A 144179-nucleotide genomic window follows, 5' to 3' on the forward strand; every position below is an offset into this window, starting at 1 on the left:
GCTTCAACAAACGGCATTCCTTCATATCAAGTCGCGCTTATGTTACAGATGCTCAGTGTGATGCACAAACAGATGCACAATGCAAAACAAACACACAGATTCAAAAGATGTGATCTCCACAAAAGCTCAAAGGAAAAGTACATCATTGTGTTGGGGGGGGGGGGGGCGCGGGTTGGAAGTGTAAATTAAATGTCCATGCTCTAGGACACACACAATCCAAAAGTTGGTACTCTCTTTGCGCTCACAATAATATGAAAGATTACCATGCCCTGTCAGGTGTTTTTCTGCAGAATTACGTCTGGTTTTGTTTCATGTGTCGCAACTGAAATCGGCAAAAAAGTGATTTAAACAGAAGTTACAGACCGAGTATTTTCTGGAGGATTGGTACTGGTATGAACTTTGCAGTCAGGGAGCTTTCAGATTGAAACTTCCTTTTAATAACAAATAATGTACTTCATCTTTAAGTAGTGTAGGACGAGTATTTTGCATGCAACCTTTTACAATCTGTTTCCGTTAATCTTCCCAGTATAATAAACCTTTATCATTGTGCGCCCATCTTGATTTTTCTCTAATTCACATACATGTATTATGCAACCAAATAGAGGCTGGAAGGAGAAATAGTCTGGTTCCTTTTTGTAAAATGACTATCAGAATTGAATTCATTACTACTATTTGACACAAGAAACATGACCAGATGGTCGCAGCATGATAAAGGTCTATATCCAAGGTTCCTGACACTAACAATCAATCAAATGAGTTCACTGTCCAGCGGACAACAACGTGTGACAAAACGGTCTTTACGCTTAACTCTCGTCAGACGGACTAAACCTTATACAATCGTTGAGGGTGCTTTACTGTAATATTCATCATCGAAAATGTACATGAAAGTAAAGTATTCTGACATCATCTACATGTCGGGTTCCGACATCTGTATCGTGGGAAAAGCGCCCTCAATGTTCTATCGGGATCTACCAACAGTACATCTAACAAGACTAAAGCAGTGACATGGCGACATACATCTAAATAAGCCCCGAAAAAGTTTTAAAAAGGACAAATTTCACATCACTCAATGTCATTTACAGTCCCCCCAAAAATTTCAATATTTGCTCAAGATTTTGATATGCAACACATTTAATGGATTTGAGAAGTTACTTTAATGTTTAAAATGTCTTAAAATGAAACGGGAAACTGCAGAGATTCGACAGATACTCTATGACTAAAAACACAAAGGTGAAAGGTCAACGGCTGACCTTCCTGTAAATGTAGCAAGGTAAAATGATTGAGTTATTCTACCAAACAAATCTTTGCAGTTTCCCTTCAATATTTTTACGGAAATCTCTTTACTGAACATACCATAAGTGTTTAAACATAGCATCAACCTACAGGCATCATTTTAAAGTTAAAAAGTTTCTACAAATCAAAAACATATAATCCCAATTCATTAGAGACATGATTACTCTTGAGTTTTTGTTCCCCTTGATCCGAGTGTATTTTGTGATCCAATAATAAATTGACCCCAGACACAAAAACATACTGAAACCAACTTTGTCCAATCGAAGCAGGGCAAGGATTTGCACAGACGTTAAGCAGAAAATAATGCTAGACACCATTTGGCATGGGAACCAGTGAAAAGTACACATCAAACCATGTCATTCTGGCTGGTGACCCGTTTATGCTAAGCAACTGTTTTCTATGGTAAGCACATTTGTCTGCTTAGCATCTTTGCAACGTTAGCCAAGGATTCATGTATTTAACATCTTCATTTTCAATCAACGTGTCATGGCATCACTAACAAAAAAATCATAGAGTTTTCCGACCTATGTATATTTGCACAACAAATTGAGCGTACGACGGGCCTGTTCATCAATGTCGTTCTCTTACTTGTTTTCGACTACAATGTTACATCCATATGCAAGCAAGGCAATGGCATGTTAATTTAATTCATTTTCTTTACCGACATAACAAACAAACAAAAGAAAAATTGATATTATAAACTGAATATTTTAATACAAAGTACTGCACTATATTTCAAACCAGTAACTGGTCTGACCTAAAATTAATGTATTATCTTGTTTAACCATTTTGTTACAGTATTGTCTTAGACAAATAGTACTTTCAAAATGTAAATTACCTGAAAAATAAAGAAGGGAAAACAAAATAAAAAACTAGGGGAAACTAGAGACACTGTTGATGTTAACAAAAAAAAAAACAAGCTGCGCTTAGTCATAGTATGATACATGCTTAGCAAACCATCCTAAACGATAACTGCTGATGACTATACCACATCAGTTGGATCAGAATATTCCAGTAGATAAAAAAGAAAAGAAGCGTCGTCAAAATGTTCCATAAACAATTTGAAGCAAGAATTGCAAGTTCTAATTTGTAAAATGTTATTGTTTATCCAATCCGTTAACTGTCAGTGGTTTCAGATGCAAAAAGTTGAAATAGCCTTACATTTCGGCTGTTGTATTAATTTTTTTTTTAACACTTTCAAAAAATGTACTACAGACATTTTAGTTTACAGGCCCAGTACTTTGTTCTTATGAGGGGCAAGGCACTTTTCCTTGGTTCCAGATAAGGGTATCGCTATAGGGCAATGCAAGTGTGATGGGGCACCAAGGCAAGGCCCAGGGAATATGCCCAAGGGAGTTATTTGCCTCTGCAGTAATGGATGGGTGTTGCCCAACGTTGTCCGACACTATACAACATCAAAGGCTCAATTGTGATGGCAGTCAAACCATTTCAAACCATACTGTTGCATCTACATCAAGTTTTTGTCATTAACTCATTTTGAAATTATGGCCGACATATGAGATATTCCTTGCGGTAGCCATTTTGTTTCCCATGGCTCACCGCATTAACATCTACTGCCTGTTATTCAACAGAATAACTACAAAGTCACAGTGCTGAGGAATGTCAAACTCTGTTTAATGAGTAGCCCTAGAAACATCATGCAAATAAAACCCAAATTGTAAGTAGTATGTTTGGGCAAAAGAATGTTTGACTTTCGGAGTCACATTTTCCCATTGTGGTGTTGCTGTGTTTCTTCATCCCCATATATGGGAAATGATACTATTTTATTCACAAATTTGCAGCTTCATTCTACAAAATATTCAATTGCAAATTTAACATAAAAAATAACATGGAAAAACAAAAACCCTACTTATTTATTAAATACATCAGGTTTAATTTTTTTTTTTCTCGCTGTTTTCTTCTTTCAATCATTTTATTTAATATGATTCTTGTACAATTGTCAACTACAGATATTCCAAGTACTATTATTTGCAATACATATCACTATTCATGCAGTGTTTATACCGACTCGTAAGTTTTACACTCAAGTTATAAATTACACGTGAACAGGATCCATCGACAAGAATACTTGTGCTACTACACTACAGTTACACATATACAGGAAAATGTGTTGTACTTAGGGGGCGCATTTATAAAATGTTTAAATGTAGAAATGTATGACGGCGTAGTTCTACTTCACTGTTGAATAAAGCTGGACTATCTACGGTTTTTATATCTACATCACTCAAGTACACTGCGAGTGCAAAAAGATCAGAATCATACCAACAATTTTTGACTCCCAAAATCCCTCCATTCCCCGCTTTGTTCAATTAGTGTCAGAATTTCTTTTTGAATTCATCTTTGCCAGCGACGTTCATCTCGTTCAGAGATAATTCTCTTGATCTTAGATGCCAGGAACGGACAAGGGTTACAAATTTCTCCTCCTCCCCCCTTCTACTATGCCACGCCTTCCGTTCATTTCTGTCACATGCTGAACACATGGCCATGACATGACGACTCACATGCTGTGGGCATGGACACCACGCCGATGGTCACATGCTCATCACATGATCATGACATGCCAGTCACAAGCCTGTGCACCAACTTTCAAAGTGAAGAATTTGTCACTCGGCCAACGGCCGCACCACTCGTTTGGTAATTAAAAAAAACTCCTGTAATATTTTACAAATCGCAAAAAAAAACACAGAAAGAACCCCCTCCTCCGATCAAGGTCAACAAACTTACCTCTGTCATTTTCCGCCGCTGCAGGCTTTCTAGATTTTCCTCTTAGTTTTATATTCATTACATTTAAGAATTGTCCCACGTTTTTTGCACTACACACATCTATGCAACAGCGAATAATTAAAATGTACACATTAAATTCTACACATATTACCACCGACAAACATTTTTTAAGGATCTTCATATTTTCATCAATGAGCAGTAGACATTTTACATTTACAATCTTTAGAATGTCACATGGCACATTTAAAACAGTTATCAATACTTAAGATTAAGTTTAAATCTACAATATTTGGGGGGGTGTGCTCTAAAAAAAAAAATCTTTACGTAGTTGTGCATTTCAATTTCCCCTAGCGACGGGTTTCTTGCATTTTTCAGTTTTCCTTTTTTTTTAAAGATAATGCAGCAACATCAACCCATTGGGTTGGTTTGTATATTTCCGACAATCTATCCAAAGTATGAGTTAGTGTATACTTGGCAACTATTTTATCTTGTCTTTTTTCTTGCAGTTATCTGGAATCAAATTTACAGGCAATGTGACCGGAATACAAGGGTTTTTACTACAAGATGTCAAAAACCCAATGGTTAGAAACATCCAACCCCACGATTAAAAATCGACCACATATATTATTAACAACACAACTTCCATAAGACACGGGCTTCAAGAATCCCCCATTGTCAACACTTATTTATTTAAGAGGACGCTAATGACATTCACGCCACCGATAGTTTTAAAAACGACGTAAGCTGCCTCTCTCAACGTCATCTTAGTGTACATGAATACACTGTTAAACAGTATTACATATTTAATTATGATTGAGCGCAAACTAGACTGATTTAACTACTGAATGAGCACTGCTTAAAACATCCAACTTCCCCACCCCCCAGCAAATCACAAACATGCCGAGTGAGCGTGCATTGCCCAAATGGCAGACTTATCCAGGGTTGAAAACACATCCCTCTTAATTTCACCCCAAAAAAAAAGCGTTCACAAGAGAAATAAAAAACTGAAGCAGAGGAGAGCAATGCATTACAAACTTTTTTTAATCAAGTATAAAAAAAGGGAGAGAGAAGGAAAAAAAAAATCATTATCGGTAAACTAACTGCTTCAAACCGGTGCGACCGCAGCCATTTTGGATAAAATTGTACTATTACATACTGTCAACGACCGGTTGGAACAGGTTCTAACCGGTTCCATCTACCCTTTTTGGACAAGATAATGAGGCCACATCAGAGGTTGAGCAGCTGTTCAACGACCCTCAACAAAAGCTGGAATTGTTTTGAGCTTGAGCAAGGTGTTTAACTGTCTGCCTTCTCCTTCTTTTTCTTGAGGAATGAAGGGGTTCTGAACTTCTTCTTTTGCTTGTCCTTGCTCTTCTTAGAGGGAGAGGTGGCGTCTTTAGTCGGCGACGCCTCTGCGCTGCTGGCGCTCCTCAGCGCTGCGTCTTGGGGTGAAGCTGCCCTCTCGTCGTCGTCCTCGCCTTCCTCTACCTCTGCCTCGTCACCATTCAGTGTCGTCTCTTTGGTTGTGAACTTGGTTGTTACAACTCGGGTAGTTTTGATTTCAGATCCATCTTCTACAAGATGAAGGGAAACAACAGAAGAATCACGGATGGTTATCGTTTGGTTTTTAAGATATAGATTTAAGGTTACCAGGCAAGCTACTATGTCACATGTACAATCTGGGATTTCACTGGTATCATGTTTCAACCCTGTACGCTTTGTTTTTTGAAAGGGCAAGGGCACCAAGGCGTTTTCTCCTTGACAAAGGGTACCTAATGAGGAAATTGTAAATTTCAACTGGAGCATTTCAAGGACACCGTTGCCTCCATGAAGTATCAGGCCTGATGCTTTAATTCTAAGCAAGACATTTTTAACCAGCATTCTCTGCTGAAGCAGCTCTATGGAATTAAAACCAGCTTGGGTTACAGCTTTGGCTGTAATCAAGCCATAGCCACTGCGACAGCCATCAATTCCTAATATATGGATAAGTGCACATTATAAAGTGCACGTTATAAAATGCTCAACTCATATGGCACTTCAGCAAAAAGATTTACAATTGTTAAATATTGTGAAAAAAAGGTATTGCTTAGGCAACTAAAAACAGTATGCTTGTGTACAGAGTAGTGTCTTCAGTTCTCCAAATATATAAGATGCTAAATCTGCATCGGGGATAAAGAATATTAATTTTGGTTTTTACCCATACACCGATGTGTGTTAGCACTGTATACCCAGTACTTTCCCCCCCAAGTCCTGTGAAAAAATATCACAGGCATGTTTCTCGAGTGGGATTCGAACCCACGACCCTTGCAATTCTAGAGCAGTGTCTTACCAACTAGACTACCGAGGTTGCCCGGTAGCTAGAGGCAATTCGAATACTATGTTTTGGCAGCGAGTACCGCATCGATATACAAGATGTTAAATTAACATAAGATGTTGTAATGTTCCAGATAGAATTGGGTAGTTTATTCTCGAGGACATGACCAATGTGTGAAACAGCTGGTTACCATAACAAACTGTTATGGACCTCGGAAGAACTAGGACGAGCAGGGAGCCAGATCGAAGCGAGTAGTTAACAAGTTTTATATTTAGTCCTTGATGAAGCTGTGCTAGGTCATGACGTAATTTGTATACTGAAGTCAAGATCCTATGAACAAGTCATGATATTGTGACCAACCAATAACTGGTACTCACCACCCTTGGTTATGATAACCTCTCTCTTAGTTGTGGTTGACTCCTCCGTTACATCGGGACCATTCATCTGTGAGTCTGGTGCTTGCACAATCAGCTCGATTTCTTTCACATCTGGAACAGTGAATACATAGTGGGAGAGATTGGGTTTAAGACTACTTCCACACAATATCTCTTTGATTTCGACATTTGGCTGGTACCCTCCAACTGCCAAGTGAGACTGTTCAGATCTACTCAATTGTTAACAATCTCAATAACAGTGATGCCTAGAAGTTGCAAACCTTCATGCCTTATTTTTGTAACAATTAATTTCTGGTAATAAAATCATGGTTTTGTATGAAGTATACTTCATTAACATGGGAGGTAATTAGCAGACTCAAAGTCGCATTTCAACAAATTTGTTTCTGTTCAAGATGTCACACAGTGAAGTAAATGTACCATTATTCAATTGAAAAACACTAGACTGTCAGAGTTGCAAGGTCATAAGTTTACTGGCATGACAAAAAGCCACTTGCCTGGACTCGTTTTTTTTTTTTCCAGGACAGATGAGGCCACTTACCATATGGGCGCATGCCAAGTGGCGTCATCTGTCCTGGCGGGGAAACAGACCCGAAAGTAGGTAAAACACTCCCATTTATGGTAAGTGGCCTCAACAGTCCTGGGGGAAAAATTGCGCTGCCTGGACAGACGACCAGACTTGGTCTAACTACATACGTTGTGAGGGGGGATAAAAAGTCACAAAGACTTACCTTGGCCGGTCTTCTCGGCAATCTCTTTCTTGTACTGCAAGATGTCCTCCTCTGACATGTTCTCAAATGGATTGGGTGCGTAGGCTGTGTACAACAGAGCGTCCTTCTGATGGCTTCGCTCGATGATGCCCTTGGAGGCAGCGGTGATCTGATCTCCTCCACCACCCTAGTATGACAAAACGACCACAAAGCACCAAAGTATTAAAACACAGTAACAATGTACGCAATAATATGTCAGAACTTCTAAATCTCATTTGAGATTATTTGGGGTTGAACATAGAAAAATTTACTAGAGTGGAACTCGTACCAGAAACCTACGAATTAACATGCCCATGCTCTACCAACTGAGCTACCTAGCCCTTTGTTGGCGGCCTCCCTATCATTTGAGAGTATTGACCAGTAATGATTGATGACTTCATAGGGGCCTTGGTGTCCAGTCCCACTACCAGGAATAGATGCTCTTTAATCACTGACTCTATCTTATGTTATTAGATTCATTCACCCGTTACTTTCTTGTATTATAATACGAACTTGGCTTGTCCCCTTCAGTGCACCTGATGAGTGGTTGTTGCTAAGAAAGCTGAAAATGACCATTATGTGAACAAGAAACATGGGATGGAGTAAAGCGCGGTTCATACTTCCTGAGAATGCGAATGCAATACAAGTTTTAGGCATAGCCCTGGTTTATTGCGAATTGAGCTAGGAGTTGAGCTAATTTCAACTCTTTTGAATTATTTGTTGCAAATGTGCGCAGTCAAGTTTTGAATCACATACGCGGGAAGTATGAACAGGAAGTATGAACAGGGCTTAAGAGTGGGTGAAGGGGGGTTTTAAGCATGGTGGATGGTGCAATATATTTTTATTTTTATAGCGAAGATGTCAGGCATGTGATTTTCCATTTTGTTTTCCTGATTTCAGAATTTCTCTTAATCTCTTTGAACTGTAAAATATCCTTTGAAATGGTCAAGCAGTCAACACAGACAGGAAGGGAGATATATTCCATATTGTGTCCAGAACCTGTGTTGTCATTCATTTCTGATGATGCACAGGGTCTGTAAACCTTCTGAATTGCAATAATTTATGAGGCTCTGGGTCTGACAACAGGCTTTAAGTAAACCCCAGAAGTTGTTATTCAGGAGATGTTAAATTTGTCAAATCTCATCGCTGACATATACAACATTTAAAGCATTGTTAAAACTTGCACCAAACATTTTAACAAAACCTTATAAAAGAAACATTAAAGATGCTTCAAGCTACGCCCAAACATTCATCAAAAACAAACAACCAATAACCAAACTTGTTGATGATTTGTATAAAAGAAATACTGCATGGACAAATATTTCTGCATGGAGTCTCAAAATTAAATTATTGATTGCACAATTCTTTGAAAAGGAAAACATGTTAGCTTGCAAGAGCAATCAAAAACAGACAGCTTGTTAATCAAAACTGTCCAAAGCAGGCGCATGTTCAACCAAGTATTCTATTTTGCAAAACATCATCACTGTGCATCAACAATTTTTCTTGTTGTTCTTGCTGGATTTTGAAGCAAATGAACTTTCCAATAATTATTTTCTTGTACTTCAGTCTTTGCCAAGTGCATGTATACTGGTCAACTACATTAGTCAACACTAAAGGGCCACATCTGCGAATTGCTGATGGCATCCGGGCGCACATGCACTGCTTAAAAATGCAGGAAACATTTGCTTACAAATTTCCTGCTTAATCGCAGAAATGAACAGGATACCAGTTTAAACATGTGTATGGTACTTTGGCTGGTACATGTAGTATTTTACTGGTAAGCATTATTTTGCTTAGTTGATTTTGTTTTGTGCTTTTGAAGCATCTTTAAGAAGTTAGTACCAATTTTGTTGATCGACTTTACAAAATAGAGATTCACTTCACAAAGCTTTCTGTATTAAAAAACTGTCCAAATATTGCATGACAAACAACAAGAGTGCCTCACAAAATGGGTTAGTATTAGCAAAACGTGGAATCAAAACAACAAACATTCATATTCCTCTTCCCCCTCTCTCCCCAAATAAAAGTAAAAATACGGTTAATAACGCCTATCCTAAAGGACATGCCCAGCCATACTTACGTCTATTTCTTTAAGTCGCGTTCGCATTAAATTAATAGTTAACCGAGACCATAGCTAACATTCCAATGATAAAATATTACCCGTGTCTGCACTTGGATAATTTGACGCTAGTAAACTAACCGAGACAGTGGTAAAACAAACCGACTGACTAAACATAAACACATGAGGGCGCTACGCCAGTAATCTTTAACCGGATGTGACAGAATACATGACCTAGCTTGTAGTGGTTGAAAAGATAGGAAGCAAAGCAATTAACGCAAGCAAAGGAACCAATTTCTGACTTCAATATACTGCCGAGACAACAACAGAGTGTGAACATCACACATGCATGTCGTAGTTTATTTCCGTGTGTCATGTGATCATGGCTCTGCAGAGAACCGCACGTGGTGTTTTACAGGCTGGTTTTTACCAGGACGTTGCGACCGCACTGGACTTTTTGGCTTGATTAAACTGAATGAGGTTAATTACCTGAGTAGAAGATGACTGGAACCCATTGGATTCGGTCAAGTTACCTTGTTGAATTTTTCATGGGCTGTTCGCGCTGGACTTATATTGGTAAAGATACCCATTTGCTCGGTTAGTTTACCCCAAAAAAATCCAAGGCAGACATGGCTTATGTATACCATTTTAGATTAGAAAGGTGAGAAAAGTGCATCAACCATTTTTCAGGCAAACCCAATAGGTGACTTTCTGGGTCGATATGTGGCAGCAGACTTACCAGGTGCAGCCATTGTTCTCAGAACTATGCGCATGTTCAGAACTACGTTTACCTGTAAATCCGCAGCCACCTACATTGGAAAGTCTCCCATTCACAAAAGTGCTTTATTAACCATGGTGCTATGAAAGTATTTCTTTCTAAGGATCTCGGATAGTTTAAAAAACTTGGGTTTTGAAACATCATTATCTGACAAAGTATATTCAGAAACCAAACACCAAAACCTTTCAGCATGAATCTGGCCATGCAGCTACAAGTGAATATTCAGACATGCCCGTGGCTTTGAGCAAATTTCACAACCAGATCTGATAGACGGAACCAATCTCAAAACTACACTAAAAAGTACTGTGCAACAAGTACTGTGCAAAACTAGCATCTGCGTGTGAATATGTGATGAAGACAAAAGCAAAACAGAAGAAAAAGCAGAGCAAGTATTGAATGCAACTGAGCGGGAAAACGGTTGACACCGGAAAAGAACAGTGCGGTTCGGAACAAACAAAAAAGGTGTTCCAAGCAGATTTGATGATGCAGGCTTGGGTCAAAGGTCAAGATACCTTGGGTGACTCTTGAAGACACTCCTTTGAGTTAGACAATGGGGCATCCCTAGCAAGCTAAGAGAAAGAGCAAAATATAGACGGATGTCTCTAAAAGCTAATATGTTGTCTACGGATGTGAAGAATGGAAAATGCATGGGGTGATGCTGAAGCTTAATACTAAATCATGTGCCTCTACTCATTCAGTAAGGGCGGGGTGGGGGCTCCCCAAGACAAACTTGTCAAAACTGGGGGCCTTCTGGACCCAAATTGTGGGAAGTTTGGTCAATGCAAGCTGAATTGAAACAGAGTCCTTGAAATGTTTACAGCTTTTTGTCTATCTTTGGTTTTAAAAGCACTACAATGCCATCTAGGGAATGCTAAATGATTTTATCTTGATTATTTTGTTTGCGCATCAGTCACAATTTGCACATGTATGTTTGTTGAGTGCATTCTGCTTAGCTCCCTTTTCACTGCTTTTTAACCCGACTGCTTCTGTTACACTAGTTCACATATACAGGTGTAAACATTTGGCCATTAAACATTCTTTGTAAAAAAAGGGTAATGATTTTTTACATGATAATTAAAATACATGTTAAACCGTCATTGATGTTAGTATAACACAAATTATGCCATAAACCAATTGGGCCACAATGTACCAGTTTCCAAAATGTTTAAACCTGAAATTCTGAGCCTTAACCTTGATTTTGCCTCATGCATGTGTTGTCGCTACCCACAAAATGAATCCCCATGAACCTTCCACATCATGAAACATGTAGTCTCATACGTAATATGGTGTCTTTTTTTTTGTCTTTTTTTTTAATATAAATGTAAGTGCAAGTTATGGAATGCATTTGAAGTCTGTGGACGATACAAATCGTGGATTGAAAAACTAAGATGACTGGAGGCATAAAATGTATCTTGCAGAATGCCATGCAAAGCACACCCAACCAAATCTTTATACCTCGATAAAAAACACATGCAAAACCAAGAAACCAAGATGCGAAAGAAAAGCTATCGTCTGTAGGGTTTTAAGAAAAATCCATGCACTTGGTATCAACCCCAACCACCACCCCTTAAAAGGAAAACTGTCTTGGCACCATAAAACAAGGACCAAACAATTTCAACCCTTGTACAATTGGGCCCAACAGTAAGGTCCAATGTGTCTCTATAGGGACATTGGTAAAAACAATTGACAAACATGGTTATTTTGACCAAATTATTCTGCCCAAACACCCAGTGTTAAAAAACACCCACCTGAACAAAGTAAAGTAAAAGAAAAAACACCAAGTGCATTTGTGGTATGCTGTTTGTCTGTTTGTTCTTATTCCTGTTTTTTGTTGTCTGTCCATCAGGCATCTCACCCTAAGCCTTCGGCTTCTAGATGATGCCTCCACACACACAAAATTCTGACTTGAAAAAGTTTTTTATTGTTTGTTTTTTTTTTTACTTTTATACTTTACTTCTTGGCTATGTACTGTTTCGAAATAATCATGAAGTATGGAAATAAATGCAACTTTAAATTGAATTGCTGAAAAAAAACTTAACATGAATGGATTTGTGGTGCAGTTTGGGTGATATTTGCGTGACAACCAACACACATAGACAATCCAATCTACCACCACTCCATAAATGTAAAATAAAAAGCTGCCTCCTACGTTTTCATGAGGCATGGATACACTACTTTGATAGTGAGTGATACGGAATGGGTGAAGAGGTGCATGTAATATCAACCCACCTGTTGTTTGCGACTGTCACCATACTGTACGCCAGACAACACTTCAGAGATGGGGCCAGCTGTCACTTTGTCGTCGAACCGATCTGCCTTGATCTAAATAGGACCAGGGAGAAGTACATTTTTAAGTTTCCTCATGACAAGCGCTTTGTTTCCGGTGAGGTTAAGCCAATGCAGGAAGAACAATTCGTTATTGTAACACACAATCCGAGTAATGTTTCTGACAGTAACAGTTCTCAAATTCAAATGTTGGGGAGTAAAGAGTGGAATATTTTGTCCATAACCACATTACTTCAAAGTGAAATGATTCCCAAGATGCTTTACTATCAAACGTTGCTGTATTTCTAACTAAGTAAGTTTTTATTGACATTAGTTTTAGAAGTGGGTACCAAATATATACCTTCCCTTAAACCATTTAGACCCTAAAGATACAAACATACATTGAAATCCCAAAATCCATTTTCTTCAGGAAAAAAATGACAAAAGGAAGAATTCATGCAAAAGCTAGAAGACTGGCATGTACAATCCTGGCCAAAATGCTTCCCTTGTGACAATAAATATTCTCTCCCCCGTCCCCCCGGTGAATTTCGGTGGAAGCGCAGACGGCACAACGAGAAACAACAAGGGGCATAGGGGCCGTGGTGCAGGGGGGGGGGGGGGGGAGGGGGGCAGGATTGTAGTCCCTGTTTTGTACTCACGTCTTTCTGTCTCTTCTTCAGCTCCTTGGGATCATCAGAAAGCTTTGAGAACGAGTGAGAATCAACTCGGATTGCATCTCCAGAAGTCTGCTTCTCGCTGTCCGATACCCACTAAAAACCACAAGAAAATACATTAATTTCTTCAGTAATTAAGATTGCCAATTGGTAAGGAGTTTCTCAACAGTATGAACCATAAGAACACATATGTAGGATATGAAACTTTGCATTGTGGAAGTATAACCAGTACAACTTAAGCAGGGTTCATACTTCCTACAAATGTGAATGCCACACGAATGTTGACGTTGCAAATTCGCAACGAAAAATTCGCAGCGATTCAACTTTGCTCAACTCACTTGCGAATATCGCTGCGAAAGGAGGGTTGTGACGTCGAATTCACGTCAAAAATAGAGAGGTTTGCATCATCAGAGTAATTTTGGATGCGCATTTTAGGCGATGCTGTGTTTACACGGTAAACCTATTGCCCACAAAAATAATGAGCATGGCACAGCCACTGCATGTGCGTGCAAGGGGTCTATAACATGGACTTTTAGGAAAACCAGACTCGCAATCAAGACTCCTCACCACTGTCTTCTTCTTGGGAGTTTCATCTCCTTCCTTCAGTTCCTCCTGCGTCTCCACCTTGGTGTACGTGTTGGGCGTGTTCAGCCACTTAGTCTTCTCTCCAGCCTGTTTGCGGTTCATCAGCTTCATCGGGGACTGGTACTTGCTGCCGTCTTTGTCGTCATCATAGAAGTAAGTGACTGAAGAGGAGGCTGCTGGGTGGGCTACCTCGCTGCGTGGCTTGGGGTCGGAGCGGATCAGAGGCTGATGGTACACGTAGCCTGTTCGGTGACCCTGGGGGGAAATGGTTTTAAACAAAATGTCAAAATTGGTGATAAGCCTGGAATCTACCATGGTCACGGAGGCCATGGTGTCTGCTAACCTGGTCTTAGTATTGGTGGCCCTCCAAAAGATTCCCATAGACTTAAGATTTTTCAATGGAAGTGCCTTTTTCAAAACAAATTGGAAGTTTGTGGTCCCTTTTAAACGTCAGTTTTTATTTTGATCAGTCGTGGGAATATATAGTCTCTTTCAAGCTTAAATAGTTTAAGTTAAACTTCATTTCTTACTGACATGGAAAATGTTTGGCAATCTTAGAAATGTTCAGAGCTGATTTAAAGTGGATGATAAATCACAAACAATGGAATTTGCCAACAAAATCGACAACCCTTTTGTTGATGGAATGTTTCTCGTCTTAGTCTTCATTATTTTTGATCACACCTTTTGTTTTGAACATTGCCTACTGTGCTTGTGTTTGTGTGACTGTTAAGCCAAAGAAGATAGGTAATCATATTAATGATTATTATAGGTTTGTCTGCCCATACCATGTTGTCTAGTTGTCTCATCATGGCTTCAAACTCCAGCTCTCCGATCTTCCATTTCCTCTCTCTTGGCGCCTTCTCCCCCTCCACATGCTCCTGATTGATCGGCACACTAGCTCCTTGCAAGGCGACTCTACGCGTCTCCTCCTTCACGCTGTCAGGCAGCAAGATGAGATTGTCCAAGCCGACAGACATGCTCCTGACCTATTGGAGAACAGAAATAATAATTGGTTAAAAAGCGGAAAACTGAAAGCAGGAAACAGATGGCTTGGTTACTGTGGCACAAGACCAATCTCAAATAAGGACACATGTAATGAAGGCAAGGATAGAGAAAACATACTTCTCTCCTAAGGTGTGTAATGTATAGGAAGGCTTAAGGGAACAGTATTTTGTATTGACAGCGAGTGTAATATGATGGCCAACACGGAGTACAATGGAAGACATGACAAGTTGGCCTCCAACATATCAAGTGGTGAATGCAGAGTACACAGTCGACCCTCCTACTATCTGACCATTCAAAATCATTGACCAGTGCTGGAGGACTTGAAAATGTGCATTTTTTGTTCCTGGACCCGGACTCGGAGTACCATGACCTACATGTAAACTTGAACTCTGCCCTGGGACCAGGCGTGACCCAATTGGAGACCAGTGCCCAATTACATGACTCTGCTTACTGCAAGCAAAGAATCGCCTTTTTCAGAAGCAAGAGCTTCCACGCTTACATCAAGCGTGTTTCACAAGCACGGAATTTTGTTTGTGCATACTAGGCATTCTTTGCTTACACAGCTAGCGCAGAAAGTCAGCGCTTGCACAAAAAGCGAAGAATAGTGATCGTAAGCATAGAATTCTGCGGTAAGCAGAGCCATGATATTGGAACCAGCTTGAGGTCCTGCCACAAACATACAGCCAGCTACATTGACCTGAAATGGCCATGGAACACAAAAGGGAGGAAAGCTGGAGAGGCTGGAGAAAATCAACTCACAGCTCTATTCACAAATGCCCCTTAGCCGAGAATTAAACCCCAGCCACAGAGGTGAGAGGCAAGTGCTTTATGCATGCCGTCAACTTACTTGAGAAGTGCACGCAGTGACGACCTGAGCTGTCCAGTAGTAGGCCTCTTCCACAGTCTCCCCGCAGCAGGCAACACCATGGTTACGCAGAAACAGTATTTTGTTGTTAGGTCCGAGGGCACGGATGATCTCATCCTTCTGCTGCTCGCCGATGATGATGCCGCTGTAGTCGTAGTACGAGACATCCCCGCAGATCAACGCCTCCTGGCTCAGGGGTAATAGGCCACATTTCATTGAGGACACCTGAAGAGAAGAATTTAAAAATAGACATTCAGAACTCACTTTTAAACTTTGTCTCACAGCCCCTTACACTACCAGGCCTGAGACTTCATGGAGGCAACTCCCTTGGAGAATGCAGCACCGGCTGTCAAATGGTTGCTCTAAGTGCTTAACACTCACACTACCCCAGCAGGTACCAATTCACTCCTGGATGATGAGAACATTCAGTTTGTTAAAGTGTCCTGCCCAAGAACAACAAGACCGGGATTCAAACCTCAAGTCTCTGGCAATGTTTTAATGAGGCACTGCTCCGGCAGTCCAATGGAACTTTCCGATAGTCCAGCGTAACAGTCCATGAACACGTAACAGTCCATGAGCATGTGCTGAGATACTAATCAGACTCAAGTAAAAGGTTCCTACCAGTCTGTCCCTCTATAAAAACATGCCTCAAACGGTTCCTCGCACTGCAACCGTTGTGTTGCTTCCCCAAACCTCTATACTCTCATAACTATAAGCACATCTTGAAGCTTGAGGGGCACGGCAATTTTCCTCTGGTAAGGGAGGGGCACTGCTATGAGGAAAATGTAAGTTGAAATGGAACTTTGCAAAGGGCACCACTGAAAAAGCCCAGGGCACCACAACAATTGTTGTGGGTGCTGTGGATTATTTCGAGGCCTGAAATTCTGTTTATTTTTTCTGCTGGTTTGTAAATCTACAATCTTTCGACAAATTGAATGTTACAGCAAAAGCACAGGGCACCACAGCAATTGTTTGGGCGATGTGGGTTTATTTAAGACCGGTATCAAGCTTCACTCACCGCAACCACATCAGGATTGTGAATATGCACTATGCACTTGGCGTCTGGTCTGCAGTGGTGGATTGCCGAGTGCAGTGTTAGGCCAGCCACGTTGGGGCTGTAGGTCGTGGTGCCGGGGTCAACCACCTGTCCGAGCATGTCCACTTTCACCAGGGAGGAGGCTGTGATTTCATGGTACATCAGGCCGAAGGGGTTGATCAGAAAATTGTCTGTTTCATGGAGACGCGTAGCTGGTGAAAGGAAACAAGAAATAAAAAAGTAAACCACAAGGGAAACTGACTATGTACATTTTTAAATGATTTGGGATTTAACAAGGTAAAAGTTACTGGAACCGGATTTGAACCATTGACCTCTGGATTTTCATGCAGTGGGCTCCCTATTCGGTCATCATTTTGTTCGGAGGTGCCATATAGAAGTATTTTTTATTTTAAGAAATAATACGTCAAGAACAAGACCAAATTTTGGGAAAGTTAGGAGAATACAGTGCCAACACACAACGGTATATGGGTAAAACAAAAATTAATATTCTTTATCCCTTCTGTGACATTCAGGCATGTAGACTTTCAGGCTACACATTTAATCACAGTTTCTCCAGCTGAAAAATCACCCATTGAACCGTTTAGATGATAAAAACTGTGCTCTCATATAATGATTCTAGTCTCTTCTCATTTTGATTTCTCGTCTTGTAAATAATATCCCTTTCCATTAAAGAATCTGAGCTACAAGTCCAGCGATCTTGTGGAACCCCAACCCCCCCCCCCCCCATTTAAACCCCGATGATCGTACATGGATATTGTCAGATTGATCTGAGCATAGATCACACCACGCTGTGAATGTCTAGGCCAGGTTGACTTCTGCCCTCTGAATCATGCATACATACATAATAACAACAAAGATACATGATACCCGTACACTTTGCTCACTGTCATGCCCTGTTATTGTCAAGCGTATACATGTAGCCTTAGACCTTGTCACTGTGCAATACTAGTAGTTCAAGCATTGCGCCAGTGATATCACAACCCAACATTAATATTGGAGTCTGATATAGTCGTGCAAATCTACCATATGGTGCTCAAGGCACTTGCACAAAGAGAAACATTTTTAAACCAGGTTTTTGAAGTTTTGTATTACAAGACCAATTTATGTACATAGCACCTTATAAGGGTTTACAAAGTGCAGTGGGCAGCTTCTGCCAAGAACAGGCAAACCCCCTTCTCTTCTAGTCCTAGCGATTAATGTTAACTGGGTTATTTATGTGCATAACAGAGCACATGAGACCAACAGCATTACATCCCATCTGAAGGACGAAGCAAAGTGTCTTGCTTTTATGCACACAAAGTCTCACGACTGGGACTTGAACCCAATCTCTGCTGATCTGAAACACCAGAGTTTGATTGAGTCCTGTGTGCTTGTTTCCACTGCTGCCCAGTTTTTTCTCAAACACATAAATATTTTAAATATTTACTAAATGTATATTTTAGTGTTTCAAGTTAAAACATCTTCATATAATCTTTAACATTTGCATCTCAGTTTTGATTTGGCTTCAAGTGAAATGCTTTTTCCTAAACCAGCAATAAAAAATGTGCATCTTCCGCAAACAAATTTTACCATTTAAAGGAACACGTTGCCTTGGATTGGTCTTTGAAAAGCGTTTGTAACCATTTGTTATAGAATGCATGATTAGAAAGATGATCTCCTTTAAATAATGAAGACCTGCATTATGCACAATGATTACTGCTGCCAACCGTGTTAGTTCGCAAAGTCAAAGGAAACCCACGCAATTCGGGGCAAATGTGTGTGGATCATTGTATTCTACTTTTAAAACATCTTTCTAGCCATTTGCATTTTAAAACAAACGGTTACAAATGCCTTTCAAAGACCAACTTGACCGATCCAAGGCAACGTGTTCCTTTAAGGTTGTTTTTTTAATTTGAAAGTATCAAGTCTGAAAGACAGACACAGAGAGGAGAGTGAAAAAGATAAAATAGGAAAAATAAAGAAGTTTTGCACAGTTAGATCACCTTTAAATAATATTTTGTAGGATGTCATGAAAGAATGAATGGGACAGCCCAGGCCCATGCTGTCTAAGGCCTTAGGTATAACATAACCCCCCGTGTAGTCCGCTAGCTAGGAGCAAACATCCATGTTCATATGGTTCGACTGCACGCTTCCTTGTCGCTGGTTCCTCCAGCAGCTTGCATTTAATATAATTTATCTGATCGCTGCGAAGGTTTAGAAATACCCTGTTGTTGGGATGGGACATGACAAGAGATTATGATTGGCTCGGTATTTGAGATAATTTGGTGCTGAAGGGTTTCACTTCTACATGTATGTGTAAATATGTGTACATTTATCTAGACACCATTTTTGTCATATTCACTAGTGCATCACCAACTGTGTTATGGAATTCTCTTTGCATAAAAAGGGGCCTGACTTGTTTGCACTTTACGCATCGGGTTGGTTTTATAGCCGTGTCTGAATTAGTGGCTTATGTTGTGGCTTGGTCAAGGCATCATCATTTTTAAACATTGGCTGTGGCTGTCCCTTAGCAACACCTTTTGGCAACAGTTCTTCTTCGAACGAGGAGAAAACAAATTGGCTGACCTCTTTACATATTAGTAGGCAAGCATAAATACACATTTTGCCAGTCAGTTTGATGTATCTATTTTCTCAATTCAAAAATAATGTAATCAAAATGAAAGTAGCCTGTTCTCATTTTAATATAAAACAGAATCAGCAGTCACGATTGCTTGGTGCACTCTAGGAACTAGACCACGCCTGACTGATTTGACGATCCCCCTTTAAATAATGAAGAGCTGCATTATGCACAATGATTACTGCTGGCATCCTAATGGGGTTGCAGGCTCTCTGCAGATCCAGCATATTTAGAATGCACACAGTTGATCATTAAGGGTGTGACTTGATGACTATACGGTATGCAAGGATATCGTAGTGACAGAAAAAATAATCATCTTTTTATATGCAGGGCCCAATTTTATTGAGCTGGTCAACAAATATTGTTCTTCAGAACCATTGTTATAAGAGCAATATCAATTACTACCTTAAGCTCCCCCCCCCCCCCCGAGTTATTCTCACATTAATAATTGGTCTTCTTGTAGCCCCTTACTAAGTGTAGCTTTTTGGATTGTTTTATGCAAACTTGCATAAACAAAATTTATGACATGCTATTTTACTTGAGTGTAATATAAATTAAACCAAACCAACCAGTCAATGAATTAGATATTGGCAATCCAGCACTAGTTCGGTTGGTCAGGTTTTTTTCTCCAAGTGGATGATGTTTGGCGCTTATTCTGGAGGAGCCCCTGCCTGGGCGTCAAGTCTCTGAGCCCCACGAGCTCAGAGGTGTGACTCAGCAAGGCGAGATTGTTCTACATCGCCATGCTGGGAAATCCAATTTGAGCAGACTTCACCTGCTGCAGAGAGATCATTGTGGGCTAGGGGGATAGACAGAACCCAACAACAAAACATTGACGATTGAAGGTGGGAAAAAAATAATACCAGGATTGTTGAATGAGTTGGGTGTGAGGAAAGAGGTGTGTCTAAATTGAGCTTACTTGGCTGTGGCTTCCGCATTAAAAAAGCAATCTGAAGTTATGGCAGACATATGACAGCATAGCCACCAATTGTCTAGCCATAGCCAGAATGAGAGCTGTCAAATTGGTCACTGCATGAAATTGGTATCAGCTAGCTGCAAAGGAAAGCAGGTTTCTGAGCCATGAAAACCAATTTTGTCTCAGCTTTGTTGAAAAATAAATCTTGTTTTCCATTCAATTTGTAAACAGCAAATTTTTCTTAATCTTTGAGAAAATTTGAAGACAGGTCTTGAAGACATGTCTTGTTTGGTAAAAATTATTGTGGAGTAGACAAGAAAAATAATATGAGAAAATTGTCATATTATTTTCCTTGTCTACTCCACAATAATAAAAAATCAAACCAAAACAATTAATAAAAATCATGGTATTTTTGCCTAATAAGCGGCAAATTTAATTGCCACATTGTTTTTTTGTTTTGTTCCAAATGTAAATTTCCTCTGGGGGACTCTAGGTGCAACATACAGGCGTTGTTAATTTTGTGTTGTTACAGAACATTGTTTATGTAATCTTTCAACAGCTGCATATTTTTCCTTAGTGAAGCAAAAAACTGGGTCAAACATTTTCTAAATAAATGTGATTTCCCACGTTTGGTAACAGTGTATCATGCACCAACTACACAATCAATTCTCCACCGTGGTCCAACAGACAGGATTAAAATGCTACTTGTCACAAATCAATGCAACACGTAGATGGCGGTGCACGGTAGCCTAGGCAGTGCATCTTCCCAGGCACGCATACATGTACAGCAGACCTGCAATTAAGGCATGACGTCTGTGCACTGGAAGACACATAATGGTGCTGGATCCCACTGGCTCGTGTAATATAACAACCGAGAATGTTTACCAGATGTGAGAAAAACACATTTGAGATATCCACATCATTAGTTGGCCTCGGTTGACGGTGACTAAAGGCAGAGTGTAACTTTAGTTTTGTTAACCATTCAATTGTTTTTTGGACTATATAAGTGTGCATGTAGGTACAATAAAACTAACATGTGACATGTGAAAATTTCATCTCAATAGGTGGTCACGTTTTTGAGAAATTCAAAGCTTAAAGGCAGTGGACACTATTGGTAATTTCTCAAAATAATTACCAGCATAAAACCTCACTTGGTAACGTGCAATGGGGAGAGGTTGATAGTATAAAACATTATGAAGTGACATAGTTTTTGAAAAAGAAGTAATTTTCCACAAATTTGATTTCGAGACCTCAAGTTTAGAATTTGAGGTCTCGAAATCAAGCATCTGAAAGCACACAACTTCGTGTGACAAGGGTGTTTTTTGTCTCATTCATATCTCGCAACTTCGACGACCAATTGAGCTCAAAATTTTCACAGATGGGTTATTTTATGCATATTGTTTAGATACACTAAGTGAGGAGACTGGTCTTTGACAATTACCAATAGTGTCCGCTGTCTTTAAATACATGTCCACGCAGGGAGAATAATACACAAGAAAAATACACAATCGGAGAAGCGTTACTGCCAGTAATGCTCCTCAGATTCAAATTTGGGGTCATAAAAAATTATACCCTTTTACATACAGTATCAACAATACTTCAAAGTGAATTGTTTCTCAAAAGCTGTTGTACAATGGAGGCTTCTAACCTAGTAAGGTTTTGATTTCCACTAATTTTAAGAGTGATAACCAAATGACTATCTTCCCTTTACGGGATCTTTTAATCACCATAGAGTGGAAGGTTTCTCGCCATATAAAATTAATGTTGTGTGAACCTCCGCCATGTAAAACATGTCGTGACACTATGTTAGCCATTCAGCCATTATTACATTGCAGACAATTACTTTGCGCAAAGAGAAAAAAGACATAATGTGGATGGGCGATCATTCTTTCCATTGATGTGCTTCTTGCGTTTATAATTCAGGATGATAGGATATCTTTAAAAACTTGACAAATTACTCCAGAAAAAAATATTTCTTGAGAAAGTTTAGCTTGCTTTAATAATGACCTGACTTTGAGACCAGACAAATTTTATAATAATAACGTCCAATTGTGCACGAGTGAAAAATTTTCAGAAAGTTTATCACAAAGTCTGCTGCCCCCAAGGTTTGAGTCTTGCACGCTTTTCTTTTACTGATTAAATATTAGCGTTTACACGAGCCATACCATCAGCAGTGCAATAGTAACACCTTTCTTATCAAAGCTCTGTTGATTTAGGCGGGGTACTCCGGATGGTCCCTTATCTGTATGCTCTTGGTGCGACCGTCAAAATTATGGCAATGGTGGTCGAGGTCGAGGGGGGGGGGGGGTTCAGTCACGTATTCTGCGTTGTTCATGACCCTCTTGAATCGGGGGTGTGTTTTGATATTGTCATATCGCATCAAAGCTTTCAGGATTTATAATCGAGCCAATATGTAAATACTGGCGTCTGACCTTGTGCACCCAGATTGCTTGATTGACCTTTGACCGAGCAGCTACTAACATGTGCTCAAGCGCTGACAAAAGAAATGACTGACTCATGTCATTTTGTGTCCATTCGAGTTTGAATTAACTGAACCCAAACCGAGGCTGAGAGGGTAAAACAAAAAATAGTATGATGCCTATATCGGTATAATGAAAATCAGCAGTCATTACTGCTGGTGAATGCTGGGAACTTGACACTGGCATTGATAGCACTGGTAATGACAGCCCCCCAGGACACACTTTGATAGAGGCTGCTTAAACACAAAAAGTAGCTTAGCACAGCAAAAACTATGCTTACCAGAATAAGGTTACCAGCCAAAATACCATGTCACATGTACAATCTCTGACTGGTAGGCCTATCCTGCTGATATTTGCTTAAAACAGAAGTTTTGTAAGCGACAATTTCTACTTTCTACGGCAGGAAATATTGCATACAAGTTTTTTCAGCTAAGCAAAAATGAGCAGGGTATCAATCACAGATTGTACATGGTATTTTGGTTACCATACTATTCTAGTAAGCATAATTTTGCACCACTTAGCTACTTTTGTGTGCTTAATCAGCTCTATGAAATTTGGGCACTGGTCGTACTTGTTGTGTACATCCACGAACGTGAAACACAACACCAGATGTCCGTCAAAGTATCACACACGAGTTCCATAAGTGATAAATTGCAGTTTCAACCACTTGAGAAATATAATGATTGAACATATTCTCTGGTAAGTTAATGAGTTTTCAAATAACTGGTGGTCCTTACTCCTGATGTCGTGTCGAGATCTTTCCCCGAATCACTGCAACACTCACTATCTCTACTGATCTATGACGATCTATGACTATGTGCATTACATATTCAGGCAGTGTCCGTGCCCCAATTAACATAATTGGATTTTCCCAGACAGCCCGAGTCGAATTAATTTTTGCATTGATCACACTGCTCCTTTTTAAGTGACATTGAACACGATCTTGGACTGCTCAATGCCATTAAAAGAAATGCTACTGTACAGCACTGGTTTCCATTAAAAACAGTAATAAAAAAACAAACGTTTATTATAGATTATTATAGATTATAGATTGGTTTTTGTTAATGTGATGCTTGCATGATTATCAATCAAGATATAATAAAACCCCTTATGAAATTTATTTGCTAAACAAAAGACGAAGTGGGGCACCAGTTGCAACAATGTCAACTTAACAGAGCTGGTACCAATTTCTGTTTAGCATGAATTTTGATGCTTAGCAAGTGTTCATGCCTTTCTGCCTTTATGAAATTGGGCCAATATAACCATTTTTAGTGTTGCATGTCAAACTGCAGCTGGACATTCTACTTCATGCACACACAGCATCCCATTGTAAGCCAGAGTAATCTTGAAGGAGCAATGCCTAATGGACGTAGGGTACTTCAAGGGACTCTGAAGTGGTCTAGGCTGTGGAAACATGCCATGTAATGCCATGTAATCCCACAGACTCCTGGCTGAAATTATGCAGTGACAGCTGGTCAAGGGAATGGACCCTTATTAAGCTGACACCATTTTATGATCGTCTCAACAGTCATTGCTCACCACAAGCGTTCATTTGTTATGGTCAAAGATCATTTCTCTTACGCTTCTCCGTTTGTAGGACCCTATATCATCATGTTGTCTTGTATTGTCTTTACTGCATAAACCGCCCCCACCGGGCTAATGTGCAGACCCTCATGCATGCATGCTCCTACTCAAACTACTATGTTGGGCAATATCTAACAACTTTAAGTCCACTGTTGTTCATGTGCATCCCATCTCTTCCATAAAAAAAGGTACACGTAGCTGAATCGCAAATCGGGCCCCATTTCACAGAGCTGCATTATGCTTACCAGAATAAGTTTACCAGGCAAAATAGTATGTCACAAACAATATATGACTGGTATCCTGCTTGCTTTTGCTCAGCATACATTTTTAAGCACTCTTTTTTGCTTAAGCGGCTCTATGAAATCGGGCTAGGGATAAAGAGCAAAGTGGATGTTGGAATTCTTCAAAGTAGTTCCTTTTACTTAGGATTTTAAACTTTGCATGGTTAAATAAAGGAGGTTTGCAGTACCACCATCCAAATGTAACCACCAGGTCTTTTCAGAACCAACACTACTCAAAAGAGGTATTCACATCGTGTTACCGCAAATCTAGAGCCCTCTTAGTTCCTAACAAGTTCTTCTTACCGAGATATGGTTGTAGATATGTTGGGTCCAGCCCTGTATGTCGATGAGACGGTACAGCGAGGCCAGCTTGCATCGCAGTATCTTCTCCCCTTTGCTGTAGTTGACAGAGTCCACACCGCGGATGTCGGCAACAGGTATTAAACATGTTCCTACAAAAACAGAATGGTAAGTTTTGTCATAAAAAGAGTGGGCTTCGCAGCATTTGGCGCGGTCATTACCTTAGTGCCCCTTGCCCTATTTTCCTCATAGAACTGCCTTCCCTTTAAACAGTGCTATGCTTGTTTTTATTATTGCTTACCAACTACTAAACCCATTTAGCATAAAGCCCGGTTCAAACTTGCTGCGAATGTGAGTGCGATATGAATTTTGACATTGGCAATGAATACTAGTTGAGCTGCGTTCAACTCCTGAACAACAGCCATGTGACGTCAAACATCCGATCTCATTCGCTAGAAGTAATGTATGAACTGGGCTTAAGATTGCTGTTTATGAGAGTACATTGATAAGTTTGCAGTGTTCTCCAAAAGAAAATGAAGTTTCTTTACAGAGACGTCTTCTTAAGACTTGAGAGAGATTTAGGTCTAACCTTGTCCTCGGCCACCGCCACCGCCTCCACCTCCAGTTGAGGACTGGTTGAATCTTGACTGCGGGAGTACTAGGTCGGCAATCTGCTGCAGAGCAATAAGGCTGGCTGGGTGAGGCCCGCTCTGAAAACAAAAACAAAAACCAAGACAAATACGTTAATTCCATTTCCTCAAATCTTTCAAATCTAAACGGAAAAATCCTGAAGAATGGGTAAGTGTCTTATACCCCATCACCTGGGCCCAATTGTTAAGAGCTACTTAAGCATTGCTTAACAATTTTTTGCTTAGCAGAAATGGGCAGGATAACAGTCACATATTATACATGTGACATGGGATCTCGGCTGGTAACCATATTCTGTTAAGCATAGCTTTCTTCTGCTTAGCTATTTTTTGTGCCTAAGCAGCGCTATGAAACGGGCCCTGTATCTCCTGATTGCTCTGGATGTTTTTTTTTTTTGAGAAGACCACTACTAAAACCGAACCCTGGGGAAGTGATTAGGCTTTAGGCAAAAGATTAAAAAAACACAATCAAATTGTGCTTACCAGAATAATGTTACCAGCCAAACTGTTATGTCACATGTACACGATGTGACTGGTATTCTGCCAATTTTTGCTTAATTGCGAAATACTTAGCAATACTAAGCTCTACGAAACTGAGCCCTGGTCACAACCCCCCCCCCCTGATAACGTGCAGTGTGCTTGGATTCACTCTCTACACAAGGTACAGTTCCCTGACGAAGTACACACTGCAACTCAACACCCGAGGTGAATATGTGGGTAGTTCATCAACGCGACAAACTCGATACCCTAGATGTACTCGCACCACAGATCATTGGCCGTCAAATATGACACAAGCGGGAGACCAGGCACTTCCTACATGTACGTGTTCACAAGACGAGAAACTTTTTTTTTTTTTATCTCTTTCAGCATGAGTGTCTCATAGCCGGGATACTAGGCAGTGTTTCCGCAGTTGAAACAATTATAGTGACAGGATTGAGCATAGAATAACAAATATATTGTCTGCTTGAGTGAACGAAGCAGAGATCAAATCATTGAGTATATAGAATATTGATGTGGGCATATTTACAGTAGTAAATAGACATTTACTACAATAGTTGAAGACATTTATTTTAACTACTGGTTCGCAGGCTGGAGGTCGGTGTTTTTAGCATCGGGCCAGTAAATTTATAACTAGACTAGTCCAACTGTCTTGTGCTGTCATTACACACTGTGAAATACATTTATACAATAAAAAAATATAAAAACTGTCAGCTTTACAAATCTGATAAACATCTTTTAATCCTGTTGAGTATAAAAATAAATATACAAATGCGATTAACTTGAGTGTTTGTTCAAATCATGATTCATGTAAAATAAAATAAAAGCTGGTCCATAAACAATTTTTAGCTACATACAAGGTTCCCAAAATGTTTTGAGCCCTGTCATAGTGTCATCACACAGAGAATGTTCTCACGCAGCATTTTCTGCATAGTTCAGGTATGAGGGGATGGGATGACACATATTAGCACCCTGCCTTCGGGGAACAGCGACCCTAATGCATATGTTGTCGTGTCCAACCACGAGAACTCATGAATGTTATAAAGATCAACATGATACATCCTCTCCCTAGATTGACCTTGAATGAATCGCCATACAAGGGGAAGTTCATGTTTGAGTCATTACTTGACAAATTGAACCAATTAAATACAAGTGCATTTACAGCAGTTAAATCCTGATCCCATGTTTAAAGGTAGGGCAATAGATTGGTAAATACTCAACAAATTTACGGCCATAAAAACTTGGTTGGTGAGTACTTAGTGAGAAGCACTGCAGAGTTTGAAAGTATAAACTATTTTGGGAAAAGTTTTGAACAATTTTTCAACCGGAATCAATTGAATCTAAGAACTGGTTCATGCATGTATTGGATATTAGATTTCCTATAGGGTTAGTATCTGTTTGTGAATGCCGCGACAAGAGATGCCCACTGTCACCTCTCGAAAAGTGTTTGGATTTGACGATCGTGGGAAAATACCTTGACTGTTTTGGCTGTTTTCTCAGCAAGTAGACACTGTATTCAGCGGAAACTTTCACAGGTAACTTTTATTTTACCATCTTGATAGTGGAGTCTATATAATTATAGCATTACATTAACAAACAGGAATCTACAACTAAGTACATGTACACTGTATATCACTAGACTCAATTCTAGTTTCCTTTATAAATTACATTGCATTGATAAGGAACCCAACTGCCAAAGTCAACAATGGCAATTGTATAGGAAGTAAACATTGTTTTGTCACTTTTGCGAATTCAATAACTAGGGCATAATAAGGAACTTCACGGTTGAATGAGCCAGCTCCCGACAACGCCTGACTAAAAGGAGACAGAACCACAGTATTTGTTTTCTGAGGGACAGATGTTTGACTTTTGACGCTAAGAAAACAGTGCAGGGTTATGCTGTGTAAAGGTTTTTGTGCTGTCTGACCCATGACAAACAGAGACGACTTATTTTGGAGATTGGGACTGCTGGCACAGTGTGAACCCAGTAAAATGTGTTTAGAGTATGTCTCATACAATCTGAGTGATTCCAAATACATTGCGCCCTCTATCAACATCATCACGGTGACGTCGGTGCGCCGGCAGTGCACAGGCGTTGCTCAGTAGCTTTGTTTAGTAAATTGTTCTTTTTCGATGTTCAACATTTTGAGTGGCTTGGTAAAGCTGGTTCAATCCAATCTGACCCACTACAGTTTACCAAGGAGAGGGTATATTTGTTTGCAGTGAATCATTGGAAACGCATGTCTCTATGCGAAAGCCTTGAATGTCACAGAGGCCATGCCTTCTGTTGCCCATGGTCTTGGCCTTGGTGTGGTGCCCCTTCAAAAGTTTCTCACAGACTTAAGATTTTTTTATGGAAGTGCCCTTTGCATAATGAAAATGGCCTTGCCCTCTCAAATAGGCCTAACTCTCAAAGATGACATTCCAAGCCTTAGAGAACACAAGAAAAAAATTAAAAGTTGGGGCGCCTTTAAACTACTATCTCAAATATTTAAGTAAAAAAACATCTACATGTAAAGAGAGTATGACTAATCATGAGTTCTAATCAATTTTGACCATCTATGAGGCCCGAGGAGAACACACAAAAATGAGGTTAATATATTCCAATTCAATGCTAGCTTGATCAAAGCATGCTCGAACATAAACCGTTCCAAAGGCCAAATGAAAATGAGGAAAAAAAGAAACAACCATAATACATCAATTGTGCATTCACTACTATTGTATTATCTAAAAGCAGTACCCTTGGGTTAAGAGCAAATCTAATGGCTTTTAGTTTGCGCAGGGTCTCAGTTTTATTCAAACTGTAGCAATGTACACATTCATTTGTCAATCTATCTAACGGGGTTAAGCCAAACAGGGAAGGTTACTTTTCCTTTGATGAAGATTTATAAAAGTGTTGTCATAATTCCCTCCCACTCGTACTGGCACCTTTGGTATCAGGTGACTGGCTGCACGTGGTTCGGCGTGTTACAGTTTTGTTTTCATTCCAGTTTATTTTTGGGTTGTGCAGCCAAGGACTCTCAGAAAAGCAGACTCAAGAAAAGCGAACTTGATCACTGTACCAGAGAAGACGAGGAAGGAAGTGTGGAGAGAAAACCTGAGAGAAATATTCCAGGGAAACCCACGCAATTTAGGGACTGAAAAACTCAATCCACAAAATTCACCACCCCTCACCGCTCGGCCACGACACCCCTGTGCAAGCACCCTAGATTTTCCACTATCTTTTTTTTTTTTCTTCTTTTTTTCTTTTCTTTTTTTTTTCAATACAACTTTCAGTTCAATATTAAAACCACTATGATTTCTTTTTCATCACACTTGGACCATAAACTCAAATAAAGACAACCCAAGGTTAACAGAAAACACTGAGTGACAGGGTATACCAAGATAAAACTGGTCATCCATGACAACAGAAGTCTTTACAACCACCAGTGCATGACCACAAAAAGTCAATAATACAGCATTGAAATACACAAATAAGCAAGCAGAAAAAAAAATCAGGTACATGTGTAGAGAAAAGGACCCTTTCTCTATGATTATGAGTAGGCTGGACCCCTACTCTCTTTTCATGTACATGTTGTACAATGATACATACCTAACTCAAAATTTGACTTTCCAAGAGTTCAATAGCTAACCTACCAATTGAGAAGCAAACAGTGGTTTAAATGTCAGCAAATATGTTCATTTGATTCAAAGATGCCGAGAGACTTCAAAACAATTTGTGATTATTTTGAATAATAAGCCCTTTCCATTGGTTGATATGGTAAGCTTTTAGTGTGGTGCACACCCTGGAGAAGAGATCTTAAAATCTACACAAGTGTCAACACTGGTGTTGTATTTCCAGGAAAAGGAGAGACAAAAGAAAAGAAAAGAAAAAGACCCCCCCCCCCCTCCCAACCACAACTTCAATATGTGTCCAGACTGTCTGGAAGTTTGTTGACTTCCCAGAGTACTTGATGGGGAAAATTGGATTAGAATTGTCCCTAATCCCCCTTTCAGTTAATCCACTTGGTGATTGGTCAATTGATACAAGCTTGTTAATGGGCTCAGTAAAAATACTCTATGGGCCACTTCAGTTGTCTGGTCAGTCTATTGTAACGAGCTGGTATAACTGTTAAGTGTCACCTTTAGGCTTAGTGAATTCTATTTTGTGTTGAGACCCTCTGGGCACTTGTTCCTTGACATCAGACAGTTAGGTCGATCCAGCCAGCGATTTCACCAAACTCTTCCTAACTTAGGATCAATCTTAGGACGGGTTCAGTTCCATATCAAAATACATAGGACGCATTGAACCCATCCTAAGTTAGGACGGGTTACTCGTCCTTACTCAATGTAGGATTAATCTAAGCGTTTCGTGAAATCAGCTGCATGCCTGGTAGTGTAGGCCATGTTGCCATGTTGCCCCTGGTCTTGGCCTTGGTGCACATCAAAAGTTTCCCAATGACTTTTCCAATAGAAGTGCCCTTTGCAGAATGAAAAAAAAATTGCCTTGCCCATGTACCTTGTTTGAGATAAACTCCAGGCCTTGGTCTCACCCTGTTACTACCTCCATATTCTCTGCATCCTTTTTAGTGCAGCCTTCATGTTTGAAGAAAAACGAACTGCCAGACACATACAAAGTGAACCCCTCAGGGGTCTCTTACATGCCTTGACAACACACAGTACCAACAGCTTTACATCCCATCCGAAGGACGAAGCAATGGTTCAGTGTCTTGCTAAGGATACATTATTACAACTGGGACTTGAACCCACACTCTGCTGATCAGATACACAAGAGCTTGAATTCGGTACTCTTAACCACTCCGAAACAACACCCCATATAGATAATACAAAGGGAGGATGTACGCAACGCATGCCGTAACCTTTAACTGATAAGACATCATCATCCCCTTTACATCCCTCGTTCTCAGGGGTGATCGATCTCACTCATAACCCCTGGCATTGGTTCATTAATATTTGCTAGAAGATGGCACATTTTAATGAGATTTACTAATCTATGACCCTACCTTTAAAAACAATATTACTGATTTTCCGAGGGCAATTCATCTTCAATCAGATTTTAAAATAGGAAAAATATCACACCAGTTTATTATGGAAGGAAAAGCTTCAAAATCAAAGGCTTAATTTCAGACATACCAATGTCCGCTAATGAAAAATACAAATTAAAGAACCTTTTTGTGACCTATTTCGGATGAAGCAAACAAATTTCAACCACCTGTTCAGTTACAAATTTATAGTAGGCCACACTCATTGTCTGGAAAAATGTCCATGAAGCCATTGTCTTCTCCCGTTGAATATATATGCAAATTATATGCAAATATGAGACAATGAAATAGTGAGCACAGCTAGGTGAGAATTTTGTTTCACACATCGGCATACATCAATAACACATTCCATAATGTTGTTATCATTGTAATATGTCTGATCAGATCAGCAAGGCCATAGAACAAATGGTCTGTGTTTGTTTGGTTGAAACGTCTGCCCCAAATTAATTCAGAACAGAAAAATGTCTTCCTTTTTCCCATGTTTTGTTATTGCTATTCTAAATGCATCAAAGTAAACCCTTTGAATTTTGGGAACGGTCGCTTGTTTTAAACCATTATATAAATGTAGATGTATACAATCAAACAAACATTTGTGAAAATGTCACTTCAAAAGGTGGTCACACTGTTTTTAGCTATCGCCCAAAATCCGGAGTAAATATGTCCTTGCAGAAAGAATAAACCCGAATAGGAATCCACAATCTGACAAGTTCACTCACAGTTACGCTTCTCAGATTCAAATTTTTGGTATAAAAACTGATATATTTTAATATAACCACATTACTTTGAAGTGCAATGTTTCTCAAAATTCTTTATACTATTTTAAAGGTGCTATTGTACACTTCTAATGAAGTAAGTTTTGATTGCTATTCATTGTATGAGTGATTGCCAAAGATATACCATCCCCTGGTCGTCGTGGTCGTAAAAATAAAAAATAAATTCTATTTCAATGTTTCCCAAAGGGGTAGACGTGCAATACAGCAGGACCTGCTAGAATCCATTCTAACGTTCAGCGGATAACCGGTGAAGCGGAGCAAAATGGTTCGATTGCCGAAGCCTGTGTAGACAAACGTACCGGACAAGCCGACAGCTGGTTCCCATGCACCCACGTGGTCTCTACCCATTGATTATTCATTACTCATCGTAAATTGGACGCTGGTGCAGTGTACTGATCCCTCCACGTCTAGAGCTTTGGAATTCATAGAATATATATTTTATTACCTACCCAATTAATGTATGCAAAAGGTCATGTAAATTGGTTTTAGTCAACGTAATGCTGATTTGTAGACAAAATTACCTACAAAGATACCGTAAAAGTCACCTGTGAAAGTTTAGTGGACTTACTTGCTGAGAAAACAGTTTTAAAAAAAGGTAACAGTATTTTCACCAGACCCTCAGAAGTCTGATAAATGACTCATGAATGAATTGTTTCTCAGGTTCAGATGTTTTGGGGTGAATATTTATCAAAACCATACCTTAAATGAACTCTTTCTCAAAATAGTTTACTATCAACAGCTGCAGTGCTTCTCACCAATTAAATTTGCATTATGAACGATGTCGTGTAGGCCCTACCTACACGACATCATTCACAACATAACATACACTGTAGTGCAGTTCAACGACAATTCACAGACAGTGGGAGGGTTAACTGTGAACTGCCAAGGCACATTCACACCACAATTGAGGGCTGACATAGCCTGATCATTCAAAACCACAGCTGCACGACGCATAATGTTCAGAAAGTAGGACAGTTGACTGTGTACTGTGCAGTATGCATTCACCACATCAAAAAAAACAGTGGAATGCTTATTAAATGGTCAGATAGTAAGAAGGTTGACTTTGTGTGGAGATGCATTCTCCACAAGATAACAGACAAGTTTGATATCAATGTTTCAAAACCACAGTACGTCCGAAATTAGGTAATCCAGCAGTAAAGTATTTACAAATAAGAGCATTTAACTGTTTTTTTCTTCTATTTATCAAGCAAAACTTTATCAATTCAATGTCTTTACAAAATTTAACAAATTGTGTAAAATAAATAGTGCTATTCATTTTTAGAGAATATATCATGGTTTTTTTTTTTAAGTTTTTTTTTTACTTCAAACATACAAAAATCCTGCAACATTACAACAACCAGAGGCCAGTTAGGTAACATGATCATAAACAAATATCTTTGACATTTTCCTATCTACAATGTATCTTTATTTTCAAACATTTATTTCTCCAACTGTCCTTTCCTCCAACCACAGAGCTTTGCACAAACCATAAAGAAAGCTCTGCCTATGTAATGTATCTCCTCATTTGTAAATATTTTTGTTTGACAGGAAAAGGCTTAGTCTAAACATCACTGATAAAGACCCAATAAAAGTTCATGCAGACAAGAGTACGAGTTGTAAGTTGGTACTTAAAGCTGGAGTGACGCCCCACTGTTTTGAGGCATACAGTCAATATTTACAAAGATTTAATAATTGCCTGTAGAATTTATAGGTGGAGCAACCACTGTGACAAGGGGCCATTTAAGGGAAGGTAATTTGGTAATCAGTATTAAATTTAATGGCAGTACAAACTTTTCGTAAGAAGCATTTTGAGAAAGAAGCATTTTGAGAATTGGCTTTATTGTTCTTGTCACGTTTTGGTCATGAATTCCATGTTTGAAGGTGGGCGCCTCCCGCCCCCTCCAGGGGCCTGCCACTTTAAAAAAATATATATGTATAAAAAAATTGACAGACAAATAAAAAATGAGGAAAATAATCAACTAATGGGGTATAAAAAGGGTAGGGTTTGGGGCACCTGAAAACCTACCATTGTTTAGCGTTCTATTTTGCATTTTACATGAGTCCCCCACCCCTCCCAAAAGCTCCAATTACACTCTTGCTACTTAAAGCCACTGGACACTTTCGGTAAACAGTATTGTCCAAAGGCCCACGCTTCGTGTATCACAACTTATATATAAAATAACAAACCTGTGAAAATTTAGGCTCAATCGGTCATCAGAGTCGCGAGAAAATAACAACTAAACCCACCCATGTTTCGGCACGTTTCGCCGTGTCATGACATGTGTTTAAAATAAATCTGTAATTCTCGATATAGTTGTCTTAATGTTTTCTCAAAAAGTAAAGCATTTCATTGGAATAATATTTCAAGAGAAGTCTTTCACCATTCTGTAAACCCTGTAAGTTATTTGTAAATCTATGAAATTTTTATTTTTTTGTATGTTCCAAAAGTTTATTTAATGGCTTTAAGTCCAAACCCCTCTCCAGATACTGGCACAAAGTCTTTATAAACAGACACACAAAGACTACGGTCTTCTCTCCAGAAATCAACCATTAATGAAATATTTATGTCAATTCGTACGAGACAACTTGTTGTTTCCACAATTCCAGCCATGGAGTGGTTACGTGACTAGATTATGGTGCAATCAAACCATGAGACCGGAGAGAAGTGTGAAATCTTGGCGAGGAAAAACTGCACTGAGAAGCAGGGAAAATGTGTGGCATATGGCAAACCTATTGCAACATCAAACATGATTTGTGCAATAAGCATGGGTGATGATGCTTTCTGCATCAGTGTACTAATAACTCACAAGTCAAATCTATTTTCAAAGTCCTGGAGTACTGTTATAATTCATTAACTTTGCTCGCAGGGAACATTTCTGGTAAAACTACCATAATAATTAACTCTAAAGAATTTACAAAGTAGCTTGTAAAACCACATCTTTATGGAGAATGGTTCCATTGAGACAGTACGTTTTAAAAAATATCTTACTTGGCTTGCAAAAAATAAATATCTCAGGTATGTCACTTTTAAAAGAAATCTTTAGTGTCCTAAGCTCACACAAACGTGTACTGTGGTTTTCAGTTTTTAAAGTGGAACCCAACAAGCAGAAAAACTGATCAGCTGAAAAGTTGATATAATAACCACTGTATATAATATCTTTGACTACACAGTTTTGGCAATTCAGACGAAGTCTATGGTGCACATGTTTAACATCTCATGCACATTCATTCCATGTACTCCCCCCCCCCCCCTGAAACACATGCATTATTCCCAGCCCTGACATCATTAAAATATCCGTAGTCAACCCAACATTTGCCAAGACAACGTCGCTGATTATGCATCCTCGCAGTATACGACCATTCCCAGGCAACCAACCAACCATGACACCTTGTACTAGCTCAACTCAACCCCTCCTTCAACTCAGGAGACAGCTTCTAACAACAGTCTCAGCATCCTCCCACGAGTGAATAAAATAATGTGCTCTCCATTTCGTATGCAACAGCCTTGGGGAATAAGAATGGACCTCGGCTAATTTCTTAGGCTAATTTCTTATCGGCTGCCATACACACAACAGGTACAGTACAATATATTGGATTGAGTTTAAGCTCGCTCAGGGATAGAAAAATCCAATACACTACTGAGGCAGACATGGGTCTTCTGATTATGCATGCAGTACAGCACTGACCAGGTCAAAGTAAGGGCACCAGCGTGCCAGCCTGGTTCCTGCAAACAAGGGTCTAGTCTCCCAGACCCCCACTTCAATTTTATTCTAGTATAATATTAAAACTGCAGCGAAGACTGTGCGCCAGTGTGTAAATACACTGCATGTAAAACTACTGCATCTAAGTGTGCCAATGTACACGCAATGCATGTTTTGGGTGCAGCAGTGCTGATGTTAATAATGTAGTGAATACGTCTAGCTCACATAGCCGACTGCTATTGCCGACTAGGCCGATTGTGAGTGCATACGTGTATGCAGAGTGCCAGCGTATGTGAATGGGTGATATTCAGACCATGCCTGACTGGCTGGGTGTGGCGTCGTGGCAAAACCCCGGGCTGTTTGTAAGCTCCAGCCGGTTAGCAGCAGCAGGCCAGTGTAGTGTCAATGCACTTTGGCACTAATTTGGGAACGGGCTGGCCTTGGAATAAATTTCATTTCATCAGTTATTAAATAATCCTTGAACTTGAATTAGAATCACAAATTAGAGAGCACATATCATGGTCTTTGTCATTTTGGATTTACCGACATTATTTAGTTTCACATTTTTTTATTGATTTTTTTTACAAAGCTTACAGTCTAGCGTTCGGGATTCAAAATTTAACACAGCATAAAAAATTGCTGTTTAATTTTATAATCCGACCAATAATTTGATTTAACCTAGTAAAAGACCGACATCTTGCACATGTAGGCCTACATCTACACTAATTTTCCAATTGGCTTAAAAATAAAGAAGATATCCAAATTTCCAACCCTTAACACTGTACTAATGTCCAACCCTTAACACTGTACTGGCGTACATTTTCTGGCAAAAATTGCTACGGGCTAGCAGTAGTAATCACCACTTCTCAACTTGTCCTGTGGGCTACTAAAAATTCTGCAACCTTCACCCATTCATAATCTTCCTTTCCAGATACAGTGAATAATAAATTCTAAAAATGGATTCGAGTTTTGAATTCTGTCTGAGGTTTTTTTGGTTTTTGTTTTTTTTGGGGGGGGGTGGGGGGGGGTGGGGTGTTTTTTTGTGGGTTTTTTTAGGTTTTGTTTTGTTTTTTGGGGGGAGGGTGCCTTTTTGAAAACTTAAATCTACACCACCAATTCAGGCCTGGAGTTACACATACCCCAAAGACTTAAAGATTTTCCAATGGAAGTGCCCTTTGGGAAATGAAAAATAAAATAGCCTTGATGAAATACCAGGCCTGCCAATTAAAATGATGTTTCTTGTAGCAGCCCCGTGTAACTTGCTTCAGTGACCAAGGGATTGGACACTTGTCCGACTGGCGAGAACAGTTAAAACCCTACAGTCCTTACAATTAAAAATCTTACAGTCTTCTCCCTTAGTTGTATTCATTAATTACCGGCAGATGCTTCAATCCAATCACCTTGGATATATCTGTCAAGTTAGAAACTCTGCCATTATTTTCCTCGTCGTGAAATCATCTTGACTTCACGGTCAAGCAGTTGTCTGCTGCAATGTATGAGTTAAGAAGTAAGGGTGGATGATTACAAAACAACATTCAGGAGGAAGCAACCCGTCCAAGGTGGTTTGGAAAATCATCAACAGATATCAAGTACCATCTGTCTGGGGAAATATTTAAAGGCAAGGTATGCCTTTGTTTTTTGGAACCGTTCAAATATTTAAATCTATAACAAAACTATCATTTGAAAATTTCAAAATTTTAGTAGCACTTTTTTCTTTGAATATTGCAGAAAATCGGGGGAGAGAATATGTCCAATAATCTGTTAATCTAAGAAACAAACATGTATCTGTCGATTTCTCAGATTCAAAACTCGCTCAATTGGGGGATAAAAACGGATATTTTTTCCCATAAAAAACCCATTACGTGTCCCTTCCAAGTAAAATGGTTCTAAAAATGCTTTATAATATCAAAAGCTGCTATATTGGTCACTTTTTTTTTATAGATATAGTCGAAAATCCGGAACGAATATATCCACGCATGAAGAAAAAAACCTTTCAGGAATACAAAAGATCAGAAGCTTCTCAGATTTAAGTTTATGATAAAAATATTGGGGAAAATGGGTAACATTTGTCCAAAACCAGTAAAAGCCACCTCATTTTACCGTACACAAACAAATATAATAAATTATGCATGAAGTAGTTAATTTGCCACCCACCCCTTGTCAGAGTGGATAGTAAGATTTTGATAAATCTAGTGGCAGGAGTGTCCTTAGAGAAGCAGCATCTCCCTTCTAGGCGCCTCTTTGACCTCCCTAACCACGGTCAAGCAGACATTGGATTCCTTCCACTCCGCTGCTTAATCGGCTGCTTCAAGCCCCTCAGCTCAACATAAGGTGACCAACAATTATGGATCCAGCCACAGGGTCAAAATTAAAAGAGAGACAAAAAATTCACTCTTTATTGGACTGGAGATGACAAATTGATTCTCCAAGAAAGTGCCGAGCTAGACAAGGCTACCTCCAGCTGGAAAAAAATGTCTACGGGGGGAACATTTTTCAGGCATGATATTTGGTTCTTGGAAAAAGAGTATGAATATTTTTTTGAGTACAATGGCTGACCCAAATGTATACATTGGTGACTCATCTAATGGACTTTTCAGGCTATGTTAATCACAATTTGTCTGATTTATCGCAAGAGCAAAAACAAAGCAAAAATCTGAAATCAGACTTAAGTAGGAAGAATGTCATACCTGATTTTAAACGGTGTCAAGACCAACATATTGGTGATAGAAATACAAATTGGTCATTTAGCCTTCCCCAAAAAAAACTACTAGGGTAAAAACCTCAGGCCATTGAAATATTTTTGCATATATGAATTGCAAGCTTGGACACAACACAGTCATCTTGAACAGTTCCTTCTACTGTATGATCAATCTAGTTTATTGGTCCCATTTGCTAGTCCTACACTGAAGTGTTCCCATGGTTTCCTTTTCTTCACAAGTAACCAACCAATTGCCTTATTTCTGGGGTCCAGGGTCATGTTCCTGGAGTGTTTCAGGCTATGGCTGTCTCTACTGTTCCTTGAGGTGTGATTAGGAGGGGGGGTGGGGGTAAGGGATCTTTTATCACAGGGGAAGCTTCATAACCACTCCACTGTAAATCACACGACTGAGAGAGGGAAAATCTGACCGAAACCAAAAACAAAACGTAACCAGCAGGTGGCCATGTGTCACAGCTACCCCAAACAACAACTTAAATTTGTCTGAATCGGAAACCCAATCCAGCAACACCATCTTCCAATTTTCAGGGGTGAGAGTCATTGCTGGAAAAAAAGTGTCTGGAAACTGGGATCCAGACCGTTGAAGGATATATTGACATGATTGAAATGATGCCATTTCCACCTTTTGATAACCCTTGGCATAGTTTCTGAGATATTTTGAAAACAGGAAAATCCTTTGAAAACATCCTGTTTAAAAAAAGAAATGTCTCGATTAAGGACATAGTATCACGACCGGGACTTGAACCCACACTCTGCTAGACAGAAACACCAGCACTTGAGTCTGGTGCTCTCACCCACTCGGCCCATGGAGCAATAAACTAGCCACAGCATGTCATTCTAACACTGTAAGCTGTCCCCAAAGCTACACAATGTTACTTAAAAAGATTCTTATCGGTACTCCCAATTCACTGTCTGTCCTGCTCCATATTGAATCATTTCCCAACTCAAATGCAAAGGGGGAAACTTTCTACTTCTTAACTTCTTTCATTCATTTCATTCCCTTTCCCCTATTTAGACATTACCGTGACTTGCAATTTCATCTTTTAAAGGGCAAGGCCATTTTCTTTATGCATAGGGCACTTCCAAAGGAAAATCTTCAAGTCAATGGGGAACTTTTGACGGGGCACCAAGGCCAAGACCAGGGCAATGGAGGTCATGGCCTCCGTGACCCGAGTTTAATTCAAGGCCTGCTTTGAGTGGCCAGTCTTAGGCCTTATTGATAATCATATTTGACCATAAAATAGAATCAAAAAACTAATTTTAAAACTACATGAGCACTACAGGTAGGGTACAAAAATATTCACAACAGAGTATTCAATCTGACGATGTACATGAACATCATACCCACGAACGTTAAAAGGACACCAATCAAAATGACATCATAATATGACAAACTGCAAACCAGACTCGAGAATGCATAAAAAGACTAGACTTCTAATATAAATAGTCAACAAGCAAGCTGATGCAGGCAGGTTGTTGATGAACAATGGGGAAGGGAAAGCGAGATGGACTTGGAACAAGTCTAACATGACAAAGTAAATATATAAATACAGCCGGGGTTTACGATGATGCATGCGTTGGCTACATCAATAAATGAAAATATATCAAAACAAACGAGAGAACTAAAAGTTATGTCTTTGGGATTCAATAGGAACAGTGCTCATGACTTGACAATAAAGTGTTCACAAATATTGAATGAATAATTTCAATTAGACTTTTACCTCAAAAATTACACCAGTGTCTTCACACACAACCAACTAATCAAGAACGTCCTACATTGTACAATGAAACATCTTTCAAAAAATAAATAATCATCATCTGACATGCGAAATTGCATGCCAAGTTGACATCAAATAGACATCAAATAAAAACCAAATTAAACAAACCTTGAACATCGTCTAAATTATTAAGAGCGCAAATTGAAAAAGAAAAGAGAAATAAAGATTTATAATGTTTATTTCAAAATGATAAGAGCTCTGCGGGTAATGGGGAGGGTTAGATTGAAAATCATCAGAAATAAAACAATTGGGTTCTTTCGGGGTACAATATCCATGTTGTCATTAGACCTGCCTGCTTGCGAACTTGACAAATTCCACTTTTAAGATCCATTTTATATCGGCAAAACCTTTCAAACAAGTACAAGTATTTACTTTGCGTTAAGTTTTAAAAACTTAGTGGTTGCTTTTCATTTCATATAGACTGGTGGACTTGGAAATCCGGGCAGGAAAATACTCAAAGAGTTCCAGTTGAGCTTTACACAAATTGAAGGCGTTTTGTTTATTCCCAAAAGCCAATAGACCCCTTGCATCTATTGTGCGCACTCCCAAACATCGCCCTCACTAAAGTCAAAGAGAAGATAACTACATTTATCATTGGTTGAGAGTTTGTTTTAGTATGAACTTCATAATGTTTGTATCCTTACCAATCCTGTATTAATACTTCTAAGGGTTTTCTGTATATTGGTGTTAATGCGATTCGTCATAATCCTAAGTAACACGCAGTCCATTTCAATTGCCCCGTGGTGGACAAACATGAAGTGCATTACAGTCAGCGATCCCAAGGGTATAGATCAACGCTAATCCACCATGATATCATGCACAAAAATCCACAGCCCTGTGGCTGGATAACAAGAGATAATCTCCATCCCTAATCCCATGTCTTATTAAATGTACAAGGCAGACTGCAGTGTGGAGAAAGTAAGTGTTAAAAAGAAAAATGCAGTCAAGGACTAGAGAGAGTGAAGTTTCTTAGAAACAACCTGGAATTAACTTTCTCCATAGTTTGTGATGAACCAACATGCCTGGAATGACATGCAGGCTACGGATGCCAAAGCATCTGTTGCCCCTGGTCTTGGTGTCCTTCGACTTTATGATTTTCAAGTGGAATTGCCCTTTGCATTGGAAAATGGCCCTGTACTTTTCAACATGTTCAAAGGTGAAAGCCCAGCACTAAACCAATGAGATCGATCTCAGTTGTATAGGTGAATAAACTCAACAGCGTTTAAAGTCATTTATCAGACTCAAAGTCAACATTTCAAATTGATTAAAGATATAATACACAGTGAGGTATTATCATTCAATGCATGACAAGAAAAATGCAAGACAGTCGGACGTGTCTGTTTTCAAGTGTATTGGCCTGATGCTATCCCCAGCCCCGGGCCAGTGCTTCAGTGTAAATTTCGAGCCCTCCATGGGCATCTTATCAATACAAAACTCAGCAAAAACTAAACGCACAAAAATGACATTTGTACATGTTCCTTTTTCATGGACACATACATCGCAGAGTGCCCTAAAACCTTCATAAATGTTACCTACTCTCATAAACATAAAAGGCCAAAGCTAAAACTGAATACATTAATGAATGTCACTGCAGACATTTATGTTTGAGGCCGTCCATGCAAAATAACAGTTTACACATTTCTTGATACATAACCCAGTGGTTCAAACAGTGAATGTAATTTAATAAAAAAAAATCTGTACTGGTATTTCTTCAATGCCCAGAAGGAAAAATAATTCACTGGGTTTCGATTCATCATCGTGAGCCAGCCGACCCAAAGGCAGAACTAGACATGGCTCAGTTGAGTCACTGTAAAAAATCATGACTGGGGGGATGAGTTCTAAAACATTATTAAAGGACCCCTGAAGTACATGAACATTAACTGGCATACACGGTTAATTTCATTCCAAAGTTTATTGTTGTAAACGTTACAAATGTTCTTGATATGAATCTGAACAACTGAGGGCGTTGTTGCAAGTGATGTCATTTTAGGAAGACACTTTTCTTTCTTTTTTTCTGTGAAAATATTAAATTGTGAACCCCCAAGTTTGCTTGTAAAGAAATGTGCTTCTAAGACTTTTGCTTAGATCTGCTATGAAGTGACACACTAACATATCAGTAAAGAAAATAAATTTTAGGACATGGAAATAACAAAACCTCTGCACTTCTTGTGCATAAACTACATGTAATTGTAACAATGCAATTTTTGCCCGATATGAGACCACACTTTTGCTCATGTGACAGGCACAAAATTTGCATATATATATACACTAAAATACAAAATCCTTTTTAAAATGGCAAGACAAAAATAAGAGGAAAATAAGACACATGATACGTCTCCAAGGGTTGCATTAACAACATTGTATTTCATGGACCCTTTAAACAATGTACTGCCAAGTTATTGCCTATTTACTATTAGTCATCATGTATTTCATTACATAATGTCTATTTATAGCTTACATTATAGTACAATGTAGAAGAGTGTGTCATGTAGTCTTTTTTCTTGAGGTTTTATTGACAGCTTCAACAAATTCCATCATGCTCAAAAATTATTCAGAATGATGTGCTATTTTGTGCATGTCTGTTGTGTTTACCTGAACTCAACCAATGAAAATTGTTCTCAGTCTGTTTTTGAGTCGGGCATTTATAACCTGAACCAGAAGACACACAATAATAACATAAAGACTTTTGCAGACTTAACTTGCATTGCAATCAGACATAGCCCCAGGCTACAAAATTCTGCAGTTATTGAGTGGGCTAACTTATTGTACCATCAGCACAAGACCTACATGTTAGTGCATTCAGTGAACACTGTCGTCGCAAACATACCATACACATAATGTTTGTGCATACATGTACATTGCACAACAATAATTTACATGAAGTTATGTCTCAATGTGCTCCAGTCTCTGCATTGATGTTTTGAACAGAAACGTGAGCAGGGACCGATTTCCTGGTACTGCTTACTGTGGAATTCTGCGTGTTACCATGGTTACAGCCCATAGAATCTTGTGCTGTTATTTGGTACAATAAGTCAGAACTCTCAGGTTTGCACTGCCATCACATTGGATCCAAGTTTCCTCTTTCCAAGATAAAAATGTGCCTGCCTTTTGACATGTTTGACAAGGGCACCGATCAAGGGCAATGATCAAGGTCAGTACGATGTTTGTTCGGAGTTTCCCCCTTGCTAATCTCTTTACATAAGACGTCCAAGGTTGTTGGTACAAGGTGATTGTGCCTGTGCTTTTATGGGGTGTGTACTCGATGTTCATTTCAGAATTAACCTGCATAGTACAGTATGAACATGTGTACATAACCCTCACTACATGTAAATGGAAGTTGACCTTACTTTATAGTACACTTCTAAACCAGTTCCACTTCCCACTACCCAACCAGCTCACCCACCAGAGGCCTAGGTATACAATAGATTCCTTTCATTTTTATGACAAATGATCTCCATAAATAGCTCTCAAGGAGATTGCCCTGTTGACTTCTGCCTTCACACCAGTTAACTCCAGCCACCAGGGACCCATTGCACCTCCTAACCTCACCAGGCTACTTGAAAACCAACGCCCACTCCAAAAATATTTCCCAAAATATTACAGAAGGTTCAGCAATACAAGGTGTTTGAACTTTCTCTTCACACTATGTATTTATAATTCAAGTCCTGGCCTGATACTTCAGAGGGGCAAGGCCATTGCCTCCATGCCCTCTGGCCATTGCCTTGGTGCCCTGGAAATGCTCTGCCATAAGAAACTTACAATTTCCTCAATAATGCCATGGTGCCCTCGCCCTTTCAAAAACAAAACATACAGGCCTGCAAGTCAGTCTTCATTTAAGAAGAAAAAAACAGGGACTCATCCTGAAATATAAATACGGACCTATCCAATTATTTGAAACTTAAACCTGCTCCAGTGAATAGTGGCTGATGAGAAAACCATACAGTGAGAATACTGAGTGACCCGGCATGACCTAACCTGCTGACCTCTGACCCATTCCCAGCTCTCTCCTCATCAGAATTCCAGCAGCGACCTCGGGCGCCCTCAAGAAAAGGTGATGGGGGTTCGGTCCCATGAGCATCTGGTGTTGACACAAAAGCTGGTGTGGGCCTCTTGTTACATTAATGTGGTGAGGGACATATTGATGCCAGGGTTGGGGCTGGGATTCTTCCATTGCCCCATCAGTGGTGAGAGAGGAATGTGGGGGCAAGCTGGTAGAGCAAGAGAGGGGCCCAGAAGATGTTTTGATGAGGAGTGTGAGTAAGTTGGATCTGTGCCATCTGTAATTGGTGATCCATGTAAAAAGTCTTCTACAGCCTGGAATTTCATCTTTGAAAGGGCACTTCCATATGGAAGTCAATGGGAAACTTTTGAAGAGGCATCAAGGCCATGACATGGGGCAAGGGAGGCTATGACGTCTGGGGCCTGCATGTGTAATCAGGGGTGCTTCTACATCATGGACTTAAACTGACTTGCAGATTCCTTTCACACTACACTATCTAGGAATTGAAACAATCCTCTGAATGTTTTTATTTTGGTTTTAAAAGCCCTAATGTGCAATCTGGAGAAGAAAAAAATTAATATAAACAAATAGGCCTACAAACAATTAATTATAAATTATTTAAAAATTATTTAAAAATCAGCATATTAGCCACAATGTGCATGTCACTATAGGGAAAACACTGACTGTCATTTGAATTTTTTTTTAATTGAATCAATGTAAAAAATAATCAAAATACAACAAAAAACCTGTCTAAAGGTCTGACCCCATTTTAGCATATAAAGAGAGTCTCCTTGCTTCTTGGTCCCTTGGGGAGAAAAAAAACATTAACAAAACAGTATCAGATTCGGCCAGTTTGTCAGAAAGAAAAATTCTTTTTATAAAATCGAGGCTGGCTGAGCAATCTATACCAGTGATGATTCAGTGTTCATCACATGCAATCAAGTGTGCAGATAGCCTCCCAACGGTACAGAATTAGTCAGTGCGCCGTTTCACACTGTGCACAACAATCCATCCATGAAGGCAGGCACTAAGACCATAATGAGATTCAAAGCCTCCATTTTACTGATGGAGTCTAATGCGATGAATATTACATTATGCTAAAGATGGGTCGCCATCAGTTAGGCTGATGGCTGCATACTGTAATATAAAAGCTATGTTGATGTTGACGTTCCACACACATTTAAAAATCTTATCTCAGCAAGCATGCACTCATACATAATTTCTTTTTGCACAACAAACAGGGTCTGACATTTATAATGCCTAAACTCACCATCATAATTGTGTATTGTAACATGTTAAATTGTACAATACTTATATAAAAAACACTTAATTTTCTTCATAAAAGCACTCACTCTAACAAACGGTTTCTTTCCAATGAAATAACAACAAACAATGTAGTAGCAAATAACAAGTCCACGTTTACTCTACAGAATAAGTCATGAATCAAAGACGTCAGTTTCGGAAAAATAAAATTTACGTGGTTAAAGTTTTGATTTAAAAAAAAAAAAAATAGGGAGTAGTTACCCGAGTTGAACTCTCTACAGAGTTCTTATTATAACAAAAGTATTTTATTGTATTGAAAAATTATTTAAGTTCTGTGTTAAACTCAACAACCTGAAGCAACACACGAATCGAATTGTATGAAACTTTGCATAATTTCTATGTTTCGCTGCTCATGTGGGATCTAATCCAGACTTAATCCGCACTGGGCTTCACTGCTCAATGTATGATATAATCCAGAGTTAATCCACCTTCGGCACGGCCCGCAGGAAAGGTCACCTCCTTGCCCTCGTACCGCAAAATGCACGGTTGGGTTATTCCATTTCAAACGGTGGGTATGACTTTTACACTCTCTTGTATTACCGTCAAGGGATTGGTTTCAATACTCAGACGAATTGGCAGGAAATTAATGTTGCTTTTTGTGGAGTAGTGTTTAAAAAAAAAAAAATAATAATAATTATGAATGATCTCCTTTGCAATTTGTAAATCTAAACCCACAGAATGTGAACCATATTTTTGCTTGATTGTCAATAGCAGTACTGGGTTTACTAAATTATGCTATTTTTTCCCACTTCAATACCACTATCACTATCAGTGTGGCAAGGCTCTATGGACCATGAGCAATGGTTGAATTTTAATCTATCAAAATGTTTTTGTGCTCTTTCATTTTAATGTTTTCTGCCACAAATTTTCTGCCTGTGTGTTTATATTTTTTTGATACTTCATTCTAACCGAGCAAGTTTCTTTTGACATTAAGAGTTTTTTCCAAATGTGTAAGATGTTTAACCTACCTTCCCTTTAAACTTTGCATGGTACAGTGTGTGCAAATTGCAAAGATGCATTTTGACACAAAAAAACACAATCAAATAATTTTCTCTTGAGGTATCAAGGATAAAATCTAGACAATAGCTCAAATTGTCTGGAGTCTACAGTGTAATACATGTACAGCTAGGCCTGCAGGATGCCCTTGATAAATTCACAGTCTCAGGTACTTCTATACAAGCCACTTATCTTGTTCATAAAGCAAAAACCAGCCCCACTGTCTACATGAATTAAAGTGACATTTTCAGAACAGTGAGTTGAATTTCATTTTCACAACACCCTAAATTTCACCAGGCAGGTTGAGGTCAAGATTCGTGGCCTTCTGGTTAAGAAATTTAAACAAATAAGGGGTTTTTTTCTTTAAAAATGTGACTACAATACTCACAACATTTACGTACACTTCATTGTCAAATCAATACAATGAAGCTGGTAAAAAAAAAATAAGAATACTACTGTACAGATATGAGAGGAGTTCAGCCCTCAAGGGTCGCACTGGTAAACCAGCTTTTCCTGACAAAACTTCAGAATTGTTCACTTTTTCAAACAAACTCCACACTTTGTCAGATTTTGAATTTTATGGTTTTAAACTTTCCATATTTTCTTCCACAGATGTTCAACAAAATATAAAACTGTGTATGTTATTTTCTCCTAGTCGTCCAACTGGCTAGTTTAGTTTTGATTTTTTTTTTTCTATTATCGAAAAATTGCTTTCTGGTCTTGCTGGCTAGTCACTGAAAAAGTTACCACCGCTAACCTTGCTGATTATACATACCCCCACCCCCTCCCAATCCACTGTTTTTTGCCCGCCACTAAAGAAATCCTCAAGCCTGTATGCTTCGTTTTTGAAAGGGCAAGGTCACAAAGGCATTTTCTCCTCGCTAAAGGGCACCCTATGTGGAAATTGTAAGTTTCTACTGGAACATTTCAAGTGCACCAAGGCAATGCCCAGGGGCATCGAGGCAATCACCTTCATTGCCTGCAAATGTACGTGAAGTTTCAAGCCTAATCCTACATGTAAGAGTTGCTATACATACGCATTGACTGTAGGTGTGGTTTAATAGCCAATGCAAAGACGCCAAACATTAAGATCCCTGAATATTGTAAGCAGTTGTACAATAACCTCATGAATAATTTCACCATCAATCTAGATCTAGTCAGCACTAGTATAACGACCAACACGGCCCTTACAGAACAACCCTTAGGGCTAGTAAATTATAAACATAAAGACATCATCTGCACTAAACTTGGAAATGGCTCATAAATTATGGCCACACAATTCGCATGGTGCTGTGTTTATTTATAATGACATCGTAGCCATGCCTTAGATGACCTTATTACAATGTCTGTCAGGGATCAACACAAACAAATAAGGTTTCAGGGGCGTTTTTTTATTCTCTCTCTCTTTCTTTTGAACTGGCAAACGGGCGACTTAATCTTGTAATCTGTTAACGCCAGTTTTGAGTTTTCATTTGTAAACGAGTCAAAGTGCTAAATTTACTCCCTGAAGTGCAGTTCTCCCGAATTACAAACAATGCACACCATGCTGAGGTGTGCATACATACATACATGTATAACCTTCAAGAATGCACGTCTCATAAGTATGTGTGTGTATCCAGGGTGCAAATGCACTAAATGATGGTCCTCTAATGGCAAGCAATTTTGGACTTCTTGTATTTATACGATAAATAAACAAACAAATCAATTAATAAACAAATGAATGAAAAAATAATTGAATAAATAAATGAATAAATAAAAAATAAACAAATAAATTTAGTAGCCTACGCAAATAAATAAATAAACATAATTATTATAATTTGTTAGCCTCATTTCATCATCATTGAAAGGGCAAGGCCAGTTTAATTTTGCTATTAAGACACTTCCATTTGGAAAATCTTAAAGGCTATGGAAAACTTTTGAAAGGGCATCACGGCAAAGATCAGGGCAACCAAAACTGTTGCCTCTATGGAATTCTAAGCCGGTTTTTGAATTATACACTTCAGTGTTGGTCACTTAATGTGGATCGTTAATTTCTACTGTACACGCCTCGTTTCACTTGACCATGTTTCGTTAACTAAGAGCCTTTCTTGACAATGCAATCGGATTAAAAATCTATACAGCCAGTCAATACCTCATAACCTTGCACTGTACTTACATTATAATTACATGTAGTTTATTAGTCTACGAGTCCATTATATAGTAAGGGTATGTTATTGAATGGCATGTTGTCAAATGGGGCAAGGTCAAGGGTCATACATAATAAAAGTGGCTCCGATATCATGAACAGTGTTGCGTCTTCGCAGCTGTTGTTTCAACAATGTAGCTCATCAATGGCAGAGGGAACCGGCTGTGAAATAGCTGGTGCCCTGACAGCTGACCTCGCTGCACGTACACCAGAGTTTTCCCACCATTGGCTACCATTACTGTGGCCATCTTAATTTCTCCCATTCAGATACATTGTACATGTACGTACATGTAAGCAACATCCCTTAGTCTTTGACTTTTTATTTGGTGATGTATTTTTGTAAAATATTGAATTGAATTGAATAATATCAAATAGAGGCTGCAGGGAGAAATAGTCTGGTTCTATCTTACGTCCCTGAAAATCAATGTTCACAACTGCTGAATACAAGCCTGAGAACACGACAAAGATTGTGGGAAACACAACCACAAAAGGTCTATAGAACAATGCCAGCTCAACCCTAAAAGATGCCCAATCACTTTTGCCATGACCACGTTTACATTGAATACACAACAATGATATTTTCAAGGCGGCTCGTTTCGTTGGATGAAGGTAGTTTTCTGGGCCTCGCAACAGGGTGCTGGCGGTGCATTGTGTTTTATGCAATGTGTGTTCACACAGCCGTCCCATTCAAATTCTGAAGCGTCGGCTCTCTGAACTGTAAAACCATTGTTAAACCTCAAGGACTGCATTATAAAAGTAAAAAACGTGCTTATATTTTTGTCGTTTTAAAAAACAAGTTAAAGTGTGATACGTTCAGTTACCATACAAATTTAGTAGACTACATGTAGACCTTAAGTTTGACACAATTTTCTCCCGCAAATTTATTCAAACATAAAAAAAAAATGGTTTGTTAGGCACTAAGGATCATAGTTTCAAGATCTCTGGTGCCCTGGTCTTGGCCTTCGTGCCCCTTAAAGTTGTTCCCATAGACTTCAAGATTTTCCAATGGAAGTACCCTTTACAAAACGTAAATGGCCTTGCCCCCTCCATAAGAAAATTCTAGGCTTGATGGCAATTTGTGCATTATTCCTTAGTGAGAAATAATGAAAAAATAAATAATGCACAAAACCCTCACCAATATTTGATAAAAGGAGGACGAGAAAGCAGTGATCTAATTTCATTGGCCTCAGTCTTACTCATAATGCAAGCCAACGTCACATCTTGGCCTTTACTACACTGACTGGGCAGTAGGGGGTATTAATTAATCCCATGGCGTGTGAAAGACTAGAGGGCATGCACACTTGAGACAATTGAGGCACTGGAGAGGGTGTTCAATTCAGACTACATTCACTCTCAATTATCATAAAATGTTGACCAACAAATTGTGTACATGAAGGAAATTTACTAATTAATTGAGGAAGCCAAGGTCCTGAGATAGTACAAAATTTGTATTTGATTTTTGCTTTACTTTAGGAAATGTTTTACATGCAAAACGCCCACCGTATGTTGATGGTCACGCCTTCATTTAAATGTAAAAGAGTCTGAGAATGATGTTGCATTCATTGCCAAACTAGAGTAACAATACTGCTATCACAGCTTATCTTGACTCAACCAGTAAGCACAGCAAAAAGCAGCAGTCACCCCAACAATAAATGTACCTTATCTTGATTCAAAGAGAGTGAGCAGCAGTTGTACAAACATTGATCTGCTTATTTGTTTTACCGTATTGATTCATAATTATTAAGCACATATCACAGATACACTGTGGGCAGTTTTGGCATTCAAACCAATCATGTGCTACAAATTGGCGCCATTTTGTTAAGGACACTATTTTTCAAACCCAACCAGGTATGATATTTGGCCATTGGAAAAAAATATTATTGACTACTAGAACTGACCATAGAGGAAGAGCATAGGCCTGTACACCTTAAAGCTATTCCGGTAGCCTGGCCTAGGAAGAGGCCCTGTTGACTCTCCTCTTGACATCACTTTCCCTTCAAAACATCTTCTTATAAAGTTAGGAATTTCCAATGCAAATAAATTACCCTTTGAAAAATAAAAACTGAACTTGCCCCTTTCCAAAGTGAAACTATTTCCATAGCCTATTTTTGACTCTGTAGACATGAAATCAGAATACAATTTAAAGTCGGACAACACCTGGAGAACTAGACAGTAGTACAAGGCTTTATAATGTAAAACTGTGTACAACACTTGTTACAAACCCAGAGAGTGGAGTAGAGAGCTCCCCATACCTGACCCTGACCTTGCCTAGAGGTGGATCATTTGAGTGGGAGGGATTAGCAAGAGGTACAGAATGGAAAACCCCATACAGCTGCAACCAACACACACAAAAATACCCAAATTACACAGAATGGCTGGCCTTGATCAAGAACACTGCTGGGTGTGACACACTCAAGGCTGCAGGTGTTCTGGATTCATCATAGTCAGTCTCAGATGAGAGAGTGGGGGCTGGATCCACTGACTACTGTAGCATTTTCTGAATCAACACCATTGGCTAGGGCTGATGGCTTATGGCTTAAGAGTATTGACCAAGGCTGGTGGACTTTGACAATGGTTATGGCTTTCTAAATGGCTGATGGCTGCAGCAACAATGAGCAAGTTCGAGTGCGCAAATTTAGGCGACCTGTGATTGATCACTGACTTTGTACGTATGGCAGTGACGTACTCACTTAAATGACTCGTTTGTAAGCCTTATCAACCATATTCAACACTTCCATTGACTTCTGCCTTTTCGCTGTAGTGTCACTGGTTCACTTCTGCGCTTTACACATGTTAGATGTTAGCATGGAACAGGATATCAGGACCAAGGTTGAAATCATGTGGACTAGTATTATAAAAGCCAATTGGTTGACAACAAAAATAAAACAACTGAAATAAGATTAGGCCCTATAAACAAAGAATCAGCGCAACAAGTGATTGTTGCCCCCAAAACACCTAGCAGGTGAAGAAGACAAATTCATTGTATCAGCATCCAAGAAAACCACTGAACAATAGTTTCCAAAAAGAACAATTTGCCCTATTTCATTAGTGCACCAACTCCAAAGTCATCAATCACGAGGAGGCCATCCTATTATAAATGGAAATCTGGCGAGCATACACATGTATCAACGTTCGTTTCCCAAGCCAGAATGTCTTCCTTGTCAAACACAGATCCATTGCTCACATCGATCACTGCAAAACACCGCTATGCCCTATACACACAGATCTCTAAAACTACTTCATCTGCATTGAGGTTTTTATTTTTATGTGGGAAAATCCCAGAGCCACCCCGCTAAGCTTACCTTCAACTGTGACTCGATAATGCTTTCCAGTTCCTCTCGGAAGGCCTGACTGTTGAGGATTAAGGAAACTCTTCGCTGTCTCTCCATATTCATCATGTCTGCCTTGATGTGTGCTGGGCGTTGAAGCTCCTTCTGGAACTCTGGGTCGTCCAGATCGATCTTTTCTCTCTCGTCCACATTGTTGGCTAACGTGTCCGCCATTGTGTGTGGATGCCTAGTGCTACACTTCTGTGATCACTACAGGAAAGGAAAGAACAAGGCACATAATTTATTAATCAGATAATTAAAAAGTAAAAAAAAAACATATATATTAAATTCTTTTAATTTGTGGTTATCTGGGTTTTTTTTCTTGAGAGAATACAATATTTATAGCTGCGCAAACTGCTTACCAACTAAACAGACACATGATACATTTTAAATGCAAAAGAAATTCTTTACGGCCTGACCTTTTGACCCTTTTGAGTTATAATGAGAAATACCCTGCTATGTAGCATCAAAATGGAATATTCTTAACTATTCTATTACATTTCTTTTCCTAAGGCACTGAATGACAGCAGGCCTGGAAATACAAATGTACCTGGAGGCCATGACATCCATTGCCCTGGTCTTGGCCTCAGTGCCCCTTAAGTGTTTCCCTTAGTCTTTAAGATTTTCCAATGGAAGTGCCACTTGCAATTTGGAAAATGTGCTCTCCCCTCCCCTTTAAAAAAAACCCTGACACCCCAATCAAGCATCACATTTTGCACTGTTAAGGTTTACAAGTCAGTTGAAGCAATTATTATACAATTCTATTTATAACCTGGCCGAGTATTGTACTAGTATTTTTAATATTGTTGTGGCCGTATCATGGACAAGTGGTATTTTATCTTAGGTTTCATAATGCCGAAGACTCCATGTTGTTCCAGCTGTACTACCCAATCCTTGTATGTTCTGATAGGTTTAAGTTAAAATGACGCTGGCTGGGTGCATTGAACATGACCTGGCGCAGACAGACGTTGTTTCCCACTCCGATAATATAAATGAGCTTGGGAAAGTATATACACAATGAGGTATAATATAAATGAGGATGAGTCACGGCTCTCAAGTTACATGACAGAGAAATAAAAACCTGGTTGAAGACAACAATGAAAACATACTGTTCATCCATCCTCTGAAGTTGTTCATTTGCATCAAAAACTTTGAGGTAAACAGCTTTGTTGTGCCATTACCATTCAAGTTTGATGGACTTTCAGAATATGCAATGAAAATGCTCTTTGAAAAACAAAAATGGCCTCGCCCACTCAAAGATAACATTCCGCCCTATTAATTCATTAGCTAGTCAGTGAAATGGGTACCTGCAAGTGTAGAGACCTGTTGATACATTTGGTTGGCTAGTAAAATCCTATCAAATATTTATCACGATATTCACCAATTTATCACACTGTATTTACAGCCTTGCACAGAACATAAATTGCTGGTAGACTTGCACAGAACATAAATTGCTGGTAGTAGATCTCCAAGATGTTTTATGGTCCCCTTTGGCCAGCTATGGATGGGTATTTATTTTGTAATAGCAAGCCTTGAACTTCGCTCTTGAAGTTTGATCTTTAGCTCCATGGTTATTCCGAGGCTTGTAGTGTAAGGTAGTCGAATCTACATACACATGTCGAACGTATCTAAATTGGTGGCTACAACTACGACTATTACTATAGTATTGTTCAGGACGTATTACACTTCAATAGATGATGATATGGAAATCTAGTCGTAACCGTAGCCGCCAACTCGGATTAGTTCTGATTCTCGGACAAAGTTTTTTTCTTCAAACTGACCCAGCCATAATTGAGGGCGACAGATTATTTTGAGAGACTCTGGCCCATCACTGACCTGAACATCTCATTAGAGCAACATGTAATAAATCAGGTCTTATAATTTGAATGTGACAAACATTCGCACAGCGTCAATCTCACAGCGAGCCAATGTTGTGAGAACAGCTGTTCAGTATCCCATTGGGAAACAGTGTCCATAGCAGCAACTGATCCCACTCTGAAAACTCGGCAACTGAATGGGAAGAGCAACCATGCAGGCATCAAATAACCAAAGCAACCCACATCAATTGGAGTGGTGCCCTGTGCTTTTTCTGAAGTTCTCTGTGCTTTTGTTGTGGTTCCCTGTGCTGTTGCTGTGTGCCCTTTGCAAAGTCCCAATACAAAACCTTTAACATATTGTAGAAGAGTCCCTCATCACCAGAGGAGAATTACTGTGCCCCTTCAAAAACGGAATTCATTCAAGGCCTGACCATCTACAATGTAAACCCTCAACTGGTTTTAAACAAGAAACCAATGTGTGTGCTAGTTGACAGGGGTTATCTCGCTCAAATGATTGCTTAGTATTGATCCCCAATAAAACCCTATAAACTGAGGAAACTGAATTCCCAAAGAGCATAATACACATTATGTAGAAATATATGTAACTCCATAACAGACCTCTAAATAACCAACAGCACCCACAGCGATTGCCATGGTGCCCTGTGGTTTTGATGTGATGGTGCCCTTTGCAAAATTCCAATATCCAATTTAAAATTTGCCTCATACCAAAGACTAAATTAAAGGCCTGCCACAACTAAGTGACCAATTTCTGAAATCCACTTCTGAGAGATTTACTAAATCAAATGTGTACTTGGTGCAGAGAAAGTTCTCAGCTGAAATTTCAACTAGATCACAAGTCTTTACATGTAGGTATTTCTTGCAGTTGAGTTAAGTCTTTGATTCATTCTTTGTTCCATTCATAAAAGTACGCAACTATTGACCAACGTTCCATTCAAACCCAGCCAGACCATGGTCAGTCATTGACCACTTGCTCAACGACTACATTATTAACGGCTCAACAAATATTACATAACACTCCATACTGCTATGTAATTATTTAGTCACCCTGCACTGCCTGCAGCAATACCCCCCCCCCCCCCCGAAGGAATTACTGATATGAAATTTTGACAGGTATTAATTAAAATCTAGGCATTGATAATCTGACAAAGGATTCTGAATTAATCAATGATAAAAACCTGTTAAAGCCGCTTAAGAAAGAGGATTGGTTGCAAATCAGTGCATAATGTAATTTCAGAATCTGCCATGTGTCTGTTTTCTAACCGCATTCATAGAGGTACATTTAAGGTCATACTTTGGTTTACAAAAAAACCAAGAAGAAAGTTGTCAATCTGAAAGCTTACACGTGTTGTAAAGATAAAATTTTTAGCAAGCATTCTGCGAAATCATTTCGCAAAACTACGTAGAATTAAGCAGCATACTGTACCTGCAAATGTGAACAAATACAGACACTGTCCAAACCCAACTTGTTTATTTAGCACCTAGCATTGTGAATAACAGGCAAACCTTTGTGCTCGTCAAATAAAACATGGCCCCCCATCAAAAACTGTGCATGTTATTTTCACAGGGAAATGAGATCCTTAATGACGCACGTATTCAAAGAAAAATGTTTTCATAAATTCTTGTGTACACAATATTAAGTTCCTGTGCACAACTACAGTGTTCTAGTCTTAACCTAGATACTGCGCGCAGCACATTTTCTGTGTTTCGTGTTTACTCGCGTGTCTGGTGTGCCGATGCGGAAATCATGTGATGGTAGAGATTGCTGTTTGCAAATAGATGATTTGGGCAATAAATTGAATATGATTGAAAAGAGAAAATAAAGCAAAGCCATTCCACTGCATATTCCAAATTTAAAAAATCTTCCCTAATTTGAAATTTTTTAATTAATTTTTTTGGTTAATCCCTAATAAAACACTCTGCCAAACAAACAATCTTCAGTAAATGGTTTCAATTTCCAGAATTTTGGTTCTCTTCAAATAAAAGAAGATTGCTTTCATCATCCCCCCCCCCCTGAGAATAATTTCTGTAAAAATATTTATTGCTTTTGGAGAGTATAAAATGAAGTATGTGTCGGAGGAGAGGCTCTCTTCAAACATGAACGTAGCTTGATATTGAATATTGACAAAGCCCAGCAATGAATAACCTTTGAAATCGTAGTTCTTCTTGAATAATTCAAGTATTCGACCGAATGTCCAGTCCAAATATTCATTTACCAAGTCATGAATCTGAACCAAAGGCACTGGTGCTCAGGTCTTCATCAGTATTTTTGTAGGGTCAAATTTCACTGGGCTGTTTAGGGAAAAACACTTGGCTTTCAACAGTTCACTGCTATAGAATTCATCAGAAATATTTTCAAGGTGTGGTGTTATGGCTGGTATATTTCTCTGCTTAATGCAAGACTTGTTTGTCATACCACAATTATCCATGTCAAGGTGAAAACATTCAATAAAAACATTGAATCATATTGTCCCTGAGTATAATCACAAGGTGAAATCTGGACTGTTCCATTTCCACAAGGGGAAGCCGAGAGAACGGGAGATGCTAGATTTTACCGATTGATAACGTTTCGAGACAATACACAAACAAAATGCATTTTTTGTAGAAATTGTTAATTTCTATAGAACATTTCCAGGGGCATCGAGGCAATGACAAGGAGTAAAGGCTTCAATTGTCTCTTTACCCCTGTGACGTATGTAGTCCTAAAATGCCTTGTGACAGTGTTCCACTCTTCAACTGATAAGGATCTCTGTGTGTGGTATAGGCCTATAACATTATTTAATCCTGAATGCATATTACTAAGATTTTTAATCTTTGTATTGTGTTCAGCCAATTTGTTCGCTTAATGGATTCTTTGATATTAGGTCCCGGTGAATTAAAAACTGCCTCCATACAAATGGCAGAGCCTTGTTGTTTCCACATGATGTAACCAAGCACAGACCCTAAATCAACATAAAATTAGCATCCTATTGGGTTCTTAACCCACACCACTTAATTAGGTTTAAAATGAACAGCGTAAATATGCACAAAACAGTAAGACATGTTTTAGGGCCTGCATTCAGTATGCATAGTCAAACCCAATATTACCCAACATGAGAGAAGGACAATGAAGTACACCTAACCAAACCTGTATAGTATGCATGCAGACAAAAAATCAATAACAGGCTGAGACTTTTGGCAAAGTGTATGCAACAAAATTCAAGGTTGTTAAAACACTCAAGTCGTATTCCAATGTAATAACACTAGGCCTAAATAATACCCCAGCACTTGGGTGTGACTCATGCCCCAAGTGGAGCTGTACATTTGTATAGACAAGACAGAACTACACAATACCGAGTGATTTAATGGGTACAAAAACTAGTGGAACTGAGCTTCTATAGACTGTCTACACATGGGATGGGCGCCTAAATGTTTCCCACGGAAGGCTAGATGCATCCTAAGACCTAACAAAGTTTGTACAGTGGCCAAATGCAAGTTACAAACCCTATGACCAGTCAACATTCTCTTTGCAAGTGGTCCGGCTGGCTTGCTCAGCGTTGAAAACCACTCAAATATTTCAAATAATGTGAGGATTAGTGAAAAAGCTGGTGGACTAGTGAAGTGCAAGCAAATTTATTGGCCCTGCTGGTTATTCCTAACAAATTTAATGGCAAACTAAGCTAAAAACCCAAGTGTACAATATGGGATAAAATGCTCAATGTATTGATTACATTACATCTGGAATAATGTGCTCGATAGTATTACACATCTCTAGCCCTTCGTCACTATCGTACTACATCAACAGCAGACATGATGGCTCGCTGTATGGTCCCTGAACTCTACGGGACACTGAGGGCATGGCACAAAGTCATATTAAAATAGGTCAACCGTCTCAGCACCAGACTATTTTTAACTCTATGTGTACACAAATAATGCCGCCAGCTTTGTACAATACATTAAATGTGCATGGTCCTTGGATAATAGTAGGAATGATATTAAATCCATGTAGGCCCTACTCCCAACAAGTACTGGTATACATTTTCTCAAACAAATGACAGCAACTACCAATGATATAATTTCCATTGAAAATGCCAAAGTGTGACAAAACAATTCTCTTGTTTCACTGTTGCAATAGTAGAACATGACATGGAGTTGATCATACATAATTATGTTACTCTAAACCTAAGCACTTCAGTATGGCACATGGAGGTGTTCATTACGACAACACTTAAAGCATGACAACATGGGACAACATATCAAGTGAAGCCAATTAGGGCTGGCTAACAAAGCAAAATCTCTCAATGTTGTTGAGCCAGGCGTGCAATCATGCAGTCTTTTCAACAACATTGATTCTTTAAAAATAACAAGAAAAACTTACATACGGTAGTCACTACATGTATAAAAAAAAATATTACTGAAAAACTTGGATGAACAATTGTGTCTAAATCTGATAAAGCAATGTATTCATGACCCCAGGATGGAACATGATTTATAGCACATTCACAAACCTGACCTAAGTTTCATTAGGCTTTTTTTAAGGCAGACATATTTTGTTTTGCTTTCAAGAGAATTACAGCACTCCCCCCTCCCAACCAATGCAAAATTGTGTTCTATTTTTTAATGCTGAAAATACGTAGGATGTACCATGCACACAGTACCAAGTCTTCATATTTCACAATATAATTTGTTCAGATGAATATGAGCCTAAAATCCTGATATGCTCCATCAACAAAACAGATAAAAATTGCAATTTAGTTAGACTCATTTCACAATTAAGTATGCAAGTTTTTAGTTCAATTACATAGTTCCAGAGAAGTCAGACGTGAACTTGCGATTTATCTCTCAGCATCGCTTATTTAGACAGGTGATATCATAAAACGTACTTGATAAAATTGAATTGGTAAACAATATTCCAATGGGTAGGTTTGCACGGCTCGATTGCTCCAAAGAAACATGGGTCCAAAGACCACAGCACTTGATTCTTGAATCTCAGTTACAATATAATAAAAAAATAAGAAAACAAAAAATAGAAAACAGACCTTGAGACTATATAACAAATATAATCGGAAATGTTGTTAATCATTTCCAAACCATCGTAGTTATAATGTGGTAGGCCTAATGTACAATGTCTACATGTAATTATGCATGCAGTAGGCCTAAATATAGTCTGGTGGTGATATTGAAAAATCACAATCAGGCCCCTGTAGTGTGTATCCAGCACTAACAATTTTAGAAATAATCAGGGTGCCAGCCCAAGGTCAGGACTTCAATAGAATGTCTGCGCTGTCCAATTATGAGCTGCACCGGTACCCAACATACAATACAACGGAGCACTGACTATATCAGTTGTTCACTGGTATACTGGGATTATACTAGCTGGATCCCCGCAGTGCAGGACTTGGATCACATTGCTCACTGTCGCTGGTGTGATGTTCCTCATGAAAACCAGGTCGTGTCATCAACAAAGTGTGAATAAAAACTCAATATCTGCCAAAAGCCCATCATTCATTGTGAACATGTTCATCACATTTACATTTTGTATGTCCCTGTACTTTCTCTGATTTAAATTTCATGTGTCGCTTGTGAATGCAAAGTATGCCAGCGATGTATTTACAACTTGGAAACTCTTAGCAACAAAAACACATTTATTACATGTTTTTCATTTACACAACAGTCACAAAATAAAAACCAGGTCTCACTTTAATAAAATCCATTTTGTTTTATGTTGCAAAGAGCAACTTTATCACATTCACACAAGGGTTTTAAATTAAATTTTGTCTAGGCCTTTCTACTGAAATCTCACAAAACTTGAGCTGAATGCTCAAGTTGTAAAGGTGCGTTTTTTTTAACTGTACACTTGACACAGAATGGAACTATGGGTGGTAGTAAACAGTGCTATAAAACAGTGTGAAAAGTGTCTGGCCTGGTATTGTTACGACACACTAAACCCAATCCCTGTGGCCAGCCAGGCATAAACAGTTTCCTTTAAACTGTAATGGCGGTTGTGAAAGTAGGTGACAAAATATCCCCAGGGGTTGATAAAAACATTAAAATTTCCAGAATAAAGTTTAGATTAGCAATTCTCAGCAAAAGGCACTGCATATTATTTATTATTTTGTACTGTATTTACTTCTGCGATGAGAAGAAATTTAATTTGGTGTATTGGACGCAGTGTCCTTTTCAAAAGAATCGTGTCATGCTTACTACATCATACATGAGTAGTATTTTGTTTTAATCAAAACAATGCACGTACAACTAATATCCTGTCATGCAGGATACTTTCCAATCGGTAATGATATTCTTTTACCAAAGTGAAGGTGAAACAGATGCTATATCTGCGTCAATTCAGATTTATTGAGACTGGAATTTCACTTCCTGGATTGCGGTGATAGGAAAACAACAATTTCCTTAATTCACTACTTCCTGGCTCCATTCAACAATTGCCCGGGAAAATCTTACTCTTTTCTTCTCACTCAGGTAGCTGGTTTGTCATTGTTTTTAGAGCAACAACTTTATTTGGCAATGTTTGGGTTTTTTCCCCCAAACAAGCCAGAACAATACTTGCAGGTCAACCAAGGTTCAGGCATACCATTGCAAGCAGAAAACACATGTTCTTATTTGTCATTATGTAATTGAACACTACATTTTCCTTTTCCCCACTTCTATAACAGATGACTCTAAGGAAGGACCCTTCCAAAAAATAATAACCACAAAATAAATCAAAACATATAATTTTATCTTTTAAAAACATGGGTTGATTTAGAATGGAATTCAGGTTGCGAAGTTGCAATAAAATAAGCAAACTGAATGAAAAATTAACCCAATGCCAAAGCAATACACATAGCAATGCACGTAATTCAGAGCAACCAACCCTCATCTTGTGCAAGCGGAGTTGTAGTGTACACGCATATTATTTACATTATACCAAATAAACTATTTACGTTCAGTATAAATATACTGGTCGGCAGTGACTAATGGGTCATTTACATGTGATAATGTAGAACTTAAACCATGGAAATCAAAATAAACATCTATTTTTATACATTGAGGATTGCATATTGTACAATGTACAGATAGAAAATATTTCAGAAGTTATTTTGAAATGTAGTACATAGTTACATTGTGAGTTATTGATTTTACAAAATCTAAATAAACAAGCCATTTCTAATACACATTACACTACACTATTATTTATGAGAGTAAAATATTAAACTAATGTTTTACAATTGATTTTGTTGTTATACATTTTGTTATTAAAGTTGTATTATATCTTCATATATGGGTCATGGGTTCAATAATAATACAAAGTTGAATCTGGGTTTCTTCCAGCTTCTGTTTTTCTGTTTTTATTTTTTTCCATCGCTTTGCATGCTCTAGTAAAAGGCGCTTTATAAAAATGTCCAATTTGTAATTTTGTTTATAATTGTGCCCCTATAAGTATCACAGCCACAATTATTATTCCTATTATTTGTTTGAATGCAATGATCCAGTCTTGATCAAATTAATTCCAAAACAAGGTGTAAAGGCAAATCGTCAAACACGTAATGCCTGGAGAAAAAGGTGAGGGGGGGATGGAGAGCAAGTTGTCATGTCTGGCTGGCGCGAGTTGAACATGAATCATTGTGAGTCACTCTGATGCATCGGTCTTCAGCCAAGAACCTCTTTGCTGAGAGCGCTACGCATCGTACGTGGTTCACTCAAGTCATAAATAATTGCCTCATTATAGATTCACAAGGATTTTAAACTGCCTGGTGGAGCCATGGTGCAAGTAAATTAGTCATAAACTTGCACCATACTATGAATAAGCCAAATTCTTTGGTTTGCTTTGCTTCTGGGTTCTCTAGAATAAATTGCATGCCAGTTGAAAATTCTTTGAATACAAATCATACAATGGCTATTGTTATTTTCCACATACAGCTAATTTAAAAAAAAAACAATCAATGCTTGACTACCATTGTGTATGAACTCATAATGGAATATTTTGTCTGAAGTGAATTATCTACACTGCTCACTGTGAGGCAAGGGCTGGGTTTTTCCTTCAGTAAGAGTAGCTAATTGATGGTCCTTGGTTATTATTTAACAAGGATACATGTAGCTTTCACACAACTAGAATTTGTCATTTTTTAACAATGATGTGATTTTATTCACAAGGTCTCTGCTAAAAAAGATTCTTGTGTGAAAGGACCATAAGAAATGCTTAATTTTTTTATTAATTCTTTTTATTAATTTAACTATAAAATATTTGTGTTTCTTCAAGGGTAGAGGGTAAACTGTTTAATCATGCTACAGGTAATATGATTCAAATTCAATTTTGCCTCAACCTGATATTTGTACTCGTGCTTTTGCAATTCAACTCTAACTACAGCTGTTACATAGTAGCTGTTCAGACTTCAGACATGAGGTTCGCCCTAACAGTGTGTTGTTTGGGCATTGTGTGACTGGTCAATCTGTACCACTACTCACAATAGGGTGAGTTTCCTTGAACCATGCTTGACCGGTCATGCCAGTTGAGTCACCCTCCAGGCGTGGATGAAGCTAAATATCCAATCACAATGATGGAAGAAGCCGTCTAATATCTATTCAAAAATCTAGCAATGTTTACCAGTTAGACCAACGAGGACGAGGTCATAACAACAATCTCCTGCTCAATCAAAGTGTTCACAACATACATCTGTAGTAAATTATGATTTAACATAGGGGCATAGATGTTTTACCAAATACCAATCTTTACAGACAACAAGATTTTCGGACAGCTATAACTAACACATTTTGTTCCAGGTCAAAGTATGACCTTACCTGTAACTAATATTCCAGTCCCTTATCCATCTCTAAAGTGGTTGATCATAAAGTGATTGAACGAATCACACAATTTTGTTTTGTAAAAAGCAACAACAAAAAGTGTTTAAAACACAATCACTGGATCAAGGTCATGACGTTATAAAAACAACTGACAAGAAATTGACAGCTCACTGATTGTAAAGTTCATACAATACAGGTAGGCTACAGTACATTTGTCCTAAACTATTTTTGTCACTAAAAAAAAAGTCAAAAAATGTGACCCAACTGAAACTTGATTAAATTTTCACAATTTGGTTGTACTTACTATCTATCGAAATGAAACTTGATAAAATTTAAAGATACCTATTTTTAGTGAGAATGAGAGACTTCACTGTGGCGTGGGGGTGTCTCTGTTGTTAACTTAGAAAAGTTCTTCAACCAAGAACTAACCAAAATGAACTAGTACGTCACTACGTATGAAGTTGTAGGCCTACTCTTAAAAAAAACAATTGTTGTCCTGTTGTACTATGCTGGTATGGTTGCTGTCTTAAAGCACAATTTAGTGTTGTTTGTGACTTCAGTTTCAACTCAAGAATTGTTTAACACAACAATTAATTATCAAATTCAAATTCCATGCATTTATTATCATACATAGACTTGACACTATTAAAAATATTATTTTGCCTCAGCAAAGTTGACACAGTTAAATTCTAATTGAAGCCTTTTCTAAATCTCTCGGGAGTCCAGTAAAACGAAATTGAAAAACATGATGATGGTGGACATGGTGGAGGTCAGAACCGCTCCAGCGTGCATGGCCCAGTTGACAGTTGGTTGGCACAGTCAATCGTGGAGATTAAGTTAGTTTTCAACCGTCAAAATAAGCCTTCTCTATTACGTATTCAGTATCTAGTGTCCATGGCAGTGGAACTGGACACAATATAGGCTGGGCAATTGTCTGGCCTGTGTCAACCAAGCCACTTCAGGCGTGACAACCATGGCAAAGCTACGCGCTAAATTAAACTTCGTGTACAAGCCCACGCCTCACGCCTGTTTTTTTTCTGTACACATCTGTCGTTTGCTCAGAAACTAGAACAGCATGGAAGCTTTTCACTTCACCGTTTGAAAATGGTGCTTTTCAAACCATTTTATGTTACACAAAAATCACAAACATTGATAACATTGATAACTTACCACAAAATGTAATATATCCACTTTTTGCGTTAAAATCCTCCCAGAAAAAGCAATTAGAAACACAGTTTTCGCCGCTCTCCGTACTTACGTATCCACAAGTACACCAGCAGCACCGTAGCAAAAATTTAGGCGCTGAAATTAGCCCAATTGTGTGCCCTTGAAAAAGACGCGATATCAGTTGCCTGTTGTCTGCTTTCACAGTTTCCACGAGTGGCCCAACTGGGCTATAAAAGCGCCTGTCTGAAAGCGCAGGCAGACGTTCTGTTGTGGCTGTTTTTGTTCTCCCCGCTGTGTAAGCCGCTCCCACTGCACAAAGTTGTCCGTTAGAATTATCAAACCGTCATAAATTTGTCTTATTTGTCTCTAAATTATTTTTAAAGGTTAAAAACAAAATTTGATAAAAAAGTTCTCTCTCAAATTTGAGCAAAAACGAGCATTAATCGTAAAATAGATGCGCGAGACGTGCAGGTGAGTATTTTTCCGTAGGGAGGGGCAGCAGTTGTTTGAACAATTACACATTTGAACTACAGTATTAATGTCAAAAGAGGGCGCTCTTTCAATATGTTTTTACAAAGTTAATTATTTTGGTGTGTGGTTAAAAAAGATAGGACTCCTGAGGAGAACCAGGTTATTACTTGCCATTGCAATGGCACGAGCTTAGGCTTTTCTTATTATCAGTCACATTTCTTGCCAAACTTACAATAGACGAATGAGCTCATGATGCTTCATCATCAGCCCGCTCATACAGCGGGGTCTTTTCTCTATTATTCAGCCCATGATCTTCACTCTTTTTGGGCATGTTATTTTCTGCTGCATCTGCCCAAAATAACGAGGGGCAAATTTTCCTACACAACATTCAAGAAAAACATACAAATTTGACCTGTTTAAAAAAGCCTACTTACACAAATCGCAGTCTTAAGATGGTTTTCCTCCCGTGCCATGAGCGTCTTTTTTTAGTCGGTTGCTGGTGCTATACTTATTGTATCTTTAGTTAGAGCGGCAGTATGTTAACCTAGAGGGTGGGTTCAAGTCCAGCTCTTATCAAACCCAACATATCTTCTTCATACTTATTTAAAATAGGGGTTTAGTACCCCACACACACTAAATCCTAAATCGATTTTTAAAAAATGGCTTCAATTCATTGTGAGACTCGGGGAGTAAATAGTGAACCAAAAACAATATTCAGCATTGTCCTTAATTGGTTAATTGTTTTAAGGTTTTTCCAAATATGATTTTATTTCAGCAGCAAAATTCACAGTAAAAATGGTTGAGACTAAATGTTTTTATCCTTACCAATCCTGTCATTGAATATCATATTATTTAGAATATACCTTTCAATTGACATTAAAACTTTTACAGTAAATTGAACACCTCTGAAAATTTTTCTCATAAAGACGAATCATTCCTACTTACTTGTGCCTTTGTGACCCCATATCCTATCATTGATTCCTTCCCATAGGCATCAAGCTCTTTCTTGAATGTTGACACTGTTTTAGCATTTACTACTTTGTGTGGGAGACTGTTCCAATGAGAAGTTCCTTCTGCACCCAATGTTTTAGTTGAGATCCGGCTAGTACATTTTAAGAGAGTGGCCCCTCGTACTGGTGTTTCTAGCTGTATTAAAGAATTTCTTGCAGTCGACTTTTTCCAATCCCTTGAGCAGCTTAAAGGTTTCGATCATCTCAGTGCATTTCCTGTGGGATTTCAATTACAAAGAGCTACCTCACATTATTGGTATCAAAAAGAGAATCAATTAAACCACAATATAAAATGAGGATATTTCACCTTTATTGTTTGTCCAATCATCTATTGCACAATTTACATAACAATAGGCTTAACTTCATACAGCGTTACTAACCAGTGTATTATGTTATTTGGATACATATAGCCTACAAGCAAAATAAAAAACTTTTGCAATAAATTTAAATATCTCTTACTACAAATTGCCTGCAATAATCAAGGAAATTTTGTCCGCTTCTGTAACTGCAACAATTGTATTCACAGCAGATATAACCAACTCCACAACACAACTCTGCGCGAACAACATGTACATGATGTTGTTCTAAAGGCTCTTCGCAAAAACTGTAAAAAGCCACAATGTGTGACAAATATCTCCTCAAAACGCCTTCCAACCCTGCTTATTGGAAAGATATACTGAACTTCCACATTATTGATTGTGCAGTTATTGTTCAATTTGAAATTAAAATACGTAAAACATCCCTGTCATTGTATACTTTAAAAATTACATTACTTTTGTTTACTGATACTTTTGTTTACTCATATTCTTGTTTTCTCATTAACTAAAAGTTCAGCATTTTAATCATACCATTTTGAAGGGCGCCGGTACGATACGATTACACAATTCAAAACCAACTTTGTACAGGCCGTTTAATATCTTGCAGCTTAAAGGTGCAATTTTTCCCTACTTTCTTAGAAATTCTAACATTTGACTTTGGGTTGAGTGCTCCTAAAAAGTTTTAGAGCAGAGCCCCATTTCATAAACCCTTGAAGCACAAAAAATTGCTTAGCACAGAAAAATATTACTTAGCAGAAATATGTTATCAGCCAACATTCCATACACATTGTTGCAACTGGTACCAAACTAATTTTATGCTAAGCAAAGAAAAACAGTATTTTCTGCTAAACAGCTTTATGAAATTGGGCTCAGGCCAATGGTTTGAAATTGATGTTAAATGCAGAGCAATGAAGACAGCAACTTTAAAGGGAAGTTTTATCATAGTACTTTTTGTGTTTTTGACGTTTAAGGAATGTCAGTGTTTAGATACAAAAAACCTGATACAAATTAACTGGGATAGGAATAGATTTTCGCAGCAACAATGCAACACTCAATGGGAACTTTGTGTTGAAAGCTTAGTGTCTGCATGAAATCCAAAGTAATATTGCATTACTGGGAATAAATGCAGACATTTGGGTGACAATTCAATTGCAATCTCTGAATCCACTCTCACATTATTGCCTCAAGACAAAGGGAGGAAACTGTGACTTCATTTCAACTTCATCAATCTCACTCTCAATGATATCTGTAACTCCTCTGTGGGCTTCAGGGAAAAACATTAAATTGGGTTTAGAGGGACAGGGCCATTTTCAACTGATGGATTCAGCAAAATGGTCTCAGAATAATTGTGTTTGGCATATCATACACCATCAGAGATTTCAACACAGAGATTGCATTAAATAGTTGGAATAAACCATATGCAAATTGATTAAATTCTGGTTCCACTTGCTTAAGTCAATGATATCTGTAGCTCCTCTGTGGGCTTCGGGGGAAAACATTATATTGGGTTTAGAGGGACAGGGCCATTTTCAACTGATGGATTCAGCAAAATGGCCTCAGAATAATTGTGCTTGACATATCATACACCATCAGAGATTTCAACACAGAGATTGCATTAAATAGTTGGAATAAGCCATATGCAAATTGATTAAATTCTGGTGCCATGACTTGCTTAAGCCACAACTTAGATTAAAACAGATGATCTTTAAGTCCTTTGAAATAACAAGTTCTCTCAAAGCATGCGCTAAGTTGACAATGTGCTCACTCCATTCTCACACAAAAAAACCTCACACCGCACTTTTACAGAAAAGTCTCAGGATCAATGTGAAGAACACTGTATTTTAAATACCAGCCTTATACAACATTTCTATATAAAAACTTATCTTTTCATTATAACACTGCTTTTCATTTTATCTGCACTATCGTTCCGCAAACACTTAAATTCAACTAACACTCATCAGCCTACACAAACCCTATTATTAATTTACACTTTCTAAGCATGCACATAATACAGAAATAACAGTGTTTGTTCATTTTGTCTGCCACAAACAAATGGAAGGTGCATTAGTGGAAGTTTTACATTAAACAAAGAGTTGCAAATGTCAAAAGAGACCAATGGTTGTTTGATGACATCCCCACAAAAACTTAAGCAAAACCACAAGTAGGTATTCTGATCATTTCCTTATAGTAAACTTTATGGGGGAAGAAGTTTAAAAAACAAAAATTGGAAATAAGAAAATCTGATTAAAACCTTTCAAATAATATTAGATAAATACATTATTATCAATGGAAGAAATATGAAATGGAATTTAGGCGAATATGTAGCGGACAGACTATGAAAACTTCATCATATAGATTCTACACCAGATGTAAATAGTTCCATACATACGTTATCACAAGAGGGCGCTATTATGGGAACATACGACAACTAGCTATTTTGGGCACTTCAGCCTTGACAGTGAACATAAACAATGTCCTTTTTAAGTCACATAAAATCAGTTAAGAGTCACAAAAATAATTTCTCAAATATCGGAAAGTCAATACATCTTCCCAGCACAAATATCAGTTTTTGTTTTTTTCAACTCTTTCAAAAATAGTTTTGAAAATTTTGTAAAGGATAATTTACAGATGGCGGATTTGGGGTGGTGGTGGGGAGGGGGGGGGGGATATCACACGGACCCCTCTAAGTAATTCTGATGATCTAACAGTTGCAAAAGGTATTAGCACACGATACAAAACCTAGAACTTCATTCAGCAAAGTGTGAGGAAACGTCTTCGATTTGTTAAAAGCCACTTCTCCATCTGGAAAATATGATCATCAAACCAATGTAACAGATCTGGAGCCATTTATAGAGAGCTAGCTGGGCCCAATTTCAAAAAGCTGTTAAGCAGAAAGTACAGCTTGACAAATTTCTTTGCTTAGCAGAAGCTGAGTCTGGCATCAGCCACAACAATGCAAACTTAGGGTAATTTGAGCTGGTAGCCTGAATCTCCTAAGCAATACTATTCTGAGTTTTGCTTACAGGCTTTATTAAATGCTTTTGGTCACCAAAATTAGTTGCACAATCATTCAAAATTAGCATACTCAAAACAACATTTTTTAAATCTAAAGCCTGGTTCATACTTCCTGCAAATGCTAATGCCAGGCGAATGTTGACATAACATATTCGCAACGAATAATTCGCAGCAGTTCAACTCTGCTCAACTCACTTGAATATTGCTGAAAAAGGAGAGTTGTGACGTCAAATTCATGTCAAATTCGCTTTGCATTCCCATTCGCAGGAAGTATGAACCAGGCTTTAAGCCACCATCTTCCAAAAGCCTCCATTGCCTCTGTTACCTTTATGAAGTTCTAGGCCTCACAAAATTTACCCAATCTTGCTATTGAGAAAGCTACTATGATTGGATATCTGTCAGCCAATCAGCTGAGCTCTAAACTCAAAACAACTCTAGCAAGAAAGGGGCACAGATTATTATTCAAGTGTTTGATGTACAACATGTTCACATGCAGTTCACAAATACAAATGTTTAGAACAGTGTTACACGAACATCGTACAATGATAAAGTCTCACAGAGACTGGGTATGTTCATTATAAATCACATTAATTTACATAATGTTAGATAAGCATTAAGCAGCCAATCACATCATTGGAAAAGAGGTAAGTTTTTAAGTGAGTACACACCAAGTGTCAGCCTTCTTTAATCTAAATGAGGTACATTTTGTTTGGTAATGCAGGGCCTTTTCTGTTGCAACACCACACCCCACAATTTCTAGACTTGTTGATGGCAAACTGTGGGTGACCTTTAGTCCAAAATAATGAAATAATTGTGAACACTTAAGGAAAACAAAAGACCGATTTGTGAAGTCTGGAAAGTGGATTTGCTTAAATGCTTTTAAGTAACGTAATCAATGTGGTCATGTTCCCTATACAAGCCAATCAAGTGGTGAGCAAAATCAATAGCACCAGTCTATATGTAGACGCGTTCCTCATTCATGAAAAGTAATCAACTGCCAAAAATAAATCATGGCCTCATGTTTCGACTCTCTCGAATCATCAAGCAATTAAATATTTTTTGCATGTATACCATCAGTCCTTTTGGGTGGTAATAAGTTGTCTGCAAAAGCCGATTCTATTTTCTCAAGATACAAAACTGATAGATAGCTTTATTTCATTAAGTTTAAATAAAACATACATAGCTAAAGTGTACGCGACATTCTTCAAGCAACAATAGAAATGGAACCCAGCTTTGTGTGTCGTAATCATGCTTTGAGGACAGTTCATGCACACTGCCATTTCAGCTGTATGGTAAATTTCAGCTTTCACATTGGTTGATCAAGTTAGTTTTGGCATACAGGCATGTACTCCAATAGCGAGTACGACAGACACAGACAACAATGGTATACTTTTTTCGGATGTTCCGCCCAAACTTTGACAATCCCACAAACTTAGGACTTATTCCAACTTGAGGGGAATTCTCCATCTTTCAGCCGATGAAAATATTCTCATAAATATTCAATATTTTGTAGACATATTTTCAAGAAACATAAACAAACATAATTAACCAATCATTGAATGATTGTACATAATTTTATATTACTAAGATAAATAAAAATAAAAATCAATCAACAAACAAGATAAAGATCTAGGCGAAGGTAAGGCATTCGGCGTAGATAGTTGGTTTTGCTCGTGAATTCGACCGGCCCTTGAGAGGACAAGGCCATTTTCATTTAGCAAAAGGTCACTTCCACTGGAAAATCTCTCCGAAACAAATTAAGGGGCACCAAGATCAAGACCAAGAACCAATTTCATAGAGCAGATAACATTACTTAGTAGTTTTCTGCTTAGCAGAAATGAGCAGGATACCAGGCTCAAATGGTACACGTGACATGGTAGTTTGGCTGGTAACCTTGTTCTGGTAAGCATAATTTGGTTATGCTTAACTCCTTTGTGTGCTTAAGCTGCTCTATGAAATTGGGCTCTGGGCAACACAGGCGATAACCTTGAGGATCTCAGGCCTGAACTCAAGCTGGAATTGCAAAGGCTTAATAGACTATATGTAAGTCTTGCGTGCATTCAAACTTCACAAACCAACTTGTTCTCAACCATATTGAGTTATAAGTGTGCAGGATTCTGCTGTTAAGTTAAACAGAGGTTATGACTGTAGAAATTATATTTTGTCGTTGGGAAAGTGGGACTTGCACAGTCTATAAGTGTTAACAGTAATACTGTATTGGCAATTGTGGCCAGTTTACCAGTGAGCCTACATGTACATGTGCAAAATCAACACAATAAAACAGTTAAATAAAAGAGATGATATTGTTTAAGAAATTGCAAATATTAGTTGTTACAAGGGTACTGTTTCTACCCCATTTCATGCTCCTGTTTGTAAATAAGCAATTGAAACAAGTTTCATAGCTCTGCTTATCGCAGAATTCTGCCCTTACAATCCCCATTCTCCACTTACAGACTAGGCTCAATTTCTGAACTAGCTGTATAAGCGGAGAATGCTTTAGCAGCGTGATGTACGCTCACTCACAAGCGAAAAGTCCTAGGTTATGTCAAGTGCAATACACTGAACATTATTGCTTCGTCCTTCAGATGGGACGTAAACCATAGGTCCTGTGCTGCAAAATGAAGGACTCAGTATGGTCCAGAAAAGGTGGCGTGCCTCGGTATTTCTGGCAAGGTTGGTTGCATGCATTAAGAGGTTTTTTCACTTCAGCTAATAGGGGGAGGTTTCCTTGTAAGATGGTGACAATTTGCCATGAAATTGGTCTATGGCATGTTCCTGACTTTGTCACAAATGGATTCTACAAGCTTTAAAGAGCTCTTCTGTTGGAAGGCTGGCTTGATGAAACGCACCCCCCCCCCCCCACTCCCGCGCTTATTGTAGCTTTTCATGCAACATGAGACTCTAACAACATAATGTTGACCAAGATCTAGATCAGCTAACACAGCCGAATCAGCAGATTAAGCAAGGAGCCTATTTAAATGACAAGGATTCCCCATCATAATCATCATAACCATTATCATAATCGCCATAAAAGATGTGAGAGAAATCAAGTGACCTGAGAATTGACTGGTGGTTTTGAGTTTTTGTTTGTGATTCATAAATCAATGGTCCAAAAAAGGAACAGCTAAGTTATCGACAACAAGTTTTCCTGAAGTTGTTACACATTGACCGTACCGAAAGAGGAGAGGTTTTACTTTAGACACCATTTGTGTTTCTTTGCGCGATCAGCGAGGCGTTTCTTCTCTCGTTGCTGCTGCTCGTATTCTTCGGCTTCCTGTAGATAGTAGACTGGTGGCCAGCGCTGGCAGTGGATCTGCTTACAGACCTCTTGGCTAATCTCGCGCAGGAGGCGGGGGTGCTTCTTCATGATGTCATCGTAGTGGATCGCCATGTGATGGACGCACCAATGGTATAGCTGGTCTGCATTGTGTAACTGAGATCAGGAAAGATTGGGTGTAAAAATGGCGAATTTAATGAAAAGTTTGCAGTCTGCTCATCACATTAACTGTCAGTAACAACTCAAAGTACTTTGAACTGCGTGAACCAATTTCACATGACGAAAAATAGGTATGAGAACTACGATTTCATGGCCGATTGGTTTGGAGCATCAAATTCAAGTTCTGTTTTTTGGGCCATTGGGTTGAAGGTTCGAATCCCAGTCATGACACTTGAGTCCTTGAGCAAGACACTTCACTATAAATGCTTCTCTTGACCCTAGGGTATAAATGGGTACCTGCGAGGGTAAAGGTTGATATTGTGTATGAAAAAGCCTCCTGGAGCGCCACAGCAGCTTGTGCTGTATACTCCACAGGGAGCTGAGAAACTTTATGTTAATGGCTCAATGACCAGGGTACTAATGTAGAGCGCATTGATACAATGTTTTTTTAAATGCACTATAAATTGAACAACTAGTTGTTACTATTTATATCATGTGATATTTTGTTCTTAGATTCCACCAGACTTTTTGAGCCACCTTTCTCATTTACCTTACATGTCTCCAATAGACATGAGATACTCTCTCCGATATCGCACTCGCCCGTTGCGTCCCCCTGGAAGCTCTGCACCAGGCGTTGCTCGGCCAACGCCACCAGCCTGGGTAGACACAGGAAGTTAGCCACCTCGATGACGGATAGCATCTCGCTACGGGTCAGCTGGTCTGGAAACTGGTCCGTGTAGAGGTACACCAGGACTGCCTTGAAGGTGTTCTTCTTGAAACCGATCAAGACCACCTGTTTGTCAAACAAAGAGATTTGAACAATATTGATTATGGTTTACAGTTAACAAAGTTACTATCAATATATATTTGGTCTACTTGCTACGTAGATTATGTTCCTTTGAGAACTTGTCTTGCTTTATATTCTACTATAGCAGAGTAGATTTTTGGAATTCAGGAGACTTCTCAGTTCTAAAACGAACTGTCCTGCTTTTTAAATACTACTTAGGCGAAAGGTAGAAAATCGGACGGAACTACTACTTTTGCTTTAGTGGATCAAGGGGACTCCCTCAAATCTCATAGACAATATTATCACTCTGCAAATTTCATTTTAAAACGAAAAATGCGTAATAAGCAGGCTTTGGAACTTTCCATGGAGGGAATATAACCAGGTGAGTGCAGTAGACTAACATCATTCATGGTAAAGAAGAGGGGTTATGAGTGCAGTCAGCTCAAGTCACCAATGGTAAGAAAAAGGGGGTACAAGCGTAGTAACCTGATGAAGGCGTTGATGGTTAGAAAAGGGTTAAAGAAGGAAGAGTGGTGAGTTCTTGAATGAGTTGTACATACCTCTTGATGAGATCGTTCTTTGAAATGGCGACTGAGCATGGCAAGCATTGGGTCACAGCGAACCATCAATAGACTCATGTGAGTTATAACTGCTCCATCGTCAAGCTTGATCACCATGTCTACAACCATACACATACAAATATTTACTTCTAATAATAAGCAGTGATTCAGAACTTTTTAAACATTGTATCATGTGGGCCTTCAAAACTGGGCCTCCTGAAACCATCTCAACTCCTTTTGCAGCACCGACAGCCGAATTGGCGCAAAAGGTTGCGTCTCAACAAGCAGGAGTGTTTCAACAAGCAGGTACAGTCATGTGGCGAAAGACAATTTTCGAGGGCAATTGCTTGCAATTCAGACGACTGCCAGATGCTCTGCTTGACTGTAACATTTTGCCAAAATTTGGGAACAATCCAATGGAACATTCTGGCGTTCATCTAGCCTGGTCCATAATTCAGGGTTTGCATTTTATACTGGACCACAGGCTCAAGGCCAGAGGTTTTAATGTCGTGCTAGTAAACTATTGACTGGACAAGTCAGGTGGTTGTGTATTTTTTTCAGTTGAATAAGAATAACTATAAACTCTGTGTAATATTGTGTTCAAATGATGGCTTGTTAGTCTGATAGAATATGTGATGTAAAATTTGTATTATACAAATTAGTTATTATTACCCTTGATGAATAAAACAAATTAAAATATACTCGGAACTCTCTCTAATAATCACCTGATAAGAATCCCTTGTCGGCAAACAGCTCCCTGAACCGATCTCTCCGCCTGTCTAGAAAGGCCTCAGCAATCTCCAGGTTCATATACTCCTCCTGGTGTTTAATGTTCGCGATGGCCGACACCACGTCCGGCAAGTCCAACAGCGACGCCGCTGTGATCACGTCGCTCAGGTTAGCACACTTCTCTGTGTTGAGGGAGCCCGTGTAGAGGAACCACAGCACCGCCCTGAATGCGTCCGGGGTGATCTTACAGTTCAAGACGACCACGCTACGCAGCTTGGGCCTCCCGGTGATCAGGTCCTCTGCCTGCTGCAGATGAATCGAATGGAAGGCCGGGTGGTTCATCACCTTCCCGGGGAGGTATCTTAAACTCATAGGCACAATGGTAGCCTCTACTGTTGGCACATTGACATCATCCACTCTCTCCATCGACTCCTCGAAATCAGTTCTGTCGTCCTCCTCGTCAGGGAGCACGGCGGGAGGGGTCTCTTTGGCGGGGGCGGAAATCACACAGGTGTTCCCATTCGGGGAGATGCTCATGCATCCATCCTCCATGAGGACTCGGTCTCTATCGCAGTTGCTTTGGTGATGATGGGATGAGTTGTCTGGTGGGGTTTCGATGATGTCCGGCGAGGTGGACATGAGCTGCTGTGGGACAGAGACAGGACTTGACCAGTGCTGGTGGCCGTACAAATGGCTGTCTTTATTAGAGCTCTCTTTGTCTTGAGATGCGGAGCTGTCCAACTGGTCAGAGAGGTCCAGCATGAAGAGATCGTGGAAGACAGATGAGGCTGCTATGAGGCACACCTTGAACACAAAGATAGAGTTATAGTCTGTGAATCATAGTCAGAATCATTAATCGTTGCGGTACCCTCTGCTAAAATATAGGAATCAGAATGCCTTTAGCTACCAGGCAATCTCGGTGGTCTAGTTGGTAAGACATTTGGTCTAGAATTGCAAAGGTCATGGGTTTGAGTCCCACCCAAGTAATCTGTGATTCTTTATTTCACAGAACTGCGGAGTATACAGTGCAAACACACATCAGGTAAGGGTAAAAAAACAAAGTTAAGAATCATAGTCATTTCATAGACTACCATTAGGCAATTACAGTGTGGGAAGCTGATCATGACTGCGTGTTAATGACATACCAGGTCGGTTGCTGGCCACCATTATTGGAGTGAGCTGAAGGAAAGGTTCATTAACAAAAATCAAGATGTATTTAAACAAACAGATAGTTGTTAGAAACTACAACTGATGCGCTGGACCAAGGTCCATTTTATTATTTTATTATTTATTATTATATGTGTTTAGGGGCCATTCAGAAACGTCAATGTTAAACAAATTTGATAAAGATTTTTAAAAATTAAAAAGTTTTATAATATAATCTTTACACTGAAGAACAAAGTATTGCTTCATAATGAACCAGATATCTTAGATCAAAGATCTCGAACATCAGTAGTTTTCAATGGCTTTTCCTGGCTTGAACAAACAACCTTGTAGTTAAATCAGGAATGAAACTGGCGATCTTGGCCAACTTGGTATTTTGCTTCCTCTTTCACAATTGTTAAACCAAATTAAATTTTGAATTTCAGTTATTGGTTTCACCCTACTCATTCCCAAATTTAAAGAAGAAATTATTATTACTTTTTTGTGTAACATTTTCTGAATGGCCCTAAGACATACAATATCTGATGAACTCTGACACACTAAATATTTCACTTTCAAAATTGTTGGAGCCATAACTGGTTTAGAACTATTTCTCATTGAGAGGGTTCAAAACGAGGGTCCAATATCATAGAACTGCTTTTAAAAGCAGAAAATTTTGCTAGGCAAAATTTAGCAGTATACTCGTCAGAAGTGGTGCATGTGACATTTGGTTTGTGCTTACATGTAGCTATATTTTGTGCTTAAAGATACTCGACACTATTGGCATTGTCAAAGACCAGTCTTCTCAACATATGCATAAAATAACAAACCTGTGAAAATTTGAGATCAATCGGTCGTAAAAGTTGCGAGATATCTTTCTCGAAAACTATATTACTTCAGAGGAAGCCGTTTTTCACAATGTTTTATACTATCAATAGCTCCCCACTACTTGTTACCAAGAAAGGTTTTATGCTAATAATTATTTTTAAAAAATTACCAATAGTGTTCGCTGCCTTTAATCAGCTCTAAGGGCCAAATTTCATACAGCTACTTCAACACAAAAAGTAGCTAAGCATAGCAAAATTAAGGTCACCAAATTATGGCTACCAACCATAAAACCACCTCTCATGTACAATCAGTGATTTGGATCCTGCTGATATTTGCTGAGCAGAAACTATTTTAAGCAATATTTTCTGCTTAAGCAGTTCTATGAAAGTGGGCTCTGGTGTGAGTACCTTATGAGCGTGAATGTATTCTCCCTGGACGACGAACGTCACATCCGCACATGTAAGGTCCCTCAGCATACTGGAGATGTCTTTGTCATACGTGGATGGAGGGACGGTGATTCTTGGCTCAATGGGGCAAGGTGGCAAGTAGGGGGCTTGAGGCAACGGCCTCTGAACCTGAACAAGGAAAGGAAAGAAACTATTGAATTGAAAGGGAAGCGGTTTGTCTGTTAATTACAATTTCAAAGTAACAAAGACTAAACTGAATGTCAGTCATGTTCCTTGCAAACCATGAGCTTGTTAATAATAATAATAAATTTGGCCAAGTACAACAAACAACATGTTGCTAGTCCCTGCTCGCTCCGATTTTGGATGCCGCACAAATCTTGTGGAAAAAGTCCCTGTCAACCCATGAAAGACGCTTGACGTAAGCGCGGAATTCCATGCTTACATAAGCATGATTCTTTACTTAGGATGAGCAGAGCCATGAAATTGGGCCCAGGTCATCAGATGCGACTAGTACATAAATGTCCTCAGTGTCTTCAAGCAAATTGTCCAGCCCCACATTTCTGAGATATTTTAGGCGAAGATTACATGGCCTAAAGGCACAATAAAGGACAAATTTGACTCCCAATCTTTCAAGTTGGATATTTCAAGCTCAAGGAATGCAGAAGATTAAATCACTGGTAGACAGCTCCTGATTAGAGAGTATTGCTGAATAAACCAATGAACTACCAGAGCAATGTCAACTATGCGCCTCAAAGGGGCTATAAATTCATAGCTCCCATATGAAAACTTTACAATAAAGAGCGCCACCAAGAGGCTGCCAGTGAATGCCATGAATTAAATTGAAGTCTGTGAGGGCATGTGGGTATTTTTTGAATGAGATTATCTTCCCATCAAGGGAACTCCGAAAACTCCCACAAGGGGAGACAGCCAATCTCTCCCATGCAAACATTGGTTTAATGCTATGGTTATGAATTGCACAAATCAAGGAATTGTGATCTAGTAACTGGACGACAATACTTATTCAAATCATTGTGAAGTCAGCGGTTAGCTTGGGGGATCTGAACCCACAACATAGTAGTTGCAAGTCCTACAGTCTAACCACTACACTATAATCAACAGTAACAACGATGGTTATATAAAGAGTGAAAAGATAGAGGTCTGATGTTCAGAAATTGGATGTTTGAGCATAAGCCATGACAAGTACAGTGTCGTCATGATCAAAGTAGGCCAGTGGCAGTTCATGGAATTGAACTATCTCCATTCGTATGTGATGCATCAGAAGGGCGTGCTAGTGCAGTAACTTGGTGAGGGTTTATAGTTCAATGTACAGCTATAGGCCTGCTTTGATCATGACGACACAGCCCCTTCAACTGGATACAACAGTAACGTACCTTTTTAAGGTTGGATTGCCAGAAGCGATGCTGTCGCCTTGCAATGAGCGCCGCTCGAACCACATTATCAAAGACCTCTTCCACACCATAGAGAGTGTAGGCACTGGTCTCGTAATAGAATGCATTGATCTCCTTAGCTATCTGACGTCCTTCTTTGGGCGACACGATACCCTTTGGGTCGAACGGTCGGTGCCTGGTACAGTGGTGGCTGTAGAAGTAACAAGAAATACATGTGTCATGAGATTTCAGAGATGGCATTGGCCATTACAAGCACTCTTAGGTTTAAAAAAGATCTCAACTTTCCAAATTGTTGCTGGAAACCTGAAAATAAATATATGTAGGTCTGAAATAAAAAAGATGCATCTGCTTAAGGTGGTCCCCTGGCTGCCGCTTTCAAGGTTGTATCGAATGCTTGGGTGTGATCCTGGCTGACAGGCACCTCCGAACAAATATATTGACACAATCGGGAGACTGCCAACAGGGCTAGATAGCTCTGTTGAAAGAGTGTCATTGGTTCAAATCTTGCTCTGGTCAATTTGTCTTTGTTCAACCTCAAATATTTTTTTTTCACAGTTATAGCATACACAAAGTCGTTTTTTACCATTAAAGGGTTTATGTTTGACAAAAAGTACATCAATCGAAATTCCAGGCAGATAAAAACGCACCTCACTGGCCCTCGTTCTTTGAGTAATGCTTCAAGGTCTGCATATCGCAGGTCGTTCTTTGTTCCGCAGAGAATGATGGGAGCTCGGGGGCAGAAATGACGTATTTCCGGGAGCCAGACGCGAGCCGTGTTTCTTAGAGAGACGGCATCAGCGACTGAGAAGAGCAAGAGGACCACGTCAGCTCTGGATGAGGGAAGAAAGGCCCAAAAGAAAACAACTGTTAGACAGGTTCATACAATTGTCTATTCAAGAAAAAAGCCAAGGCTAATTGGTAAATAACTTCTGATTTTATGATGAACAAGTTCCACTCTGACATTTGAGAGATTTGCAAGATTCACATCACTTTATAAGCATCCTCATCCCTAATTTTTTAATTTTGATGAAAATGTTTATTTGAACCAATTTATTATGTATAAAATACAAATTTAATCTTCATTGATCAATTTCGTTTTCAAGAGTAATAAATCAATATTTGGTTTCATTGAAACATATCAGTAGGACTCTGAAAGTGAAATACAACAAAACAAAAATATTTGCCTTCGTTTGAGTTGTTTTCGTGTTTTGCAATATGGCGCCTGACACGCACTTCTTAGCTCTATTATATTTTGTCCTCCATCAGTTCTCAATCCCTAAAAACGGGAACAGCTCCAAAACCACCTTTTTAAAACAGCTTCACTTGTTCTCCTTTGTTTTATTTATTGTGCTTGCCCTCAAGTCACAAATAAAAGAGGCAAGGGGGGGGGGGGTACCACCACCTACCTCCCGTAGGCGAATCGTCGGTCCTTCTCATGATCTCCGAACGTGTCCCATAATCGCAGTGACACACTGACTCCGTCCACGACCTCCCAGGAATTCTCGAGCACCTACATTAAAACAAACCAAACCAGGGCCCCAAAGAAACACATGTTAGAGGAAATCACAATTCAATTTGAAGTCCACTTCTGACTGGATAATTGAATAAGCGTTACAAGATATGCTGATGAGAGAGAATGACGTTAAGGGTGGGTGCAGTCACAGTCTGAATTGCCTAGATGGCCGTCTACAAAAATAAATGTTGAAAAATTTGAACAGTCACGGTTCTTACTTATTTTCTTACTTATTCCATATCATTTCCAAAATGTAAGCCCCCCAAAAACAATTCTAGGGTGTCTGCTTTTCTAAAAATGTATGAAATTTATATTAAAAAGGTAGAAGGATAGGTTATCGAAAAACATCACATTTCTTTACTTATTTTCTTACTTATTCCATATCATTTCCAAAATGTTAGCCCCCCAAAACAATTCTAGGGTGTCTGCTTTTCTACGGATGTATTCAATTTATAGTAAAAAGGTAGAAGGATCGGTAATTGAAAAACATCACCTTTTAACTTCAGTCTGAAGCTTTATGAAATTCATACTGGAACAATTTTTTCCCCCGTAAAAAACATTTCTTTATGAAATGAAGACACATTTGATAAAACTGTATCTGAAAACCTTTTTAAAAAAAACAATTATTTTGGTTGTTACAAACCAAATCAAAAACAATGTGTTTACCTTTTGAAAATTGTGCCTGTTTTTTTCTCTCACTATTTTCTTCTTTTTCACACATTGGATTAAGCCAAACATTTTGTTGGGAACCAGGCTGGGTACAGTGTATTTTCATTATATTTTCGCAGGTAACCTGTTAAACCTACTTCTTGACATCTATGGTACTGATCAATGGCCCATACGGACGGTTTGTGCGTCTGGAATAGCTGCGCTCTAGTCATCGCACTCTTGGTTGCCCGGGCGACAATGAGACGCGTCTTGCCGGTGGAGCTGTCTCCGACCACGACGCATTTGACCAGTTCCTGCCGGGGGAGTTCGTTGTCCATGGCTGAGCGGCGACGACATAAGGGATCTACGGCATGACCTGAAGATAGATCAAAAATTAAGGAAAGCAATTAGTATTCTTGCCACTCGATTAAGTTACCGTCAACATTATCTTTTTCGGCTGTCGAGCTAGGCCCAATTTCATAAAGCTGTAAAGCAGAAAATACTGCTCAGATAATTTCTTTGCTAAGTAAAAATGGAGGGGGGAACCATCCGCCATATTCAGAGTTTATGGAATGTTGGCTGGTAACCTGTTTCTTTTAAGCGAAATTTGTCTGTTCTTAGCAAATTTTTGTGCTTGCAGACTTGATGAAATTGGGCACATGCGTTTACAATTTCTTCCAATGATCTTGGCTGAGTGTTGCTACCAAGGGGTTGCTGTCTCTTGCATCTCAGTCCAGACTACAGGACTTGAACTTGAACTTTGCTGAAGCTCACATCTTAAGGAGGGTTCGTTCATTCACACACATGCTTGCTCTTCTCTCTTGAACGTTCATGCACATCCTTAAGATATCCCCAAAAATTTCCCATGTTCGGACTTCTTAAGTCATTCTCAAGACTCATCTTTATAAGATTACATTTCTATAATTCGTAATTTTGTTGTTATTTTTTGTTGATATCAAATGAACTCACAATTTTGTTTTGAAAGAAACAAGTGTTCCTGATGCCTTAAGTAAATTTGATGGGAGTGACTATAAAGATGTCGGCATGCATTTACTGGGGTTTGGCATATAATGACGGGTACAACTGATAAATAAAACACAATGTAATTAATGTATTTACTCAAATAACCAATAGTCCCAGCCAAAATGCTTGGGCCATGTGAAACTACATGTATAAATGTCCACTCCCTAATCTCCGGCTCCCTAGCTCAACCACAGCTGGAGTGGAGACCTCGCAATGAGAGCCAACATTGACAGGGGTCAGGGGCGGCAGCCCAGTGAGATATGGACGGGATTGTAGTTAAATATTCATTGATCTGACTCATCGACTGATCCATCATTCGCGCTTGGTGTTCTGAAGGGTATCAAATATCTCTCTGGGGATTAAAGATAATTAATGTACACCAGAGTTATTTCTACATGGTAGGTTTAATCCCTGTGTTTAAAAGCTAGTGAATGTGAAGGGCTGTATTAACCATTTTGGGGGGCAATATTTAACGAGGAGGAATTTGCATTCAGTGATCTGAAATTGTTGATCCAGGATTCTCCACATGCACAAACTAGCGTAAAGGTTGATATGCGTGAATGGCATGTGGATATGGAAGCCGATTTATACCGATGCGCAAACAAAATAATAATACAATTTTATAAACAATTTTTTCCCCACAAAAATCATCAAGAAAAAAACAATGATCCAGATTGCACAGTAGAGCCTTAAAAACCAAGATAACGACCCAAAGAAGACTGTATTTGAATTCAGCGTGGTTTGGCCAAACATCAACAAATTTGGGTACAGAATGCCCCCCAGTTTTTAAAAAATCCTGCGTAGAACCTTGTGATTCGACAGGAATTTTTGTTCAGCGATTTGGGCCTAAATTAATGGCTCTAACCACCGAATTCTGCACTAACGATCACGTATCTTCGCTTACTGTGCAATCGCTGAATATCTAGGCTAGCTGTGTAAGCAAAGAATGCCTTAATAATAATAATAATGAACGGCACTTATATAGCGCTTCACACAGCAGTCCCGAAGCGCTTTACAAAAATGAATGAGTAAACAGGTAAGTTTTCAGCAGATGTTTGAAAATGTTCTCAGTCGGAGCAGCTCTGATGTTGTGCGGTCAGTTGTTCCAGAGTGAGGGTGAAGAATATGAGAGCGAGCGGTGGCCATAAGACTTCGTGCGAATGATGTATGGGATTAGTTGAGAGGTAGAGCTGGAGCGGAGGGTACGATGAGGTACATATGGATGAAGGAGATCTTGAAGATAGTGAGGTGCGGATTGGTGAAGAGATTTGTATGTCAGCAGGAGAAGTTTGAATTCTATGCGTTTGGAGACGGGTAACCAATGAAGTGAGCGAAGTACTGGGGTGATATGTTGTCGAGGTGATGAGCGGGTAACCTGTCTAGCAGCATAATTTTGAATACCTTGGAGTTTTGAGATTTGAGCGATTGGAAGACAATGGACGAGGCTGTTGCAGAAATCCAGACGACATGAGATGAAAGCGTGGACCAGCCTTGAGCGGACTACTCAAGCGCAAAAGCAAAAATCCCCTGCTAACCTGTGAAATACGCTTGACGTAAGCCCGGAACCCCCTGCTTCTGTGTGTGCTGATTCTTTGTTTAATGGTAAGCAGAGCCATGATATTGGGCCCTGCTCAATTTGCGATCAGTAATCTGAAGTTGTTGATCTGGAGGGATGGATTGAGACTCAAGATGGTGCCAGCTTATTAAGAGGTTTTCTTAAGTGAAGACTCCAAACTTGAAGAGGGCGAGACTTACTCTCAAAGAGGACTAAAAGGTTCAACCAATATACAAGGAATCTTTAGCTCTATGGGAATATTGTTAAGTGTCATTCAGGGACATGCCATGAAATTCCTGGTCTGGACATTTTGTCATGGTATCAGTATTCCCTGTGCAAGAAAACATGCCGATAATAATAAGATTTCTCCTGCCAAGTAAATTTTATTGAGTCACTAAAACAAGCAGGATTTTGATGTTTGCATTCAGGGAATGTATAATTGGGCAAGGGTTTACTTGTACCACTAAGCCTGGAATAACACGGAGGTCACAGCCTCTCTTGCCCTGGTTTTGACCTTGGTGCCCCTTCAAAACATTCCTATAGATTTTCCATTGGCAGGCCTGGGGTGGATTTCACAAAGAGTTAGGACTAGTCTTATCTCGAGTTAGGACCAGTTACTCGTCCTAACTTAGGACTACCCATGCAATTTGTATATCTCCTAGGACTAGTCCTACCTCTTTTATGAAATCGACCAGAAAGAAATTATGTTCAATTGTTCGACTTTGAGTCTGGTAATTTACACAACTCCGTTGAGTATCAAAATATACTAGCCTATTTAATGAGAAAAATCTCTCTCAATGCTTGTTCAAATCAACACAATTTATGTGTAAAAAAAATTGTAGATAGCTCTTTCTCGAGAATATCGTGTTCTTGTAAAATAAATTCTTGTCTAGTAAACATTATGTGCTTCAAGCCCCGTGGTCTTTAGGAATTTTACCCAAAACTCTAGCCCTGACATTTTACATCTTCTTTCCTCAATTAGTCACAAATGCAGGATAGACTATGAAGTAACATTTCAGGAACGATGCAGCGCTCAGCCACTTATGGAATTGCTACGAAGGAATTGATTTTATTGTCAAGGCCAACCTGGCTTAATAAGTAGAGCAAAACGCTGAAGCGTGCCCTATTTATCTGTTATATGTGAATTAGGCATCACTAACATGTTTAATATGTGGATACCATCGGGTCATTCAAAGTTTGCAATGTTTTTTCCTTTTTTTTTATACCTTAACTTGTCTCAATCCCTCTGTCCTCTTCGCCAGAGTGAATGGTTTAGAAGGGCTAGGGTTTACGTAGAGGAGGACCCAGAAAGATTGACAGAAGAATTTTTTCAAGCAATATTTTCTGCTAAAAGCAACTCTATGAAGTTGGGCCCAGGCTGGTGAGGCCATTTTCCTGTGTTTTCTCTGCATGGATCCCTGACTGATCGTATGGCTACATTGCTACGATAGTCACCCTCTCGATCAAGGAAGCCACTCTATTTTCTTGTAAGGGCCCTAGTTGAAATTCGTCGAGCGTATTTGCTTGGGAGGACGAAAAAAAACATCCAAAACAACATGATGATAAGCCACTTTAAAGGCAACTTTAGTTGTTTTTGTCAAAGACCAGTATTCTCAATTGGTCATCAAAATTGTAAGAGATTACTAAAAGAAAACAAACCTTGTTGCACAAATTTGTGTGCTTTCAATTCGGATGCCTTAAAAAGGCTTCAGGCCTAAAGTCTTTGAATATGTAGGTGAGAAATTACCTCTTTCTTATACCACTTGCCATGTTACTTCAATCGGAGCCATTTCTCACAATGTTTTTAACTATCAACAGCTCTCCGTTGCTTGTTACCAAGTAAGTTTTTATGATAACAATTACTTTGAGTAATTTCCAATAGTGTCCAGTGCCTTTAAAGTGAACTGGGACATCTTAAAGTACGCAGTGTAAGAGAGGTCTGTATGGGGCCTGCCTCCTTAAGATTCCAATCTTGACTCTCTATCTCTCTCTAACTCTAGCCAAGGTGTCTACTTACCCAATGGACTGATCAGGAATGGTAAATAAGATGTACTCTGGGGTGTTGACATCTCCAATTGATAATTCACATGGGATGACTCCCCAGTACAGCCTGCCATGTTACACAAACAGGGTGTGTACACTCATACACAGACAGTCTATACAACTGACTATACAATAGCACAATGGGTTTCATTCCCCGAACTTCATCCCGGTGACTAACGGCAGTGTTAAATTCCGGCAGGATTTTCCAGCAAAACAGTGTTTTTTATAAACCATAAAAAAATTTGATTGTTCAAGACATACGATGTATAAAACGCCTTGTATTTTGTAAGGCTGATGGAAGCAGCTGGTCTTTTCTATTAGTCCGGCCTTGGTACATCAAGCAGTGATTCCAAAACAAACACAGTGATTTAAATTCACATGTAGAGATTGATGCAGTATTTTAGTACCTGCAGAAATCATAGATTACCAATAGGACCTCCATTTTTAAGGTATTCCAAATCATGCATACATTGTAGTACATGTATACTACCCAATCATGATCAAGAGACTAATGAAGCTGGGCCCAGCGGAAATAACTAGATAAACAATAGTCAGGTGTACATTGTTTTGTTCATCGTTGTTCCATCATATGACCATGTAAACCCAGGCTAATTTTATTTAATTTAGTTTTAGTTATTCTGGTTGTGAACCCAAAGACTCTCAGAAAAGCGGACTAAATCACTGTACTAGGCAAGAACCCAATGGACAGAAGACAAGGAGGGAAGTTTCAGTTTTAGATTTGGACCACCCCAGAGAAAACCTCAGAGATTTATTCCAGGGAAAACCCACACAGTCAGGTAGGGACTGGAAACCCAATCTACAAAGGCTCCAGTCAGGGATTCGAACCACTGACCACAGAGGTGAAAGCAGGAAAAAAGTCACTGTTCCATTCTGCCTGCCCACTCCCTGACCGTGAACAACACGCGCTTTAGCTGAACACATTTCTTGTACAAGATAAACAGCAAATGGGGAAATCTCATCAGGTAGGGACTGAAAACCAAATCCACATAGAAGACTCCAGTCCAGATTCGAACCAGGTACAACAGAGGAAGTTAAACACAGGAAACAAACCACTGGACCATTCTGCCTGCCCATTCCCTGACCGTGACCAACACACACTGCAGCAGTACAAGTTCCTTTTATAAGATAAACAGCAGATGAGGAAATCCCATACCTTCAGGTAGGGACTGAAAACTAAATCCACATAGAAGACTCCAGTCTAGATTCGAACCAGGTACAACAGAGGAAGTTAAACACAGGAACCAAACCACTGGACCATTCTGCTTTCCCATTCCCTGACCGTGAACAACACACATTGCAGATGAACAAGTTCCTTGTAAAACAGATAAACAGAAAATGGGGAAGCCTCACACAATCAAGAAGGGAGTGAGACCAAATCCACATAACAAGGCTCCTGTCCTGATTCGAACTGGTACCACAGAGGTGAAAGACAAGGAAGAAACTAAGTAGCCAACCTGCCTGCTCACTCCCTGACAGTTACACCCAATGAACACGCTCCTTACAACACACGCAATGAACACACTCCTTGTAACAGATAAACAACAATTAGGAACACAAACATGACAAATGAGAAGGTTAAATTGTCTATGATCTTCCCATCAAGGGAAATCTGCAAACTCCCACAAGGGGATATAAACGCCAAGCTGGCAACAGCCAATAAAAGGTTACATAAACAAAGCCTGATCAATTGATTGAATCACACAAATTACATCCCAGATAAAAGCTAAACAACATTTGCAAGTCCATGATGTCCGTGATACATGTACACAAACTAATTACATCTTATTGGAAACAAAAAACTGTTATTTAATTACACCTTACCATTTAGGCATAGAGAGGGACAAACCGTTTGATTGCAGGAAACAGCAATCAAGCTATATTAAATCTACCCTGTCAACACATTTACACTGGGTGAACATTTGTATTGTTGATGTAAATGTTGACTAATGTGAAAGGTCAACGGTTAATGAAAACCCCTTCACTGAATGCTTACACTATCATTTGCTTACTGTTAGGGCAGTATTTTCTGGACCAGAATTTTTAGTATACAAAAAAAGAAAGAAAGAAAAAAAGTTAGAAATAAGCACTGACAGAGAATGTATTATGGGAAAAAATACCGATATTTTTGTCAAAGTCAAAAGTTGAACAAGACTTGCAGACTTGTCCATTTTCATGGAGTTTATTTGCCCAATGCTAAAATCACTGGCCTAGGGTCTCTGGTCACAGTCTAGTGCAAATCGTTGGTGTGTCCACACTAACATATTTACTTGGCTTGGTTAGTTTGACCAGGGTAAGTTTACCTGGGGAGCTAGGTGGCCGGTTAAACTACCCATTTGACTCAGTTATTTTGACATTTTCCTGGGCTGTTCACATGGGATTTAAATTGGAAACTTGAACGGTTAGTTCATCCCAAAAAGTCCAATGTGAACACGGCCTTAGACTCTGATTTAAAAACAAAATTCTGGTAAAATCTGACAGAACATTCACTATTAAAACTGCTCACATACATTTTCTGGTTATAAAGAATCGTAAGAATTAAAACAGCCCTATAAAGAATGATCAATTGGTGTTAAAGGACTTTCCAATGTATGCATTGAGCAGACATTCTGGAGAAATGTGACGTTGGGAAACGCCAACAGCTGTCGGATTAATCTACGTTTTAAGTCGATTTTCGAAGAAGACGTGGGAGGGATTTTCTTTTAAATCTCCAGAGGAAATGCTTTTGCTTGTGCCTTCTCCAAAATAATTGAATCTGTAGAGCAGTGCAGTGTCATTCTAATCTTCATTTGTGTGTGTGTACTGTACTACTGTTCCCCCTAGACTTAAAGGTACATTTGGCAATTGTTAAAGACACTGGACACTATTGGTAATTGTCAAAGACCAGTCTTCTCACTTGGTGTTTCTCAACAATGCATAAAATAACAAACCTGTGAAAATTTGAGCTCAGTCGGTGGTCGTCGAAGTTGCAAGATAATAATGAAGAATAAAAAAAAACACCCTTGTCACACGAAGTTGTGTGCTTTCATATGCTTGATTTCAAGACCTCAAATTCTAAATCTGAGGTCTCAAAATCAAATTCGTGGAAAATTACTTCTTTCTCGAAAACTACGTTACTTCAGAGGGAGCCGTTTCTCACAATGTTTTATACTATCAATAGCTCCCCATTAGTCATTACTCATTACCAGGAAATGTTTTAGACTAATAATTATTTGGAGTAATTACCAAGAGTGTCCACTGCCTTTAAAGACCAGTACTCTCACTTGGTGTATCCCAACATAGAGTATGCATATAATAAAAAAAAATGTGAAAATTTGTCAATGAATCACCAGAAAAATGATAGAAAAAAAACCCACCCTTGGTGCACAAATGTATGTGCTTTCAGACGCCTGGGAAAGGCTTCAAGCCTGAGCCTTTCTCAGATTCAAACATTTTAGTGAGAAATTACTTTCTCAAAACTTTGCCACTTCAGAGGGAGTCGTTTCTCACAATGTTTTACACAATCAATAGCTCTCTCTTGCTCCTCACCAAGTATGTTTTTATGTATTTTGAGTAATTGTACCAGATGTGTCCAGTGCCTTTAAAAGTGTAAGGCACAGCAAGACTTTGTACTGTATTTTTTCTACTTCCGATGACACAGCTGAGAAACCACACGATGAGGGAATCAGCTGATCAACTGCATTGATGCATGCTTGCTTTAAAAACACAACATACAATTTCACCTGTCGTAAACAAAAACTATGGCACTTTATGGGATGGAAACAAAACCTTGGTGAACCACAAATCAATAAACTGTTATTGGTTTTCCCCAGACAGTCAAGAAATGTGCACCGACGCCCTAATCTTGTCTGCTGATAAAAAAAACAAATATGTATTTATGACATGTGCAGGTACCACACGTATACAAACCACATCTATAATTTTACAATCAATACAAAAGTATTATGTAATTTGTTGTGAATTCATCCCAAAATGAAAATTTAAAGTGACAAAATGCATGCATTATGTATTCAAACATTTAGTGTTTTCAAGCAGAATTCAAGAAAATGTTGGATGAGTACAAACGTACTATGCATACCTATAGACGGTTATACTGGGCATGAGTAAATTATTGACAATTGTCACTCAACGTGATAATCTTAAATTGGATTTTAGAAAAATACATGGATACCCAAACATTAATTATTTACAAACACATCTTGGTTAAATATTGACTAAGTACAACAATGCTAGTAATATCTTGTTAAGTCACTCATGGTGACAATTTGAAACTAGATTGATGAAGAAAATCATTCTAAAACATTAATCAACACTAACTATTCAGCCCAGTTTTACTTCCTGCGAATGTGATTGCAATACAAATGTTTTCGACCCAAACTTGCAATGAATAATTGGCAATAGTTGACTTGTGCTGAACTCCTGCGAAACATTCGCTGCAAACACAGCCCGGTAACATCAAAAGTTGTGTTGCATTTGCATCTGCTAGATGAACCAAGCTTCAGTCATGTTTAAGTACAGTCAAGATACTGGTTGATTCTGTGTTGTCATTTTTAACCTTTGTCTCTTGCTTTTATACCGTCATTTTGGGAGGTTAGCAGTTTGCAACAGCTACTTCTATTTCCTCAATACATTAATCATTCACAGACAGAATTTCACTAAGCATTGGACAATGACAATTGTAGCGGTGGATAATTCCTTATGAAGTCACTCGAACGTGACAATCTAAAATTGTCAATACATTTAGCAACGGGGAAAATTTAGCAACAGTGCTAGGAAAAAATACTTGTACTTCAAAACATTTATCCTTTGTTGTTAATATAACTTGATAGAAACAATCACTTACAGGAAGTCAATAACACAAAGAATAAGTCCACGGTACGGGGGTACACAGGATGATCTATAGATGGTCAACAAAAAAGAGGAAACATCCGCCATCAAATTTACCGTACAAATTTACTATACAAATTTACCGTACAAGACATTCATCCATTCAAAGATCATTTCCTATAGTCCTACTCTTTGGTGACGATGAGTACAGGTAGTAATTTCAAAAGCAGGATATGTACAGTTCTTTTCAGAACTGAGAAGACTCCTGAAATCTGAAAATCTACTTCGCTGTAGAGAAAAGCAAGACAAGTCCTTTTTTCGAAGAACAAAATCTACCTGGCAAGTACGTACGTACAAGTGTGGAGATACACACATTGTATTAACGCAAACCAAACTGATACCTCACCATGCAATGCCTCAAATCCCTTTAAAAAAAACTAGTTTGGTTTATGCAAATATTGGAGAACATATCACATGGTTGTTGCCGGTGTTATTGTTGTTGTTGTTGTTAGTGTTTTTCAAACACAATGTAAAAAAACATAAGCTTGGGTTAGAAGCGAGAAAATGTTCCCAAGAGTAACAGGCACTTTCTTGGTCTGTCAGAATCTCAGCGGGGAAATATGTACAGCATCAATAAATTAGACTAAAATTTCAACAGATACAAACAACCAACCATGCTGTCCTACAATGTGGATAAAATCTCTTACGTATTTTACACACAAAAAATGAATAAATTTAGGTCCCTGAACCGGATTCATTTCGCACTGACGACAACCGCATGGTATCCAAGACAACCTGGACTATATAATATGCATAGTGTACATTCAACTCGATGCCTCTAGGCGTTGCTTTATAGTACACGTTTCTAAACCATCCGAGCATGCACACAAAATATCTTACCATTTCATCGGCAGAAACTGTGTAGCGTGGTTGTACAACGTTTAAGGTTTCAAACACTGTGCCTCCAACAAGATCACTGAACAAACACTAGATTTTGTTAAAAACTCTACCTGCTGTCGGTGCCGTGTTTATGTCTCTCTCTAAAATGCAATTTTTGTGCGTCTGACTTGTGCAGGTGGTTAAGTAGTACAGTAATTCTGTGAGATCTGTGCGCAGAGAATACGAACCTGACAGACAAACTGTCTGACAGTGACAGCAAGCCAGCTGTGAGTGTGAGGGAAATCCCATAGGGGAGGTCGGGTGTGTGTGCGTGTTTCAGTTCAACCACAGGATGCTGTGTGCTTAAAATGGCAGCAGTGGTCTGGACTGTCACCGACAACTCCCATTTTGTCATGAATTGTTTATCAACAAAAAACGGGCTTGTGAGTCAGAACAGGCAATGATACGGTGAGGTACGAAAAAGAGGAAAAATCAGGACTCTGGGATGATCCTTAAAGGGTTTGTACACTTTTTGTGAGACACAAAACACAAAAAAGTTCACAGATTTGCATTTTTTTTAACTGACACAGTTCATAGAAAGCCGCCTTTACAAATATTACTGTGTGGTGCTGTAGTTTTTAAGGTATGTGTAAAACAATTTCTCAATATTTTTTTTTACTCAGTGAGACGAAAGTTTTTTAAGCATAAACTACGGACAAATTTAGCGACCCTCCTGAAAAAAATTGCACTGAGATTTTCATTTATTTTCTCAAAAAAAAAAGGTGCAATTAATGAAGCTGAAACTTCTACAGGAAAATATATATAACATAAATGTATGAGGAAATTGTAAATTTCCACTGCAGCATTTCAAGGGCACCAAAGCAATGTAAATGGGGCACAGAGGCAATCACCTCCTTGCCCTTGTGAAGTATAAGGCCTTGAAATCAAGGGATTCATCCAAGGGGAGGGTTTTGTCTGATGAATACGACCTGATTCTAAGCAAGGCCATGCTGGCAAACAACTAATTAAGTGAGGATCTTAATTGGCAAAAAAATGTGTGAACAGTTGGCCACAATTAGAACAGGTGACTATCATGGTCTCGTCCTGGATTTTAAAGGGAAGGTTGTCATTTGGTAATTATTTTTAAAATTAATGCCAATTAAAACTTAGGCTACTTGATTAGAAGTACAGTAGCTTTTGATGAGTAAAGCATTTGATTTATCATTTTTAAATCAAATTAAAAGGAAGGTGTACCTGTGGTAATCACTTTAAAAATTAATGGAAATAACAACTATGTACTGAAGTACAGCAGCTTTTGGTAGTATAAACATTTTTGAGAAACACTTATAAATCAAAGGGAAGGTGTACATTTGTTAATCACTTATAAAGTTAATGTCAATAAAAACTTACTTGGGTAAAGAAGTACAGCAGCTTTCAGTGGCTCAAAGCATTTCAAGATAATTGTTAGGGCTATTTCAGGCAACTTAATCATTTTCCCCCAGATTTATCAATGAAGGAAACATTCAGAAATCACATTAAAGACACTGGACACTATTGGTAATTGTCAAAGACTAGTCTTCACAATTAATATATCTCAACATATGCATAAAAATAACAAACCTGTGAAAATCTGAGCTCAATCGGTCGTCGAAGTTGCGAGATATTAATGAAAGAAAAAACACCCTTGTCGCAACATGGTCACACGAAGTTGTGTGCTTTCAGATGCTTGATTTCGAGACCTCAAATTCTAAATCTGAGGTCTCACATTTAGAATTTATGGAAAATGGTTTCTTTCTCGAAAACTATGTCACTTCAGAGGGAAATGTTTCTCACAATATTTTAAGGTTTTATGATAATTATTTTGAGCAATTACCAATAGTGTCTACTGCCTTTGAGTACAAATATCATGCCTGCAAATTGCACTGAGCTAAATGTAGAATTCAAATTCCCTGGGAAGGTTTCCCAAAAATTATAACTAGGCGTTAAATATCTCATACAACTCACCTTTGTCCAAACAAAAGAATGACGTCGTCGTTCAAAACTTTCTGCAAAACCAATTCTGAACTTTCCAGAAGATCAAGACCGCAGCGACCTCTTCACCTTAACCAGTGTCTTAAGTACCAAGTTCAAAGTCCAGATTGATCCCCCAAGAGGTTTGGGTCAGAAATCCAACTGGACACTGAGTGACCAACACTTGCTTAATGATCCTTGACCGATGATTCTGTATAATAATAAAAAGGAAAAACCCAAGGGGTCAATTTGAGTCATCATGAACAAGTGTGTCGTCTTTGTTTTAGAGCCAACCAGGGAAACTTGACAAGTTAGCTCAGGGCTTGAAATTGTTTTGGGGATCGTTCTGATAATTTACAAACATGGAACATAAAAGTGACCAATGTTTCCTGCCAGCTTTGTGTTAATGTCACTTGTTCGAGTTTAATGTGTTCCCTTGACAAAACGATCATCCAAGCAAACAGACACAGAAACAAACAACCAAACAAACAATCAATTAACCAAACAAACAAACAAACAAACAAATAAAATATCCATATTCCCATTCTTTGACCCTTTTTTTCTCCAGGGTTTACCTTCAATGTTTATCAACAAACCCACGTCCCCATTAATCACAACTAACCCTCTACAGACGACCTTGGCATACAGTACACCATGTCCCCTTCCTTCTTACTTCCCCAGGTCTCCATTATCCCTAGATTAATGATTGCCTTTACATTTGGACCCCCTTCCCTTCCATTCCCTTGGAACATGACACATCATAATAAAGTATGATTCACTGCACTGTTTCTCAAGTGTCAAGTACAAGAGCACACAGACCTCTGTCTGTCTTTGTAGACCAGCCTGTGCAAGTTTGGCGTAAATCCAAACTTCCGGTAACATTTATAAGTTAAGAGAACTTTAAAGTGTCCAAATGTTCAAACAAGCCAAGACTGAAACAGTCTATCATATAGCCTTGAATAGTCTATAGTATAGAGACAAGGATGCTGTTGCACTCCGACAATGACATATATCTCTGATAGTAACAATGCCTCATAAGTGAACTTGATCACTATAGCCCGGAAGCCTGAGGAAACCTGTAAACATAGTGCTTGCTAGTGCTACAACGTACACTACATCAAGTGTACCAGAAACAACAGGGTTAACCCCTACTCTGCCTCGATGAAGGGTTCTGGGTTCTTTAACATGCAATACTCCATGTAGTACCTGGACCTACAGAGTTCAACTTTATGTCCCATCCGAAGGCCACAAGTGCCACAACTGGGACTTGACCCCCATTCTGCTGATCAGAATTCAAAACACCATCGAGTCCGGTGGTTTTAACGGTTCAGCAATGACACGCAACAAAAAAACAAAGTTGACTCTTTTTCATATTTCTCAAGGCCATCAAGTGACAGTCAATGACAGAGATTCACAGACAGGTCAATACACCCCCCCCCCCCCCGCCCATCACCCCCCCCCCCCCCCCCCCCCCCCCCCCCGATCCCAACAGCCTTCCCCTAAAAGTCAATGTGGGACACTGTTTGACAGTTGACACATTGAGCTGCCAGTACAATGACAGAGATGACAGATGACACTCAATTTTAACCCAGAGTGACTGCTTTCTCTGTCAGCCACCCCACATTTGGCTTTGTCTTGTAAGGTCTACCTAGGAGTAGCAAGTATGACTGCAGTAAATGTACATTAAAGGAACACGTTGCCTTGGATCGGACGAGTTGGTCTATAAAAAAGCGTTTGTAACCGTTTCTTATAAAATGCATATGGTTGGAGAGATAATTTAAAAGTAGAATACAATGATCCACACAAGTTTGCCTCGAAATTGCGTGGTTTTCCTTTTACTGTGCGAACTAACACGGTCAGCCATTTATGGGAGTCAAAAATTTGACTCCCATAAATGGCCGACCGTGTTAGTTGATGAGGTAAAAGGAAAACCGTGCAATTTCGAGGCATGTTTGTGTGGATCATTGTATTCTACTTTTACAGCATCTTTCTACCCATATGCATATTATAACAAACGCTTTTCAAAGACCAACTTGACCGATCCAAGGCAACATGTTCCTTTAATGAAAATACAGGCTTGTTACTTCACAGAGGCAACAAAGGCGATTGCCTTTGGATTCCCAGCCCCCTGGTCATTGCCCTGGTGCCCTTGAATAGCTCCAGTAGAAATTTACAATTTCCCTCATAGAGTGCCCTACCAAGTAGAAAAATGTCATGGTGCCTTTGCCGTTTCAAAAACCAAGCATGCACAGGCCAGTGATTGCCCCTTTTAAATGCTAACAACATTACATAGTAAAATATCCTGGGATCATGTTCTGTTTTCTGATCAAGTCACGATTAAGATGAGGGAGCAGAAGTGATGAAACATTCTGACAGCTTTTGGCCTCTCCTGACCTTCCTGGGTTTTACAACAAGTAAGGGATGTCTAGACAAGGGGTTTAAAGAGCATCAAATTCAAGTTCAGGTGGTTTAGCCATCGGGATGTGGGTTCGAATCCCAGTCATGACACTTGGTGTCCTTGAGCAAGATACTATTATTGCTTCTCTTCACCCAGGGGTAAAAAAATGGGTACCTGCGAGGGTAGAGGTTGATTTTATGTTTGAAAAAGCCTTGGAGCGCCATGGAAGCCCAGGGCTGTACACTTCCCAGGGAGCTGAGAACTTACTGGATTGTTATTGACCCAATGACCAGGGCACTACTGTAAACCCCATTGATACGCTTTTGTAAAAGAAATGCACTTTATCGTGTGTAAGAACTAATTGTTATTACTATTGATATAAGCACTACAAGTTGAACAGAAAAACACAGACACTTTTAACTGACTCATTTTACTCTACAGTGTCATGTCACTATCTTACCCCTCCCCATCCTCAAGCACTTCTAATTATCACCCTTGGTTCTTCTCGTGCTTCCTATGTCAATAAAGCATTAAGGCAAAGTAAAGAGACAGGGTCTAGCAACCACCAGGGGAAGAGGACAATGAACAGGAAAAGTTGAAAAGTTTCAAACTGACTCATTAAAGGGAACAGGCCTTCAACCTCACTCAAAGTATCAAGAGAGGGCGCTGTTGAAACCACACAAAGGTATAGGCGTTTCGTGCGCGAGTTGTAGAAACTGCATAGAAACCGCCCCATATTCCTTCCCACAATGCATTGCGTTTATGAATCGCGATAAACCTTATTGAAGGGGCACAGCAATTTTTATCCCAAATTTGAATCTGAGATGCGTACAGTGAATTCCTACTATGGATTGTTCTTCATGCTTGGACAACTCGCTCCGGATTGTTGGCCATATCTCAAAAACACAACTACCTGTTTAAATAAAATTTCCATAGTTTGATTTTGTTGTATATGAACTACAATTAATATAAACAAACAGTTCCAAAAACCAAACATAGTTTGCCTTTAAATACCCTTACAGAATCACCTATCCTATTTCCCAACTACTAGATTGTGAACGACATTTTTTCCCTCTTGCCTTGAAAACATTGCCGTTTGTTTACATTTTCTAGGTCAGCGTTAAAAGCGCAGGAGGAAGCTGAACACTTCCTGAGGTGTGAACAAACACAAGCCAGTCCTTTATAGGTCAAGGGGAAGACCACTAACATTAGGGCTACATGTAGATACTGTAAATTGTACATGTAGCTCGGTTGGTAGAGCAACGGCAATGGATAAACTCAGATATTTGTTACAATTTATTTACCATTTAAGTGCATGACCAAAATTAACAACCCCCAAAAGATTCATTTGGTGTCATTTTTAGGATTCTAACCCATGACCTTTGCAATTCTAGAGCAGTGTCGTCATACAAACTAGACAACCGAGATTGCTCGGTAGCTAGAGGCAGTTTGAATCCGTCATTGTAAATTTAACATCAAAACCCCTAGAAGGTTTTGAAGATACTATAGTTTAAAAGCTATTTGAGACCTGTCACAATTCTTAAATTCCTATAGCAAAAGCTAAGTTAAATGTCAGCAGCATGTCAAATCAAAGTTTGGCATTGCATGCCCAAGTGCCCTGGTCTTACATGCGTGACGAGAACCTAAATGAAATTAGGATAGGATCAGGTTTTTCGTCTAGGCAGGGCCGTCTAATTCATTACAACAACATAGGCTACCACATGGTGAATTACATACAATACTGGCCGATTTCCTACATTCTGCCCAGGTAATAGAAACAAGACAGATCTTTTCAGAACAGAGAAGTCTCCCGAACTCAAATCTAGTCTACGGCAGTAAAATAAATACCAAGACAAGTTCTCAACAATCTCAACAGAAAGTAATTTACACAGCAAAGACACCCATGGGGTTACTGCAAACCAAATAATCAATACAAATCCATGGACGAGATCTTCAAAATTTAATTTACAAATATTGGATGAATTTGTTGGCATATAATTGTCGCTTTAAATAAATTCTGTGATGAATCCATTAAATATTTGTTTTCTATTTCACTCAAACACGAAAAAGAAAAAAAATCACAAACAACACAGAATAGACCTGGAAACTCGTCCACTCTACATCCTGAAAATCTTTTGCAAAAACTTCTTAACTCTGTGGACTGCATGTAGAAACCAACCTTTCCCCAATGACCTAATGATATGCCCTTGCCTCGTTGGGATAAATGGACGGGGGAAAAAAAAGAAAAAAATATACACTGCAAAGTTGATTATAATTTTGGAGTAATGGGCAGTATAATGTTCTGCCAATATGACAAGGATCTATGTTTTCTTAATAAGTAGACCAGGGGAGTCATTGCTGACCAAAATAAAGTCTAAAACTACAATGTAGGATCAATATTTTAGAAGGCATGTTTGATCGCACGTCCGCCATTTGTTAACCCCTGGGGTTTAGACTTCACAGAGCTTATAATATGAACAGTCTTCGGCACTACAGAAGTCATGTAGACCACAGAGCAGGATTGAACAAAATTATGGCTGATTTTTTTTTTATTGGACTTTACATGTACTTGAAAAGCCTGAACTCTGATAAAAGTCTGAGATTTCTCATCCCTGGTAGCCACTGCATTCAGCTTTAACATTCACTATTAGTGACTTTTATTGTATCTTTCTTGATAATTTTGCCTATAAACAATGATAAAACAAATGATGAATCTACCCTTACAGTAAACACTGTATAGTAAGGTGAAGGAAACTTGTAATGTAAACATCAAATTGTGTTGCACAGTTCAAGGCAGTTGGGTAAAACTGCTTTCAGATCACACAAACAAATCATTGGAATGTGATACATTACTCTGTTCAACACAAGATAACAGCTTACAGAGACAAATTATGAGAATGTGGAAGTCTTGACTCCAGATTATAGTCATTAGGCTAAGGCATCAGTCGATGCACAGATACGCATCGGTTGGCAAAATGAATCCATTTATAAACGCAATTTGCCATCTCTGGTTAGAAGGAGCATGGGTCACTGATGCAGTGGCTTTGCACTTACACATTAAAGGGAAGGTAGGGCCTATACGGCTAATTAATGGCAATACAAAATTTGGGTTTATGGAAGCTTACAGCAGCTTTCGATAGTTTTAAAGGCCGTGGACACTATTGGTAATTACTCAAAATAATTATTGGCATAGAACCGTACTTGGTGACGAGTAATGGGGAGAGGTTGATGGTATAAAACATTGTGAGAAATGGCTCCCTCTGAAGTGCCATAGTTTTAGAGAAAGACGTAATTTTCCACGAATTTGATTTCAAGACCTCAAATTTAGAACTTGAGGTCTCGAAATCAACCATCTAAATGCACACAACTTCGTGTGACAAGGGCGGTTTTTTTTTCCATTATTATCTCGCAAGTTCGATGACCGATTGAGCTCAAATTTTCACGGGTTTGTTATTTTATGCTTATGTTGAGATACACCAACTGTGAAGGCTAGTCTTTGACAAATACCAATAGTGTCCACTGCCTTTAAAGCATTTTGTACAGTTTTGGTTAAAGCATTTTGTACAGTTTTTACAGTTTGTTCCTGCAAAATATTTACGGTTCAATGTTGTACATTTACCCTTCACATCAAACATCTGACTGGTGACGAACTAGACTAAACAGAGTGAACCAAAATACATTATTAGACTGCTGCAGGGTACAGCATGACGTCTTCTCATATACAGGTAAATCCAAACATTACACGTACCGTTCACACGGAGTCCCCATCTACTTGGAAAAACACATCCTGACCATCACCACGGCAACAGGTAATTTTAGACAAATTCATCAAATTGCATACGTACTCGAGATAAACAATAAGGTCCTCTCTACTGACGCAAAGGCACGAGGATGGGTTTCCAAAACCAGTCGGCTACACGTTATCACATGGGGTCGATTTCACAGGAAAATTTGCTTGGCATTACTCTGGTTACCAGCTAAAATGGCATGTAATTGAAACAGGAAACGACTGGTTGCCTCCCGCGTTGTTGTTGTTTGTTTAGCAGAAAAAGTTGTGCACCGTACAAGATTTTGCTTTGAAGCATTACAAGTGACTTTTAAGCTTTAAAACATCTACTGACAAATCTGAAACGTTTTAATGTGTAACAACTGCATGGAGGTTTACTCATTTCTAGTTTTGCATTAATATATTTCCCGTTGGAAATACATGGGGTTATGTTTTCTTCAAAGCCAATATTTTATGACTTGTTGTTTCTTAGAGTTGTTTCTTACAGACACACAAATTAGTAAAACATTTATAAACAACCAAACTCGTCATATAAGTACTTTTACTTGGGTACTGCTTGAGTACCATTTTGATGGTGCTCAAACTTCGTACTCGTATTTAGCTTGCAAAGTACTAGTAACTTGAAATCCATACTCGATACTCCACTGACACATAATCTGTACTCGAAGTCATTTTCTGGATACTCTCGGACTCGATTTCGAAGTTCTCATGATCAAAATATAGAGCTGTCTAAACTACAATGTATGTCGAAAAAAATTACTTTTTTGCCATCATGCTACCAAGGAAAAAGGAATAGGGCCTTAGCTATGAAATGTCAAATTTAAGTTATCTTCGATATATTTATATTCATACTTAATGCTCGTTCATATTTAGAATGTAATTTAATATGTACATGTAAAACAAAATTTAGGAATCTCATTTTGCAACATTTTTCTTTACGACAGGCGTGGTTTGCCTGACTTGCACAGTCTTCATTTCTCCAAACCGAAAGCATTGAACTTGATGAAATTTGACAGCGTTGCCATTACCGTGTATTTATTGACATCCATAACTAGGATTGAATTACATACTTTCCCTATTACAATACGTTCTCTTGAATGGCTTCAGGAAATTAGGACATTGTGCTTGACTGGGTAGGTGAAACTATTTCAAGTGGTATATGTACAATGGGCTCAATGAAACTGAATCACAGGGGGGTCAATCATGGGGCAAATTATTTTTAATCCATTGCTCTTTTTAATGTTTCTCAATCTGCCTGCCTGTTTCATATCAACTTGAGACTGACCATCATTGCTGTGGTCGTTTGTAATTTTCTTAAGCTGTCTTAATCTGTTTATCTTAAAATAATTGTCATTGATTTTTTGTAATTTTCTTAAGCGTTCTTAATCTGTTTTTTTGCTGTGCATTTTCTTTGAAACTTGTTTAATATTTTTAAACTCTGTGAAGCGCCTCTGGGCCCTTTTGTGGTTGAGGGGGCTACATATATTTTTTAAGAAGGATTAAGAAGCAAGAAACTGCTTCAAAACACAAACTACTTCTCATCCTCCGTTCCCTCAACAACCCTGTACTTGAAAGTGAGCTGTGCGACAATCAACTCATGCATTTTCGTAGAGCCTGTCACATGCCCATGTATTACACGTTAAATCTCAAATTAAACAGCGCAACTCGTTTCCCTCTCCACTCTCAAAGATCTATCATTCCACTTTTACATATGACTTTGCTCGTTAAAAGGTCATACAATGTGCGTTTCCTTAAAAGGATTTCATCATGTTCATTACATGCACTTAACCAAGGAAAAAAGTCTTGCCCTTAAAAGAACAAGCTATCAGACTCGTCCTTTGCTGCACTGACCAGTTTTACAAAAATTGCTTTATGAAAACAACATCCTGTTTACTAGCCTGGCAAAAATCTGAAGGGCAAGGTCTGACCACATTTTTTTTCTTCTTCTCAAAAAAACAAACCTTACACCTTTACCCTATTAATTTCCACCTTAAACATATAGAAGAGACAACATGCCTGTACTAGTACATCAAGTTCCAAACCCCGACTGACATGCGAGCTACATGCATAACTCGCCATGCTAAACTGCTCCCTTAAAAAAGAAAGGCCAATCCCAAGAATTTTCTTATCGCAAAAAGTGTCGTCTGGAGTACGAGCGTCGCCAAAAGCAAGAAAATATCTAGCATTCTTTCCCTACTAAGGGGTTCAAAAGAGAGTAGTAGTATGGATGTCCGCATACCTCCTTCTCCACGTCAATAACAGTTCATCGAATCTTTAATTTCAGTTTCCAATAAGCCTATGTACTCTGTGTGCATGTACGGTCATCATCAGGTCGACAAAACAGCTGATGTGAGATCAGGTTCTTTATCCATGCATGATTAGTCTACCGTCTTATTAAAAAAAAAAAAAAATCAAAAAAGACTTTCTTTAGAGATGTCGTCCCGGGTCACGCTTTTTCCCAGAAGACCATAGATTATTGTTGCTATGGCTGTTTCTTATTAAGAATTATTATTGTTTTGTGTAAGGCTTTTGTAGTAATCTGCTTTTGTGTCCACCGTATGGCAAAAATATTATTCCAACCTTTGTTAGTCTATGATAGATGATACCATACATCAGCTACACATAAATTTCGCATTAAGTATTTGTACACTGTAAGCCTACAGATTCACGATGAACTACAGTTACAAGGGGTTGTGTTATGTACCATCTGTACAGAATTTGTTAATGTCTAAGGACTTTTGGGCATGAATTTGTTGCAGACATTTTATGTGCCAACCTCTATAAAAACAGGGTTCTGGTAACTAAGGGGACATATTTAGTCAATGTAAAAACTTTACATTTTATTTCAAAATTGTTTTGACCCACCCACCCCAAATTTAATTTTTTTTATTATATTGAACTATATATGAGCTATTTAAGATCATGAAAATCTCCAGTAGTAAAATTTGATGGCTTTTCCTGGCTTAAAAAAAATCAAACTTTCACTTTTGAATGAATTTGACCATCTTGGCCAGCTCGGTGTTTAGTCTCCTGGTTTTTTTTTATTTTGGATAATGTACAGTTACACTTTATCTTTCCTTTTTTTTTTTTTTATGAAACATATTTCAGGTTTTCAGTTCAACAGCTACAGGCCTGGATTTTCATCTTTGAGGGGGCAAGGCCATTTCCATTTCGTATAGGGCACTTCTATTTGATAATCTTAAAAAGTCTATGCAAATGCAAAAATTTTGAAGGGGCACAGAGGCCAAGACCAGGGCAACAGGGGCCATGACTTTCGTTGCCTCCGTGTAATGTAATGGACCCTTCCCATGAAATATACTAATTACATTCACGCATGCGTACAGACCCTGTTGGTTGGCAAACGTAATAGAGTTGTGCACTAAGCAGACGCGCAGTCCCGTCTGCGTCACGCACCCATTAGCTGTGTACAAAACAGCGCGATGTTCCCTCATTTTTGCCAACCAAAACGTTAGTGCGCACGCACTACGTGCAATTTACATGTTTCATGGGAAGGGTCTATTCTAGACCTGTTCACCAAACTTTCCTCTGAAGAAACAAGCTCCTACATGTACATTTGACTTGATCAAGTCGGACCCCAAGCTTGGTCCGTGACCGTAATGTACATGGTTCTATTGTACACTTTACATGTCAACTCTTGATGCTGATTCGGCATGCTTTCAATCGTGAAAAACAACACTGCAGATTCGTCACAAATTTGTGCTCGGCATTCATCTGTACCGGTAAGCGTTTGGATAATGGAGTCTTACAATGTGCCACGTCTGTCAAATAGTGACACTCCTGGCGCAGAAGAAAAAAACCTGTAACTAAATTAACATCTGATGATTTGAGTAAACAGAAGGTGAGACAACTTGTTGAATGAGATGGGATTTTAGTTCACTCTTGAATGTGAGGTAGCACTATAGCAGCTAATGAGATTGCAAATATGTAGTTTGTCAATTCTGAAATGTCATGTGCCTAAAAAACATCCAGGGCAGTGATCATGCAACTACTTTTCAGCTTTCTAAGCCTTCTGAATCAGTTGAAATTGTTATAAATGTCAAAAAAGGAAAAATGAATGGAATGTTATTAAAACAAATCTGTTAATTAATGTGTTTTTTTGCATGAAGTGCATGTACTGTCCACTCCTTTTACCATGTTCGCTGGGTATTTTCTTCACATGCTGACATTTTATTTAAAGTCACATAAATCAATTATGCAAGTAACAGCAAAAGATAAAATGGAGATGGGCTGGTTACCTAGGCAGAACAAAAGATGAAATATGGAGCAAATTCACAATAGAATGGCAACCTGCAACCACTCTCCCGGGGACCCAAAACAAGGCAGACCTCGACCAAGAACAAGAGACCTGGGCCCAATTTCTTGGTTCTGCTTACCGTAAGCACAAATCGGCGCTTACGGAAGCAGGGAATTCTGTGCTTACGGCAAGCGTATTTCACGGGTTAGCGACGAATTTGGGCTTCTGCGCATGCATACTCCACGTTACTAGGCATTCTACGCTTACAAGGCTAGCGCAGAAATTCGGCGCTTGCACGTAAGCGGGGAATCGCGATCCTATGCGCAGAATTCGGCGGTAAGCAGAGCCATGAAATTGGGCCCCGATAGCCAGCAATGCGAAATCAACAGCCTGGCAAAGTCACACACAGTACAAATTCATAGCACAGTTTTAAAAACAATCCAATGGTTCCATGCAAAATCCAAAGGTATACTCTGCCTTTAAAGACCACTGCTCTATTTTTACCTCCTTACTAAGACCACCGAGAACAGCTTGCAGACAGCATGAACTCCCGATGAGGTCATCTGTTGACCTTAAAGTATTGTGAGGTCATCTATTGTTCCACAACCGTCAACCAATCCACAATGGCCTTTGGTATCCCATGTAATTTGAGATCATCCTATTCCCTAAGGCAGTCTTGTTTTTACTCTGGGAACCTTCAGCCAAAGATGGGGGACAAACTTACTGTGTTTTCATTCACTACGCACAGAAACAATATTACCTGGAGCAAGGTCAAATTTATGCGGGCTGAAATGTAGAGGTCAGATTGACATTAACACTGTGACTGCTTTTAAGTTGATGCTCTTAAAAATGCAAATCAAAACACCCACTTTAGATACACTCGATACCCCTTAGGTTAACAACACCATCTTGGTCACTAGACCCTTTATGTCAGAGCATGTAACAGATAAAGTCAGGCCCCCAGGTCTCGATACTTCGCTCTTGAAGGGGGCGCAGAAATTTTCCAGCCAGCAAAGAGTGCCACAGCAAAATCACAGAGCACCACGCAGCTTAAGCTTCGTTTTTGAAAGGAGAAGGGCACCGAGGCATTTTCGCCCTATTACTATGAGGAAATTGGACTTTTCTACTTGTTCTACTTGAGCATTTCAAGGGCACCAAGGCAATGAACAGGATGCAATATGGGGAAAACGCCTTCGTTGCCTCTATGAAGTATCAGACCTAACCATGACAATTGCTGTGGGTGGCATGGGTTAAATAGAGGCCTGGCCCCCATAGATAATATGGTCCCTGGAACCCCTGCCCCCATGGTTAGCACCTGTTACTTGATACATGATGCAAGTGACCTTCAATGGGATCAAGATCAGTGAAGGGTCATGAACCAAATCATGTACACTCATTCGATGCCCGTCTTCTAATTATTACGCACAAACTTTTCCTATCAAAATACTACAAACTACAGAGTCTTTAAAAATGCCTTGACTAATGACTACATGTGCAAACTGAACATTTCTGCGCACGCTCTGGAAAAGGGTTATTCCCCTTGACATTGCAATATTCATCGTGTGATGCGCATGCTCAAACCGAATACTGTTACTCGTATGCCTGCACATGGTCTGTGGAACATGTGCCCAGAAAATTTTTGTTTGTTTGAAACAAAAAACTACCCAACCTGTCTACGCGACATTTTTACAGCGGGGAGACAATTTAGGATGAACCCTGGATTTGTAATGTATGTTTCTAGCAACCAATGACGTCATTCTCGTTAAAAGCAGTTTTGGACTTTCGCCTGAAAATCTGCGCGGAGAGGTTCATCTGCCATTTAAAAAAAACATCTACTGTATGGACAGATTCGGGTCAGACTGTATAGTCATTCAAAAATGTTGCCTTACAATTTCATTATAGCAATTATCTTGACGTACAATAGGGTTTGCGTGTACATCTGGGATAGCTTTAGCGAGACATGACGCTGTTGTACAGTTTTTACAGTGCATGTCGTGTATTTTTGTTGATACAACATTCTTGCACAGACACGACGTCGATATTGTATGTCCCAGCTGAATACAGTTTGTTTTGTTTCTCCTAACAACTTTCAGCCTTGTGCACAAATTAAGAGCTTTGTTGCCTGTTGTTTACAAAGTCTGCGCATCTCCTGGCCCCAGCCTTATGATTGATTAACTGTGATTACACAGAGTAACATGACCTGCAAGGCACACTGTACAAAGTTTGACAGTCAGCGTGCAGCATAGATAAAACAATGATTTGGCTTCAACATCAAACTCAAATTCTACCGACAAGTTTGAGGGGGTGACATGTAGGCCTACAAGATTTTAAGAGGGACCTCCAAGATGAATATTTATTTATTTATTTTATTACACACCACAAGGCTTGGACTTTATATCCCCTTGTGTGTGCTTTGCCAAAAATGCAAAGTTTCATTGATGGGAAGATCATTTAAACAACCAACCAACAAACAAACAAACAAACAAACAAACAAACAAACAAACAAACAAACAAACAAACAAACAAACAAACAAACAAACAAACAAACAAACAAACAAACAAACAAACAAACAAAACCAAGTACTCCATATTAGATGTGGGAGGAAAACTGGAACGGGGGACCGCCCATGCAAACAGGTAGGGACTGAAAACCCAATCCAAACAAAATGCAAGGCTCTAGAGTGAGATGGGATTCCAATCACGGTCCACAGAGGTGAAAGACAGGGAAAGAAGCCACCATGTCAAGTCTCCTACACTTTAGGAGTTGCACTTACAAGGTTGTGGGTGCGATTCCCCAAACCAACCACTGACTAGAATAAGATTGCATCTAAACAAGCAACTGAGCCAACCTGATCCCCAATATTACACTAGGCGATTGTAATGTGAATGACTTTGAAATAAAACCAATGGACCCTATTTTCAAAGGTAACAGACACTGACTATTGATCAACAATTCTAAAAATATATCCATTACCAATTTAGTCTCACATGACCTCAGCTAAAATTGTAACCTATAGACATAGTGTACAGAGGTTTTGTAAATTGGACTTTGCTACTGGTGATATCATTATCGTCATAGGAACTACCATCTTGGTTTGTTGTTGCTGCGTACAACCAAATTCATTGTTATTGTGTACATAATGCCATTATTTAATAATGGCTGTACACACTGACTGCATGGGCTTCTGTTTAAAGATGGTATAATTTTATTACCTTGTTATTGCGTAAGGATAAAAATGGACGTCCCATCCGGCCTAGTACAAATTGCATAAAATTCAGACAAGCTAATTATTTTATTACCCAAATTAAAGGAATACTATCAAACAACTTCTGATCTTCAGATATTTTGATCAACAGCTTTTTAGTATTGTGTGAAAAAAAGTACTATTTTAACATTACAGTAGTGTAGTCTTTTGCATACACACTGACACTGCTAAATGTTTTGATTGCCATTCTAAACAAAAAAAGAGATTACGAACTACATTTTGTTCTTCCAATGTACAGTGCTTCAAAAAATCAATTGGACCCTGGAACTGGAACAGCGCAAGCCAAGGTTTGGGAAAGGAAATAACCTTTGTTTATATAGGACTAGGGAGTACAAATTGGTTTCAATTTACCTTGATGCTTTTACAATCAACTCATCTAAAATGTACTGTTATTTAATATCTTTTAACAGAATTCATTTCCGCCAAACAAAATTAAAAATAACAATTGTATGATCATCATTTTGTATTTTTATAAATTTAATGCTGATGTGGACAAATTTATAAAGAAAAACATTAGAAGGTATGCACTGAAATTTGCAGTTGAATTTTAATGTAACTGAGCTGCTTCATCGAGAAAACGGCAATATATGATTCTTCTGTATGAATGTCGAACCCCTTTATGTTTTACGTTGGTGAGGTGACAGCAGACCCAACCTTAAATCTGTATCAAGGGAGGCATTCAACAAAATGTGAAAGACACTGCTCTAAAATTGCAACGGTCGTATTAAAAAGGGAGGAAAAGTTTAATAAGAAATAATATCGTATCTAATTTACCTCAAAGAGACCTTTTTGTAAAAATTTGTTAACAAGTAGTGGCGCCATACCGAAAATTATCCAGAAAAGGGATCAATGCCAGCACTGCCACTCAGCAGACATTCTATTCGCACCTGATGTAAAATACTGTAACAAAACAACTGTTTTTTTTTCCAAATGGTAATGTCATAAAAATAATGACTGTACTCCTACAACCAGCAGGTTGCAGTTCACAAAAAAATTAGGTTTCTATGCACACTATGCAGGGCTCGAATTTGGGAAATAATCCACAAAACCCCTGGCAGTCTACTACTCCCCTCCCTAGCTAAAAATGTGTATTGGACCAGAAATTGTTTTACCAGACTAGACCCAGTAACTGGCATTGACTGGGGTATCGGGCACCATACTTTGTTCCTTCTTGAAATTTAAAAAAAAAGGAGAACAGCGCCCCAGTTTGGTCAAAGTTGGTTCATGTAGTATCTGACTGACTAAAATCAAAAGAGAGAGAAAAATGATGCAATTAAAGGTTTTATATGAACAGTTAACCGTGTATAGGACTGTAAAAGTGTAAGGAAGACATGTAAAAATTTAAGAGAAGATTGTTGGCATCTGTCTTTCGGGTACTGCTTTCTTATAGGCTGTGATGTGAGTCGAGTGTGAGCTCAGGGGGAGCTAGCCCACCTTGTTGAGCTGTTAACGGCTCCACTTTTAACATCGGTCTCATCACTGTGTAATGGCGACAGTGATGAGACCGATGTTAACAGCTCAACAAGGTGGGCTAAGGGGGAGCCTTTTTAATGATAGTTTCTAGAAGTTGTTACTCAATATAGAGTGGAAAAATTTTACGACCTCGCCACGAATTTCCAATTCAGTGGTTTTGGAGTTAATTAATGGCGGATAAATTGGTGGCGACATGCTGAAAAATATCCAAAGTGACTGTGACTTTTGTGAGCATGGAGAGGAATTGTGTAAAAACTATTGGCCTACACTGTACTAGGTACTACTAATTGTCCGGTCATGTGCATTCTACCTCCGGGGTCACGGTGTGTGCAAAGAAGTAGGCCTACTGGCGGGACACAAAACCGCACTAGTCTCGGGCCTGCAGTCCGGAGTAAAATTAAGGCCCTTTCCTTACGTCAATACAGTTCCTCCATAAAAAGACCAAAATACAAACAAAACAACGGCACGTACACCACTTTACTTTTCCTCGTAAAAAAAAAGAGAACTACAATTTCCTAGCATTCCGGTCAGTAATCACTTACCACTTTATGCGGCTCTGTGCAGGATTTCTCGAAGAAACAGTTCTTGCAACAACCAACTGCTTCGGTCCTATTGACCATAAAGCAGAGAATTATCGCGAAAAAAGTGGCCAACTTCTGACGAGATGGTTACCTCATTCTTCAGTCAATCAAGTTAATAATAAATCAGCTGCCAGGCACAGAGTTGAGAGTCAAAACAACACAGTGCCATGACGTATGGCGAAATATTCACATGCATAAAAACATTATGTATTACCAATAGGAGACAAAGAGAGGCGGTACCCAGGTCAAATTTGCATGCAAATGTATGGTGCAGCAACCAGATGGCTGTCAAAAAAATAGTTTTTGGTCATTGTAAAATTGTAGAGGGCGCTATTCAAGTTTTATGGCGGTCGGTTTCAATCACAGACTGTACCTATTAAAATTCCAAATGAAGTTAGATGCATTATCTACCCCCACCCACCCCCAAACATGTTCTTTTTCCTAGCCCCTCAGCCCAACTTATTTATGATTAAAAAAATTATTAATACTACAAAAAATGCTTAATAAATAAGTTCTTCCAAATTTAAAAAGTAAAAATTTTAATGCTAAAAAGTGGGAGTTGCCATCAACAATGAGGATGTTCTATTTTGTCCTCTTTCTTTAATGAAACTTTCCACGGCTCTTCAAAATGTTTATGGCTCAAAATAGGGTTGACATTTTGTACAATTGGTGAAGGATTCTGGCTTCCACTGAGCATAGCCTTGTGAATACAGATTATAGAGTGATGGAGGTGCGAGATGGGGAACTCTGCTGAAATGTTTAATGTACACTTTTACTGGAAAATACATCAGGGCAGACAACGCCCATTGTAAACAAAAACAGAGTTCAAAAGTTCTCCATGTTGTGCATACACTGCTCCATAATCTTTGCTTGTGAAATAAAAGCTTTTGATTCCCTTAGACGCGAGGCATACAATAAACTAACAAAAACTTTGTGCATAGGGCAGCATCTCTTGGGATGAGAGGTCAGAGAGTGTAGCAGCATTCTAAGGGAACTCTCATAGCCTTGGTCTCTGATCTCTGATTTAGGTACTGATTAATTTTGGACTCTCTGACTCGAGATTGGTCTCCAGTCCTTTTTTTTGTTTTCTCGGACAACAGGGACTCGATTACAGCACTGATGTACTCCTCATTGATATGTTGTCAGTGAACACAAACGTATGATAACAAACTCAAACTTTCTGAAACATGAATCTAAAAAAAACATAATTTTTATTTCCTTTTTTACAACTCTTGAATTTCATTTGGTTTTACCCATAAACCGATATGCAAAGGACTACAGTTTGGGTCAAACGAAACACATAAAATATTTATTCTTCATCCATTAAATCGAATCTCTTGAGTTATTGGTTAGCTGGATGAACTTTTCATACAAACAAAAACAGTAAAGGGGCACCATGCCTGCATAGTAACTCTACATGGGGTTTTACAAGAAACACCTGACACATGGGCATACAAGGTTGCATCTTTTTAAAGGTGTTGCAGCAAATACATTCTCAGCTCAGTAAACAACATTTTGCTCTGTAACACCACATCGATCTTGAGTAAAGAAGGCTGGTCCGCAGTTACTTTATATCAAAAGTTCTTAAACCCGAAGTCAGTCTGCACTTTCAGAAGATCTTGTTTCAGAAGTCTGTTAGATGTTGCTCTGAGATAATCCTCGTCGTACGCATCTTGAGATGTTGCCAGCGATTAACCTACTATCTTGAAGCCTCACTGGAAGCCCACCACTGACTGTCTTTTGGGGCAGCTACTTTAGCAACAAGTAGTCTTTGTACCAAGATGTCACTATCTCATACCTGTGATAACTCAACACGGGGGTGGTTTTCTTCTTGAATTTACTTCAGTTGACGAACGACTGTCTTCGAGGAAGCTGGAAATCGAACCAAGGATATAGAAGACGTGCGCAGAGCTAGCAAACAATACAGCGCTCCTCAGAGTAGTGAGGCTGGGAATTGATCCAGAGGTCTTGAGACCAAGACTAAGCAACAAGTCACTCTAAGAGCCTCCCTGGTTGGATGGTTTTGTCAAAGTCCGCAATAGCCTTACAGATGTTTTGAATTGTCCATTCCTCCTCTGTTTGTAAAACATGCTGGAGAGTGAATGGCCCTTGTTGAGTTCGTTCCAATTCCACTAGGTGTGCACATGTTCCCAGAACTAAAATTGAAAGAATAAAAAACAGAATCATGTTCACGTATCGTGCCCAACATTGTTGGAACCATTTTCGTGGTCAAACAAGTTTGAAAAATAAATGCACGGTCTTTTAGAAGCAGGTGACGCAAACTATGAAAGGACCAGCTGCTCAGTACTAGACATGCTCGTTGGTCTAGTGTTTAAGATATCTGGCCTAATATTTGGGGACGGAGGGTTGAAATCCCATTTTTCCACAGGACTCAAAAAGTACCCAGTACACAGTTCTTATCACAAATGCAAACTATTAGAATGAAAAAGCTCCTACCTTTTCCTAGGTCATGGATCAGTTGCCGTACATAGAAGCCCCCACCACAGTGAACATCTGAAGAAAAAAAAATGGGGGGTTGAATAAAGAAGAATTGACAAAAGTAGGATTGGAACCGATGACATCCAAATTAACTCTCTACGTCTCTCTCTTATGTTGGCGGTCTGCTTATTTTGTCAATATCTTTTTAGGGGTGCCAGTCAGAAGCCATACAACCCATTAAGTGCCGTGTAGCCAGGGATCATACCAAGTTTACGATACAATACAACCTAGGAAGCTGCAGCCAGGGGATCACCTTAAAGGGATCTGATTGGTTATCTGCCTACGAGTACAAGTCATGGCAGAGGTCGCCCTACGCTCGCTAGATAAACAATGTGACAAAGTTGAGCTGAGAATAGCAGCAATTGAAAGTGAACAGGTGATGGCGGCGACTACAGGAGCCTTTCTCAAACCTCGGCTTAGGCTCTGGCTCCAGGCTTCGTCTGATGCTCGAACTACCAACGTGTTGAAAGTACTTGCTGCTCCAAAAATGTATAGGACCAAAAGCTGGTTCACACTTGCAGCATTTTCACTGTGAACGCATGAGCCCAAGCTGCAGGCAGGGCCCAAGCCAGGGTTTGTGAAAGGCCCCAGGAATGCGCCCATAATCTGAGGAGGGAGCCATGGAAGCAAGACTGTGCCACTTTATAATGATGATGCAAAAGAAGACAACTGTGAATAATTGAAACTCACCCAGAGTGAAATATGGTGGTGAAAATTGGAGGGACTTGAGATTATGCACAGTGACTGGTCTTGCTGGTTTAGGCTGATTGATTTCACCAGAGCGAGCTAGGTCAGACATCCTTACACCACCCATCTTCAAGGCAGAGTACCTGTTAAGATAAGAAATTTCCAAATGATAACACAATGGGGCTTAGATTTTGAGAAAAACTTATATGTTGCTGGAAGTAAAGCACAATTTGACCTCTTTCTAAAACAACACCTAGCTCATTTTTTAAACGGTTCTAGGAAACCTTAAGATGAGCAAACCCTGGTACCATTGTGCAAAAAATTAGGAATAGTTGATCACCATCTCTTACGTCCATTACTCAAAGAATGTAAGCATGGATAGCATGTTTTGTGCCTATATATGCCCTACTTTCGCTACCAGTGCATTGCAGTTTATACGCCCAGCCAGTCCCCAGAGAAAAAGTATAAACAATATGAATATAAACCACTTACAAGGGCGGTACTTGCATTATATTGCCAACAAATCCTTCAAGCGAAGCTTCAACCATGTCCTGTGTTACATGCCCTACAAGAAAGTGATATAAAAAGAGTTGTAAGAGAGCTGGCCTCCAATATGGTAACATCCTAACCCTGTGGTAATGCACACGGGACCAAAGATCTGTATGGTGCATAGCTTCGAATCCCACCTGAGTAAATATGTATGTGTGTTTTCACAGGAATCAATGAAGTACTGAGCCTTTATGGAACTAAACACAGATTACTGGTCTAAAGTGCAAATTTAGAATAGCACTCCAACGTAATTACACCGGGAAAGCCACAAGTACAAAATCTGTCAAAAAAGGTAGACATTTACCCCTGAGTGAAGAGACGCATTAGACCGATTGCGCAACCAATGTTAACATGCTATCACATGGTTTATAGTGGGTGCTACATCATCGTAGCTTCTCAGGATTGGAATTTGAGCATGAATAAGTGTCAGACATAAAAATATTACCATTATATGAATTTCCCAATTAGCCAAAACCTCTGAATTCTACTGTTTCCCATTTCACTTTGACTCTAATCAGCTATAATCAGTAATTTTAACATTAACACTCACCCTTTAGTCCACAAATATTTAAAGGATAGTTCTCTGAAAGTATTTTATCTTTTGACTATTGTACACCGATCCTGTCGATTATCTTCTAAACCCCAAAATATCAGGACCATCAATTAAAAATGTACTTTACCTGATGGCAACTGAAGTGTAACTTTGCCGAGTGCATCCTGTGTGTCTGTAGCTGAACCAAGACATCCGACTGCGTGGTAACGCTGTAACCCCAACCCCCCAAAAATAAGAATAATATTAGTAACATAATTCTAAGGTTAAATTCCAAGGGCTCAATTTCATGGAGCTGCTCAAGTAGAAAACACTGCTTGGGTTTTTTAAAAGTCTGTCAATAAATTTAAGAGTTTATTGAGAAGGGTTGGTAAAGAGTAGACCAATCAATTTCAAAGAGCTGCTTATAGAAAATATTGCTGGACAAAAATCTATGTGAATAAATACAAAAGCTTATAGATTAAGATTGGTAGAGACAGACCAAATTCAAAGTAGGATTTAAAAACTTCACATTGTATGAGTAGAAGCGGTTGAGGTTTGTGGTAGCATCATGTGAAAGTCTCTTTTAAAATAGTCTTGGTTCAGCTGTTGACAACTCAACGTTTCGATCAGTATGCTCTGATCCTCTTTAGGAGGACTGGACTCTGTTGCTGGATGCTGCCGAAAAGATTAACCGGTACTTGGGCTTGACTCAATGGTGCAACAGCAACAGAGTCCAGCATCCTTCTGAAGATGATCAGAGCATACTGATCAAACTGTTGAGTCGTCAACCACCGGTTCTTCTCAGAACCAACACTACGCAAAAGCGATGTACACATGAGAAGAAGCATACAGGCCTGACAGGGTGCCAATGCATTGCACTGTAAACCTATAACTTGATCCTGGCTACACGCTAGTTAGCGGTTGTATGGCGACTGACTGGCCCCCCCCCCCCCCTCAAACAAAGAAAATGACAAAATAGGGAGACTGCCAACATAGGGCTAGATAGCTCAGTTGTTAGAGCACCGGCAAGTTAATCCAGTGGTTTTTGGTTTGAGTTTTATTCTAGTAAATTTCAACCCCAAATCAAGGAGGGCATGAATGAAACTGCAATGCGTTTACCTTTCTCCCTTTCAGCATATTAGTCAGCATCTTTGTACCTCTCCCAACTCCAACCACCAAGACACCTGAGGCATTCATGTCCAACGTTCCACCATGTCCAATCCGAAGTCGCTTGGATGGCTGTGAGATTCCTTTCGTCTTGTGATGGCTGTGGTCCTGGTCTTGACGTTTTTGTTGCGTGAACAAACATTTGAAAACAAAAACAGTTAGGTTTTTTTCACATTTGTTTCCCCCCCCCTCAAACCAACCAACACTACACTGTGTCTTATTTATGACTTGTTTATCTCCTTTCTTTTCATTAAAATACCAAGAACCTATTTAAGCAGTAGTCTGTACCTCACATAAATTTGGGCCCTGAAATTCCAACAACTCTTAACAACATTGTAACTTTCTTACCACTGAAGAGGATTTGCTTAAGTCTGTTGACTAGGAAAGCTGAGGTAATTCCAGTTGGCTTATAGACAGCAAATAGGCCGTTCAAATCGGACACAAAACGCTGCTTACATGGGACACCAGGCATTTTCAGGGACGGTCTTGCCTGCAATTAGAAAAATCAAAAATCAGATAGCACTCAGGATACCCACCTTTCATTTAACCAAACCATCCGACCTCCCAAGTCATATAAGAAATAATGCCGTTCACACCTCATACATAAAGCATGCAGGCATAAGGTTTATTGCAGTTCAGAACCGCAATGCGTTGTGGGTAGGCAGATGGGGCAGTTTACTAAGCGGTGTATGTTGTCATGCAAAACTTGCGCACGCATCGCCTATTGTATTTGTGTGGGTTCAACAGTGCCTCTCTTGATATTTTGCTATTCGTGATAAACCTTATTAAATAGGCCGAAAAATAAACGTTTGCAAAGAAAGCGAAGCGATAGGTTCGAAATATAAACCTGGGAAATCGCTCCGGGATTTGGCAAGTTTTTGTCTTTTTTCTTCAAAAATAATTATTTTCTCAATGATGAGATGTTTCGAGTGTTCATTAGACATTGCAGATTAAGTTTGTGCCCTTACAATTTGTGTCATGATTTATGAAAGTGGTAAAAACTGGGCAAATCTGGTGACTAGCTGTCAAAATTGTTCATGTTGGACTACTTCTAGCATCTATAAGGCTCCCCCGTGAACGGGGAGCTTTATACTATAGTTTCTAGAAGTAGTGTTGGACTGACTGGAGCGGACCAGATTGTCATTTGCCACTCGAAATAATCTCGTAACCCTCCGGCCTGGCAGCCGTCTGGAGGAGGGTTACGTTATCGCAACTATTTTGCCTAAGATTAAGAAATAACAAAAAATGTCATATGCTGGCGCATTCCCTACGAGCCACTCGGCAATTTAAACCGGCTGAATGTGTTCACCTAGCTCTTAGCTTGCTTTGTGTGTTTTAAACATTTAAAGGCAAAAGACTAGCCTTCAGCTTCACAGTTAATGTGTCTAAACATAATGCATATAAAATAACTAATCTGTGAAAATTAGAGCTCAATCGGTCATCAAAGTTGCGAGATAATAATGAAAGAAGAAAACACCCTTGTCACACGAAGTTGTGTGCATTTAAATGGTTGGTTTTGAGACCTCAAGTTCTAAATCTGAGGTTTCGAAATCAATTCAAATTCGCTGAAAATTACTTCTTTCTCGAAAACTATGGCTCTTCAGAAATCAGAGGGAGCCGTTTCTCACAATGTTTTATACCATCAACCTCTCCCCATTACTCGTCACCAAGAAAGGTTTTATACCAATAATTAATTTGAGTAATGACCAATAGTGTCCACTGCCTTTAAATAGTGAAACAAAACAAAAAATAAGATTTTAAAAAGAAACTTGTAACGATAATTTTTAAATGTTATTCATTGTATTGTTTGTGCTAAACTGCTACGGTAACCTTCTTTACTTAGTCTTTACTCTTACCCCGACTCTAATTTCCTCGTTTTGTACACGGCAGCCATCGGCCGGCCAACCTTTGAAAGCCCACCGCCCACAGTAAACAAACGATGATATGGGTTGATTCATAAACGACTTTTGTGACCTTTTGCTCTGCTAAAAAATAGGTTTTTTTTGTTTTTGTTACTGCGATACACATACGGACGTCATCGGTATACGGGGTACCATACAGTCTTACAACGGAACCAGTCTATATTCCTTGTTGAGAGCGTGTTCAGAAAATAGAACACATACAGTACGGGGAGGTGACGAGTGCTTCATTTCGCTAATTTCTGAAGGTAAACGAGAAATCTGAATCACCTTCAGAAAATGAGTAAGGAGACATTTTGAAACCTCCCTGTACTGTATGTGTTCTATTTTCTGACTACGCGGCTGACGCGGTAGTCTTGGTTCAAGACTCTCCTGGATGTGTCACAAGAGGGCGCGCTATGTTTCTGTTAAGCAATACTTTTTTGTACTTATACGGTGCTTACAGGCTTTATGGAATTGTGCCCCGTTTTTCAAACATGACAAAGAAAGTTTAAATAATTATGTTTGCCATCATATCCTATAAACAATGTTACCACACATCAAAAGTCACTGAATAATTAACCAGCTTGAGTCTTTTCTCTATTCAAGTTCTCATTTACTCATTTATTATTTTAACAAAAGATATCTCATAATACAGACATTCAACTTTTTACATGTTGCTCTTTACTTTTTCGGAAACTACATAGTGCCACGAGATGAAAAAAACAGAGAAAAACTCAATTACGAAAACCTCTGGAAAACCTTGAGGCTGCCAGCAAAATGTACCTATTTAAGATTTGCTTTTTTATATCAACCAAATTTGTAATATATAATTATAGCAATTATTACACAAACAACTTGTGTTGCTCTTCACTTTCCGGCAACTATACATAGTCCTACAGGATTAAGAACCAGAGTTACACCCAATGAGCAAAACCCTCTGGAAAACCTTGTGACTGCCAGAAAATTGTAACTCTTTATGGTTTGCTTTTTGATATCAACCAAAATTGTCTGATATTTTCAAATAATTAAATTAGCTGTGTTCTAAACTGAAGTTGCAAGCTAGACCTATATGTGTCTATATAGACCTTCTTCTGGTAGCAATTTTCCAAATACCATCTCTTGTTCCTCCCCAAACCCTTTGGAATACTTTTTGATCAGACACATTTTGCCTGCTATACAAATGCAACGCAGGAAATTAATATAATTACTATTAAGTAAAAACAACAAAGTATTAATTATTTGAGAGAAATTAAAGCAAAGTTTTCCTGTAAATTGAGTTCTGTCACAAAATGAGATTGTTGCCCCATAATTAGAGATAACACCCAATGAGCAAAAAAAACTCTGGTTATGGCTGCCAGAAAATTGTTACTCTTTATGGTTTGCTTTTTGATATCAACCAAAATTGTCTGATATTTTCCAAATAATTATATTAGTTGTGTTCTAAACTGAAGTTGCAAGCTAGACCCAAATGGGCCTATATAGACCTTCCTCTGGTAGCAATTTTCCAAATACCATCTCTTGTCCCTCCCCAAACCCTTTGGAATGCATTTTCGTCAGACACATTTTGCCTGCTATACAAATGCAATGCATGCAAATAATACAATTACTATTAAGTACAACAAAGTATTAATAAAAGAGAAATTAAACCAAAGTTTTCCTGTAAATTGAGTTCTGTCACAAAATGAGATTTGCTGACCCATAATTGCAAAGATCAACACAGTGTACAATTGTGGGTTTTTCCCAGTTCATTCATGACACATTTTGCATCCCATTGGGATTTCATTTGAAAACTATTGTCAAAAACTGTTTTATAAAAAGATAAGTTTAATCTCATTTATGATTTGAGCTCATATAAAAGGGGACGTAACACTCATTGAGCGAACAAAATTCGGGGAAACCTTGTGGCAGCCAGCAAATTGTACCTCTTTCAAATTTGTAATTTATATCAACCAAATTTGTAATTTGTTTAGCATTATAAAACACAAACAACTTGTTACTCTTCACTTTTTGGCAACTATAATTTATACATAGTCCCACAGGATTAAAAACCAGAGTTAACACCCAATGAGAAAAACCCTCTGGAAAACCTTGTGGCTACCAGAAAGTTGTAACTCTTTATGGTTTGCTTTTTTATATCTACCCAAAATTGTCTGATATTTTTCAAATAATTATATTAGCCGTGTTCTAAACTGATGTTGCCAGCTAGAATGACCCATATGGGCCTACAGACCTTTTTCTGGTAGCAATTTTCCAAATACCATCTTCGTCCCTCCCCAAACCCTTTGGAATGCTTTTTCTTCAGACACATTTTGAGGTAATATAAAAGGAATTGTACAACATTAATTTTAGAGAACAATAATCATTCCAGTCCTCTATTCAAGAACACCTCATAAATAGATTCCTTAATCTGGTTGGTTAAAAGTGGAGCCATTAAAATAGCCGGGCCTCCTTTTTCTGTCAGGATGACACTATAATTATACTGTGTGTAGGGACACAGCAATCGACTGCCCCGCCCTGAAAATAATTAAAACAACAGAGTCGCAAGACACTGTATTCAAAATCAAGGCCCATGATGTAGGCCTTGTCAGTTCAGGAAATCATTTAACCAATCAGATTACAAGAATTTACATTATTTGGTTTATAAAAGAAATATTGACTGCTAAATATTCTGGGGGACAGTTAAAATTATAGGCCCTCAGCGATGTTAACACCATCATGATAGTTTTGACATCACCGATGGCCTAAAATTTTAATCCCTTATGCTTTGTAACTGAGCCAACATCTCTTCCAGGGTGTAACCTGTGCCCAATTGCATAGAGGTGCTTAAACACACAAACTAGCTAAGCAAACAGATTATGCTACAAGAACAAGGTTTTCAGCCAAACTACCATGTCGCATGTACAACTTTGGATTGGTATCCTGCTCATTTTTAAGCAATATTTTTTTGCTTCTGCACCTCTATGAAAGTGGGCCCAGCGGGTGTTCAGAAACCTTGCCCCACCAGCCAATCCCTAAAAAAACAGATTGAACACACACAACTGAATTTGATAGCCTCCCCCCTCCTCTCCCAGAAAGTATGTAACTTTCCTTGCTTGCCCCCCCCCTCCCCCCCCCCCCTGGTTACATCGCTGAATTTTTATAAAGACCTGTGATCATACCCATACTCTTTCCTGACTCATTTTGAAGATTGTTGAACCATATCTTTATCTAGGATAATGCTTTGCAAGTTTATCACCATCAGATAACTGTACTCAGTTGTGATCACAAAACAAAGGGAACATGGCCATATTCCAAAAAGGGTCTGTATAGTCTATATTGGTTCAAATAGTTTCAAAAATAGTCACAATGATGGCAGTAGAAGTTTGCTGAAAACAGATGACAAAAATGCCTACAATCACTTCACACAATCACTGTCCACTTTTAAATCACCAACACACACAATCACTATCCAAATACAATGCCAAAAGTTTCCAGTCACAACTACTGCCATGCATAGATCAACTGTCTTAATATCACTGGATTATGTCAATTCACACTGAAGTTTTGCATTGCTGCAAGCTTGAAAAATGCGTTTAACTATAAATCTATGTACAAGATAATGAGTTGGACATGAAGTATCATAATGTACAAAAGTCGTACGTAAGTAATAAGTCTCACATAATAAATCTCTTTCATACATATCAAATATGTATGAAAATTAATATTATTTATGAGATAATAAATTACACGTACAAAGTGGTCAGTTGTACATGATACATGAAAAATAGTACACAAGACTTTGTGTACATATTAGAGGTACAAAAGGTAATAACTCATGTGTACGAGAAGTGACCCGTACACAGTACATGAGTTATCATTAATAATGTGTAATAGTTAGACTGCAAATAGCAGCTAACTATAGAGTCATACGCCTGAGCAGTGAGTCAGATGTATGAAACAATGAAAAACTAACCATCTTGTACTGTGATTTCAGAAAAACTTAAAATTTTCAAGTTTGAAGCATAATTGTTTTGTTTGAATTTACTTTATTGTTGTCTTAATACAGTCCCAAATGGCCACATTCACCTTTTGAATTAGTCTCTTTAGGTTGTAGTAAAAATACCATTAGATTTGTTATCTTTTCTAAAATGTTCTTATCTAAAATCACTTTTTGGATTAAAGGAGAGAGTGATACTGATTACAGGTCTTTGATCTCAAAATACCCTCTAAGGGAGCAAAAGTTTCACATTATTGGTTTAAATCAAAGTGCACCCCCGCCCCCCCCACCCAACACCACTGGACAGAAGGCTTTTTTACTCAATTGGTATTAACTTATAGTTATTAGTTACTAATAGTTACACTTCTTTACAAAGCTTAGACCAATGTATGATTTTCCTATAACAGTTTCAAGGCACTGGACATTTTTGGTAATTGTCAAAGATCAGCGTTTCACTTGGTACATCCCAACTGCATATGCATAAAATGATAAATCTGTGAAAATATTGGTACATTTGGTCAACTGCAAGAAAATAAACACCCTTGTTGCACGAAATTTGTGCTCTTTTAGATCCCTGAGAAAGAAACCATGCCTGAAGTCTTTTTCAGAATCAAATATTTTAGTGAGAAATTAACTTTTTCTCAAAAATTAACACCTACAAAGAGTTGTTATTCACAATGTTTTATACTATCATCAGTTTATTATGCTAGTTAATATTTTGAGTATTTACTAAACATGTCAAGGCCAATTTGTGTAGATTAATGATTTGTAAACCAAAATGCTCAATCGAGGGTTACGTGTCTATGTTTCCTTGGGGGTTTTTTCTGCCTTTCTTATGCAGTTTCCAAAAGGAAATAAAATACCAGAAATGCATTTTTTGATCGGACAAATTTGAACATTTGTTGAAACATGTTTTATTTTGTTTTACTTTTTGCATCTGCATTCCAAATGGCAATAAAGACCAACAGGAAGCAAAAACTAGATACAATTTCTCCAGGGCCCAATTTCATAGAGCTGTCTAGTGGTCAACTTTGTGCTTACTGTGCAAGTTTCCATTTCATAGCGCTGCTATTAAACTGTAAGCACGCAAAAAGTTAGGCTAACCTTTTGGTGCTTACTGTGTAAAAAGGTGAATGCGCAGGATGGCTGCCAAATTTTTTGCTAACCTGTGAACTACAAGCTTATGCTTAAGCAAATTTTTCTGCAACATTAAGCACGAAAATTGGTTGCCATTAAGCAGTGCTATGAAATTGGGTCCAGGTTTGTCCTCGAGTAGCGGTAAGCAACTGAGAAGATCAAGTCGGCACTCTATTCATCTTGTAGGAGATGATCTTGCAACTAGGAGTCTCTGTAAAAGAAATGGAGGAATAAGAAAAGTGATCTTTGAGCCTGAAATTACAAGAAACAGTGAAATTTACAGAAGTTTCAATAAATAACCCTAAAAGACTAAAGACTAGAGTTTTGTATGTATGCAACACTTTTGAAAAGGTGAAACAACAACTTTAAGTGAAGGTTAAGTTGTAAAAAAAAGGCTTCCTTTTCCAAAAACCCAAAACCCCAAACCATTTAAAAATAGGGATGAGGCGATCAAGCAAATGAGTCTTTTTTAGACCCTAATTAGATCAATGTACATTTTTAAAGAGCATGATCACACTGCTTTAATACTGTTAAATCCCATGTTGATACAACTTTTGGTTTGAAAGTTGTGAAGTTCGGAAGTTGCCAAAAATCAAATAAGACATTTGGGCTTTTGAATATAAACAAATGTATTTTTGAAAACTGTACGCTTATTATTGGCCTGTTTTGACTTGTTTCATCATTCTGATATTTTCCGACAAATGAACCATTTAGCGTGATAGCATCACATGGTGCATTCGATTAGCTTCTCAAGGTTGACCGTGCGGTGCTCATTCGGATGGGCCCCTGACATGAGCTAAACGAATGGTCACTCGTCCTCTCGTGGTGACGTCATGTACCTGGGGCCAGCCCCAAGTGACCCATTCCACAAGCAGGGCACTTGGGGCTGAACCGAGTGAGCCCCTGGAATGATGCCAAAGCTATTCGAATGTACCATGGTCACATCAGGGTCGACCTGAGGAAGCTATAATCAAACGCACCCACTGTTATCTTTGGTTTTACCTGTATAGATCAAAGTACATTTATCATGTGCCACAAGAATGAAGACTCATCAACATCAGGGTCCCAGAGCGCACCACCTCCTTAGCAAAATGAAATCATCCCAGCTCCTTTACGCATCTTGTATCAAACTCCTGAGAACAAAATGAGGTACTTTCTTAGATTGTTAAACATTTTTTTTTAAATAAGCGCATGCACCAGGCATGTGTCGGGTCGAATTTTGTGGCTCTGCTTACTGTAAGCAAAAAATTAGCGCTTATGGTAGCTTACTTCAAGTATATTGAGCTTATTAGCAAGGAATTTTATGCTATGCCTGTGCGTTGGTGCTTGTGCAGTAAACAGCGAAAAAAACATGGATTTTTATAAGTGGTGATTTTTGCAGTATTTTGTTTTAATATGCAGTACGAGAATATAAACATAAACTTTCACTTAATTAGATGCACTGCCTACTTCAAAATGTTAATTAACCCGAGGTAAAGGGAGGATCCGCACCAGAAAAGGGCTTTCAAAAGAAGAGGATGTTCCAGGGTTAACAGAAAGGAAAAAACACACACACATGTTTCAACAAAGAATTTTACCTTCAAGGATCACAGCAGAATGCCTACATCCCACACATCATAGTCTCATCAAAGGCACCAACTCCTTGGGTGAATGGCATCATCTCAGTAACTGGTCCTTAACGCTCCATGTCACCAAATTACTGTGAAACAAACGAAGATTTGGTTCATTACAAAAACAAGCATTTCAAAGGCACTGGACACCTTGGTAATTGTCAAAGACCAGTCATTTTACTTGGCATATACCAACATATGCATATAATTAAAAAAGCCTATGAAAACTTAGGCTCAATTGGTCCTAAAAGTCCAAGAGAATAACGAAAGAAAAAACACCCCTTTTCACAACGTTGTGTGCTTTCAGTTGCACATTTAAAGGCTTCAGCTGTAGTCTATTATTTTACTACCTCTCTCTCAAAATCTAAGCTACTTCAGAGGGATTCATTACTTGCAATGCTTTATACTATCAAAAGCTCATTGCTTGTTACAGATATTTTGAGTATCCAGTGCCTTCAAATTCAAGTGAAAATGACTTTCCATAGTCACAATCTTGCCTGTCCGCAAATAAACTGACCACTCTTGTCTTAAATACATCAGCATATCTAGTAACATCACTTATGAGAAGGCAAGGTTTCACAACAATCTCAACATCACACTGACAGAGTGCCACTTCCTTGCGGGAAGGTACATCATCTCAGCGACAGATCATCACAGCATCTCATGCCAAAGTGCTGTTGCATAATTAGGAACTGGTTAACTTAAAAACATATTCAAAAGTTAAGAAATTCTTCAGTTTTACCTTCTACAGCTGAATAGCATCCTTCGTGGCGAGGCAGGTGACACAAGAAGCCAAACTTATCAAAATCAGGTTGAATAGAGCATCACTTCCTCACAGACCCACCTCAAGCTCCTTAATAATTACCAAACCACTGTGAAAAAAAGGAGAACATTTGCATTTCTTTTTTTTCAAGTTTCCATTTTAAGCAAAAGAGGAACTCTTGTAATCAGTGCTACACGTATGCACCAAAGAGTTTAAACTTTTTGCAACAGAAACATGAAAAGAAAGAAAAACGAAGAAGAAGCAGTTTTTGAAGGAGATTATTGCCAAAGTGATACACTAGTGATTGAAGAAGAAATTGCCTGGTAGGTGTTGAGGTGAAGAAGGCCCATGATCGAGGAGAACTGTCGTCTTCTTCTAGGTGCGAACCAGGCACTGACAGATGTTGAGCCAGGTAAGCCTGGGGTGTAATTTATTGTCATAGGCCTACTCCTGGACAAAGAGTAGTTCCATTTGGGGGGGGGGTAATGAACTGTGTGTCTGAAGGAGAACATTTGCATTCTTTTTTCTTCAAGTTTCCATTTTGAGCAAAAGAGGTACCCTTGTAATCAGTGCTACACATATGCACCAAAGAGTTTTAACTTTTGGCAACAGAAACATGAAAAGAAAAAAACGAAGAAGAACCAGTTCTTGAAGAAGATTAGTGCCAAAGTGATACACCAGTGACTGAAGGAGAAATTGCCCGGTAGGTCTTGAGGTGAAGAAGGCCCATGATCGAGGAGAACTGTTGTCTTCTTCTAGGTGCGAACCAGGCACTGACAGATGTTGAGCCAGGTAAGCCTGGGGTGTAGTTTAATGTTGTACTCCAGGACACAGAATAGTTCCATTTTTTTTTTTTTTTTTGGGGGGGGGGTAATGAACTGTGTGTCTGAAGGAGAACATTTGCATTCTTTTTTCTTCAAGTTTCCATTTTGAGCAAAAGAGGTACCCTTGTAATCAGTGCTACACATATGCACCAAAGAGTTTTAACTTTTGGCAACAGAAACATGAAAAGAAAAAAACGAAGAAGAACCAGTTCTTGAAGGAGATTAGTGCCAAAGTGATACACCAGTGACTGAAGGAGAAATTGCCCGGTAGGTCTTGAGGTGAAGAAGGCCCATGATCGAGGAGAACTGTTGTCTTCTTCTAGGTGCGAACCAGGCACTGACAGATGTTGAGCCAGGTAAGCCTGGGGTGTAGTTTATTGTCATACTCCAGGACACAGCATAGTTCCATTTGGGGGGGGGGGGGTATTTAACTGTGTGTCTGAAGGAGAACATTTGCATTCTTTTTTCTTCAAGTTTCCATTTTGAGCAAAAGAGGTACCCTTGTAATCAATGCTACACATATGCACCAAAAAGTTTTAACTTTTTGCAACAGAAACATGAAAAGAAAAAAAACCGAAGAAGAACCAGTTCTTGAAGGAGATTAGTGCCAAAGTGATACACTAGTGACTGATGGAGAAATTGCCCGGTAGGTCTTGAGGTGAAGAAGGCCCATGATCGAGGAGAACTGTCGTCTTCTTCTAGGTGCGAACCAGGCACTGACAGATGTTGAGCCAGGTAAGCCTGGGGTGTAGTTTATTGTCATACTCCAGGACACAGAATAGTTCCATTTTGGGGGGAGGGGGTAATGAACTGTGTGTCTGAAGGAGAACATTTGCATTCTTTTTTCTTCAAGTTTCCATTTTGAGCAAAAGAGGTACCCTTGTAATCAGTGCTACACATATGCACCAAAGAGTTTTAACTTTTTGCTACAGAAACATGAAAAGAAAAAAACGAAGAAGAACCAGTTCTTGAAGGAGATTAGTGCCAAAGTGATACACTAGTGACTGAAGGAGAAAATGCACGGTAGGTCTTGAGGTGAAGAAGGCCCATGATCGTGGAGAACTGTCGTCTTCTTCTTGGTGCGAACCAGGCACTTACAGATGTTGAGCCAGGTAAGCCTGGGGTGTAGTTTATTGTCGTACTCCAGGACACAGCATAGTTCCATTTGGGGGGGGGGGGGGGTAACGTGTGTCTGAAGGAGAACATTTGCATTCTTTTTTCTTCAAGTTTCCATTTTGAGCAAAAGAGGTACCCTTGTAATCAGTGCTACAAATATGCACCAAAGAGTTTAAACTTTTTACAACAGAAACATGAAAAGAAAAAAACGAAGAAGAACCAGTTCTTGAAGGAGATTAGTGCCAAAGTGATGCACTAGTGACTGATGGAGAAATTGCCTGGTAGGACTTGAGTTGAAGAAGGCCCATGATCGAGGAGAACTGTCGTCTTCTTCTAGGTGCGAACCAGGCACTGACAGATGTTGAGCCAGGTAAGCCTGGGGTGTAGTTTATTGTCATACTCCAGGACACAGTATAGCTCCATTTGGGGGGGGGGGTAACGTGTGTCTGAAGGAGAACATTTGCATTTTTTTTTCTTCAAGTTTCCATTTTGAGCAAAAGAGGTACCCTTGTAATCAGTGCTACAAATATGCACCAAAGAGTTTAAACTTTTTACAACAGAAACATGAAAAGAAAAAAACGAAGAAGAACCAGTTCTTGAAGGAGATTAGTGCCAAAGTGATGCACTAGTGACTGATAGAGAAATTGCCCGGTAGGTCTTGAGGTGAAGAAGGCCCATGATCGAGGAGAACTGTCGTCTTCTTCTAGGTGCGAACCAGGCACTGACAGATGTTGAGCCAGGTAAGCCGGGGGTGTAGTTTATTGTCATACTCCAGGACACAGCATAGCTCCATTTGGGAGGGGGGGGGGGGGGTATTTAACTGTGTGTCTGAAGGAGAACATTTGCATTTTTTTTCTTCAAGTTTCCATTTTGAGCAAAAGAGGTACCCTTGTAATCAGTGCTACACATATGCACCAAAGAGTTTTAACTTTTGGCAACAGAAACATGAAAAGAAAAAAACGAAGAAGAACCAGTTCTTGAAGGAGATTAGTGCCAAAGTGATACACTAGTGACTGATGGAGAAATTGCCCGGTAGGTCTTGAGGTGAAGAAGGCCCATGATCGCGGAGAACGGTCGTCTTCTTCAAAGTGATACACCAGTGACTGAAGGAGAAATTGCCCGGTAGGTCTTGAGGTGAAGAAGGCCCATGATCGAGGAGAACTGTTGTCTTCTTCTAGGTGCGAACCAGGCACTGACAGATGTTGAGCCAGGTAAGCCTGGGGTGTAGTTTATTGTCATACTCCAGGACACAGCATAGTTCCATTTGGGGGGGGGGGGTATTTAACTGTGTGTCTGAAGGAGAACATTTGCATTCTTTTTTCTTCAAGCTTCCATTTTGAGCAAAAGAGGTACCCTTGTAATCAATGCTACACATATGCACCAAAAAGTTTTAACTTTTTGCAACAGAAACATGAAAAGAAAAAAAAACGAAGAAGAACCAGTTCTTGAAGGAGATTAGTGCCAAAGTGATACACTAGTGACTGATGGAGAAATTGCCCGATAGGACTTGAGGTGAAGAAGGCCCATGATCGAGGAGAACGGTCGTCTTCTTCTACGTGCGAACCAGGCACTGACAGATGTTGAGCCAGGTAAGCCTGGGGTGTAGTTTATTGTCATACTCCTGGACTAAGAATAGTTCCATTTGGGGGGGGGGGGTAATGAACTGTGTGTCTGAAGGAGAACATTTGCATTTTTTTTCTTCAAGTTTCCATTTTGAGCAAAAGAGGTACCCTTGTAATCAGTGCTACACATATGCACCAAAGAGTTTTAACTTTTTGCAACAGAAACATGAAAAGAAATAAATGAAGAAGAACAAGTTCTTGAAGGAGATTAGTGCCAAAGTGATACACTAGTGACTGAAGGAGAAATTGCCCGGTAGGTCTTGAGGTGAAGAAGGCCCATGATCGAGGAGAACTGTTGTCTTCTTCTAGGTGCGAACCAGGCACTGACAGATGTTGAGCCAGGTAAGCCTGGGGGTGTAGTTTATTGTCGTACTCCAGGACACAGCATAGTTCCATTTGGGGGGGGGGGGGTAACGTGTGGTCTGAAGGAGAACATTTGCATTCTTTTTTCTTCAAGTTTCCATTTTGAGCAAAAGAGGTACCCTTGTAATCAGTGCTACACATATGCACCAAAGAGTTTTAACTTTTTACAACAGAAACATGAAAAGAAAAAAAAACGAAGAAGAACCAGTTCTTGAAGGAGATTAGTGCCAAAGTGATACACTAGTGACTGATGGAGAAATTGCCCGATAGGACTTGAGGTGAAGAAGGCCCATGATCGAGGAGAACGGTCGTCTTCTACGTGCGAACCAGGCACTGACAGATGTTGAGCCAGGTAAGCCTGGGGTGTAGTTTATTGTCATACTCCTGGACTAAGAATAATTCCATTTGGGGGGGGGGGTAATGAACTGTGTGTCTGAAGGAGAACATTTGCATTTTTTTTCTTCAAGTTTCCATTTTGAGCAAAAGAGGTACCCTTGTAATCAGTGCTACACATATGCACCAAAGAGTTTTAACTTTTTGCAACAGAAACATGAAAAGAAATAAACGAAGAAGAACAAGTTCTTGAAGGAGATTAGTGCCAAAGTGATACACTAGTGACTGAAGGAGAAATTGCCCGGTAGGTCTTGAGGTGAAGAAGGCCCATGATCGAGGAGAACTGTTGTCTTCTTCTAGGTGCGAACCAAGCACTGACAGATGTTGAGCCAGGTAAGCCTGGGGTGTAGTTTATTGTCGTACTCCAGGACACAGCATAGTTCCATTTGGGGGGGGGGGGGGTAACGTGTGTCTGAAGGAGAACATTTGCATTCTTTTTTCTTCAAGTTTCCATTTTGAGCAAAAGAGGTACCCTTGTAATCAGTGCTACAAATATGCACCAAAGAGTTTAAACTTTTTACAACAGAAACATGAAAAGAAAAAAACGAAGAAGAACCAGTTCTTGAAGGAGATTAGTGCCAAAGTGATGCACTAGTGACTGATAGAGAAATTGCCCGGTAGGTCTTGAGGTGAAGAAGGCCCATGATCATGGAGAACTGTCGTCTTCTTCTAGGTGCGAACCAGGCACTGACAGATGTTGAGCCAGGTAAGCCTGGGGTGTAGTTTATTGTCATACTCCAGGACACAGCATAGCTCCATTTGGGGGGGGGGGTATTTAACTGTGTGTCTGAAGGAGAACATTTGCATTCTTTTTTCTTCAAGTTTCCATTTTGAGCAAAAGAGGTACCCTTGTAATCAATGCTACACATATGCACCAAAGAGTTTTAACTTTTTGCAACAGAAACATCAAAAGAAAAAAACACGAAGAAGAACCAGTTCTTGAAGGAGATTAGTGCCAAAGTGATACACCAGTGACTGAAGGAGAAATTGCCCGGTAGGTCTTGAGGTGAAGAAGGCCCATGATCGAGGAGAACTGTTGTCTTCTTCTAGGTGCGAACCAGGCACTGACAGATGTTGAGCCAGGTAAGCCTGGGGTGTAGTTTATTGTCATACTCCAGGACACAGCATAGCTCCATTTGGGGGGGGGGGGGGGTATTTAACTGTGTGTCTGAAGGAGAACATTTGCATTTTTTTTTCTTCAAGTTTCCATTTTGAGCAAAAGAGGTACCCTTGTAATCAGTGCTACAAATATGCACCAAAGAGTTTAAACTTTTTACAACAGAAACATGAAAAGAAAAAAAAACGAAGAAGAACCAGTTCTTGAAGGAGATTAGTGCCAAAGTGATACACTAGTGACTGATGGAGAAATTGCCCGATAGGACTTGAGGTGAAGAAGGCCCATGATCGAGGAGAACGGTCGTCTTCTTCTACGTGCGAACCAGGCACTGACAGATGTTGAGCCAGGTAAGCCTGGGGTGTAGTTTATTGTCATAGGCCTACTCCTGGACTAAGAATAGTTCCATTTGGGGGGGGGGGGGGGTAATAAACTGTGTGTCTGAAGGAGAACATTTGCATTTTTTTTCTTCAAGTTTCCATTTTGAGCAAAAGAGGTACCCTTGTAATCAGTGCTACACATATGCACCAAAGAGTTTTAACTTTTTGCAACAGAAACATGAAAAGAAATAAACGAAGAAGAACAAGTTCTTGAAGGAGATTAGTGCCAAAGTGATACACTAGTGACTGAAGGAGAAATTGCCCGGTAGGTCTTGAGGTGAAGAAGGCCCATGATCGAGGAGAACTGTCGTCTTCTTCTAGGTGCGAACCAGGCACTGACAGATGTTGAGCCAGGTAAGCCTGGGGTGTAGTTTATTGTCATACTCCAGGACACAGAATAGTTCCATTTTGGGGGGAGGGGGTAATGAACTGTGTGTCTGAAGGAGAACATTTGCATTCTTTTTTCTTCAAGTTTCCATTTTGAGCAAAAGAGGTACCCTTGTAATCAATGCTACACATATGCACCAAAAAGTTTTAACTTTTTGCAACAGAAACATGAAAAGAAAAAAAAACGAAGAAGAACCAGTTCTTGAAGGAGATTAGTGCCAAAGTGATACGCTAGTGACTGATGGAGAAATTGCCCGGTAGGTCTTGAGGTGAAGAAGGCCCATGATCGTGGAGAACTGTCGTCTTCTTCTAGGTGCGAACCAGGCACTGACAGATGTTGAGCCAGGTAAGCCTGGGGTGTAGTTTATTGTCATACTCCAGGACACAGCATAGTTCCATTTGGGGGGGGGGGGTATTTAACTGTGTGACTGAAGGAGAACATTTGCATTCTTTTTTCTTCAAGTTTCCATTTTGAGCAAAAGAGGTACCCTTGTAATCAGTGCTACAAATATGCACCAAAGAGTTTAAACTTTTTACAACAGAAACATGAAAAGAAAAAAACGAAGAAGAACAAGTTCTTGAAGGAGATTAGTGCCAAAGTGATACACTAGTGACTGATGGAGAAATTGCCCGGTAGGACTTGAGGTGAAGAAGGCCCATGACCGAAGAGAACTGTCGTCTTCTTCTTCTAGGTGCGAACCAGGCACTGACAGATGTTGAGCCAGGTAAGCCTGGGGTGTAGTTTATTGTCATACTCCAGGACACAGCATAGTTCCATTTGGGGGGGGGGGGGGTATTTAACTGTGTGACTGAAGGAGAACATTTGCATTCTTTTTTCTTCAAGTTTCCATTTTGAGCAAAAGAGGTACCCTTGTAATCAGTGCTACACATATGCACCAAAGAGTTTTAACTTTTTGCAACAGAAACATGAAAAGAAAAAAAAGAAGAAGAACCAGTTCTTGAAGGAGATTAGTGCCAAAGTGATACACCAGTGACTGAAGGAGAAATTGCCCGGTAGGTCTTGAGGTGAAGAAGGCCCATGATCGAGGAGAACTGTCGTCTTCTTCTTCTAGGTGCGAACCAGGCACTGACAGATGTTGAGCCAGGTAAGCCTGGGGTGTAGTTTATTGTCATACTCCAGGACACAGCATAGTTCCATTTGGGGGGGGGGGGTATTTAACTGTGTGACTGAAGGAGAACATTTGCATTCTTTTTTCTTCAAGTTTCCATTTTGAGCAAAAGAGGTACCCTTGTAATCAGTGCTACAAATATGCACCAAAGAGTTTAAACTTTTTACAACAGAAACATGAAAAGAAAAAAACGAAGAAGAACAAGTTCTTGAAGGAGATTAGTGCCAAAGTGATACACTAGTGACTGATGGAGAAATTGCCCGGTAGGACTTGAGGTGAAGAAGGCCCATGACCGAAGAGAACTGTCGTCTTCTTCTTCTAGGTGCGAACCAGGCACTGACAGATGTTGAGCCAGGTAAGCCTGGGGTGTAGTTTATTGTCATACTCCAGGACACAGCATAGTTCCATTTGGGGGGGGGGGTATTTAACTGTGTGACTGAAGGAGAACATTTGCATTCTTTTTTCTTCAAGTTTCCATTTTGAGCAAAAGAGGTACCCTTGTAATCAGTGCTACACATATGCACCAAAGAGTTTTAACTTTTTACAACAGAAACATGAAAAGAAAAAAAAACGAAGAAGAACCAGTTCTTGAAGGAGATTAGTGCCAAAGTGATACACTAGTGACTGATGGAGAAATTGCCCGATAGGACTTGAGGTGAAGAAGGCCCATGATCTAGGAGAACGGTCGTCTTCTTCTACGTGCGAACCAGGCACTGACAGATGTTGAGCCAGGTAAGCCTGGGGTGTAGTTTATTGTCATACTCCTGGACTAAGAATAATTCCATTTGGGGGGGGGGGGGTAATGAACTGTGTGTCTGAAGGAGAACATTTGCATTTTTTTTCTTCAAGTTTCCATTTTGAGCAAAAGAGGTACCCTTGTAATCAGTGCTACACATATGCACCAAAGAGTTTTAACTTTTTGCAACAGAAACATGAAAAGAAATAAACGAAGAAGAACAAGTTCTTGAAGGAGATTAGTGCCAAAGTGATACACTAGTGACTGAAGGAGAAATTGCCCGGTAGGTCTTGAGGTGAAGAAGGCCCATGATCGAGGAGAACTGTTGTCTTCTTCTAGGTGCGAACCAAGCACTGACAGATGTTGAGCCAGGTAAGCCTGGGGTGAAGTTTATTGTCGTACTCCAGGACACAGCATAGTTCCATTTGGGGGGGGGGGGGGGTAACGTGTGTCTGAAGGAGAACATTTGCATTCTTTTTTCTTCAAGTTTCCATTTTGAGCAAAAGAGGTACCCTTGTAATCAGTGCTACAAATATGCACCAAAGAGTTTAAACTTTTTACAACAGAAACATGAAAAGAAAAAAACGAAGAAGAACCAGTTCTTGAAGGAGATTAGTGCCAAAGTGATGCACTAGTGACTGATAGAGAAATTGCCCGGTAGGTCTTGAGGTGAAGAAGGCCCATGATCGTGGAGAACTGTCGTCTTCTTCTAGGTGCGAACCAGGCACTGACAGATGTTGAGCCAGGTAAGCCGGGGGTGTAGTTTATTGTCATACTCCAGGACACAGCATAGCTCCATTTGGGGAGGGGGGGGGGGGGTATTTAACTGTGTGTCTGAAGGAGAACATTTGCATTTTTTTTCTTCAAGTTTCCATTTTGAGCAAAAGAGGTACCCTTGTAATCAGTGCTACACATATGCACCAAAGAGTTTTAACTTTTTGCAACAGAAACATGAAAAGAAATAAACGAAGAAGAACAAGTTCTTGAAGGAGATTAGTGCCAAAGTGATACACTAGTGACTGAAGGAGAAATTGCCCGGTAAGTCTTGAGGTGAAGAAGGCCCATGATCGAGGAGAACTGTCGTCTTCTTCTAGGTGCGAACCAGGCACTGACAGATGTTGAGCCAGGTAAGCCTGGGGTGTAGTTTATTGTCATACTCCAGGACACAGAATAGTTCCATTTTGGGGGGAGGGGGTAATGAACTGTGTGTCTGAAGGAGAACATTTGCATTCTTTTTTCTTCAAGTTTCCATTTTGAGCAAAAGAGGTACCCTTGTAATCAATGCTACACATATGCACCAAAAAGTTTTAACTTTTTGCAACAGAAACATGAAAAGAAAAAAAAACGAAGAAGAACCAGTTCTTGAAGGAGATTAGTGCCAAAGTGATACGCTAGTGACTGATGGAGAAATTGCCCGGTAGGTCTTGAGGTGAAGAAGGCCCATGATCGTGGAGAACTGTCGTCTTCTTCTAGGTGCGAACCAGGCACTGACAGATGTTGAGCCAGGTAAGCCTGGGGTGTAGTTTATTGTCATACTCCAGGACACAGCATAGTTCCATTTGGGGGGGGGGGGTATTTAACTGTGTGACTGAAGGAGAACATTTGCATTCTTTTTTCTTCAAGTTTCCATTTTGAGCAAAAGAGGTACCCTTGTAATCAGTGCTACAAATATGCACCAAAGAGTTTAAACTTTTTACAACAGAAACATGAAAAGAAAAAAACGAAGAAGAACAAGTTCTTGAAGGAGATTAGTGCCAAAGTGATACACTAGTGAATGATGGAGAAATTGCCCGGTAGGACTTGAGGTGAAGAAGGCCCATGACCGAAGAGAACTGTCGTCTTCTTCTTCTAGGTGCGAACCAGGCACTGACAGATGTTGAGCCAGGTAAGCCTGGGGTGTAGTTTATTGTCATACTCCAGGACACAGCATAGTTCCATTTGGGGGGGGGGGGGTATTTAACTGTGTGACTGAAGGAGAACATTTGCATTCTTTTTTCTTCAAGTTTCCATTTTGAGCAAAAGAGGTACCCTTGTAATCAGTGCTACAAATATGCACCAAAGAGTTTAAACTTTTTACAACAGAAACATGAAAAGAAAAAAAAACGAAGAAGAACCAGTTCTTGAAGGAGATTAGTGCCAAAGTGATACACTAGTGACTGATGGAGAAATTGCCCGGTAGGACTTGAGTTGAAGAAGGCCCACGATCGAGGAGAACTGTTGTCTTCTTCTAGGTGCGAACCAGGCACTGACAGATGTTGAGCCAGGTAAGCCTGGGGTGTAGTTTATTGTCATACTCCTGGACTAAGAATAGTTCCATTTGGGGGGGGGGTGGTAATGAACTGTGTGTCTGAAGGAGAACATTTGCATTTTTTTTCTTCAAGTTTTCATTTTGAGCAAAAGAGGTACCCTTGTAATCAGTGCTACACATATGCACCAAAGAGTTTTAACTTTTTGCAACAGAAACATGAAAAGAAAAAAAGAAGAAGAACCAGTTCTTGAAGGAGATTAGTGCCAAAGTGATACACCAGTGACTGAAGGAGAAATTGCCCGGTAGGTCTTGAGGTGAAGAAGGCCCATGATCGAGGAGAACTGTCGTCTTCTTCTTCTAGGTGCGAACCAGGCACTGACAGATGTTGAGCCAGGAAAGCCTGGGGTGTAGTTTATTGTCATACTCCAGGACACAGCATAGTTCCATTTGGGGGGGGGGGGATATTTAACTGTGTGTCTGAAGGAGAACATTTGCATTCTTTTTTCTTCAAGTTTCCATTTTGAGCAAAAGAGGTACCCTTGTAATCAATGCTACACATATGCACCAAAGAGTTTTAACTTTTTGCAACAGAAACATGAAAAGAAAAAAAAACGAAGAAGAACCAGTTCTTGAAGGAGATTAGTGCCAAAGTGATACACTAGTAGCTGATTGAAAAATTGCCCGGTAGGACTTGAGTTGAAGAAGGCCCATGATCGAGGAGAACTGTCGTCTTCTTCTAGGTGAGAACCAGGCACTGACAGATGTTGAGCCAGGTAAGCCTGGGGTGTAGTTTATTGTCATACTCCAGAACACAGCATAGCTCCATTTTTTTTTGGGGGGGGGGGTATTTAACTGTGTGTCTGAAGGAGAACATTTGCATTTTTTTTGTTCAAGCTTCTATTTTGCGCAAAAAAGGTACCCTTGTAATCAGTGCTACACATATGCACCAAAGAGTTTTAACTTTTTGCAACAGAAACATGAAAAGAAATAAAAATAAAGAAGAACCAGTTCTTGAAGGAGATTAGTGCCAAAGTGATACACTAGTGACTGAAGGAGAAATTGCCTGGTAGGTCTTGAGGTGAAGAAGGCCCATGATCGTGGAGAACTGTCGTCTTCTTCTAGGTGCGAACCAGGCACTGACAGATGTTGAGCCAGGTAAGCCTGGGGTGTAGTTTATTGTCATACTCCAGGACACAGCATAGCTCCATTTGGGGGGGGGGGGGTATTTAACTGTGTGTCTGAAGGAGAACATTAGCATTTTTTTTTCTTCAAGTTTCCATTTTGAGCAAAAGAGGTACCCTTGTAATCAGTGCTACACATATGCACCAAAGAGTTTTAACTTTTTGCAACAGAAACATGAAAAGAAAAAAAAACGAAGAAGAACCAGTTCTTGAAGGAGATTAGTGCCAAGGTGATACACTAGTGACTGAAGGAGAAATTGCCCGGTAGGTCTTGAGGTGAAGAAGGCCCATGATCGAGGAGAACTGTCGTCTTCTTCTAGGTGCGAACCAGGCACTGACAGATGTTGAGCCAGGTAAGCCTGGGGTGTAGTTTATTGTCATACTCCAGGGCACAGCATAGTTCCATTTGGGGGGGGGGGGGGAATATTTAACTGTGTGTCTGAAGGAGAACATTTGCATTTTAATTTTTCAAGTTTCCATTTTGAGCAAAAGAGGTACCCTTGTAATCAGTGCTACAAATATGCACCAAAGAGTTTTAACGTTTTACAACAGAAACATGAAAAGAAAAAACGAGAAGAACAAGTTCTTGAAGGAGATTAGTGCCAAAGTGATACACTAGTGACTGATGGAGAAATTGCCTAGGAGGTCTTGAGGTGAAGAAGGCCCATGATCGAGGAGAACGGTCGTCTTCTTCTCGGTGCGAACCAGGCACTGACAGATGTTGAGCCAGGTAAGCCTGGGGTGTAATTTATTGTCATAGGCCTACTCCTGGACTAAGAATAGTTCCATTTGGGGGGGGGGGTAATGAACTGTGTGTCTGAAGGAGAACATTTGCATTCTTTTTTCTTCAAGTTTCCATTTTGAGCAAAAGAGGTACCCTTGTAATCAGTGCTACACATATGCACCAAAGAGTTTTAACTTCTTGCAACAGAAACATAAAAAGAAAAAAACGAAGAAGAACCAGTTCTTGAAGGAGAGTAGTGCCAAAGTGATACACTAGTGACTGATGGAGAAATTGCCCGGTAGGTCTTGAGGTGAAGAAGGCCCATGATCATGGAGAACTGTCGTCTTCTTCTAGGTGCGAACCAGGCACTGACAGATGTTGAGCCAGGTAAGCCTGGGGTGTAGTTTATTGTCATACTCCAGGACACAGCATAGCTCCATTTGGGGGGGGGGGTATTTAACTGTGTGTCTGAAGGAGAACATTTGCATTTTTTTTTCTTCAAGTTTCCATTTTGAGCAAAAGAGGTACCCTTGTAATCAGTGCTACACATATGCACCAAAGAGTTTTAACTTTTTGCAACAGAAACATGAAAAGAAAAAAAAGAAGAAGAACAAGTTCTTGAAGGAGATTAGTGCCAAAGTGATACACTAGTGACTGATGGAGAAATTGCCCGGTAGGACTTGAGGTGAAGAAGGCCCATGATCGAGGAGAACTGTCGTCTTCTTCTTCTAGGTGCGAACCAGGCACTGACAGATGTTGAGCCAGGTAAGCCTGGGGTGTAGTTTATTGTCATACTCCAGGACACAGCATAGCTCCATTTGGGGGGGGGGGGGGGGTATTTAACTGTGTGTCTGAAGGAGAACATTTGCATTTTTTTTTCTTCAAGTTTCCATTTTGAGCAAAAGAGGTACCCTTGTAATCAGTGCTACAAATATGCACCAAAGAGTTTTAACGTTTTACAACAGAAACATGAAAAGAAAAAACGAAGAAGAACAAGTTCTTGAAGGAGATTAGTGCCAAAGTGATACACTAGTGACTGATGGAGAAATTGCCTAGGAGGTCTTGAGGTGAAGAAGGCCCATGATCGAGGAGAACTGTCGTCTTCTTCTAGGTGCGAACCAGGCACTGACAGATGTTGAGCCAGGTAAGCCTGGGGTGTAATTTATTGTCATAGGCCTACTCCTGGACTAAGAATAGTTCCATTTGGGGGGGGGGGGGGTAATGAACTGTGTGTCTGAAGGAGAACATTTGCATTCTTTTTTCTTCAAGTTTCCATTTTGAGCAAAAGACGTACCCTTGTAATCAGTGCTACACATATGCACCAAAGAGTTTTAACTTTTTGCAACAGAAACATAAAAAGAAAAAAACGAAGAAGAACCAGTTCTTGAAGGAGATTAGTGCCAAAGTGATACACTACTGACTGATGGAGAAATTGCCCGGTAGGTCTTGAGGTGAAGAAGGCCCATGATCGTGGAGAACTGTCGTCTTCTTCTTCTAGGTGCGAACCAGGCACTGACAGATGTTGAGCCAGGTAAGCCTGGGGTGTAGTTTATTGTCATACTCCAGGACACAGCATAGCTCCATTTGGGGGGGGGGGGGGGGTATTTAACTGTGTGTCTGAAGGAGAACATTAGCATTTTTTTTTCTTCAAGTTTCCATTTTGAGCAAAAGAGGTACCCTTGTAATCAGTGCTACACATATGCACCAAAGAGTTTTAACTTTTTGCAACAGAAACATGAAAAGAAAAAAAAACGAAGAAGAACCAGTTCTTGAAGGAGATTAGTGCCAAGGTGATACACTAGTGACTGAAGGAGAAATTGCCCGGTAGGTCTTGAGGTGAAGAAGGCCCATGATCGAGGAGAACTGTCGTCTTCTTCTAGGTGCGAACCAGGCACTGACAGATGTTGAGCCAGGTAAGCCTGGGGTGTAGTTTATTGTCATACTCCAGGGCACAGCATAGTTCCATTTGGGGGGGGGGGGATATTTAATGTGTGTCTGAAGGAGAACATTTGCATTTTAATTTTTCAAGTTTCCATTTTGAGCAAAAGAGGTACCCTTGTAATCAGTGCTACAAATATGCACCAAAGAGTTTTAACGTTTTACAACAGAAACATGAAAAGAAAAAACGAGAAGAACAAGTTCTTGAAGGAGATTAGTGCCAAAGTGATACACTAGTGACTGATGGAGAAATTGCCTAGGAGGTCTTGAGGTGAAGAAGGCCCATGATCGAGGAGAACGGTCGTCTTCTTCTCGGTGCGAACCAGGCACTGACAGATGTTGAGCCAGGTAAGCCTGGGGTGTAATTTATTGTCATAGGCCTACTCCTGGACTAAGAATAGTTCCATTTGGGGGGGGGGGGTAATGAACTGTGTGTCTGAAGGAGAACATTTGCATTCTTTTTTCTTCAAGTTTCCATTTTGAGCAAAAGAGGTACCCTTGTAATCAGTGCTACACATATGCACCAAAGAGTTTTAACTTCTTGCAACAGAAACATAAAAAGAAAAAAACGAAGAAGAACCAGTTCTTGAAGGAGAGTAGTGCCAAAGTGATACACTAGTGACTGATGGAGAAATTGCCCGGTAGGTCTTGAGGTGAAGAAGGCCCATGATCATGGAGAACTGTCGTCTTCTTCTAGGTGCGAACCAGGCACTGACAGATGTTGAGCCAGGTAAGCCTGGGGTGTAGTTTATTGTCATACTCCAGGACACAGCATAGCTCCATTTGGGGGGGGGGGTATTTAACTGTGTGTCTGAAGGAGAACATTTGCATTTTTTTTTCTTCAAGTTTCCATTTTGAGCAAAAGAGGTACCCTTGTAATCAGTGCTACACATATGCACCAAAGAGTTTTAACTTTTTGCAACAGAAACATGAAAAGAAAAAAAAGAAGAAGAACAAGTTCTTGAAGGAGATTAGTGCCAAAGTGATACACTAGTGACTGATGGAGAAATTGCCCGGTAGGACTTGAGGTGAAGAAGGCCCATGATCGAGGAGAACTGTCGTCTTCTTCTTCTAGGTGCGAACCAGGCACTGACAGATGTTGAGCCAGGTAAGCCTGGGGTGTAGTTTATTGTCATACTCCAGGACACAGCATAGCTCCATTTGGGGGGGGGGGGGGGTTTAACTGTGTGTCTGAAGGAGAACATTTGCATTTTTTTTTCTTCAAGTTTCCATTTTGAGCAAAAGAGGTACCCTTGTAATCAGTGCTACAAATATGCACCAAAGAGTTTTAACGTTTTACAACAGAAACATGAAAAGAAAAAACGAAGAAGAACAAGTTCTTGAAGGAGATTAGTGCCAAAGTGATACACTAGTGACTGATGGAGAAATTGCCTAGGAGGTCTTGAGGTGAAGAAGGCCCATGATCGAGGAGAACTGTCGTCTTCTTCTAGGTGCGAACCAGGCACTGACAGATGTTGAGCCAGGTAAGCCTGGGGTGTAATTTATTGTCATAGGCCTACTCCTGGACTAAGAATAGTTCCATTTGGGGGGGGGGGGGGGTAATGAACTGTGTGTCTGAAGGAGAACATTTGCATTCTTTTTTCTTCAAGTTTCCATTTTGAGCAAAAGACGTACCCTTGTAATCAGTGCTACACATATGCACCAAAGAGTTTTAACTTTTTGCAACAGAAACATAAAAAGAAAAAAACGAAGAAGAACCAGTTCTTGAAGGAGATTAGTGCCAAAGTGATACACTACTGACTGATGGAGAAATTGCCCGGTAGGTCTTGAGGTGAAGAAGGCCCATGATCGTGGAGAACTGTCGTCTTCTTCTTCTAGGTGCGAACCAGGCACTGACAGATGTTGAGCCAGGTAAGCCTGGGGTGTAGTTTATTGTCATACTCCAGGACACAGCATAGCTCCATTTGGGGGGGGGGGGGGGGGGGGGGTATTTAACTGTGTGTCTGAAGGAGAACATTAGCATTTTTTTTTCTTCAAGTTTCCATTTTGAGCAAAAGAGGTACCCTTGTAATCAGTGCTACACATATGCACCAAAGAGTTTTAACTTTTTGCAACAGAAACATGAAAAGAAAAAAAAACGAAGAAGAACCAGTTCTTGAAGGAGATTAGTGCCAAGGTGATACACTAGTGACTGAAGGAGAAATTGCCCGGTAGGTCTTGAGGTGAAGAAGGCCCATGATCGAGGAGAACTGTCGTCTTCTTCTAGGTGCGAACCAGGCACTGACAGATGTTGAGCCAGGTAAGCCTGGGGTGTAGTTTATTGTCATACTCCAGGGCACAGCATAGTTCCATTTGGGGGGGGGGGGATATTTAATGTGTGTCTGAAGGAGAACATTTGCATTTTAATTTTTCAAGTTTCCATTTTGAGCAAAAGAGGTACCCTTGTAATCAGTGCTACAAATATGCACCAAAGAGTTTTAACGTTTTACAACAGAAACATGAAAAGAAAAAACGAAGAAGAACAAGTTCTTGAAGGAGATAAGTGCCAAAGTGATACACTAGTGACTGATGGAGAAATTGCCTAGGAGGTCTTGAGGTGAAGAAGGCCCATGATCGAGGAGAACGGTCGTCTTCTTCTAGGTGCGAACCAGGCACTGCCAGATGTTGAGCCAGGTAAGCCTGGGGTGTAGTTTATTGTCATAGGCCTACTCCTGGACTAAGAATAGTTCCATTTGGGGGGGGGGGGTAATGAACTGTGTGTCTGAAGGAGAACATTTGCATTCTTTTTTCTTCAAGTTTCCATTTTTAGCAAAAGAGGTACCCTTGTAATCAGTGCTACACATATGCACCAAAGAGTTTTAACTTTTTGCAACAGAAACATAAAAAGAAAAAAACGAAGAAGAACCAGTTCTTGAAGGAGATTAGTGCCAAAGTGATACACTAGTGACTGATGGAGAAATTGCCCGGTAGGTCTTGAGGTGAAGAAGGCCCATGATCATGGAGAACTGTCGTCTTCTTCTAGGTGCGAACCAGGCACTGACAGATGTTGAGCCAGGTAAGCCTGGGGTGTAGTTTATTGTCATACTCCAGGACACAGCATAGTTCCATTTGGGGGGGGGGGGTATTTAACTGTGTGACTGAAGGAGAACATTTGCATTCTTTTTTCTTCAAGTTTCCATTTTGAGCAAAAGAGGTACCCTTGTAATCAGTGCTACAAATATGCACCAAAGAGTTTAAACTTTTTACAACAGAAACATGAAAAGAAAAAAACGAAGAAGAACAAGTTCTTGAAGGAGATTAGTGCCAAAGTGATACACTAGTGACTGATGGAGAAATTGCCCGGTAGGACTTGAGGTGAAGAAGGCCCATGACCGAAGAGAACTGTCGTCTTCTTCTTCTAGGTGCGAACCAGGCACTGACAGATGTTGAGCCAGGTAAGCCTGGGGTGTAGTTTATTGTCATACTCCAGGACACAGCATAGTTCCATTTGGGGGGGGGGGGGGTATTTAACTGTGTGACTGAAGGAGAACATTTGCATTCTTTTTTCTTCAAGTTTCCATTTTGAGCAAAAGAGGTACCCTTGTAATCAGTGCTACAAATATGCACCAAAGAGTTTAAACTTTTTACAACAGAAACATGAAAAGAAAAAAAAACGAAGAAGAACAAGTTCTTGAAGGAGATTAGTGCCAAAGTGATACACTAGTGACTGATGGAGAAATTGCCCGGTAGGACTTGAGTTGAAGAAGGCCCATGATCGAGGAGAACTGTCGTCTTCTTCTTCTAGGTGCGAACCAGGCACTGACAGATGTTGAGCCAGGTAAGCCTGGGGTGTAGTTTATTGTCATACTCCAGGACACAGCATAGTTCCATTTGGGGGGGGGGGGTAATAAACTGTGTGTCTGAAGGAGAACATTTGCATTTTTTTTCTTCAAGTTTCCATTTTGAGCAAAAGAGGTACCCTTGTAATCAGTGCTACACATATGCACCAAAGAGTTTTAACTTTTTGCAACAGAAACATGAAAAGAAATAAACGAAGAAGAACAAGTTCTTGAAGGAGATTAGTGCCAAAGTGATACACTAGTGACTGAAGGAGAAATTGCCCGGTAGGTCTTGAGGTGAAGAAGGCCCATGATCGAGGAGAACTGTTGTCTTCTTCTAGGTGCGAACCAGGCACTGACAGATGTTGAGCCAGGTAAGCCTGGGGTGTAGTTTATTGTCGTACTCCAGGACACAGCATAGTTCCATTTGGGGGGGGGGGGGGTAACGTGTGTCTGAAGGAGAACATTTGCATTCTTTTTTCTTCAAGTTTCCATTTTGAGCAAAAGAGGTACCCTTGTAATCAGTGCTACACATATGCACCAAAGAGTTTTAACTTTTTACAACAGAAACATGAAAAGAAAAAAAAACGAAGAAGAACCAGTTCTTGAAGGAGATTAGTGCCAAAGTGATACACTAGTGACTGATGGAGAAATTGCCCGATAGGACTTGAGGTGAAGAAGGCCCATGATCTAGGAGAACGGTCGTCTTCTTCTACGTGCGAACCAGGCACTGACAGATGTTGAGCCAGGTAAGCCTGGGGTGTAGTTTATTGTCATACTCCTGGACTAAGAATAATTCCATTTGGGGGGGGGGGGTAATGAACTGTGTGTCTGAAGGAGAACATTTGCATTTTTTTTCTTCAAGTTTCCATTTTGAGCAAAAGAGGTACCCTTGTAATCAGTGCTACACATATGCACCAAAGAGTTTTAACTTTTTGCAACAGAAACATGAAAAGAAATAAACGAAGAAGAACAAGTTCTTGAAGGAGATTAGTGCCAAAGTGATACACTAGTGACTGAAGGAGAAATTGCCCGGTAGGTCTTGAGGTGAAGAAGGCCCATGATCGAGGAGAACTGTTGTCTTCTTCTAGGTGCGAACCAAGCACTGACAGATGTTGAGCCAGGTAAGCCTGGGGTGTAGTTTATTGTCGTACTCCAGGACACAGCATAGTTCCATTTGGGGGGGGGGGGGGGGTAACGTGTGTCTGAAGGAGAACATTTGCATTCTTTTTTCTTCAAGTTTCCATTTTGAGCAAAAGAGGTACCCTTGTAATCAGTGCTACAAATATGCACCAAAGAGTTTAAACTTTTTACAACAGAAACATGAAAAGAAAAAAACGAAGAAGAACCAGTTCTTGAAGGAGATTAGTGCCAAAGTGATGCACTAGTGACTGATAGAGAAATTGCCCGGTAGGTCTTGAGGTGAAGAAGGCCCATGATCGTGGAGAACTGTCGTCTTCTTCTAGGTGCGAACCAGGCACTGACAGATGTTGAGCCAGGTAAGCCGGGGGTGTAGTTTATTGTCATACTCCAGGACACAGCATAGCTCCATTTGGGGAGGGGGGGAGTATTTAACTGTGTGTCTGAAGGAGAACATTTGCATTTTTTTCTTCAAGTTTCCATTTTGAGCAAAAGAGGTACCCTTGTAATCAGTGCTACACATATGCACCAAAGAGTTTTAACTTTTTGCAACAGAAACATGAAAAGAAAAAAACACGAAGAAGAACCAGTTCTTGAAGGAGATTAGTGCCAAAGTGATACACCAGTGACTGAAGGAGAAATTGCCCGGTAGGTCTTGAGGTGAAGAAGGCCCATGATCGAGGAGAACTGTTGTCTTCTTCTAGGTGCGAACCAGGCACTGACAGATGTTGAGCCAGGTAAGCCTGGGGTGTAGTTTATTGTCATACTCCAGGACACAGCATAGCTCCATTTGGGGGGGGGGGTATTTAACTGTGTGTCTTAAGGAGAACATTTGCATTTTTTTTTCTTCAAGTTTCCATTTTGAGCAGAAGAGGTACCCTTGTAATCAGTGCTACAAATATGCACCAAAGAGTTTAAACTTTTTACAACAGAAACATGAAAAGAAAAAAAAACGAAGAAGAACCAGTTCTTGAAGGAGATTAGTGCCAAAGTGATACACTAGTGACTGATGGAGAAATTGCCCGATAGGACTTGAGGTGAAGAAGGCCCATGATCGAGGAGAACGGTCGTCTTCTTCTACGTGCGAACCAGGCACTGACAGATGTTGAGCCAGGTAAGCCTGGGGTGTAGTTTATTGTCATACTCCAGGACACAGCATAGTTCCATTTGGGGGGGGGGGGGGGGGTAATAAACTGTGTGTCTGAAGGAGAACATTTGCATTTTTTTTCTTCAAGTTTCCATTTTGAGCAAAAGAGGTACCCTTGTAATCAGTGCTACACATATGCACCAAAGAGTTTTAACTTTTTGCAACAGAAACATGAAAAGAAATAAACGAAGAAGAACAAGTTCTTGAAGGAGATTAGTGCCAAAGTGATACACTAGTGACTGAAGGAGAAATTGCCCGGTAAGTCTTGAGGTGAAGAAGGCCCATGATCGAGGAGAACTGTCGTCTTCTTCTAGGTGCGAACCAGGCACTGACAGATGTTGAGCCAGGTAAGCCTGGGGTGTAGTTTATTGTCATACTCCAGGACACAGAATAGTTCCATTTTGGGGGGAGGGGGTAATGAACTGTGTGTCTGAAGGAGAACATTTGCATTCTTTTTTCTTCAAGTTTCCATTTTGAGCAAAAGAGGTACCCTTGTAATCAATGCTACACATATGCACCAAAAAGTTTTAACTTTTTGCAACAGAAACATGAAAAGAAAAAAAAACGAAGAAGAACCAGTTCTTGAAGGAGATTAGTGCCAAAGTGATACGCTAGTGACTGATGGAGAAATTGCCCGGTAGGTCTTGAGGTGAAGAAGGCCCATGATCGTGGAGAACTGTCGTCTTCTTCTAGGTGCGAACCAGGCACTGACAGATGTTGAGCCAGGTAAGCCTGGGGTGTAGTTTATTGTCATACTCCAGGACACAGCATAGTTCCATTTGGGGGGGGGGGGGGGTATTTAACTGTGTGACTGAAGGAGAAAATTTGCATTCTTTTTTCTTCAAGTTTCCATTTTGAGCAAAAGAGGTACCCTTGTAATCAGTGCTACAAATATGCACCAAAGAGTTTAAACTTTTTACAACAGAAACATGAAAAGAAAAAAACGAAGAAGAACAAGTTCTTGAAGGAGATTAGTGCCAAAGTGATACACTAGTGACTGATGGAGAAATTGCCTGGTAGG

General features: G+C 39.4%; 3 protein-coding genes across 8 annotated transcripts; all 3 read right to left on the bottom strand.

The window, feature by feature from the left end:
* Positions 1–1826: 1826 nt before the first annotated feature.
* On the bottom strand, positions 1827–63871 carry LOC139940304 (alpha-adducin-like). Its single transcript, XM_071936498.1, has 14 exons — positions 63731–63871; positions 51921–52157; positions 25549–25669; positions 24950–25111; positions 16743–16972; positions 15707–15949; positions 14640–14840; positions 13837–14109; positions 13255–13365; positions 12560–12652; positions 10843–10899; positions 7476–7641; positions 6730–6840; positions 1827–5612 (listed from the first exon to the last, which is right to left on the bottom strand). Exons 2-14 carry the CDS (start codon positions 52119–52121, stop codon positions 5335–5337), a joined length of 2247 nt encoding a protein of 748 aa, XP_071792599.1. The 5' UTR covers positions 52122–52157; positions 63731–63871; the 3' UTR covers positions 1827–5334.
* Positions 63872–65516: 1645 nt separating this feature from the next.
* Positions 65517–108275, bottom strand: LOC139940531 (rho-related BTB domain-containing protein 1-like). Of its 5 annotated transcripts, XM_071936825.1 has the most exons (11): positions 108077–108275; positions 92350–92566; positions 80159–80376; positions 79246–79349; positions 78487–78669; positions 77822–78029; positions 76431–76598; positions 74049–74856; positions 73324–73442; positions 72527–72769; positions 65517–71973 (listed from the first exon to the last, which is right to left on the bottom strand). In XM_071936825.1, the coding sequence occupies exons 3-11, from the start codon at positions 80336–80338 to the stop codon at positions 71731–71733; spliced, it is 2256 nt and encodes a 751-aa protein (XP_071792926.1). In that variant the 5' UTR covers positions 80339–80376; positions 92350–92566; positions 108077–108275; the 3' UTR covers positions 65517–71730. The 5 variants fall into 5 exon arrangements, with proteins under 5 accessions (XP_071792926.1, XP_071792928.1, XP_071792927.1 ...); XM_071936827.1 differs by lacking the exons at positions 92350–92566; positions 108077–108275 and adding an exon at positions 90477–90589; XM_071936826.1 differs by lacking the exons at positions 92350–92566; positions 108077–108275 and adding an exon at positions 90367–90499.
* A 1032-nt stretch (positions 108276–109307) lies between these two features.
* LOC139940649 (pseudouridylate synthase TRUB1-like) lies at positions 109308–115600 on the bottom strand. 2 transcript variants are annotated; one of them, XM_071937001.1, is made up of 8 exons: positions 115406–115600; positions 113898–114039; positions 113502–113677; positions 112531–112612; positions 111794–111866; positions 111305–111444; positions 110573–110629; positions 109308–110271 (listed from the first exon to the last, which is right to left on the bottom strand). In XM_071937001.1, the coding sequence occupies exons 1-8, from the start codon at positions 115505–115507 to the stop codon at positions 110108–110110; spliced, it is 936 nt and encodes a 311-aa protein (XP_071793102.1). In that variant the 5' UTR covers positions 115508–115600; the 3' UTR covers positions 109308–110107. The 2 variants fall into 2 exon arrangements, with proteins under 2 accessions (XP_071793102.1, XP_071793103.1); XM_071937002.1 differs by having other exon boundaries at positions 113502–113662; positions 115406–115599.
* Between the last annotated feature and the right edge of the window lie 28579 nt (positions 115601–144179).

The sequence above is a fragment of the Asterias amurensis genome, chromosome 8 (genome assembly GCF_032118995.1).
Source record: "Asterias amurensis chromosome 8, ASM3211899v1".
NCBI lineage: Eukaryota > Metazoa > Echinodermata > Asteroidea > Forcipulatida > Asteriidae > Asterias > Asterias amurensis.

Bases quoted from the DNA above. Each gene is read 5' to 3' on its own strand.
- LOC139940304 (XM_071936498.1), bottom strand. From the start codon at position 52,121: ATGGCGGACACGTTAGCCAACAATGTGGACGAGAGAGAAAAGATCGAT. The intron at 25,112-25,548 runs GTTAGACCTAAA...CTGTTTTTGTAG, and splicing joins TGGCGGTGGCCGAGGACAAG to GAACATGTTTAATACCTGTT. The intron at 14,110-14,639 runs GTATGGGCAGAC...ATTTCCCCCCAG, and splicing joins TGAGACAACTAGACAACATG to GGTCACCGAACAGGCTACGT.
- LOC139940531 (XM_071936824.1), bottom strand. From the start codon at position 84,695: ATGGCAGGCTGTACTGGGGAGTCATCCCATGTGAATTATCAATTGGAG. The intron at 79,350-80,158 runs GTAGGTTTAACA...GTTTTAATGTAG, and splicing joins AGTACCATAGATGTCAAGAA to GTGCTCGAGAATTCCTGGGA. The intron at 71,974-72,526 runs GTAAATGAGAAA...TCCTGATCTCAG, and splicing joins GTCTATTGGAGACATGTAAG to TTACACAATGCAGACCAGCT.
- LOC139940649 (XM_071937001.1), bottom strand. From the start codon at position 115,507: ATGAATCAACCCATATCATCGTTTGTTTACTGTGGGCGGTGGGCTTTC. The intron at 114,040-115,405 runs GTAAGAGTAAAG...TTCTAATTGCAG, and splicing joins ACGAGGAAATTAGAGTCGGG to GCAAGACCGTCCCTGAAAAT. The intron at 110,272-110,572 runs GTAGGAGCTTTT...TTTCAATTTTAG, and splicing joins GATCCATGACCTAGGAAAAG to TTCTGGGAACATGTGCACAC.